Source organism: Cervus canadensis, chromosome 18 (assembly GCF_019320065.1).
Source record: "Cervus canadensis isolate Bull #8, Minnesota chromosome 18, ASM1932006v1, whole genome shotgun sequence".
Taxonomy (NCBI): Eukaryota; Metazoa; Chordata; class Mammalia; order Artiodactyla; family Cervidae; genus Cervus; species Cervus canadensis.
The window spans coordinates 26,729,084-26,867,940 of NC_057403.1; the positions used below are offsets into that span (position 1 = coordinate 26,729,084).

The 138,857-nt window shown below is 49.4% G+C and overlaps 7 protein-coding genes and 1 long non-coding RNA gene across 20 annotated transcripts; 4 read left to right on the forward strand and 4 right to left on the reverse strand.

Moving 5' to 3' along the window:
* Positions 1–8,522: 8,522 nt before the first annotated feature.
* Positions 8,523–21,398, forward strand: ATP4A (ATPase H+/K+ transporting subunit alpha). The gene is made up of 22 exons (XM_043437260.1): positions 8,523–8,582; positions 8,670–8,810; positions 8,902–8,961; positions 9,340–9,543; positions 10,871–10,984; positions 11,182–11,434; positions 11,717–11,985; positions 12,640–12,838; positions 13,200–13,309; positions 13,413–13,547; positions 14,017–14,209; positions 15,219–15,394; positions 15,876–16,012; positions 16,100–16,250; positions 16,345–16,513; positions 16,605–16,759; positions 17,942–18,065; positions 18,502–18,647; positions 19,988–20,121; positions 20,491–20,592; positions 20,684–20,775; positions 20,993–21,398. The coding sequence occupies exons 1-22, from the start codon at positions 8,571–8,573 to the stop codon at positions 21,019–21,021; spliced, it is 3,105 nt and encodes a 1,034-aa protein (XP_043293195.1). The 5' UTR covers positions 8,523–8,570; the 3' UTR covers positions 21,022–21,398.
* A 2,561-nt stretch (positions 21,399–23,959) lies between these two features.
* TMEM147 (transmembrane protein 147) lies at positions 23,960–25,840 on the reverse strand. Its single transcript, XM_043437501.1, has 7 exons — positions 25,643–25,840; positions 25,496–25,565; positions 24,900–24,959; positions 24,677–24,813; positions 24,452–24,536; positions 24,240–24,361; positions 23,960–24,157 (listed from the first exon to the last, which is right to left on the reverse strand). Exons 1-7 carry the CDS (start codon positions 25,717–25,719, stop codon positions 24,034–24,036), a joined length of 675 nt encoding a protein of 224 aa, XP_043293436.1. The 5' UTR covers positions 25,720–25,840; the 3' UTR covers positions 23,960–24,033.
* Positions 25,841–26,050: 210 nt separating this feature from the next.
* Positions 26,051–34,984, reverse strand: GAPDHS (glyceraldehyde-3-phosphate dehydrogenase, spermatogenic). Its single transcript, XM_043437457.1, has 11 exons — positions 34,852–34,984; positions 32,599–32,743; positions 31,444–31,540; positions 31,150–31,256; positions 28,892–28,982; positions 28,693–28,811; positions 28,237–28,318; positions 27,796–27,947; positions 27,472–27,634; positions 26,371–26,468; positions 26,051–26,280 (listed from the first exon to the last, which is right to left on the reverse strand). Exons 1-11 carry the CDS (start codon positions 34,916–34,918, stop codon positions 26,208–26,210), a joined length of 1,194 nt encoding a protein of 397 aa, XP_043293392.1. The 5' UTR covers positions 34,919–34,984; the 3' UTR covers positions 26,051–26,207.
* Positions 34,985–39,760: 4,776 nt separating this feature from the next.
* SBSN (suprabasin) lies at positions 39,761–44,591 on the forward strand. Of its 6 annotated transcripts, XM_043437370.1 has the most exons (6): positions 39,761–40,632; positions 40,727–40,884; positions 41,155–41,550; positions 43,347–43,412; positions 43,529–43,573; positions 44,439–44,591. In XM_043437370.1, the coding sequence occupies exons 1-6, from the start codon at positions 39,810–39,812 to the stop codon at positions 44,460–44,462; spliced, it is 1,512 nt and encodes a 503-aa protein (XP_043293305.1). In that variant the 5' UTR covers positions 39,761–39,809; the 3' UTR covers positions 44,463–44,591. The 6 variants fall into 6 exon arrangements, with proteins under 6 accessions (XP_043293305.1, XP_043293301.1, XP_043293303.1 ...); XM_043437366.1 differs by having other exon boundaries at positions 40,727–41,550; XM_043437368.1 differs by having other exon boundaries at positions 40,781–41,550.
* Positions 44,592–52,308: 7,717 nt separating this feature from the next.
* DMKN (dermokine) lies at positions 52,309–65,334 on the forward strand. Of its 6 annotated transcripts, none has more exons than XM_043437419.1 (18): positions 52,309–52,918; positions 53,195–53,368; positions 53,480–53,533; positions 53,806–53,850; positions 54,224–54,430; positions 55,271–55,333; positions 55,526–55,564; positions 57,538–57,588; positions 57,740–57,787; positions 58,055–58,102; positions 60,277–60,333; positions 60,689–60,736; positions 62,612–62,659; positions 63,013–63,054; positions 63,380–63,451; positions 64,176–64,199; positions 64,308–64,355; positions 64,981–65,334. In XM_043437419.1, the coding sequence occupies exons 1-17, from the start codon at positions 52,517–52,519 to the stop codon at positions 64,353–64,355; spliced, it is 1,470 nt and encodes a 489-aa protein (XP_043293354.1). In that variant the 5' UTR covers positions 52,309–52,516; the 3' UTR covers positions 64,981–65,334. The 6 variants fall into 6 exon arrangements, with proteins under 6 accessions (XP_043293354.1, XP_043293355.1, XP_043293357.1 ...); XM_043437420.1 differs by having other exon boundaries at positions 65,050–65,334; XM_043437422.1 differs by lacking the exon at positions 63,013–63,054.
* A 9,230-nt stretch (positions 65,335–74,564) lies between these two features.
* On the forward strand, positions 74,565–78,063 carry LOC122421471 (keratinocyte differentiation associated protein). Of its 2 annotated transcripts, XM_043437524.1 has the most exons (6): positions 74,565–74,697; positions 75,988–76,026; positions 76,122–76,163; positions 76,341–76,385; positions 77,188–77,235; positions 77,919–78,063. In XM_043437524.1, exons 1-6 carry the CDS (start codon positions 74,611–74,613, stop codon positions 77,955–77,957), a joined length of 300 nt encoding a protein of 99 aa, XP_043293459.1. In that variant the 5' UTR covers positions 74,565–74,610; the 3' UTR covers positions 77,958–78,063. The 2 variants fall into 2 exon arrangements, with proteins under 2 accessions (XP_043293459.1, XP_043293460.1); XM_043437525.1 differs by lacking the exon at positions 76,122–76,163.
* Positions 78,064–84,950: 6,887 nt separating this feature from the next.
* On the reverse strand, positions 84,951–91,159 carry LOC122421486. The gene is made up of 3 exons (XR_006263501.1): positions 91,021–91,159; positions 87,828–87,885; positions 84,951–85,054 (listed from the first exon to the last, which is right to left on the reverse strand). It is a non-coding gene; the product is annotated as an uncharacterized LOC122421486 (long non-coding RNA).
* Positions 91,160–107,335: 16,176 nt separating this feature from the next.
* On the reverse strand, positions 107,336–111,440 carry LOC122421435 (free fatty acid receptor 2-like). 2 transcript variants are annotated; one of them, XM_043437473.1, is made up of 3 exons: positions 111,397–111,440; positions 109,963–110,499; positions 107,336–109,414 (listed from the first exon to the last, which is right to left on the reverse strand). In XM_043437473.1, the coding sequence occupies exon 3, from the start codon at positions 109,405–109,407 to the stop codon at positions 108,418–108,420; it is 990 nt and encodes a 329-aa protein (XP_043293408.1). In that variant the 5' UTR covers positions 109,408–109,414; positions 109,963–110,499; positions 111,397–111,440; the 3' UTR covers positions 107,336–108,417. The 2 variants fall into 2 exon arrangements, with proteins under 2 accessions (XP_043293408.1, XP_043293407.1); XM_043437472.1 differs by lacking the exon at positions 111,397–111,440 and having other exon boundaries at positions 109,963–110,879.
* Positions 111,441–138,857: the final 27,417 nt, after the last annotated feature.

Here is a 138,857-nt window from a genome sequence, read left to right on the forward strand (position 1 = left end):
TGACTGTGGGCACTGGCAAATCTGAAATTTGTAGGGCAGGCTGGCAGCCTGGAAATTCAAATATGAATCGATGTTGCCATTGTTAGTCCAAAATTCATAGGGCAGGCCAACGGGTTGAAACTCAGGATTTCTATGATACAGTCTTGAGGCAGAATTTCTAATTTTCCAGGAAACCTCAGTTGTCCCTCTTAAGGCTTTAACTGGTTGGAAGAGACTCACCCACATTATGAATGGTAATCTATTTTACTTAAAGTCAGCTGATTGTAAATGTTAACCACATCTATAAGCCACTGTCACAGTAACATCAAACAACTAGGCACTATAGCTTAGCCAAGTCGATACATAAAATTAACCATCTCAGTGACCACAGAGAAAAGACACCTGAACTTTCTCCTTTTTTATGGCTGTGCCTTGTGGTTAGTGGGATCTTAGTTCCCTGACCAGGATGGAACCCGTGCCCCTTGCAGAGGAAGAACAGAGTCCTAACCACTGAACCACCAGAGAATTCTGAAAAGACATCTGAACTTCAAGGTACAAAAAAACCTAAAACTATTCTCTTTATTTTTCCCGTTTTATTTGAGGTGTAGCTGACAAAAGTTATTTAAAGTGTACAACATGATTATTTGATATGCATATATATCATGAAAGGATTCCCCGCATCCATCATGTCACATATCAATATTTATTTACCTTTGTGTGTGTGACAGAACATTTTTGTTTGACCCTTTTAACAAATTTACACATTTTAGTTATACAGTATAGTTTATCTATCTTCTAATCAGAAATAATTGAAACCAGGAGACACTAGTGTGACATTTTCAAAGTACCGAAAGAAAAAAAAACAAACACAAAGCTGTTCCCCTGCTTCCACTCCCGATTGGCTGGAAAGCCGAGACGGTGTACAGAGCCTAGGAATCTGTATCAGCCAGCTGCTGGTTCAGCCCCATCATCGTTTTTTCTGTCCTCCTCTCATGATTGGCTGACGTGTGCAAGGGGCGTGTCCTGGACATCCACGGCCCCCCATCCCCCATGTTTCTCTTTACCTATTGGCTGACAGTCGTTATGGACAGGCTTACTTTCCTGATGACGCTGGTTCAGTCCCACTTGTTGATTCTCCTCTTCTGATTGGCTAGAAGTTGGAAAAAGCTGTCCGGGCTCCTTGCCCCTCTCCCTCCTTCCAGAATTAGATGATAAGGTCAAGAGAACTGTATGCCTCATTCTTGGCTTCTGAACCCCATTCTGAGATTTGCATACTTCTCTATCCGAGATTACCTTTTCTAACTCTAATCTTCTCAAGCTTCCCTGCCAGGCAAAAGGAAGGGGAGTCGGCATGCCCTAGTCACAAAACGCAGTCCTTGGTTTCTCACGGTTTCTATCAAACATCTTTGAGTTTTGCTTTCGACTCCTCCAGCCATGCCTTTATTCAGCAAACAGTGAGCCACCTGCCGTGTGCCAGGCTCTGTGCTGGGCACTGGGGGCTCTTAGAAACACAAGACACTGCTGAACCCACCCTCCTTCAAAGGGTTCCTTTTTCCTTTGCTTCCTGAGCACACCCTCCATTCCACCCTCGTCCCTGATTCTCACACCTCCCCGACTGCGTTCATCTTTAATAGTGTGGCTCCCAGAGGCTGCGTCCTGGCCCTTCCCTCCCCTCCCCACCTTGCTGTTCCCCCACCTTGCCAGAGGTTGTCTCATCTCGTGTAGCCTCGCTTTAAGTTTCCCCGTGGGAACTTCCCTGGTGGTCTGGTGCTAAGACTCTGTGTTTCCATTGCAGGGGGCCTGGGTTCGATCCCTGGTCAGGGGACTAGTCCCACATGCCACAATGAAGATAGAAGATCCCCTGTGCCACAACCAAGACCTGGGGCAGCCAAATAAATTAAATATATTTTTAAAAAGTTTCTACACTGACACCTCATCTCAGTCCCCAGTTCCAGACTCTCCGGTAAGCTCCAAGACCCTGTTCCGAAGCCGCCTGGTCATCTCCCCTGCATGTCCCTGGTTCCTACAATATCTGAGCACTTCCTCGAGTCTACCTCTCCTCCCAGGCCTCATCTCCGGGGCGGCCTCATCACCCTCAGGCCAGAGCCCTGGGCCTCACCTGGACACTGCCTTCTCCAGCCCCTATCCCCACAGGGGACCTCCGGAGCACCCCTCCTCCCAGCTGTCCCCTTGTCCTTTCCCCCAGGCTCCTTCCTCAGTCTTCTCCCTTGGCTTCTAACCTTAGTGTCCTCTGATTCACTCTCTTTGTAGCAGCCAGGGGCAGCTTCCTAAAACTCAATGCTGACAGAGCCCCTCTCTTGATCAAACCTCAGATGCCTCCAAAATCCTAGCCCCTCAGGGACTTCCCTGGTGGTCCTGTGGTTAACAATCCACCTTCCAACGCAGGAAACTTAGGTTTGATCCCTGGTGGGGAAGCTAGGATCCCACATGCCTTGGAGCAGCTAACCTGTGAGCTGCAACTACTGAGCTCACATGCTCCAGAGCCCACGCACTACAACCAGAGAATATGTGCACCGCAACCAAAGACACAACACGACAGACACAATCAACATGACACAACGAAGGTCCAACACAGCCAAGAATAAATAAATATTAAAAGAGAGAGAAAGACCCAGTGGCGGGAGATAGGGAGCCATGCAGAATCTGGGAGAAAATCATTCCAGGACACACATGCGTACATGCTGAGTTGCTCAGTCTTGTCCAACTCTTTGCAAGCCCATGGACTGTAGCCCGCTAGACACCTCTGTCCATGGGGATTCTCCAGGCAAGAATACTGGAGTGGGTTGCCATGCCTTCCTCCAATTCCAGGACGAGGAAACAGCAAATACAAAGGCCAGGAGGCAGGACTCTGCTCATTGTGCTTGAAGCACCATGTGGCTGGGGTCAGGGGAGTGGTGTGGGGGTGGGGCGGGGGGAAGAGGTGAGGACAGAGAGGCAACAGGACAGCACACCAGGACCTCAGGCCCCAATGTGAGGACTTTGCTTTCAGCTGGGGTGAGGTAGAGCCCTGGGAGGGCTCTGAGCCAGGAGGGCCTTGCTCTGACTCAGGGGTTCACCAGCTCCCTCTGGCTGCGTATATGGGGACAGGGATGGGAGCAGGGGGATGAAAGCAGCGAGACAGAGGCGGAGAACCCAGGCAGGAAGGGATGGAGGTTGAACCCGAGAGGGAGCAGAGATGGGAGAGATGGCTGGATTCGGGATATGATTTTAAGATCCTGAAAAAAGAACCCCAGAGGACATCTGACCTTTGCACATCTGTACAAAGGTGGGAGGGGAGCAGAACCCAGGAGACCAGGCTGCTGGCTCAACTGGGCTGGGGTGACCTTGCCCCTCCCTCGCTGACCCACAGCCTACTCCTCTGCCAGCTGCAAAAAGAAGGGGAAGCAAGGTCCCTGCCTGCTGGGCCCCTAGCGTCCAGCTGGAGGGGGAGGTGCAGGTGGGGGAAGGGTGACCTGCCCAGGAGGCGAAGGGCATTGCTGAGCCCACTATCTTATCAGAGACTAAACACAGAAAACCAAGGTCACAATGAGCTCTTTCACTCCACAAACACTCTCTGAGGCCAGCCGGGGTGACTGGGCTGGGTGGTGCAGGCACACAGTGGTGACCGAGACATCTGGGACTCTATCCTCTGGAGGAGGAGGGGAGAGGAAATGTCACCAGACAGCAACAGCCCAGAGTGGTCAGGCTTGTGAAGGAGGAATTAAGCATCAGATTGATCTCGGGCTAGTATAGGGAAACCTAGAGGTCTGTGGGGGCCCAGTGTGGATACCTGATCCAGCCTGGCGGGCAGTCCCAGAAGACTTCCTGGAGGAAGGGGCGTCTGTGCTGGAACAGGATAGATGAGGGGTAGTTGAACGTGGGCAGGATGAAAGGTGAGTGTCTCAGGCAGAGAAAACTGTATGTTTCAAAGTCTTGATTTTTTTTTCTTTTGGCTTGTAGGATCTTAGTTCTCCGACCAGGGATCGAACCTGCAGTGAGAGTGTGGAGTCCTAACCACTGGACTGCCAGGGAATTCCCTTGAAATAACAATTTTGATAAGCAGACATCTTAAAACATGAAGCAGAAGTGGCACATGGGACGAAGGAGGGACAGCCAGGGGTCTGCTCCCAGCAGGTCTCGTAGGATGCAGAATCCCTAAGAGTGTGTGCGGTCACAATTCTAGGAGACTCTTGTTCAAATTCCCCTGAAAGTGAAAGCTGCACAGTCATGTCCGCTCTTTGCAACCCCCTGGACTGTTGCCCACCAGGCTCCTCTGTTCATGAAGTTCTCCAGGCAAGAATATGTAGTGGGTTGCCACATCCTCCTCCAGTGTACCTTCCCAACCCAGGGATCTAACTCAGGTCTCCTGCATTGCAGGCAGTTTCTTTACCATCTGAACCACCATGGAAGCCCATAAAAAGCCATTCAAATATTTGCCATTCATTTAATAGTCTGTCTTCTCTGATAGTTAGGAAAAAATGTTCAATTCTGAACATTAATTATTCTCAAAAAGTCTCTATTGCCCCATGTGCCCCAGGTTCAGGGAAATTGCTCCCTGTGCTAGATGGATCATGTCACGCTTTGTGACATTCTTGAGAGAAGTCTTTGCCCCTGAGTGGTGCTGGGAGTTGCCTGTCCCCTCCCCACATGGCACAATCCACCTGGGCACCGCTCCAGGTGCCAATGTTGGTACACCTCCCACTTTATCCAGATCCTGCCTGGGGCACCTGCCTGTCCACCGCGGAGACAGGGTTAGGATTGCTTGGACACACAATGAAAGAATAAATGCACAAGCAAAGACCGTGACCTGTCCCCTGCCGCCAAAGATGCAGAGCTTGAGTACCAGCTGAAGACTGTGTAAGCAGGGGGCTTGTAAAAAAAAAAAATTAACAGGACACTGACTAGTCAGAATGGACGAGGCCATGGGGCTGGAGCAAGGTCGGGCTGGGATGGGTGTGGGAGGTCTGGGGGCTCAGACAGTGGCTGTTTCCACTACTTGAATCACTGGTCCAGCTGAGTGCCAGCCCGCGACTGCCACATAAAAAATAAAAAGACCATAGAACAGCCCTCTGGTCATTCCCTAAACCTCTTGATATCCCCCAAATGTCTGACCCATTCCAGGCTTCTTGAAAACTTAAAAACAAAGCCTGCCCTGACATGATACTCAGAGAACACAAACATCGCTGCCATGCTTCTGCCAACCACGAGGAACCATCGGCCAACCCAAACCAAGGGAAATTCTGCACAGTAACAGAGACGCTCTTCCAAAATGTTAAGGTCATGAAAGGCAAGGAAAGACTGGGGGAATGTCACAGACTGAAGGAGTGGGGAGCCAGGATGGCTAGACGCAAAGTCTGGTTCTGGATTGGGTCCTAGACCAAGAAAGAGACATAAGCAGGAAAACTGAGGAAATTCAAATAAATTCTCTAAATCAGTTAATAATGTCATATCCACATTAGTTTCTGAATTTGATCGGGGACTGTGGTTATGTAAGAAAGTGCCCTTGTTCATAGAAGACGCATGCTCAAGTATTTATAGATAAACAATCATCCTGTTTCCCACTTACTCTCAAGTGAGTCAGGGATTCAGCCAAAACTTTAAAAAAACCTATCATCTATCTTGTTGTTGTTCAGTTGCTCAGTCGTGTCCAACTCTTTGCGATCCCATGGCCTGCAGCATGCCAGGCTTCCCTGTCCTTCACCATCTCCAGGAGCTTGTTCAAACTCATGTCCACTGAGTCAGTGATGCCATCCAACCATCTCATCCTCTGTTGTCCCCTTCTCCTCCTGCCTTCAATCTATCCCAGCATCAGAGTCTTTTCTAATGAGTTGGCTCTTCGCATCAGGTGGCTATCTATTTATTAATATCTATGGCTTGGAAGACCAAAGGCAAAAGGAGAAGAGGGAAGCAGAGGATGAAATGGTTAGATAGCATCACTGACTCAGTGGACATGAATTTGAGCAAACTCTGGGAGATGGTGAAGGACAGGGAAGCCTGGTGTGCTGGAGTCCATGGGGTCACGGAGAGTTGGACATAACTTAGCAACTGAACAGCAATAACAAATCTATCTATCTATCTATTTATATCATCTGTCTAGCGCAGATATGGTCAAGTCATTAAATTTAGGGGAAAAGTAAGCAGGAGTTCATTTTACTATCCCTGTGACTTGTAAGTCTAAAATATTTAAAATCATTGCAAATGAACATAATACAACTAAGAAATGAGAAATACAAACGAGGTAGGGACCAGAGAAAGGCAGTCCCTGAATTTTGATGGGGGTCTGCACCATATCTCGGGTCAGCCCTCTGCTGCCCATGATGGCGCCTTGTCTCTGCACCTGACTTAGGTTGTGGGCTTCCCTAATCAATACAGATGAGCCTGCCTGTCTGCTCCCAGCCCTGCACACAGCGAGGGGACTCCAGAGGAGTTCCCAGTGATGAGACTTCCTGACAACCTGGCTGGTGCTCCAGGTTTGTTAGTGAATGTTCCCAACCACTCAAAGATATAAATCCTGTTCAATATCCAACAGTGTCTGTTGAGCATCTACTGGGTGCCTGAGATCACCTTTCCGGGTGCTGTGCATAGAGCAGCAAACACAGCCAAGTCCCTTCCACTCGGACACTGATGACACCAAACAAATAAGATACAATGTCAGGTTGTATTAAACATGTGAGTGAACAGGGTAAGGGGATGGAGCCTGGTGGGGATGCCGTATTATATGTGAGGACTCTCTGAAGAGTTGACATATGATTTGAGACCTGGAGGGGAGAAAAAGTCAGCTGATATCTGAGGAAAAGAAGGGCTTCTCTGGTGGCTCAGCTCCTTCAATGCAGGAGACCCAGGTTCAATCCCTGGGTCGGAAAGATCCCCTGGAGAAGGAACAGCTACTCACTCCAGCATTCTTGCCTGGAGAATCCCATGGACAGAGGAGCCTGGTGGGCTACAGTCTATGGAATTGCAAAGAGCCAGACATGACTGATTGACTGATTGGAAGAGCGTACCAGGGAGAAGGAACTGCAAGTGCAAAGGCCCTGGGGCAGAAATGACCTTGGCCTGTACAAAGCACAGCAGTAGAGACTGAACTGGGAGAGGTGATCCGGGGCCAGGTCTTACAGGAATGATTTCAGAGTTCAGTCGGAGTGTGAAGGGAAGCCTGTGGAGGGTTGTAAGCAGGGGAGTAGTAACATAAGCCGCTTTACACGTGTGACTCAGAGAGAAAAGTACCCGGTGAGTGAGTGAGTGTGACTTTGGCCCTGCCTCCTCTCTTGGGGTTTCCTGCAGCCAAGTGGAAGGGGCGGTGAGGGGTTCTGACTGCTCCCAGGTGACCCAGCCCAGAAGAGAAGGACATCGCCAAGGCAGTTATCAGATCTACCCACACATGCCCCTGGAGACACTGTGAGGCTCAAGCAGGAGAATATCGAGGACCTGCTATCCCACCAGGGCAGCCCTCACGGCTTCCCATGGAGGTCCCTGCCTGGGGAGGTTTCGATGGGGGGTCTCCAAACCTCACACCTGGTACCAAGCGCCAAGTTCTAAAACTCCCTTCCCCAATTTGCACCGTGGTTCCCACCTGGGCAGGTTGGGGTGGAGACAGGGCAGTGATTGGGGGCTGTGATGGCCGTAGCTGGAGGGTGGCAGGCCTCTGGGGTACTCTGAGCCTCAGTTCCCCCCTCTGTATGATGGGAATAATACTGCCGCCTTCACAGGAATTTCTCGAAGGGACCCATGTGCTCAATACTGGCCCATGCTTAGCACTGCTGCTGTGAAGTTGGGGTGTTTTCATTGGTGAGCGCCTATGAGAGCCGGGCTCCAGGGTCAAACTTGGGCTGGAATCCGGTCCCTGTTACTAAATCATTGCAACCTCAGGCAAAGTCTGCGATCTCTCTGTGGCTTGGTTTCCCCACCGGTACAATGGGGGCTAATAAGAGAACTAATAAGAGAAGCTAATAAGCTTCATGGGGCGGTTCTGAGGAGCTAAGGAAACATTTGAGCCAAGCACACAGGGCTGACCCAGCACAGGATAAGTCCTCCCTGAACGACAGCCATTAGAGCCACTCTTGTGACCCCCACACACCCAGGGGTCCAGCGCCTGCTATTTGGCTTAAAATAGGACAGACACTCTGCAGTCAAGCTGCCTGCTTCTGAGTCCTACCTCTCACATCCTGTGGGACGTGGGGACATGTGACTTCACTCCCCTGTGCCTGTCTCCCGATCTGTAAGTCGGGGGCAGGTGAGAATGGCACTCACCTCAAAGGGTAGTTGTGAGGTTAAACAAGCTAATATGTGAAAGCCCTTAGCACAGTGCTGGTCACGTAATGAGCACCTTATGTTTTTGCTATTCCTCTTGTTATCAGGACGGCTTTTCCCAGTGGGCCCCTGATCACAGAAACAGATTGCAATGGGGTCTGGGCTGGTAGGGCAGCCCGGTAGGAAAGGCCCGAGCTGCTCAGGCCTGGAGGTCACCCCAAGGAGCCCCATAATCAGCTGTAATCAAGCCTGTCCTGCTCCACCCCCCTACCTCCCTGGGTATATCAAGGCTTGTCCAGACCCCGGGCTCGGTCTCAACAAAGGAGGGCACTGCAGTGGGCACCATGGGGAAGGCAGTGAGTGCGGTCAGGGATGGGGGGTGGAGGTTGGAGGCAGGGCTCTAGTGGGATCTGATGCCTTCTCTGTTCCCCCCCTCTCTCCAGGAGAATTACGAGCTGCACCAGGTAGAGCTGGGTCCTGGCCCTGGTGGGGACATGGCGGCCAAGATGAGCAAGAAGAAGGCGGCCAGTGGAGGGGGCAAGAGGAAGGAAAAGCTGGAGAACATGAAGAAGGAGATGGAGATTGTGAGCAGGGGCTGGGCGGGGCTGGGCGAGGGCGAGGGCAAGGGTGGGGGCCCGAGAAACAGAAAGTGAGTGTGGTGCCCCCTCCATGCAGAATGACCACCAGCTGTCAGTGCCGGAGCTGGAACAGAAATACCGAACCAGTGCGACCAAGGTGAGCTGGGGCCGAGAGAGGGGTGGGTGCAGGGCAGAGGGGGAGAGAGAGAAGAACATTAGAAAGGGCCAAACAGGGGCTTCCCTGGTGGTCCAGTGGCTAAGACTCTGTGCTCCCAATGCAAGAGGCATGGGTCTGATCCCTGGTCGAGGAACTAAGATCCCACATGCTGCAAAGTGCAGTCAAAAGAAGACAAGAAAAGGCCAAACAGAAAGGGACAAATAAGAGAGGCAGATAAAAAGAAACAGAGAGACAGAGACAGCAGAAAGAGACAGACAGGGAGCAGGAGGCTGGTGAAAGAGACAGAGGCAGAAGAGCTCTTGTTAATGAGAGGAGAGCCCTTGGTGACCACCACGACCCCACCCCGCCCATCCCCAGGGCCTGTCTGCCAGCCTGGCTGCTGAGCTGCTGTTGAGGGATGGGCCCAATGCTCTGAGGCCGCCGAGGGGCACCCCCGAGTATGTCAAATTCGCGCGGCAGCTGGCGGGCGGTCTGCAGTGCCTCATGTGGGTGGCCGCTGCCATCTGCCTCATCGCCTTTGCCATCCAGGCCAGCGAGGGCGACCTCACCACAGATGACAATGTGAGTGGCGGGTGCTGGGAGCCAGACCTGGGACACAGGGACCTGGGGGACAGAGGACATTCAGCATGCGACTCAGGATACAAGTGACATAGGATGGGGATCTAGAGACATGGAAAAACAGCTCTAAGACATGGGTCGTGTGGGCTGAAGGACACTGGGCTAAGAGACAGACCCAAGATCACAGGGGATGTAGGGGAGTCTGTGTCGCAGAGATGGAGGACATAGGGAGGAAGACATAGGCATGCAACAATTAAGATATGGTCCTGGGAAGGGACTTCCCTGGCCATCCAGGGGTTAAGACTTCACCTTCTAATTCCGGGGGTGCGGGTTCGATCGCTGGTTGGGGAGCTAAGATCCCACATGCCTCAGGGCCCAAAATCCTAAACATAAAACAGAAGCAATGTTGTAACAAATTCAATGAAGACTTTAGAATGAAAAAAAAAAAAAAACAACCCACAGTCCTTGGAAAACAGAGGTCATGAGGACATGAGACAGACCAAGGACAGAGGGCCCAGGGGACACTGGGACTCAGACATGGGGACGCAAGGGCATGGGGACACAAGACCCAGGACACAGCACATGGAGACACGTAAGCTATTAGACATGGAGCACACAGACATGAAGGATATTGAGATGCAGGGCAAGAGAACATTGGATACGTGACAGGGTCAGAACAAGGGACAGGGGGGCCCTGGGACATGTGACATTGGACAGAGGATTGAAAGTCATAGGGCATGTGACACAGGATGGGGACTCAAGGGTACATAGACGTGTGGGGACAGAGGACACAAGGACCCGGAATTTGGGACCTGGGACACTGTGGGCGCACAGAACATGACGCATGAGATCGACAGCACGCATGGAAGCGGCGACATGAGGCCACGGGGACTGCTGGGCACTGGGGACAAGGAGGAGCACACGGATTTTGAAAATACAGACTATGAACCTTGGAACACAGAGAACATAGGACATGGAAGCATGAGGCAGAGGACGGTGCAGAACGCAAGACTTGGGGGCACAGGAAAAGGGAACACTGCCACCAAGCTGCACGGTGATGTGGGGTGCAGTCAGGGGCATGGGGCGACGGGGCCAGGGAAGTGGGATCTGTACCCACAGCGAGCACAGGGCAGTTGAATGTGGGATGTGACGCTCCTGGGGACAGGAACACAGGTCAGAGAAAATAGTGCCTGAGGCTTCCTAGTAGAGTGGGGAAAACCATGGAGGTGACCCTGGAGGAAATCACCAGGGGGACCAGAAAGTAGGCAGTGGCCTCAGGCAGGGAGCTTCCAGCCCCTGGTCATTCCCCACCCCTCTCCGCCTCCCTTAGCTGTACCTGGCGCTGGCCCTCATCGCCGTGGTCGTGGTCACTGGCTGCTTTGGCTACTACCAGGAGTTTAAGAGCACCAACATCATCGCCAGCTTCAAGAACCTCGTCCCGCAGGTGGGTTCCCAGCCCCCAGCCACTGGCATTTTCCATGGCTCCTCCCATCAGGCCCAGCCGGCCCCTCATTCCCTGCCCCCAGCTCTCCCCACAGGTCCTCACCTCTCCCCGCTTTCACCTCCTCACCTTCCCACTGCATGCGGCAACTTCCTCCCCTGCTCCCTGCCCCCCTCAACTCTGGTGCTCTGGTCCCACAGCAAGCAACTGTCATCCGAGACGGGGACAAGTTCCAGATCAACGCAGATCAGCTGGTGGTGGGCGACCTGGTGGAGATGAAAGGCGGGGATCGAGTGCCGGCCGACATCCGCATCCTCCAGGCCCAGGGCTGCAAGGTGGACAACTCCTCGCTGACTGGAGAGTCTGAGCCGCAGACCCGCTCACCCGAGTGCACCCACGAGAGCCCCCTGGAGACCCGCAATATCGCCTTCTTCTCCACCATGTGCCTCGAGGGTCTGTGAGCTCCCCACCCACCCGCCCGGCTGACTGCACGGCCTCCGCGCTGCCCTTTGCTGCCTCCACTGCCCCCTTCTGCTTCATTCTGAGACCCACGGACTCCCCACTTGATGTGATTGCTGCCTCTCTGGTCACGCCGCCTCTCTAGCTCCCCCTGTTGCCTCCAGTGCCTTCCATGACTGCCCTCCTTGGTTCACGCTGCTGCTTTGCAACGTGCCCCCCACCCCCACCCCAGTGCCGCTCACCTGACGCTGAGTTACCCTCTTGGCCCCACTACAGGCACCGCCCAGGGCCTGGTGGTGAACACGGGCGACCGCACCATCATCGGGCGCATCGCATCACTGGCCTCAGGAGTAGAAAATGAGAAGACGCCCATCGCCATCGAAATTGAACATTTTGTGGACATCATCGCAGGCCTGGCCATCCTCTTTGGTGGCACATTTTTCATAGTGGCCATGTGCATCGGCTACACCTTCCTGCGGGCCATGGTCTTCTTCATGGCCATCGTGGTAGCCTATGTGCCTGAGGGGCTGCTGGCCACTGTCACGGTGAGCTGGGGACGCAGAGGAACCATACAGTGAGCTGAGAGCCCTGTCCATCTGTCTTTCCAATCATCCAGGCTTCCCTGTGTCCTCTCCCTATCTGTCCATCCATCCTCCATCACCTCTTCTCCTCCTTCCCACCCCCATCTCTCCATCTGTCCCATCCATTCAGCAAACACCCACTGGGATTGCTCTGGGCTGGGTCCTGTGCCACACACCCACCACTCAGAGATGAACAGGGAAGGGCTTTGACAGGAGGAGGCTGAGGCTGGGTGTCGAAGGCTGCTGTGGGCAGCCTTCCATAGTGAGCACCCAGTCCTGGGCCAGTCCAAGAGGAGGCCTAGGGAATGTTAGTTTTCTTACTTTGATTGTGCTGATAAGAAATTACAGAACCTCAGCTAGGACAGCTAAGAGAGGGGCCTGGCTACATTTATCTGGACAGATTGGGGAGGCATCCCAAGTGGAAAGCAGAGTGGACAAAAGTTTGGAGGCAAGAAAAAGCCTAGTCTTTGCAGGGGGGATGCTGTGTATGTAGTACTGTGGCGATTTAATGCTGCATACTGTGGTTGGGGTAAAGGATCCCCAGTGCTGAGAAAGGAGGGAGGTGGGGCTGGGAGCAAGGCTTGGTCCCCACGCCCGCATTCCCTACCCTTCCCCCAGGTGTGCCTGTCCCTGACAGCCAAGCGGCTGGCCAGCAAGAACTGTGTAGTGAAGAACCTGGAGGCGGTGGAGACACTAGGCTCCACCTCGGTGATCTGCTCTGACAAGACGGGGACCCTCACTCAGAACCGCATGACTGTGTCCCATCTGTGGTTTGACAACCACATCCACTCCGCGGACACTACAGAAGACCAGTCAGGTGTGAGGGTGGGGCTGGGGGACGGTGGCTGGGCGGGATCTGGTGGATGGTGGAGATCTAGAAGGGAGCACCGAAGTTAATGAATGAAGTCTGGGGAGGGCTTTGCATTACTGGAGAAGGGGCTCCAGCAGTCATCAGGCAATGGGTGGCTAAGCCCCGGGTCTGTGAAGAGGTTTGATATTTACTGGGTCTCCTAAGAGACTTGATACTGGGTCTGGAGAGAAAGTTCCGCCCCCGGGTATGTGGAGGTGTGTGGGTCCCACCCAGGCCGGGATTCAGTCTTGAATCTAGGGGGCTGGGGGACTCGATTCTGGTACGGGAGAGCCCCTTCGCAGCCCCAGCCTGGATGCCTGGCCTCCAGGGCAGACATTTGACCAATCCTCGGAGACGTGGCGGGCGTTGTGCCGCGTGCTCACCCTGTGTAACCGTGCTGCCTTCAAGTCGGGCCAGGACGCAGTGCCGGTGCCCAAGGTGAGAGCCGCGGGCGCTCAGGGGAGTCGGGGGACGAAGCCTGGGGGTCCTGGGAGACTGGTGGTGCAGCTCGGCTAGCCCCTGACACCGCCCGCCTTCCCAGCGCATCGTGATCGGGGACGCGTCGGAGACGGCGCTGCTCAAGTTCTCCGAGCTGACGCTGGGCAATTCCATGGGCTACCGCGAGCGCTTCCCCAAAGTCTGCGAGATCCCCTTCAACTCTACAAACAAGTTCCAGGTGTGCACCCACCGCGGCCGGCCCCGCCCACGGTCCAGTCCCGCCCACCACAAGTCCCGCCCACCGAGGGCCCCACCCACATTCCGGGCTGGCCTGCGGCCGGCCTTCACTCTCAGGCCCCTCCCTCTACACAGCCACAGCCGAAAAAGGGCCCGGGCGCTCCGCCAGCTCTCAGCAGTCAGGCCCTCGGTGGGGAGAAGCTCTCAATCCAAATCGCGCCCCAGTCCAACTCCGACCTAAATTCTGCACGTTCCCCACGCCCAGGCCCTTATCCAGGCCGGTAGGCCCTCCCCAACCCTCAGCCTCTACCAAGGACCTGCCCAGCAAGCGAGCCCCTCACGCTCAGTCTCTCCCTGACCCACCAAAGGCTGCTCCCGCAGCGCTTGGGCGCTGTTAGCCCCTCAGTTCCCCAAGTCCCCCCTCTCTCCCTTGACCTCGCCCACAACCCCGCCTCTTCCTCCGCCCACAGCTGTCCATCCATACACTGGAGGACCCGCGAGACCCGAGGCACGTGCTTGTCATGAAGGGTGCCCCCGAGCGCGTGCTGGAGCGCTGTAGCTCCATCCTCATCAAGGGCCAGGAGCTGCCACTGGATGAGCAATGGCGCGAGGCCTTCCAGACTGCCTACCTCAGCCTGGGAGGCCTGGGCGAACGCGTCTTGGGTGAGACCCCAGACCCTGCCCAACCTTCTGGGCCAGCCCTAGCCCTGACCTTTCCCATCCTTGTTTGACAGTTGACCTGCCCCAGTCTACCCTCTCAACTTTGACTTTCCCTATCTCAGTCCTGATCCCTGTCGTCAATGCCTACCTCCACCCAACCTGTCCTCACCTGGATCTTACCTCTCCTGACTCAACCTGTGATCCCTTGATTCTCCCCAACTCTTGCCACACCCGATGCCCAGCCCTTGTTTTCTTTCTCCTCTGCCTTTCAGCATCCTCCTCCAGACCTTTTGACTTTCTTCCGTCTCTGCCTCAACGCAGGGTTTTCCCCAATCTTTGTCCTGACCTCTGACCCCTTCCCAAGTTTTGTCTTGCTTCCTTAAACCTTCATAACCCCTGGATCTTCCACTTTGCTTGGTGTGTGACCTCTGGCAAGAAGAGTCCCTTCTCCAAGCCTGTTTCCTCATTTGCAAGATGAGGATGCTAGTAACTCCCAGAGTGGTTGTGGGGATGGATTCCAACACAGTTGTCTCTCAGCGTCCATGGGGGACGGCTTCCAAGACACCCACCACATTCCCTCCACACCCTTATTACCCCATAGATACCAAAATCTGCAGGCATTCAAATCCCTCATGTAAAATGGTGTAGTATTTGCATATAACCTATGCACTTCCTTTTGTATGCTTAAAATCATCTCCAGATTACTTGGAGTGCCTAATGTACTAGGTAAGATGTACCTATGCAGGTAGCTGTCAGCGTGTGGCAAACTCAGGTTTTTTTCTGGAATTTTCTGGAGATTTTTTGGGAATATGTTTGATCTGCAGTTGGTTAAATCTGTGAATGTGGAAGTTGTGGATACAGAGGGCTAAGTGTACTGTAAATGAAGGATTCATCACAGGGTCAGGCATTCACAGATGCTTGGTGCAAGACGTGGTTATTTTAGTCATCATTTGGTTTTGCTATGGAAGGGTTCACCCAGGACTCCTGTTTGACTTCCTTGTTTTTTGGTCAGGCTTCTGCCAGCTCTACCTGAGTGAGAAGGACTACCCACATGGCTACGCCTTTGACGTGGAGGCCATGAACTTTCCAACCAGTGGCCTGTGCTTTGCGGGACTCGTATCCATGATAGACCCACCCCGGGCCACTGTTCCTGATGCTGTGCTCAAGTGCCGCACAGCAGGCATCCGGGTATGCCCCTGGGGAGAGGGCCAGGCAGGGGTGAGAACAAAGGGTGACAGTATTTGAGGATGAGCAACCCTGCGACAGAAACCCACCTGAAACAGCTTGAACCACAAAGGAAGACATTGGCTCAAGAACTGAAAAGTTCTGGGGAATGAAGGTTTGGGTATAGCTGGATCCAGGAGTTCAGTGTCTTTAGGAATTTGCCTTTCTCCACATCTCAGCTCTGCTTTTCTCTCTGCTGGCTTTATTCTCAAGCAGTCCTCCATTTTGGTGGGCAACGTTGACCACCACCCAGCAGCTCCAACTAAATAACATCCCACCTGTTTAGCCATCACACCAAAAAAAGAGTGCATCTTTGGCAGTTATTCCACATTCAGTTACCTGTTCATCCTTGAACCGATCACTGTGGCTGAGGAATGTCCACTGGGGCAGACAGGGAGAGTGGGTTAATCTGAAGGGGTCAGGGGTCTGCTGGTTCCTCCTTCAGGTGATCATGGTGACAGGTGACCACCCCATCACAGCCAAGGCCATTGCAGCCAGCGTGGGCATCATTTCAGAAGGCAGTGAGACAGTGGAGGACATCGCTGCCCGCCTCCGTGTGCCCGTGGACCAGGTTAACCGGAAGTAAGCCCCCTTATGTCCTCCTTGTAGTTCTTCCCACACCCCACATGGACTGAGGCCCCAGTGATGTCCTCCCACCTCCCTTTCTAGGGATGCCCGTGCCTGTGTGATTAATGGCATGCAGCTGAAGGACATGGACCCATCAGAACTGGTCGAGGCACTGCGGACCCACCCTGAGATGGTGTTTGCTCGTACCAGTCCCCAGCAGAAGCTGGTGATTGTGGAGAGCTGCCAGCGACTGGTGCGACCCTGATGATGAAGGCGGGCAGATGGGCTGGGCTGGCCCTGGGCTACCCTGTCTTGACCACCCTCCCACTTGTACTCACTGCCTGCAGGGTGCCATCGTGGCCGTGACAGGAGATGGTGTGAATGACTCCCCAGCCCTGAAGAAGGCCGACATCGGTGTGGCCATGGGCATTGCCGGCTCAGATGCTGCCAAAAATGCAGCGGATATGATCCTGCTTGATGACAACTTCGCCTCCATTGTGACAGGCGTGGAGCAGGGTCTGGGCCAGATCAGAGATGGAGGCCAGCAGTGTGGGTGTGGGAGGAAATGGGTTAGGGGGAGACTGAGGTGCCTGCTGTCCCCCCACAGGCCGACTGATCTTTGACAACCTGAAGAAGTCCATCGCCTACACGCTGACCAAGAACATCCCTGAGCTGACACCGTATCTCATTTATATCACTGTCAGTGTGCCCCTGCCGCTCGGATGCATCACCATCCTCTTCATAGAACTCTGTACTGACATTGTGAGTCTACGGCCCCGATGCCCCCACCCATACAGTGCCCAGAGACATATGCCCACAGGCAGGCATGATAGAGACCGTCACGGACAGTCTTGGACTCACAGTGATACAGATGTGTGTACAACAGACAGCCAGGTGTGGACACACAGGAAGGCAGGAAGATAGCCATGGACAGAATTACAGACATAGACACACAGGTGGACACTTAGGTAGGCATGGACAGACTCAAGGATACACATGGACTCAGATATGGACACTCAGAGATTTTAACAGACACAGCTATCTGGCTAAGCTTGGATTGCAGACAGACATTCCCCAACAGAGATGGACAGATAAACAGTGTCAAATAGACCTCAAGGCAGACAGACAGAAAAGAGCCTCAGATACAGCCACGAATACAGCCAGATGCATGGTCATGTCACAGATTTATTTGACAGCATTTACACAATGCTTGCTCTGGGCCAGGTAGATGTTAATTACTTCATTTTGTCCTCATAACTACTCTATGAGATGAGTTTTATTTCATCATCCCCATTTTACCAATGAGCTAATTGAAGCTTAGACAGCTTGAGTGCCTTGCCCCAGGTCAGACAGCTAATTCAAGCCCAGGCAGGCTGGTGCCCCGAGCCTCTGTCCTCGGTTAGTACACTGCTGCCACTCTGCGGCCACAAACAGGCGGGCAGGGGACAAGGAGGAGACCACAGAGAGACAGAAGAGATGCAGAGATAGTGACAGAGAGAGATAAAGAGACAGGAACACAGAGACATAATCACAGCACGAGACAAGAGACAGGAACAACAACAAGAAAAAAACCAAGAAAGTAAGGGACAGAGAGAGACAGAACATGCAACAGGGAAAGCCGTCAAGACCAGAGGAGCCCAGAGAAGAAACAGGGGGAGGAGGAGGAGGAAGGGAGAAAGACAGAGTCAGAGAGAACACACAATAGCAGAGATAAACACAGACGTTCCCATGGAGATGGACACCAGCACAGATGTGGACACACATGTGGAAAATGGCCAGCTGGACTCACGCTGTCCAGGCAGGTGTGACTGTGTGATCACTGTGGGTCTCACCTCCTAACCTCAGTTCTGTCCCTGTCCACTGCAGAGAGGAAGGGGGGTCCAAAGAGTCAGGGACGGGGGCCCAGGCAAACTGCCAACCCTGGTTCTTTCCACTCCTGGCCAGTTCCCATCAGTATCCCTGGCATACGAGAAGGCTGAGAGTGACATCATGCACTTGCGTCCACGGAACCCAAAGCGGGACCGACTGGTCAATGAACCCCTGGCTGCTTACTCCTACTTCCAGATCGGTGTGTGTCCGTGGGAGCGGGGTGGGGCAGTGCAGGGCTGTCCAACGGGACCACTCGCCGACTGTGGAATCTCTACCGGGGGCTTTGCCTTGTTCTGGATCTTGGTGTCTGCCTTTGATCCTGGGTGTCTGTCGTTCTCTGAGTTTTTGTCTATACACGATGGCCTCTGTGGTCCCCTGGGTCCCTCCTCTGTCTCTGGCCTCGTTCTCCTTGACCTTGCCTCTGGGTCATTGCCTCCTGTCTTTTTCGGGTTCTCTGGGTGTGTGTCTGTCCCCGCCTCTCCCTGTGGACTGTCTCTTGTGTCACTGTTGATCTTTCTTGGAGTGTTCTCTGTCTGTCCACTGTGTTCCTATCTGTCTCCATGCTACTATTTCTGTGTGTTCCTGACTCTGTCTCTCCATCTCTGTCTCCCTGTGTTTCCTTGCTTCTCCTCCAGGTGCCATCCAGTCATTCGCTGGCTTCACTGACTACTTCACGGCCATGGCCCAGGAGGGCTGGTTCCCTTTGCTGTGTGTGGGACTGCGGCCGCAGTGGGAGGACCACCACCTCCAAGATCTGCAGGACAGCTATGGCCAGGAGTGGGTGAGTCCCTGCCCCCATCCTCTGAGTTTCCAGTGCCACCTTCCTTGAGTGTGGCCCACATTCACTCCTCCATGCATGACTGAGCTCAGTCAGAGCCTCCTGGACACCCAAGCTCTTTGCCAGTCCTGGGGTCTTTCCCACCACAGTCTCGAGCTCCAAACTCTCATTTCTGATGACCCTAGCTGCAGATGGGTCATCTCTCCGCCCTGATAGCAAGACATCATCTCAGGTGTGGAACCAGGATCCCGCCCCGCCCCCCAGTACCCTGTTATTTTCCCTGCAGCAGCATGATTTACACAGAGTATTTGCATGTGTGGCTGACTTAGGTGAAAGCTGGCACACAGAGAGGCTAGATCTGGCTGGCAGGTGTGTTTATTTTGCTCTGTGGAGTGACAGATCAGGACATTCCCCCTGAACATTTACTGTTGTGTTAAGAAAATAGATCTTGGAACCAGACTGCTTGGGTTCATTGTCTGCCACTGCTCCTCACAGCTGTGTGACACTGGGCGAAGTCACTTGCTTCTCTGTGCCTCAGTTTTCCCACCTCTAAAGTGGACAGCATGCTCATGTCTTATCTCGGTGACTTTCACCTTATTGATTTTTACACTGTGGTCCCTAGACCAGCAGCATCAGCAACACCTGGGAACTTGTTTGAAAAATCTCAGTTTTTCCCTCAGACCTCTGGGGTCAGAAACTCTAGGGGTGGGGCCCGCATTTTAACCAGTTCTGGGGATTCTGATGTATGTCAAAGTTTGAATACCACCAATCTACCTCATAGGATTATTGGGAGGATTCAGTGAGATAATACATGCAAAACACTTGGTACCGGGAGCATAGTAATTGTTCCTTACACAATGAGTGGTGTGTATAGACATAGTTATACTGAAGACATGGACTGATGAACCGTGCCTGCCGCCTCTAAATGTGGCTTGTGCCGCATTCCTCAAAGGCCCGTCTGGCTCACGTTTGCTGTCTTCCCGGGTCCTGGAGTCACCAAACTTTGTGTACCCTGCCTCAGGGTTCGAATTCCCTTTTCCCAGGTGCTCCCTTTAGGGTGCCCAGGAAATCCTGCATCCCTCCTTTCGTTATGAAGGCCATTGACCTGACCTACCGATTGGCCAGGCACTGACATCTAAGCTCACCAGACCAGGTTTCTAGGCCCTCCACTCTGGGGTCCTGCAAACCTGGCAGATCCTGCATCTCTCCTTTGTCCCCGCCCCAGCCTCTGACACAAGGGACAGAGCATCGAGGGGCTCGTGGCCCCGGGCCCCGTGTGCCCGGCTGGCTGCAGAGGCTCTCCGCCTGGGCTCAGGCTGCTTTTGTTTCCTCTGGGTCCACAGACGTTCGGGCAGCGCCTGTACCAGCAGTACACCTGCTACACCGTGTTCTTCATCAGCATCGAGATGTGCCAGATCGCTGACGTGCTCATCCGCAAGACACGCCGCCTCTCTGCCTTCCAGCAGGGCTTCTTCAGGTGTCCCCAGCCGGCCACAGCCCCACCCCCACCCTGCCCTCCGAGCCCCAGCAGGTCTTGACCAGGGCTTGCTTCAGCCAGCAGACCCCAGCACTGGATGTGCCGGGGCCAGGTGCTAATGTTCATCAATAGCTGGCCAAGAGCTCCCACCCCGTGCATCTCAACTGGCTCTTCCATGTTTCATCAGCTAAAGGGGTGATACTGATCACTCCTGGTGTAGGGCCAGCATCCAGTGGGCGGCGCCAGGGTTCGGTGTTTAGAACATCTCCCTGCAGCTGCTATCTGACCCCCTCTGACCCAGCGCCCTGGTGTCCATCTGGTCCCCATCTCCTCCTGGCCTGTCTTTGTCCCGCCCCGCCCCGCCTGCAGGAACAGGATCCTGGTGATTGCCATCGTGTTCCAGGTCTGCATCGGCTGCTTCCTGTGCTACTGCCCTGGCATGCCCAACATCTTCAACTTCATGCCCATTCGGTGAGGGGCTGTGAGCTGTGGGCATCGGGTGGGCCTGTGGGACACAGACCTGGGGGTAGCCTTGACCTTGCCATCTCGCCTGTGCCTTCAGGTACCAGTGGTGGCTGGTCCCCATGCCCTTTGGCCTGCTCATCTTTGTCTATGATGAGATCCGGAAACTTGGAGTCCGCTGTTGCCCAGGAAGTGAGTGTGGAGCCTGGAGGCCTGGGGATGGAGGGCTGAAACTTTCTTAGAGCTGCTGCCTTGACGTTTGATTTCCAGTACTTGACCTCTAAACCCTTGACCTGCCGTATGAAACCACCACTGAGCTATCACCTTTGAGCCCCTGGCTCCCACCCCACATACTCACCCGAAACCCCCAGCACTGAGTCTCTTTTCTCTCTCTCTCTCTCCCTCCCAGGCTGGTGGGACCAGGAACTCTACTATTAGAAGGACCGCTGCCTTCAAATCATCCTTGTACCCACTACAGCAGGGGTGGAGGTGGGGGACACCTGGAACCCTCTGAACAGCTGCCAAAACATCTGAGCAGTCGAGCTCCAGCCCCATCTGTGTCAGCTCTTGTAGCCCACAACAACTCAAACCTCGGAGAGACCTTCCCCATTCCCCTTCCCCACCCTCCCTCCCTAGGCCCAGTTCTCTGAGCTGGCCTCAGGGAAGCCCCCACCTGAAGGGTAGGGGGCGCTTTGAAGCAGAGTGGGAGTTCACAGCTCCTACGAGGTGGGTGTCTCCTTAGGACTCCAGGCCAGCAAGTCTTCTTTAAAAACACACTTGTGTCTGCATGATAGTAATAAACCAGCTCACACTGACTGTGCTTTTATTTGGTGCTGGGCATCATCATCTTGGTTTTTTTTCATGAGCCCCTTTGTTTCCTACAACTCAGGGGCTGTTTGTTCCAGGCTGTTATCTCCAGTTTCTAGAACACAGCCTGGCACATAGTAGGTACTCAGTAAACATTGCCTGGGAGAAGGAATTCCCAGTTCTTTGCCGAGAGTGACAGCATTTCTGGGCAAGCTGGTGTGACCATAGGCATGCTCCAGAGTAGTGCCTTTAAACTGTACCGCTAGCTAAACACCACCTCTGGGCTTTCCTTTCTTAGTACCCCTTTCCATCTCTGGAGGCTCCTCAACAGGCGTCAGAGTCGTTTCTGCCTGAAGCAGCCCCTCCTTGTTCACAGGAGTTTCTGGATTCCACTTACACCTTTGCAGCTGCAGTGGGCACCCTATTACTGGTTAGTCCCAACCGACTCCTGGAGGCTAAAAGTCACAGGTCCCCTCCTCACACCCCATCACCTGAAAAGTTAATCCTCCAACTGTTGGAAATTCCCCTGTCCACAGTCCCCACCTACTTTTGCTACTCCTTTCCCCAGTCCTCTTTCCTGCCTCTCTTCCCTGTTTTTTGACAAGTCTCTCTGGCTGGACCCCAGGCTTCTCCTTCCTCATCAGCACAGTCCCCACACCCCTACCAGCCTCAGCTGTCTCTGCAGTGATGCCCACATCTGTCCCCAGCCTCCCCTGGGATGTTCAAGGGGGCCTACACTGGCCTCTGCATCATCCTCCAAACCTGCTCCTATCATTCTGGCTCCTTCTCCCTGAGAAACGTCGTGAGCCCTCAGGGGTGCTCACAACCACCACACTTCTATTACCCTGGACTCCTTCCTTTCTCACTGGCCATCTCCCTACTCCCCACCCCCAGCCCACCTGGCAAGATAAAAACACACAGCTCCCTGAACTCATTCCTACCAGTTCTTGTTTCACTGGAAAGGCCAGGCCCTCTCTCTTGATTTCAAGGACTTAACTCCTTGAAAAGCAGGGCCTTGACACCCACTTTCTTCTCTTTGCCCCATGAACTCATCCTCTTTAAGTCTCAGCTCACACTCCCTTTCCTCCAGGAGACAGACAGCCGTCTTTTCCCTTCCCAACCCTCATCACTGTAGCCTACCAGGGCCACCATCCTGGCCAGGGTTCACCATCAGTCCTGATCCCTCTGGCTTGCATGCTCCCATTCAGTCCCTGAGCCCCATGAAAGCTGGGACTGGGACTACTTCACAGACAGATGGCCACCAGTAGGAGACCTGGATCAGAGTCCCTGCTCAGCAGATAGTTGTTGAACCTTCCCTGTATGTGCTCAGGGCTAGGTGGGGCACGGGAGGGGGCTACGGGAGAAAGCAATGCCCTTATACATCCACCCATGTGGGCTTGGGGAGCACCCCATCCACCCCCTTTTCTTATCAAACTCATGGTGACCTCTCACTCCCCTCCCCACCCCATCCTAAGGCCCCTGGGAACCCTGTCTTGACTAGGAGCAATGAGGAGGGGGGCTACATGGTGGTTGCCCCATCTGAAGGTAAATGCTGCCTCTGGAAATACCAAGACTCAGCGTAGAGCTGCACAGATCTGTTTGGTGCTTTCCTAGGCCCCGGGGCAAGTAACATTACGGCAGGACTTGGAGAGCCTAGTGGAGGGAGGGAGGCAGGGAGAGAGGCAGGAAGGGAAGGAGGGAGAGAGGGAGGGAAGGGGCATCTGCTCTATCTCATGTCCTGGGGGATCCCACTGGGAACACCAGGGCTGGGGTGCACCTTCCCACGTGGTCAGGGTTTGCAGCTGGGTGGAGCTTAAGAATGCCATTCAACGCCCTGCTTCTAACCTATCCCCCTTAGAGAAGGGGAGGTAAGCAGAAGGAAGCTGGCCTCACTCGACCATGGAAGGACTGGGATGAGCAGGGTGGTATTCAGGGTAACAGCCACATTGGTGGGCTCTGCTACTGGGCTGCAGCTGTCTCTGTTTTCCATCCTAAGAAGACTCAGGTCACGGTTTAATCCTAGGGCCACAGAAATAAGTCAGCGCACTGAGGACCTCAGAATCACAAAATAGATCCTCAAAGATAAAACCAAGGGTCCAGTGGACTGCTCTGGTGTGAGGAGCCCTAGATGGTTGTAAGCAGAGAAGGGTGAACTAGTAAGATGGGGGTTTCATATAGATTCCCTTAGTTCCCATACAAAAGGTGGATGGGGGAAGGTTTGAGACCAGGAGCTGAGGAGGTGACCAGCCAGGGAAGGGCCACGTGGGAGACGGCCAGGTTAAGGCAGTGAGGAGAAGCCCTCAAGAATCATCTCTTGGATTCTAGCTCCCCTCTGTCACCTGTTCCCTGAGGGCCCAGGCTCTGCCACTGCTCAAAGACTGTCTACAAGCCCTCAGTCAACTCAGGGAAAACAAGGAGCAGAGGAGCTGGTCCAGGAACATAGGACAAATTAATGCTGCCTAGTTTCCCGGCTTGTCTACCTGGGTCCAAAACCAAAATGAGGGCCTCTGGGACCCAGGTGAGCACAGTATCGGCAGACAGTTCCAGAGAGAGAAACGGAGGCAGAAACAACTTTCCAAATACTGTTTACTTCACTGAACCTGGGGACGGGGAGAAGGTATGTGAAAGTCTGAGATGCCAAGCCTAGGAGTGCACGTTGACAACGGCGACATACAGGGCCAAGGTGCTGAGGGCCAGCAGCCCCGTCACTAGCGCTCGGGCCAGCAGTGCCGTCCAGCTGCCCAGGGAACAGAGGTGGACAAAGGTCCTGTGGGGAAACAGCACAATGAGGGAGGGAGAAGAGAAAACCTGACCCATCTGGACCCGGCCTCCAAGCCCACCCCGCTCACTCCATGACAAAGGCCTTGTAGACGCTAAGGAACATCAGGAGGAGGACTGCTGGCCGGTAAGTGTGGTACAGGTCGTAGCGTGTTATCATCCACACCTGGGCAGAGGCGATGATGTAATGGACCTGGAGGGAAGCGGGAAGTCAGGGCTGGGCATCAAGAGGAGTAGAGCCACCAGCAAAGGAGGTGTGTGTGGGGTAAGCGGGACTGCGTACCAGGCTGATGTTGGAGTCGATGCTCATCTGGATGTATTTCCAGTCAAACTCAATGCCCCGAGCTCCAACCCAGAGGGGGATGCAGCTGAGGAAGGCAAAGGGAGGGATTCTCCAGTACCCAGGCACCCTCAGCACCCAGAATCTGAGTGAGCCCCCGCCCTCCAGCACCCCCTGGAACCCAGGTGTCCTTTCTCAGGAGTCTGGGCTCCGGGCTGCTGCACACACCGGGACATAATGAGCTCGGCGGTGGCCCAGCCCAGGGCAGCAACCATGATCTTGTATTCCCCCTTGCCGGCATTCCGGGACATGACAAGGTTTAGGCCTATCAGGTCTGCCACATCCACGCTGGCCTTCATGAACTCCTGTGGGTCAGGTTGAGGCTTGAGTAAGCACAGGTGCCAGGGGCCCCCACTCCTGTACTCCCTCCCCCTCCCTTGCCCCCACTCACCCCAATGAAGTCATAGATGCCGCCTTCCCAGGTGGGAAAGAAAGTGGCCAAGAACAGCATCTGAGACCAGAACACAGAGAGGTCACCTCAAGGTGAGGGAGAGCAACCACGTGGATTGGGTGGGAAGTTAGTATGTCAAGGGGAGTACATTGGGGTTCTGTGGGGGGTCCATGTGGAAGAGGGATCACCAGAGAGCAGCAAGAAGGCAGGAGCTGGAGTGACTGAGGGCAAGGGCTCGGAAGTCTGGGTTCTGTGGTGATCAGAGGGGATCGAGGTCAGGTCTGGAGGAACGGGGGCTGGTTACCCACCAGGGCAGTGGTAACAGTGTTGGTGGGACTTCAGGGTTAGTCAGCGGCTCTTACTAGTTAGTATCCAAAACCCTCTTGGCCATGTAATTGAATGTTCTCAGTTTTACTAAAAGTGCTATACAAAAGTTGCTCGGGGACCTCTCCTCGGGTTCCAGCCCTTCTAAGCTCGGCTTCCCCGGCCATTCTGGAGCACTCAGTTGGGGTGGGAGTGGCCCCACCTCGGGGGTCCGGGCGGGAGCAGAGACGCGGGTCCCCCGAGCCCTAGCGCGGCACCGCTGGCGCCCTCACCTTGCACAGCTGCACGAACAGGTAGGTGACCCCGGCCTGGACGCACTTCCAGAAGGCGTTGTACTCCGACCTGCGAGAGTGGGCGGTGAAGGGTCGGCTCGAACCGCGGCCCCCCTTCCCACCGCCCCGCGGCCTCCCCGCACTCACAGGCCGCTGCACTTGTAGGTGATGAAGTAGGGGAAGTAGGCCAGGGCGAAGCAGTTCCCGAAGTGGAAGAGCGTCATGACGACGGCCGCCCGGCCCGCCGGAGCGCGCCTCTCTGCCTCGGCAGCCTGGCCCCCGAGCCCGGGCCTGGCGCCCACCTGCCTCCGCCGCGGCCCGCGCGGCCTTCTGGGAGCCGGAGTCCGTGGCGCGGCGCGCTGACGTCATCCGGCTCCGCCGCGGCGCCTGGTGGCGGCCAGCAAGGACCCCGAACCGGAGCTGGAGCCCTCGCTGTCCCGGCCTCTCGGGAGCGGCATCGGGGTTCGGGCGCCCGGACCGAGATAGCGCGTGCGGCGCGGGTCTGGATCTCGGACCCGACCCCGTCGTGACCGGCGCAGAGACATGGCACGCAGCTGTGAGCACCCTGGGTTTTTATTTTACCACTGGCCCAGCGGCACGGGCCCCTCGCGCGGGGACGCCGCCCACCTTTCCCCAGGGGGCCGAGGACGGGGATAGGAGAAACAGGTTCCGGCCCGGGAGCACTGGGAAGCAGAGGCGGGCCAGCCTGGCTTCACTTGTCTCTGCTGAACATGTAGCGGATGAGGTCCACCACCCGGTTACTGTAGCCATATTCATTATCGTACCTGGGGAGGGAGGGATGGAGGGGGTTCAGGGGAACCTTTCCGACCGCTGCCACTCTGCCCACCACGGTCTCTGACCCCTTCCCCCTTTACCATGAAACGAGCTTTACGAAGTTGTCGTTGAGCGCGATGCCGGCCTTAGCATCGAAGATAGACGAGTGGGTATCGCTAAGGAAGTCCGTGGACACGACCTGAACATCAGAATTTCAAAGATAAGCGTGGGTCGCAGAAGAAGGACCTTCAGGAGCTCAGTCTCTTGGGCGCACAGTGTTTGATGGAGCCCCACTCTGTCCAGGTTCTGGGGACAGGGTATGAGGGAGACTCATGGGGGGCTTTGGAGGTAGGGGCCAGGCTAAAGGATACAGACTGCAAACAGCCTTTGATGCTGCACCAACAGACATCTCTTCCTGGGAATCCTGTAAGGGAAATGAGTCGCCAGAGGTCCTTGAGGGGAGGTGGTGAGCCCTGCTCTGGACGACTAGGAGGATCTGGTCAGCTCCACTCCTCAGTAGGGTCTGAGGTGGAAGGAACTGGAGCACCAGGGCCCTGGGGGTTTGACCCTAGCATGGTGGAAGGCTACAGGAAGGTTTCCAGCTTTGAGGATGATGTGATCTAAGAGATCCCAGCAGCTTTGGGAGGGTGGACTTGAAGGAGCTAAAGCAGGGAGACAGCACCAAAGTGGACTGGTGGAGCAGAGGGAGGTGATACCCATTCCTCACAGGGAAGCATGGGCTGTGGACGGCCCAAAGCAAGTGTTGAAAAATGGGAGTCCTTGTCTTGTTCATTAAGCATGTGTTGAACACCTGCTGCATGCCAGGCCCTGGGAAGATGGCTGGAGCTACGGAAGTGAAAAAGGAGTCCCAAGGTCACTACTGTCTCGGAGTGTTCATGCTAGCAGAGCCAACAGTGACCATGAAATGACATTTCAGGTAAAGACAAGGGCTACAAAAAGAAGAGGTGAGAGGTTTAAGTAGTGACTTGGAGAAGGTGAGGACACACTCTGTGGCTACCTGAAGCAAAAGTAGTCCAGACCAAAGGGGAGCAAGTGCAGAGACCCTGATCTGGTGGGGAGAGCTGACCTTCCCAGTCCTGCAGGTCCTGTCCTAACACACGTCAAACAACTCCTTGGCGAATGGAAAATCACGCTCCCTCCCCAGAGGGCTCTTCCTAGGGTCCCTTCTCCTCAGCCCCTACCTCATCCTCCGTGTAGGCAAGGATGCCAGCCATGGGCCCCTTGGCTGCTGCTTTGATGGCATCCTTGATGGCTGAGTATGGGGTAGCCTGGGCCAGGCGGCAGGTCAGGTCCACCACAGACACGTCTGGGGTTGGCACTCGGAATGCCATTCCTGTTAGCTTCCTGAAGAAACCCACAGCAGGGGCAGAAGTCAGAACGCAGGGGCCTTGCCACCATTCCCCCTTGTCTCTGCTTTCCCCACACTGGACACCTCCAGGATTGGGGGCCAGTCCAGTCCTCCTGGGGTGCGCCCCCACTCCAGTTGCAGCCTCATGCCCTCATACCCTTTGAGGTCTGGGATGACTTTGCCCACAGCCTTGGCAGCCCCCGTGGAGGCTGGGATGATGTTCTGGTGGGCGCCACGTCCGTCTCTCCAGGCCTTCTTTGACGGCCCGTCCACTGTCTTCTGGGTGGCCGTGTAGGAATGGACTGTGGTCTTGGGGAGGAAGAGGGCCAAGATGAGGCCTTCCCGGCTGCTAGGCTGCTTCTTCCCAGGCCCAAGGTTAGTGGTCCAGGTGTGGAGGTTGGCAGGACCACCACCACCCATCCGCAGGAGGAGCACATGCAGGCAGGATCCAGAGTTCAAAGGATGTCACCACTGGTGGGCTTCTCCCCACCCAGAAAACCAGCCTCTCCCTGTTAACTCCACACATGTAGCAAGTACGGGAGGAAGAGGTACAGGCTCCCAGCTGTGTCTCCTGCCCCACCCCCTCTCCCCAGCTCACCATCAGCCCTTCCAGAATCCCAAATCGTTCATGGATGACCTTGGCGAGGGGGGCCAGGCAGTTGGTGGTGCAGGATGCATTGCTGAAACAGCCAGGAGTGCCAGGGCACCGTGAGGTGAGCCGCAGAGCCGCCCCGCCCCCTCTTGCCCGACCCTCAGGGTTTGCACACAGACTTGGTTTGCTGAAAACTTGGGCTGGGGATGAGGGAGCAGTGGGGAGGGGAAGCTCCCCAAGCATGTTCTGAGAGCATTTCTAACTGATGGCTTTAGGGTAACGTGAACAAGAGGGCTGCTAAGACCTTGGGAAGGAGAAGTGGAGTGAAGTGAAGACAGCACCAGGGGCCAAGGGGGAGTGGTGAGGGTGAGACGGATTCCTATCTCCCCCACCCCACCCCCCACCCCCAAGGCTTGTCCTTCAGGCACACCCTGCAGAATATTGCTGCCCATACGTCGTTACCTGACAATTTTCATGGAGCCGGGGTTATATTCCTTTTCGTTCACCCCCATGACAAACGTGGGTGCGTCTGGAGACGGCGCACAGATGACCACACGCTGGGCTCCTGCCTCGATGTGGGGCTGGAGAAGAAGCAGAGTGTCGTGAGGCGCTTCGAGTGCCACCCCACCCAGGCAGCCCCGAGTGTCTCCTCCCAGCTTACCTTAGTTTCCTCTAAGGACAGGTACACACCGGTGGCCTCCACCACAAAGGGGCTCCCGACAGACTTCCAGGGGATTTCTTTGGGCTGCTTGCTGTGGAGGGGCGGCAATGCCATCAGTCGGTCTCTCCCCTGCCTGGCCTCCCCTTCATAGTCCCTGGCCTTCACCATTTGAGAAAGGCTGACCCGAGGCCTTCCTGCCAGGCCGTCTGGCAGGAATGAGCGGCTTCCTCATCTCCCTGGGCACCATGCATGGTTCTTCTCACTTTGTGGTCATCTGGCAGGTCCCCCTTTTCATCATCTGACCCAAGCAGCTCTTCTCTTATCCCCCCCTCCCCTTTTTCTTCCTTCCAAGTTGGGGGAAGGGCCCTTCAACAAATTCCTCTGCAGCAGTTGGGGAGCTGGCATGCGGCAGAGTCAGTGCCCCTGGAGACCCCAGCCCCCTCCCCTAGGCTGTCATGGGCCCTGCCCTCCTGCCCAGGGGCCTGTTTTGAGGATTCTGTTCATTCGTTCTTCAAAGAAGTACTGAGTCTACCCAGGGGGCCAGAGCCTGTGCCCACAGGTGCCAGAGCAACAGTGGTACTGCAGACCGACGGGGCCCTCCCTGCGGGGGGCCTGCGTGAGGCCTGGTGGGAGGAGGACCTTCCTGGTGCTCCCCGCACACCTCTGGCCCTTCTCCCTGCTCCGGCTGTGGTGGGTATGATCAGCATCCCTGTCAGATACACAGGGAAACCAAGCTTCGTTCCCTTGCCCAGGGTCATGCAACAGGAAGGGTGGAGCAGGGTAAAGCATACACATAAGCCACACTGCTTGTGCACACAGCCCAGAGGGCATCCACGGGGCTGCAGTGCAGAGCAGTGGGGAAGGGAGAGAAAGGACTGCAGGCACCAGAGAAGGCGGCACCCAAGTAGGGCGCACACTGAGGGGGTGGCTGTGTGGGGCCGGAGCAGCACTGGGAGAGTACCCTAGGGGACAGGGATAATGGTGCCCAGGCCCAGGAAGGAAAGGACTCTGTGTCTGAGCGACGACTGCTCTGCTGGAATCTGGAGTTGTTTTTGCTGTCATGACTTCAAACTGGGGTCAGCCAGCTTCTCTCATTCTGACTCTCCAGTCCTCACCTCCACCCACACCTGACCACCGATGGACAGCGGGGCTGAGAGTGGGCCTGCTGGGAAGAGCGCTGGGAAGGCCGTGGATCTTGCCTGCAGCTGGAGAGGGCTTGCAAACGTGCATGTATGTTAAATGGAAGGCAGCCACAGGGCCAGCAGTGGCTAATTTACCTTAGATAAAGGAGATTTACTGATTCCCATTTTATAAATTTCAATTTTTTTTTTTTTTGCTATTTTGAAAATGTACTTGAAGCTTAGTAAACATCTAGTTGTTACTGATTTTGACTTAATAGAGTCTAAACATCTTTAAGGGACTTCCCTGGTGGTCCAGTGGTAGAATCCACTTTGCAATTCAGGGGGCATGGGTTTGATTCCAAAGGTTGGGGAACTAAGATCCCACATGGAGCAGGGCAACTAAGCCCACCTATGGCAACCACTGAGCCCATGGGCCACAACCAAGGCCTGAGGTAACCAAATAAATATTTAAAAAACCACAAATACATCTTTAGATGAAGGAGGAGTGTTTGTATCAGTGAGAACTGGGTGAAGTGGGTTCTAAGAGGTGCTGGAGCAGGGTTTCAAGAGGTTGATGGCCAGTGTGTCTGGTGACATGGAGGGGCTGGGGCATGGGGCACATAGTTGGTGGGGAGTCCCGTCAGCAGCTGGGATTTTGTTTGTGGGGTGATGGGAAACCACTGGAGGATTTAAGTGGGGATGGGGGGGGTGGTAACCAGGTCCAGCTGATGTTTAAGAAGGCTTCTGTGGCTGCTATGTAGGAACTGGATGGAAGTAGTTGGCTAGATGGTGATGCCATTTCCTGGGCAGGGGGATAAATAGATTGGAGGCTTGAAGGATAATCAAGGGTTGAATTTTAGACAGGTTGAGCTGATATGTCTGAGAGAAAACATGCACATGTGTGTTAAAAAGTATTTTGAGTACAGCGGGGCATCTTTCTAGATTAGTGCTTCACCATTCTAGGGGTCAGGGGCGTCTCGGAGATCACCTCTCCAAACCAGTACCTGGAAGCATATGCACATACAATTTGGGGGGTTACAAATTGAACCCTCCATGAGAGGCTGGAATCCCCTTCTAATCACCCCTACAACCCCTGCATTAGTATGTTGCAGGTTGGCATCAGACAGCCGCCCTTACCACTGGAAGACACTGATCTCATTGTTATCGACAACCAGTTGTCCATTCTTGTGTTCCACGCTCCCCTTGTATCGACCATGGGTGGAGTCATACTTAAACATGTATACCTGCAGGAGACAGAATGACTTCTAGTCCTGGGGTGGATGGGGAGTGAGCATCCCTAGTGAGCAGCACCCCCCCTCCCCCACCATGAGGGGTCCACAGGGCAGCTGGGAGCCTTCCAGAGAGCTCTCCTGAACCCCTTCCCCACTCTGGTCCCACTGTCTCCCACCTTGCCTTTTGTCTGCTGCTCACCATATATTCCAGGTCAATGAATGGGTCATTCACTGCTACCACCTTAACACCCTTCTCCATGCAGGCACGCAGCACTAGGCGACCGATGCGTCCGAATCTGCCAGGGAGAAGGTTGGGGGTTTGTCCTCAGAGTCCTCAGCGAGCAGGCAGAGGAGGGGGTGGCTAACAGAGAAGAGGCCTGCTCAGGAGGACTGGGTGGGATGTCTCAGTCTGGGGAAGACAGTCCGATCCCTGTGTGGGCTAGTGTCATTTTGCTCACATGACCTCTCCCGTTTCCACTGCTTTGTGTCTCTGCCCCTCTGTCCTCTCTCCCCTATTCCTCACTTCATAGCTGGGTGCATCCTGTAGAACTTCAGGTCAGATTATATCTCTTGAGCTGAAAAATGAACACCTCTATCCCCATCTATCAGTAAAACCAGGTCCAAACTCCTCACCACAGTCCTCCAGGCCCCTATGTGGGGATGGGGGAAACCCCCATCTCCCTCCTCTTCTCCCTTGCTTGTGCCACCCCCCACCAGCTGTGCCGAATTCCTGCCTGTCCTTAGAACACTGAGCTGCCCCTACACTCCATAGCTGTTGCTTGCTGTCCCATCGTCACTCAGGGCATTGTCGGACCCCAGTGTCCCTTCCCAGAGACCTTCCCTGAGTCCCTGGCTAACAGCCCTCTTCAGTCTTACTCTCCCCCCAAGTTCCACACTGTTCACCACTGAGCTGCCATGTTCCGTATTCTATGACTTTCTGCCCAAATGTGAGCTCTCAAGGTGGAGCCCTCTTGACTTTATCCCTGTGTTTCTCCAGGATGGGCAGGATGAAAGCATTGGTGAGACATGAGGAAATGCCCCCCTTAGTAATAGAGAGTTGTTGTTTAGTCGCTATGTCATGTCTGACTCTGCAGCCCCATGGACTGTAGCCCACCAGGCTCCTCTGTCCATGTCCATGGGATTTCCCAGGCAAGAATACTGGGGTGGGTTGCCATTTCCTTCTCCAGGGGATCTTCCCAACCCTGGGATCAAACCCAGGTCTTCTGCATTGCCAGATTCTTTATCTGAGCCACCAAGGAAGCCCAACAGGGTAGAGGCTGCAAAGCCTCTACCAATGGGGTAGAGCTTTAGGGGTAGGCCCTAAAGCTTTGGGAACTGCTCAGGGGCGACTCACCCATTGATGCCAACTGTCAGCTCCCGAACCTTCTTAGGTGCAGGAGGGGGTGGTGGTGGTGGAGGTGGTGGGACTTCCTCCTTGATTGGCTCCGGCTCAGGCTCTGCCTCAACCCTGGGCTCTGGTGGGGGCGGTGCTCTGGTTACTGTTGGGAGCAGGGGAGAGGAACAATGAGCTAATGAGCTGTACCATCACTGTGACAGAACGAGCCATCTTTGCCACTCAGGATCTGCCGCTGGCTCCTGGCCCCTAGTGGCCAACTGTTGAGCCCAGTGTTTCCCCAAACTACCCGATCCACAGAGAGAATAGGGGGTGGGCTTGCTTTAAAATATCAGTGCCAGGGCCTCTTCTCTGGGGACTCTAACTCAGTGGGTGTGTATTTTTAACAACTGCTTGGGGTGATGGTCTCTGTGCCTCGTGTTCCTCCTCTGTAAAATGGAGAGGATAATGGTACTTCTTTCAGAGAATTGCTGTAAGGATTAAATGAGGTGAGAGTCTAGGAAACATGCCACACACAATATTTTGAAGATCGTTTCCCAAATTTGTTTGATCTAGTGTAGTGGTCCCCAAACTGTCCTGGTAAGGATCACGGGAAGACCTCTTCCTAGGGAAATCTGACTCGGCAGGTCTGCACTGAGCCCCAGGAATCGTGTTTCCAAGGTGATTCTTATCCTCAGAAACACAAGTCCATCATAACATATCAAAATGGAAACCCTTATCAGCTTCTGCTTCTCCAGACACGCATGTCCACATCCATACTACATTTAAAACACCTATACCTGAAACTGTTGTCTGAGCTACAGTTGAGGGCTTGATGTGGGAAGGAGGGACCTGGTGGAGACAGCAGCCAGGGAGCCTGGCTGACAGAGGGTTTCAAGCTGGGGGTCAGGCCTGGGTGTCAGCCCTGGCTCAGCCACCTGCCAGCCGAGTTGTCTTGAGCAAGGTAATGAAACTAGCCTGTTTCCTGGTGTCACACCTGACCCTTCACCTGAGGGCTACTGTGAGGACTCAGCGAGATCTCAAGGCACAATCGATGCTGGTTTTAATAGAGGGGAGAACATCTGACAGTAAGTGTATTGGTGAGCAAAGGGAGAGGGAACGGATTGGAGAGAGCCTGGGGGATGAAGGTTGGAGTTGTGTTTGGCACCAGAATCAAAGGGACCTTGGAGGGGGTGGGATTAGGAGCTGAGGGGTCAGTCGACCTCTCTTCCTAATCTCGCCAGTCTGCCAAAGACCTTGTGACCTGAGGCTGGGCTGTGTGTGTTTCCAGTAGCGCTACATAAAACTATTGGTCAGTGTTTATTGGTGGTTATTGGTGACCTTAAGAATGTCTGTATTCCTGGGGGTTCTGTTTCTGCTCTCGTGAAAAGGGGGGATTTCTTCATATGGTGAAGAGTAGGGATCTGAGCCCACTCAGTGACCTTTCAGGAGAAACCCCAGCTGGTCCTTCTTTTGCAACTTCCCCCAGGCTTGCCTTCTTCCCTCTGCTCCTGGATCGGGTATATGGGCTGGAGGAGAGCTGCTGCGCTGGGAAGGAAGAGCCTGGGGCAGCTTCAGTGATGAAGCCTCACCCGGTAGGTGAAACACGGTACTGGGCGCGCTCTCTATCAGTTATTTACAATGACCCTCCCATTTCCTGGTGCCACCAAGGGCTAGGTGCTGTGCTGAGCTCTTCACGTGCATCAGCTCACTGAATCCTGTGAGGTATGCGCTGTACCCCCACTTTGCCGAGGGGAAACCAACGACTGAGATCACTTAGCCAGTGATAAGCAGGGAGGGGGGTTCAAGGACTACAGGCGCTGGAGCCCCGCCCAAGCCCCGCCCACCGCGGCCTCGCCCACCCCTGAGATGCGGAGGCTGCCGGCTGCCTAGCCCTCGGTCGGTAAGCGGGTGGGGAGGGAAGGGAGTGAAGATCCCGGGCCTCGTAGACCCGGGTCCCGTCTCCGCCCAGGCCGGGTTTCTACCCTTCCACAGCGCTAGTGGCGCAAAGCCCAGCCTGGGGGCTGGGGTCCCCTTCCCCTGCATCATCATCATAGAACGCACTTTGCCCGCAAACCAGGTGGTGAGGAGGGTAGGACTGCGGGGAGCGAGGGCAGCGGCTCTGGATGGAAGAGCCCCGACCGGCAAGTGGTGCCTCACCCCGCGCCTCCTTTCTGGGTCCTGGTGGACACTGCTGGGGCGCCTCCCGCCAGCAGGAGCTCGGACCCACCGCCCTTTCTTCCCTCCCTGGGGTCGCTCCACCACCTCCCTCACCCGGGCACGGCGGTCGCAGCAGCTGGACAACGGTGACATTGGTGAGGACGACGTCGCGTTTCGACATGGCCTCCTAAGGTTTCATGGCCCAGCCAGCCGCCCTGGCACTCGTCGCGATGTTACTGCTTGACGGGGCTCTGGGCTGGAGGGACTGTAAAGTCTTACTGAGATGTCACCTGTGACGTCACAGAAGAGGCGGTGGGAAGGCCCAGTCCCAGTCCAGGCACGTGGCTGCGGCCGTGTACCACCCTCCCAAGACCAGCCCTGGCTGGTTGAATGGAATCTAACATTTTGCACTGGCCTTCAAAGCCCTTTCTCTGTTCTGTTCTTCTTGGGCACACAGGCTCTATGCTCTTCTGGACCCTCTTCTGAATAGTTATCCTCGCTATTTCTTTTTGCCCGGAAGTCCTGTATTTAATTCATTCGTTCTGATATTCATTCAAGTTCTTCCCTTGGCAGCCTCTTGGTTTCCCTCAGGTGCCACGCTCTAACAGAGTTCCTCCTAACTCCACATCTAAAGTTCACTCCTTTCTCAGTCACTATCTGCCATGAACATTACTCCCTCCATCTACCCATCATCCAGGAATCCTTGTTTGACTTCCCATCCTGGGTTACATATGAAAATATGCCAAACTGTTCTAGGGTTATACTCTATAATTTTCTTTTCCTCCCAGCATATGTCTCTCTCTAAAGATCATTTTATTTATCCACTTTTTTCTTGAAAATTGTCTCTGCCCATTAGAGGGCTTGTCTGCCTTTGTCACTTTTACATCCCATTGACTAGAAGAATGGTACTTAAAAGATGCTCGCTCAAAAAATAATTCCAGAATGAATGAATAAATGTAACCTCCTGAGGTTTCTTCTGATGCCCAAACTTGAGTCCTATCCTCTCACACATGCTGTTCTTTTCCTGATGGCTTTTCATGTATTTAGTTTACCATGATACAGTTACTCATTTACTTGTTCATTGTCTCCCTGTTGGGCCCATTGTTTTCTGTTTTGTTCATCACTGGTCCTCCAGCTCCTGTGCCTGACACAAAGCAAGCTTTCATCAAACATTCTGGGAGGAACACAAGGACAGATGGCTCCCTTCCCCCAAAGCATGGGGTGTGGGGGCTTGCTTGCTCATCTGTGACTCACAGATAGGCACCTTCACCTGTAGGGCCAGTTGACACACAGCTGTGACCAAGATTTAGGGGGGATTTGGGCCAGGAGGGAGTCATCATCCCAGAGAGAGGTGTGGAAGCAAGAAAGGGCAGAATGACATAACCTCTTCCTTTCCCTAACCTCCGTAAGGACTCAGTTTGCTAAGCATCTGCCATGAGACAGAGCAAGGGTGAGGCCCTCCTGCTTGGATGGGAAAGGTGAAACTGAAAATAAGTTGAGTGAACAGTTGGGGAGATGTCAACAAACCCAGACCAAAAAACAGAACAGAGGTGGGGGGGTGCCGAATTTAACATGTATAGCAAGGTGGAGGAAAAGTGTGCACAAATAAAACCGGGACTGAAAAGGGACCGATTTTGTATGACTTTGCAATAATAGATATGAAAAACTAGATGCAGTTAAAATGTTCTTAGAAAATATGAGGGATCAAAACTGTTATAAAAAGAAATGGCGGGACTTCCCTGGTCTGGGAAGATCCCACAAGCCTCGGGCCAATTAAGCCTGTGCGCTGCACCTATTGCGCACAGTAACTACTGAAGCCCACAAGCCCTGGATATTGAGCTCTACAACTAGAGAAGTCACCACAATGAAAAGCCTGGACACTGCAACTAGAGAAAACACATGCCCAGCAACACAGACCCAGCACCACCAAAAAAAAAAAAAAAAAAAAGGGAAATGGCAAATCTGCATAGGCCAATAACAAGAGAAGAAACAAGGAGTTAAGATCTATCCTTCCAAAGGGTGACTCAGATCCCAATGATTTTATGGGCAAGATGTGCTGAGGTCCTGGGAACAAATACTTGCCATTCTACAGGACCTAGTGCAGAGCCTAAGTGGAGCTGGGAAGCCTAGTGGCAGCTCTATGCTGAGAGGCTCTGGGTAGGGCCTGGGCTCTGAGGCCCCATGGAGTGGCAGGCACACTCTGTGTACCCACATCGCACACTTCGTGGGAGTGCTGTGGGGATGCTATGATAGCTCAGCCCCTGAAACCTCCACTACCACTCTAGGAAACAGCAGAGAAAGGACAATTCCAGGTTAATCTCATATATGGAGATAGATGCCAAAGTCCTGAGTTAAATAGTGCAAGTGAGAATGAATGGTTTTTCCAGTAGTCATGTACGGATGTGAGAGTTGGACCATAAAGAAGGTTGAGCACGAAGAATTGATGCTTTCGAACTGTGGTGTTGGAGAAGACTCTTGAGAGTCCCTTGGAAAGCAAGGAGATCAAACCAGTCAGTCCTAAAGGAAATCAACCCTGAATATTCATTGAATAGACTGATGCTGAAGCTCCAATACTTTGGCCACCTGATGCAAAGAGCCGACTCATTGGAAAATACCCTGATGCTGGGAAAGATTGAGGGCAGGTAGAGAAGGGGGTGACAGAGGACGAGATGGTTGGATGGCATCACCAACTCAATGGATACGAGTTTGAGCAAAGATAGTGAAGAACAGGGAAGCCTGATGAGTTGCAGTCCATGGGGTCGCAAAGAGTCGGACATGACTGAGTGACTGAACGACAACAATGAGAACTCTGCACTGAAGGGAAGGATGGAGACTGACAGAAGATGGTAGGATGGGGCGGGGCGAGGAACTGAAGGAGAAACCCCACCTTTCAATCTCGGGGCAGATTAAGATTCTGAAGCTCACCCTTCCCCACCTAGCAACCTCCCGGCCCGGGAAACTCCCTCATTCTGGTGCTGGACAAGGGCAGGAAAGCCACACCTGAGGTTGCCCAGAGATTTGACTATATCCTTGGACTGTGAAACCCACTTGGTGAGCACAAGCTTGGAGCGGTGGCACAATTAATCATGGTCCATGGGCAGAGCCTAGAGAAGGCAGAACCTCCTGGCTTTCTGGGTCTGGATCCCTGGATCTGAGATGGGGCCCTGGGTCCTCCGGGGGGAGTGGATCTTGTCGCCCTTGTTGAGCAAAGCCTGAAAACACGTGCAGATTCTCGCCACACCTGGGCACCCACATGCATAACTCTGCTGCCCCCACCTGCTCACACCCAGCACATTCCTTCATGCCTGGGCTGCCCACCTGCAGACCCACCTTCGCCCCCTCTCCCAGGCTCTCCCCTTGGCACCAAAACCCAAATGTCTTTCACCCTGGCACCCAACTGTACCCACCCACTGGCCGTCATCCTTCTAGTCCCTCCGAACCAGCTCTACAGACCCACCAAGGACAGGCCTACCACCACCCCCTGCCCTTCACTCTGATGTCCTGCTCCACACCGAGGCCAAACTCTCAGCTGTTTCTGTCTCCAGCCCTTGCCAGTATGTCAACACTTGGGACTTCAGGTCGGGACTTAGGAGGCCTCAGGGGGAGGAGGGAGGAAGAGATGAGCTCCTGGCCCCCAGCCCAGGTTCTGGCTGACTGACTCCTGCTGCCCTGGGTCTTCGGCTCCTCCCTGTGGCTGCCTCAACCGGCTTTTCAGGAGACACTGCGTCCTGTCCCAGCTCATGGCAATCAGTCCTCTGCCCTTGCCCAAGGGCTGGGAGGTAGGGCAAGAATGTGTTTCTGGTTCCAAAATCTGCCACCCTCACCAAGGGACCTGATGCTGCTCTGGGGACACATACAAACTTCCCTCCTTCACACTCTGAGACCCAGGCTCAGGCCTGGACTCTCATCCCCTGGTGTCTTATAATCCATCCATTGTTCAACCTACAAATGTTTACTAAATGTTCTCGAAGCTCAGGATGTAGCATGACCAACACAGACAAAGGCCCTCTGAAAGTCTACAAACTGATAGGGGTGTGTGGGGGTGTGTGTGTGTGTGTGCTCAGTCATGTCTGACTCTTTGCGATCCCATGGACTGTAGCCCCCCAGGCTCCTCTGTCCATGGGGATTCTGCAGGCAAGAATACTGGAGTGGGTTGCCATGCCCTCCTCCAGGGGATCTTCCCAGCCCAGGGATCGAACCGAGATCTCCTGCATTGGCAGGCGGGTTCTTTACCACTGCGCCACCTGGGAAGCGTACAATCTGATAGGTGAGACAGACAATAAAAAATAATTTCGGATTGTGGTAAGAGCTATAAAAAGTAAAGGATAGCATTACAGAGTATAACTGGGGAAGGGCCAGGGAAGGGTGTTTTGAGAAGGTGACATCTGAGGCAAGAAGAGAGTGAGGAGGAACCCAGCCTGTGAAAATCTGAGTTCTTCATTCCAGGCAGAGAGAAGAGCAAGTGTCAAGGGCATGAGGCAGGAATGAACTCAGTGTGTTTGAGGACCAGAGAGAAGACCTGTGTGGCTGGAGAATAGTAAGTGCGGGGGGTGGGGGTCAACAACAACAATCAGAGCAAGGTCTAATGATTGCTTCCACTTCCTGGGGGGTGCTTCTGGCCCCTGCTCCCCATCTTTTCAGACTCTTTTGCTGGGGAAGGTGGATCCTTAGGTCCCTTGAGAGCAGTGAAGATGCTGAAGAACCAGCCAGGGTCCTAGGGATGGAGGGTGACTGAAGGTGGGGTTGGGAGAGATGAAGCCTGGATAGTAACTGAGGAATGAAAAGAGCAGGTGATTGAAAGGACAGACATCTGGGCTCTGGGGTGGAGGGCGCGAGCTGGGCAAGGAGCAAAGATGCCGCGTGAGTCTTCTCCATTCATGACTCACCCTCTCTTCCTCCTCTTCTCATTGCTCAACCCCAGATCTCCCTGGGAAATACCTCCCTGACTGGGGACTAAGTACCTCACAGGGTAATTGAGTCATGAGGGGTGGAGAAGAGCAAAGGAGGCAGAGGATAAATAGCAGCTTTGCCTCCCTGGCTCTTCTCTGCATCCTCCCCGCTTGCCCAACAATATGCATCTTGCCAGTTTGCTCAGCTCCTGCTCCCTCCTGCTGCTACTGGGGGCCCTGCCTGGATGGGCGGCCAACAATGACCCCATTGAGAAGGTCATTGATGGGATCAACCGAGGGCTGAGCAACGCAGAGAGAGAGGTGGGCAAGGCCCTGGAAGGCATCAACAATGGAATCACTCAAGCTGGAAGGGAAGTGGAGAAAGTTTTTAATGGACTCAGCAGCGTGGGGAACCAGGCCGGCAAGGAGCTGGACAAGGGCATCCAGGGGCTCAACCACGGCTTGGACAAGGTAGCCCATGGAATCAACAATGGCATCGGACACACAGGAAAGGAAGCAGAGAAGCTTGCTCATGGGGTCAACCATGCTGCTGGACAGGTTGGGAAGGAGGCAGACAAAGTGATTCAGGGGGTCCATCATGGGGTCAACCAGGCGGGAAGTGATGCAGGGAGGTTTGGCCAGGGGGCCCACCATGCTGCCGAGCAGGCTGGGAGCGAGGCAGAAAAGTTTGGCCAGGGGGCCCACCATGTTGCTGGGCAGGCTGGGAAAGAGGCAGAGAAGTTTGGTCAGGGGGTCCACCATGCTGCTGGGCAAGCTGGGAAAGAGGCAGAGAAGTTTGGCCAGGGGGTCCACCATGCTGCTGGGCAGTTTGGGAACGAGGCAGAGAAGTTTGGCCAGGGGGTCCACCATGCTGCTGGGCAGGCTGGGAACGAGGCAGAGAAGTTTGGTCAGGGGGTCCACCATGCTGCTGGGCAGGCTGGGAAAGAGGGAGAAAAAATAGTCCAGGGGGTTCATCATGGAGTGAATCAGGCTGGGAAGGAGGCAGGTTTGGCCAGGGAGTCCACCATGCTGCTGGGCAGAGGGAGAAAAAATAGTCCAGGGGGTTCATCATGGAGTGAATCAGGCTGGGAAGGAGGCAGAAAAGTTTGGCCAGGGGGTCCACCATGCTGCTGGGCAGTTTGGGAATGAAGCAGAGAAGTTTGGTCAAGGAGTCCACCATGCTGCCGGGCAGGCTGGGAAAGAGGGAGAAAAAATAGTCCAGGGGGTTCATCATGGAGTGAATCAGGCTGGGAAGGAGGCAGAGAAGTTTGGCCAGGGAGTCCACCATGCTGCTGGGCAGGCTGGGAAAGAGGGAGAAAAAATAGTCCAGGGGGTTCATCATGGAGTGAATCAGGCTGGGAAGGAGGCAGAAAAGTTTGGCCAGGGGGTCCACCATGCTGCTGGGCAGTTTGGGAATGAAGCAGAGAAGTTTGGTCAAGGAGTCCACCATGCTGCCGGGCAGGCTGGGAAAGAGGGAGAAAAAATAGTCCAGGGGGTTCATCATGGAGTGAATCAGGCTGGGGAGGAGGCAGAGAAGTTTGGCAAGGATGTTCATTATGCTGCCGGGCAGGCTGGGAAAGAGGGAGAAAAAGTAGTCCAGGGGGTTCATCATGGAGTGAATCAGGCTGGGAAGGAGGCAGAAAAGTTTGGTCAGGGAGTCCACCATGCCGTTGAACAGGCTGGAAAGGAGGCGGGTAAAGTGGCTCAAGGGGTCCATGATGGGGTCAACCAGGCCGGCAAGGAGGCAGAGAAATTGGGCCATGGGGTCAACCACGCTGCTGGCCAGGCTGCAAAGGAAGCGGAGAAACTTGGCCAAGGTGTCCACCATGCTGCAGGCCAGGCCGGGAAGGAGGAGGACAGGTTGCAGCAGAATGTTCATAATGGGGTCAACCAAGCCGGCAAGGAGGCCAACCAGCTGCTGAATGTAGGTGAACAGGGGTGGGGAAGTGGGGAGAAGGGTGTTGGGGAGGGAGAGGTTCAACCCTTGGGACATTTGGGAAGCCCACGTCACCATCATTTGGTGAAAGAAGCTTGGGCGGCTAAGCTTGGGGGAAGCTTGGTCTTTGCACTCTCCATCTCCCTTACAAAGGAGCTGGTGGCCAACCTGTCAGACAGATTAAGCCATCTTATCTGCAAAGCCCTGTATCAGAGAGTGTGGATGGTACCCCAGCCCCACCTCCAGGGAGCTGCCCTCCCAGTGAAGGTGATCATTAGGGAGGAGCACAGTCTCCCCTGGGGAACAGGAAGCAGTTACTGAGGCCAAGATCTATTATGGAGCAAAGAGAATGAGTGTTGAGAAAACCCAGAACGTCAGCATGAGCTTGAGGACTAGCTTTGGGAGATAAGCCCCCCCTGTTTAATTTTCATAGCAAGCCTCTGAGGTAGTCAGGGTAAGGGTGCTGACTCCCTGATTCTCAGATAAGGAACCGGAAGCTCAGCGAGGTTTGAGGGAGTTGCCAAGGTCACCTGGCTTAGCACACAGCTTTGGTGAATCGCAAGTTAGGCTTCTTTCTCTTCCTCCACACTGCCCTGTCAGAGGAGGCCTTCCAGAGGATCTTTCTTCCTTTCTTCCTTCCTTCGTTTTTTTCTTTGTCCATGCCATGCAGCATGGGCTTCTCTAGTGGCTCAGATGGTAAAGAATTTGCCTGCAAGACCAAAGACCTGAGTTCGATCCCTGGGTTGGGAAGATCCCCTGGAGGAGGGCATGGCAACCCACTCCAGTATTCTTGCCTGGAGAATTCCCACGGACAGAGGAGCCTGGTGGGCTACAGTCCGTGGGATTGCAGAGTCGGACATGATGGAGCAGCTAAGCATAGCAAGCATAGTCATGTGGCATATGGGATCTTAGTTCCAACTGGGGACCCAAGTCCCACCTCCTGCATTGGAAGTTCGGAGTCTTAACCACTGGATCGCCAGGGAGACTTCCTGGGGGATTTCTGGTCCCCACTTAGGTAGAGGGGACACATACTGGGAGGCAAGCTGCACCACCGGCGGCATCATGGGCACCAAGGAGGAGCAAGAGAAGGCTGACTCCTGCCTGCCCCAGTTCCCCACTCCCCACTCTCCATGCGGAGTCTTGGGACACCAGCTTGCAGACTGGCCCAGGCCTTGAAAGCTGCCAGCCACGGAGCCAGGGATGGGTGGGTGCAGAGAAAGGAACTATGTTGAAAGGGAGAGGGCTGTGAGTCAGATGCCAGGATTCACTGAATAGAGCCCAAGAGAGGGTGGTTTGTTTGGGGATTCAAGGCTAGCAGCAGCAGTGCAGAGGCAGAGGCACTGCTGAGAGTCTGGGGAGGATTCAGGATAGGAATCAACCCGAGTTAGTGATCAAGCTGGAGTGTGTGTAGATGAGTGTGTCAGAAGTCAGGGCGGAGGTTAAACTATGGTCCTGGTATTTGTGTGGCTCCTCTGGGCTCCCTTTCCAGTGGGGCCCCTTCTCAGTGACTAAGAACATCTCATTAACCAGAACAAAAGGGAACTGAGGGAAGACTGACCAGTAAGGGCAGACATGGTTCCTGGCTTCTCCTCCCATCTCTCACGGAATTCCCACAGCCACGTGGGCTTTGGGTTTTCTTCCTGGACAGTATGGGTTGGCGGGTGATCTTATGGCTCCCACCCCAGCCCCAGTCACCCTAGGGGAAATGGGCCACCGGGGAAAAGGAAGTTGGGAGACCCTCAAGGTCTGGGGGGTTGTAATGACAGTCTGGGCTTTGTCCACAGAACGGTCATCCAGGCGGATCCACCGCCCAGCACGGAGGGGCCGCAACCACAACCTTAACATCTGGAGTAAGTCTCGAGCACACAGCCTGGACTCGGAGGGTGGTGTGCAGGGTGTGGAGGCTCTCCTCGGGTGGCAGGTGGGACAGATGCTGGGGACTGACCCTCTTGTCCTTGAATTTCAGGCTTCGGTCAACAAGCCCTTCATGGCCTTGTCAGTCCTGTGGAAGGTGAGTGCCCAGGTGGTTTCTGGGAGATGTTCCCACACCCCCTCGCATCACCTGTTCATTGAGAGCTGCACTGCAGACAGACACTCAGGCTCTGCAGATGCCAGCCAACCTGTTTCCCAGCTCTGGTCTGCCTTGCCTCCCTGCTCTCTGCCCTTCACATCCTGCGCTCACCTTTTGGGCTCTCTCTATTCCCATCCAAGCAGAAGAGACCTCCAGGCGTCCCTATGCATCTAGGAGCTGGGGGGAGGGGGCTGCCGAAACCTTCTTGTGCGTGCCCATCACCACCCGCCTTGGCATCTCCTGTCACACCCCCTCCCTTCACTGTGACTTCCTTGGCTGCCTTGTCCCTGCTGTCTTGGGGCAACATCCTGGGTGGCAGGAACCCCAGCTCTGTCCCTGGTGGACAGCAAGTCCCTCCCCATCCCCACCCACACCCTCCACCAGGCCAAAGGCTCCTCTGGGATCCTGGGCCTCCCTCTAGACCCAAAGAGAAGTCCTAGCTCTCATCTGTGCTCAGTACATTCAGCGGCCTGAAACTGGATCCAATGGGTGAGGGTGTGGAACAGCCCTAAGACTATGCCAGAAACTCAGAGACACACCCATGTTTATTCCCGGGCTCTGGAGGTGGTGGAGGATCCTCTCAGGCAAAGGAGACAAGGCTTCTCAGTCTCTGCTGAGGCTCCTGGCACCTTTGTCTGGGTGGACCGGCTCCCGGTCCTTCCTGAGTCTAGGTGCCGCCTTCCTTAAGATAGTCCCTGGAACAGAAGCAATTCCTGGCCGGAGTAGCTAGTCTCCCTTTCACCTCTCTAGGGGGTGTGAGGGCGCAGGACTCTGTATCCACTCCCTCTCTCCTTCTCTCCTCCAGAGCATCACCAGCATCATTCCCTAAGCTGATGATGAACTGACCTGGTTGAAGAGACTGACATTCCTATTGTCATATCTGCTGAAGTGACCTGAAGGAGCTGGGGCCCGCAGGGCGGGGGGGTGGGTGGGGGGCGCGGGCGGGGAAGGGAAGGGGGAGGATGGATTTCTAGAGTCCCTTAAGGGGTCAATACTGAGACTTGTGAATAAATATAACATACTGTACAACCTCATGGTCCACTGTGCTCCCTAAGCAGGGGATCTATGGGAGGAGGCTTGTCTTTCCTCCTCTTTCTACTTTGCTGGAGGAGCCGGGAGTCTGAGGCACAGGATGGGTGGAGCTGGAGATTTTGGGCTGATCTGATGGAAGAGGGTGGTTACAGGGACAGGTTATGCTTCATTACTGCAAAGTTTGTGCTTGGCACCGGAAGGAAGTCCATGCAGGAAAAGCCCCTCTGGGCCAGTAGTGGGGGCAGGAGCACCCAGGGCAAAAATGGCAGGAACCTTGGTGGAGCCCAAAAAGTTAGCATCCTCATTTAGGGGTGTGGCACCAAAGGAATACCAATAGTAACCTGTGTGTATTGTGTAATTAAGGCATGCTAGGCTCCCCGTGCATTACATGCATGACCTCACCGAATCCTCTCAATTGACCAGTTAGGTAAGAGGTACTGCTATTGCCCCATTTTATAAAAAAATCACATGGAGGTTCAGGCAAGTTAAGAAACACGACCAAAGTCACACAACAAGTGGAGGGAGAACCAGCCACAAAGGATATTCTGAAAACCCAGAGGTCTTTTGCTGTTTATTTTTTTTAACATTTTAAAAATATTTTCTTTTTGGTTGCACTGGGTCTTTGTTGCTTCGAGCAGGCTCTCTCTCGTTGTGGAGAGTGGGGGCTACTCTCTCATCATGATGGGTGGGCTTCTCATTGCAGTGGCTTCTCTTGTTTCCGGAGCACAGGCTCTAGGGTGTGCCAGCTTCCAGAGGTGCAGTTCATGGGCTAAATAGCCGTGGCTCCTGGGCTCTAGGGCACCGCCTCAGTAGTTGTGGTGCATGGGCTTGGCTGCTCTGCGGCTTGTGGGACCTTCTTGAGGACCAGGGATCAAACCTGTATCCCCTGCATTGGCAGGCAGATTCTTATCCACTGTACCACCACGGAAGTCCTCTTGCTGTTTGCTAGGGAGGGAACTCAGTGAATAAGGAGAGAGGAAGGAGGTACACGTGTGAGGCCTTCTCTCTGGTAGGACCACAAAGGGCTCAGGGGGAAGGCACCCTGAGGACAGGAGGGAGGCCTCTTTCTGAGAGGAATGGTGAGACACAAGGCCCCGTCCGTCTTCAGATCTGTGGATGGCTCAAAGCCCGGAGCAATGATGCTAGCAACTACTATATACTGAGCATGCAGTAGGTTCCAGGTACCATATGAAAGATCCTCTACAACCAGTGAAACTTCCTACAACCCAAAGGATATGATCTACACTGTATGGATGAGGAAGTTGAGGCTCTGAGCAGCCAGGCCACTTACCTGGGATAACCCATGAGAAAGTAGCAGGCCTGTCTATTGCCAGAACCTGACCTTGCCCAGTTGCCTATAAAGTCTGTAGAACACTCACCTAGCATGGGCGGAGTTCTGGGAGACCGTGTGCCTGTGGGCCATGTCCTTCGCCTCCAGGGGCCACCACTTCCTCCCATATAAGTGGGGGGTGGGGGCAGGTGGGTGTCTGCAAGAGAGGACTACAAACATGGCTTCCAGCTCCAAAATTCTATCAACTGTGGGACCAGAAATAGAGACAGCGTTCTTGCCCTTGGGGAATTTAGAAGCTTCCTGGGAAGGCTTCCCCAATGGCTCAGCGGGTAAAGAATCTGCCTGCAAAGCAGGAGACACGGGACATGATGTGTCTTACCGATCCCTGGGTCGGGAAGATCCCCTGGAGGAGGAAATGGCAACCCACTCCAGTATTCTTGCCTGGAGAATTCCATGGACAGAGGAGCCTGGCGGACTCCAGTCCATGGGGTCACAAAGAGCTGGGCACACCTGAGTGATGAAGCACAAAGCACAAACAGCATTTGAAAACAAATCCAAAGTGATGTATCAATAAGGACTAAGTGACGCACCAGGGACGGAGGGGCCTCACATGCACAGTAAAGGTAATGCTCTTGGCACTTCATATTCTCTGTGTTTTTCTTTGTTTGTAGAATACCACTATTTTATTTTATTATTTACTGGTTTTTTTTGGCCTCGCTCCCTCCCCAACCACAGATAGAACCCAGGCCCCCAGCAGTGAAAGCGCGGAGTCCCAGCCACTGGACCACCAGGGAAGTCCCTGCTTAAACAACATATGCTCCTTTTCTTCCCTGGCAATACCTTAAGTGCAAAAATGAAAGAATTTTACAGTGGATGCCTGCATCCTCACCACTTGGATTCCACCATGAACATATGACTATGCTTGCTTTATCACATTTCCACTCAACACACAGCAAGCCATCTAGCCATGTATTGATACTTTTTCTTCTTTTGCTATACAGTAGGTCCTTGTTGGTTATACATTTTAAATATAACAGTGTATACATGTCCATCCCAAACTCCCTAACTGTCCCTTCCCCTGATCCTTCTGCTCGGGTACTGATACATTTTCAATGCTTTTCAAAGTAAATCCCAGAGCTTGTTTCTGGCATTTCAATAAACAGAAGCATTCATTTCTATTGGGTTGGCCAAAAAGTTCGTTTGGTTTTAAGTAACAATAAAAGACACATTTTTCATTTTCACAAGAACTTTATTGAACAACTATTCACTAACCAAATGAACTTTTTGGCCAACTCAATACCACATGTTTCCTACACATGTGGGAACAGAGGGTCTACTCGGTATTGAACGTCCTTTCACCTGGGCTGGAAGAACCCCTTCCGAGTGGGGAATCATTCTTTCAGAAAGTAAAAGCTTTCGTTGATTCTATTTGCCCCCATTTTCTTGCTAGGTTGGCTTGAATAGAGTTCCTGAAAGTGCCAAAGAGATATAGGATAAAGCTGGGGGTCAGTCTTGGGAGGCTTCTGGAAGAGAGGAGTTGAGCCAGATCTGAAGATTACAAGAGGCATGGCTGAGTCCTGCCTCGAGGCCTGGCGGGCTCTGCTTCCTCTGCTAGGGACGTTCGCCCTGCCTATCTGTCCTTTCCGGCCTCCCCCTCTGAACAAAGGGCTGTCTCTGATACTCTCCCATAGTGCACTGATCCTGGTCTTCAAGGTGTTGCGACAAGCTGTAATTATATACTTGTGTGTGTGTGTGTGCATGCTCAGTCACTTCAGTCATGTCCAGCGCTTTGTGACCCAATGGACTGTAGCCCGCCAGCTTCCTCTGTTCATGGGGATTCTCCAGGCAAGAATATTGGAGTGGGTTGCCATGCCCTCCTCCAGGCGATCTTCCCAACCCAGGGATTGAACCCACGTTTTCTGCACTGCAGGCAGATTCTTTACCCACTGAGCCACCTGGGAAGCCTGCAATTATCTCCTTACCTGTCTCATATCCATTTCCCCTAGACTAAGAGGTTCCGGAAGAGGGGTCGAGGCCGGGCACAGGTGTCTGGCAAGTAGTAGAGGGGAGGCTACCGGCTGGAGCAGACTTGGGATGTATAAGCAAGAAGCCCAAAGCTGGGCCAGACAGGTAGAGTCAGGTAAGGGAGTCAGAAAGAGAGGAGGCCAGCTGCGGAGGCTGTGGAAGAACAGGGAGAGGAGACTGGGTGGGACCATCACCGCCAGCTTTTATTGGGTGTTCACTCTGGACTAAGCATTTACAGACATGATTCAGTCACCTTCATAACCTCCTCTGAGGCGGGTCCCATGATCACCCCCTTAGAGATGCTGAAGCCGAGGCTCAGAGAAGGGACAGAGTTGATGGAGGCCACCCAGCTAGTAGGCAATGATGGCTGGCTCCTTGACCCGAGCACTTTCCTGCTGGGCATCTCTGCTCGAGCGGCGGCGGCGGGCTTCCCTGTGACCCTGGGCGGGGGAAGGGCTGCTTCCAAATCAGTTCCCCATACCAAGTTGCTTCTTTTTGGGAGCAGGGGAGTGGGAAGCACATCGCTTGCGGGATCTTAGATCCTGGACCAGGGATTGAACCTGTGACCCCCCACAGTGGAAGTGGGGAGTCCTAACCACGGGACTGCGAGGGAATTCCCCAAATAAGTCCTCTTTAAAAGTAAATCTCTGCCTTTGGCCCATTCAGGGGGTACCTGTGTGCCTGTGCATGTGTCTCAAAATTAAACAACTGCCAGAAAAGTATTCCAACAGCAGTGATGTGTCTGACACTAGCAAGAACATATTTCGAGTGTTCTTATGCGCCAGGCACCGTCCTAAGCTCTTTGCGCGCGTTACCTTGTGTCATCCTTGTATCCACCCCTCTTGCAGTAAGTAAGTAATCAAGTCAGGATTTGAGCATGGGCTCCAGGACAGGATGAGGTGAGCCAGCAGCCACCAGTCTGAGGCCCAGGACCCCGCAGAGGGGAGCAGAGACACCACCGAGCCCTGAGCCCCATGTCCGCTCCATCCTTGAGTCCGGCCTCCGGCCTCCCCCTGAAGCCTCCTCCCTGGCCTCTGTACACCTCAGACCCACCCCCACCCCAGTGTGTTGCTCAGTTAAACATCTGAATCAGGTCACAACCTTCCTTGGCTTGCAGCCCTTGGCTGGTTCTACCTCATTAGGAGTCAAAGTCCTCACCATAGTCCCCAAAGTTCCACAGTCTGGCCTGGTTGTGTCTGGCTTCAACCGCTGGCATTTCCCCTCTGCAGCAGCCACAAGTGGTCCTCAAACAGAATAAGCAGGCTCCCGCCTAAGGGCCTTTGCCTATTTTCTCTTCTTGGAGTCCCCGGGTTCCAGATACTCTCACGGCTCACTCCCAATTCTTTTCAGTCTTGGGTCATACATCACATCTTAGAGAGCCTTTTCCTGACCACGCTATTTAAAACACTATGAGGGGGTTCCCTGGTGGCCAGTGGTTAGGACTCTGCGTTTTCACTGCTGTGACCTGGTTCAATCCCTGGTTGGGGAACTAAGATCCTGCCAGCCAGGAGGCACAGCCAAGAAAACAAAAAACTCCAAACTAAAACAAACCCCAAACTCCATCTTGTCTATTTCCTCACCCCCTTGTATCTTTCTTTATAAGCCTCTTCATCACCTGATATGTTCATTGTCCAATCTCCCCTCAGTGAACGTGAGTTCCCCAAGGAGGGAGATTTTCATGATCTTGTTCCATGCTGTACTCCATGCCTAGAACAGGCATGACACAGACTAAGCACTCAATAAACACTTGTTGAATGAATGAAGTAGTGAATTAGAGAGAAAAGCTGAAATCAGAGAGTCTAGGCATATCAGATTTGTGGATACTGTTATGCATAAAAGAAGAGAAGAGGCACGGAGCTGTAGGAGAAAAGGCTGTTTGGAGTCAGATCTAGGTCAGATTCTGACAGCTCCATTTTGCCATGGTCTTGTATATGATTTTGTATGTGTGTTAAACAGCTCACGACCTCAGTTACCTCATCTGTAAAATGGTAATAATATATATCTCTCGAGATTATAGTGAGGACTAAATGAGCTCATTCATGTGAAAGCACCTAGTCTTCTGTTTATTAAATACCCAACAGGTATTTAATACACAACAGGTATTTAATAAATATGCCTTCAGACTGATTTGAAGTGACCCCTCAGGTCCACAGATGTCTGAGGGCGGTATTTTTCCAGAAGGTAGAAATGGGACTACTGGTGGCATGGGAGAATTTAGATGGCTTGTGAACAGGGCTTTGAATAAGTCTGAATCAAAAAGTGAGAAACTTCACTGTTTTCTTAAAATGTTTAAGAAACTTTCTGATTAGGTGAAGAAGGAGACTCCATTTCTGTGCTTGTGGGCTCAGAACAACTCTCTTAGATGTGCTAATCTTTTTTTTTTTTTTAAACAAAGAGGATACAGGAACTGCCTCCAGCTATAATGTAATACAATTGTTTGCTTCTCACTTTGTTTTTTTGTACTTTGTATTTATGGGCCAGTGATCCTGGCTTTCTACTTAGAGTAGTGATATAAAGTATTCTCATAAAATATACTTAAGAAGGTAAGCTGGCTCCAAAAAGGAGAGAGAAAGAAGAAAGAAGAAGGAACAGGGCAGCTTTATGCCATGGCGAGGATGTCCCATGAGGGAAGTGCGGGAAGGAGTCTTGGAGGTGGCGAGCACGTGTGCCACCTCCTGCCCCGAGGTCCTGTGGGGGTGGGGAGCAGCGAGTTGAGTCCCGGGGGGCGTGGGGTGTCCCGTCACTAACCCCGGAGGCCTAAGATTTACTCTTGCTCTCTGCCCCTCACAGGACCCCGGAGCAAAACCCAAACCAATTTTACCCAGAGAAGAATGAAAGTTCTGAAAACCAGGGGAGGGTCTCAGGCATCAAGAAGACAGAGTACGCTGGGAAGCAGGCTCAGGAGCGAGCCAGCCTGGGCTGGGCTTTGCCACTACTGCACGCTTAATGTCCTCTCTGAGCACCAAGTTCTCTGCCCCTAAATGGGGGTAATAATAGGACTGATTCTTCCAGGGCTGTCTGAGCCTTAAAGCACTTAGTCCAGTGCGGGGCACATACAAAGCCACAAAGATGCAGCCACAAAGATGACGACGACTACTACTGTATTACCATCGCCACTATTATTATCATTAAAGAGTCAACAATGGAAAAATAGGGAAGTAGGAAGGAGCAGTGGAGGACAGGCAGTGTTTACATCGTGAGAGGTGATGGATGTTACAAGTTGGGGTGCGGGTGCTGGGGTGGAGAGAGACTGACTGAGAGACATTGAGAAAGGCAGATGGAAACTGGCCCCTCCTAACTGGTCGATGAGTCCCAGCAATACAAGGCAGTGCGAAACTGGAGGACCTGGGGTTCATGGGAGTGGGAGAAGTGGCCACACTGGCTGAGCAGCAAGCCATGAGCCCTCCGGAGGATGCTAGAGTTCTGCACCCTGAGCTGGGCACAGGGGAGAGGACCACTGTGCTGACCCCTTCTCCCTCGCCAATGCTGCTCTGGCTCGTTGGGGAGCAGCTGGGGGTGGGGTGGGGTGAGCTGGTGTAGTCCCAGCCCTCACAGCAGGCTATGAGCTCACACACATGCCCCCTCCAGGCCTGGCAAACAGGATAGGTGCCTGGGTCAGGCCTGGCAAACAGGATAGGTGCCTGGGTCAGCTGCACCCTCCCTAGGTCTTTCCCTCCCACTCGTTCCCTGGGGGTGGCCGGCCCGCCCAGCTCCCCTGCTCCACACCCAGCTTTCTCAGCCCAGGTGCTAACTGACACGCCCTGATGACCACTCTGAGGGTCGCGGCCTCTTCCCTCCCCGCCTGATGCCTGGGGTCCCAGGCTCTTTGTGGCTGAAAGGCGTGGCAGTGTCAGGCTCTCACCTGTAGGTGGCAGTATGGGAGGGGAGCGAGACAGGAGACAGGAAGGCTGGCGAAGGTCACCTGCACCCATTGTGGTGCCCCGGATCCAGGCTCGCTTACACCTAGGATGGGTCCTGTTCCACTGGGCTCCATACCCTCGCTCCCTCTTTTGATGTCCTGCCTGATTCCTCCCTCCTAGGTCCCCTCCACCCCACCACCTTCAGGAGGCACCACCAGCCTAGCTCCCCAGATGCCCCCACCCCCACCCCGCGCCCCAAATTCCTGGGGTTAGGAAATCAGAACACTTTGGCACTGAACTCATCCCATTTCTTCCTCCCTCCCTGATGCATGGACTCCCTCTCTGTTTCGACACAGACATTCAGCCTCACAATTACAGTTCATTACCCTATCGGGTGGTTGGATCTGAGTCACTGTGGGGAGGGACCCTGAACTGCCCAGCCCTGCCACCTTCTTGCAGCTACACTATAAGGAGTAGCGGCGTGGAGGAGGACTTTGGGAAGACAAGGGCATCTGGGGAGGGAGAGAGCAGGCTGCAGACCCAGAGGGAGGGCGAACAAGAAGCCAGAAGGAAGGAGAGAAGGGAGGAGGGCCGGCAGACGCCGGGGAAGCAACAGGGCTCGAAAGGGAACCTGGGTGGAAAGAAGACACTCAGGAGACAGGAAGTGAGGCAGAGATGAAGCTAAAGGGGTCTCTGGCCTGCCTCCTGCTGTTCCTGCTCCTGGGCAGCGGGGAGGCTAGCCCGCTGCAGGGTGGAGAGGAGGACGCCGGAAGAGAAGTTGGGGAATCCATTGGGCATGGGGTGGGGGAGGCCCTTGGACACGTGGTGGGAGAAGCCGTCATCCATGGAGTCGAGAAGGCCGTTGAACGAGGGACTGGAGAGAAAGCAGGCTTGGGAATCAGGGAGGCCAGGGACCCCCACTTGGGGGATGCTCTTGCCCACAAGCTTAAGGAAGCGAGCCACGCTCTTGAAAACACTGGGAGCGAGGCTGGCAGACAGGCTGAGAATATCATCGGACATGGAGTGGACCCTGCCCACAGCTCCTGGCAGGGGACTCCCGGCAGCAACGGAGCTTGGGTGAGTGGCTGGAAGGCTGCTGCGGAAATGGGAGGCTATGGGCAGCTGGGCTGAGGATCCCGGGAAGCAGTTGAAAGGAGGGATGCCTCCTCATCAGTGGCGAGCCTTCCACGTCAGGCCTCCCTCCCCCACTGCCCTGGGTCTTTCTCCACCTGCCTCCCCCCCCCCCCCCACCCGTGTCCTGCTCTGGTTCCTCTCTGAGCGGCTCTGCCCGCCCTCCCCCACCCCAGAGTGAGGAGGTCACACACACTCAGCGCAGCCATGTTGTTCTTGCAGGGTACCCACGGGCAGCCTCCCTCCAGAGGCCATGGCATCCCTGGCTCTCAGGGTGGCCCTGGAGGCCCAGGGGACACCCGGGACCACGTGTTCTCTGGAGGCTCAGGTGGCCGCTTTGGAGCCAATGCTCAGGGAGGCCACAGAGGGCCATTCAACCTGGGGGCCAACCCTCAGGTAAAGTAACCATCAACCCTGATGCTTGCCCCCTCCCTCCCCTCAAGCCCACACTCTTGGTGCCTCCCCCGTGTCCTTCCTGATCCCAAGCTCATCTCACACTTCCTGCAGGGAGCTGCAACCCAACCTGGTTCAGTGAGAGGCAGCAGCAACAGAAATACAGAAGTAAGAGGAAAAGCCTGGAGAGGCAGAGGTGTCTGGATGCATGTGATAGAAACTGGGAGAGACACAGCAGAGAGAAAGACGGGCAGGGGAGGAGTGGAAGGAAGAGGCAGACTGGTTGGGGAGAGATGGGCGTGGGGATGAGGCTCAGAAGAGTGAGCTGGGCTTGTGGGGAGGAGATGCACCGGGACAGGAAGCCAAGCCAAGGATGCCGGAGAGCCCGGCCTGGGGGAACAGCTTCAACTGGAAACCCACCCGTCCCCTTCCCTCCACAGTGCACCAACCCCCCTGGCTCAGGTGGAAGCTCTAGCAACTCTGAGGTAAGAGGATGGGGCAACCTGAAGCATTTCTGCACGGAGAGGAGACAGAGAAACTCTACTCCTCTCAAACTGGGTGGGAAATACTCCTGAGGGAGGAGGGAGAGGGAGGAAAACCTTCTCTCTTGGTGTTCTCATCTTTAGACCTCACTCTGGTCTCTTGGCTCAGACGGTAAAGAATCTGCCTGCAATGAGGGAGATGGGGGTTGGATCCCTAGGTGGGGAAGGTCCCCTGGAGAAGGGAATGGCTACTCACTCCAGTCTTCTCGCCTGGAGAATCCCATGGACAGAGGAGCCTGGCAGGCTACAGTCCATGGGGTCACACAGAGCCGGACAGGACTGAAGTGACTGAAGCTGGTCTCTTCCGGCCCCTCAGGGAAGCAGCAGCAGTGGCGGCAGCAATGGCGGCAGCAGTCATGGTGGCGGCAGCAATGGCGGCAGCAGTGGCGGCAGCAGTCATGGTGGCGGCAGCAGTGGCGGCAGCAGTCATGGTGGCGGCAGCAGTGGTGGCAGCAATGGCGGCAGCAGCAGTCACGGTGGAGGCAGTGGTGGAGGCAGCAGCGGCAGCTCCGAGTCCAGCGGGGTATGTTCTACTCATTTATTGCAGGCAGAGATGGGGTCCCTGGTGGTCCCTGCTGAGGACACTCACTCCAAGGTCTTCCTGAAAGATGCCAGCCCCAGGGTAGCTGGCGTCAGTGGGGTTGTCATTCCAGGCCCCCCGTTTTGCGTTGCCCACCTTCCAGCCCCACCAGGCGGTACTGCTGACGCGTGCCCTCTAATCTGCAGAGAAGGTGCCCTGCCTACTGTGTTTACCCTAGCCCCTTGCCACTTGGTGACGGGGGATGCTGCCCCCTGTCTAACCTCTGCTCCTGCAGGCATGTCTACTTGGTGAATCTGACCAGAGCTGGGGTGGTGGATGGAGCCAGAGAGGTGGGCCCAGGGAAACATGACACTTACTTGGGAAGCTCCCAGGAGGACGGGGACACGACCACATGTGGAGACTTAAGGACACTTACAGAACTGCGGTGTAGATGCTAATAATAGTGTCCCTACATGAGGGATGAGAGGGTCAGGAGGGGACCATGACCTGGGAGCCGGATGAGGGTGGAGCTCTGACCAGGGGGCCTGCAGAGAAGGGGCACAGCTGGCTTCCTTGGGGTTCTGGGAAAGGTCTCAGGCAAGAACAAGCCAGGTGCTGTAAGCTGCCATAACTTACTGCTCCCTGTACCAGCCACTTTCCCTGCATCTAGGACACTAGAAATTCTGATCATGGTGGCTTCTCCCATGTAAGGATTCTAGGGGTCCCTTCCCCTCTCTATGTTCCAGGAGAGGGTGAGGGGATGGGAACAATCCCTACTTCGGGAACTCTGGGTCCTCCCAAGTCCTTTGAAGCCCCCACATGGACTCTTGCTCTCCTTTGTAGGGATACAATCCCAACGCCTCCTCGGGGAGCAGGGTTGGAAGCAGTGGCGGAAACAAACCCGAGGTGAGTGTGAAGAGGCATGGAAGGTGGGCGACAGTGGGAGAGGATAGCTCCCCCAGCCCCTGCAGGGAACGGGGGCAGATGCTGATGGGGTGATGGACCCAGGCCAGCCTTGGGGTGCGAAGGCTGCAGTCTGCGGGGCTGGACTAGGTGTCTGGGTGGGGACTGAGAGTCTTCTCTTTGTCTCTCCCACAGTGTGACAACCCACACGGGTCCGGGGGATCTGGGGGTCAGGTGAGAGCCAAACCTGCGGCGACTGCGGTTCATCCCCGCAGCGGTGCCCCCTCCTCAATGCAATTCCTCTCACCCCTCTCCTAATGCAAGCCTCCGTCCCAACCCTGTCTGTGGGGAATTTATAATCCAGGGGGAGGAAACCATGGGCATGCTCTTCAAAAGACTAATAAGCTCCCAAATAATAATTAACTGTAGGTCCTTACATGATCTATCTCATGTTAGACCACAGACTGGGGCTGTGAACAATTGTATGAAAACCAGTCCTTTTAGAAACAGGATTGTTTCAAATGTCCTATACCTGACCAGTGAACAGAATTCAGTGACGAGTTTTGAAACTGATTTTGAAAGCATACCTTTCCTTCCTAGTTATCCTGGAAACCTGGCTCTCTGTCAGCACCCGCTGTGCTGACAGAGGAGGTGTTGCGCTAAGGTCCCCAGGCAGCGCCCAGAGGTCTTGTGAAAACACGGATTCTGATTCAGCAGGACTGGGGTGGGGCTGAGACTCTGGTTTCCAACAAGCATCCTGGCGAGGCTGCTAGCCTATGTGAGAGGGCGAGGAGCACGCCCGGTGGGGAGGAGGGGCTACACCGAGAAGGCTCTGTGAAGAGCTCCACACGGATCAGGGACACTAACCTTTTGTGGGTAGGCAGGTTTTAAGAAAACTCCATTTGTAATTCTATTTTTAGTTTTCTTTTTGCACACCAAAGTCTTAAATACATAGTGAGGTGGAAAAACAGACAAAAATAACAGAATAGTCAGTCAGTTCAGTCGCTCAGTTGTGTCCAACCCTTTGCGACCCCATGGACTGCAGCACACCAGGCCTCCCTGTCCATCACCAACAGCCAGAGTCCACCCAAACCCATGTCCATTGAATCGGTGATGCGATCCAACCATCACATCCTCTGTCATCAAGGGGATATTTGTTTTATTTTATTTATTTACTTTTTGGACTCACCCCACAGTATTTGGGATCTTAGTTCCCCGTGCATGCATGCTAAGTTGCTTTAGTCGTGTCCAACTCTTTTCGACTCCATGGACTGTAGCCCACCAGGCTCCTCTGCCCGTGGGGATTCTCCGGGCAAGAATACTAGAGTAGGTTGCCATCCCATCCTCCAGGGGATCTTCCTGACCCAGGGGTCGAACCCATGTCCTTTATGTCTCCTGCATTGACAAATGGGTTCTTTATGACTAGTGCCACCTGGGAAGCCCCTTAGTTTCCTGACCAGGGATCAAACCCGTGCTCCCTGCATTGCAAAGAGGAGCCTTAACCACCAGGCCACAGGGGAAGTCCCAAGGGGATATTTTTTAAAACTAAATGTAAGAAGACAGAATTGACAAGTGGAAAGCAGTGAATTTTGAGTTAAAAGATGGAGGTTTGAGCACCAGCAGTATCGCCTGTCATCTGTGTGTCTCCAGGCAAGTCAGTTGACCTCGCTGAGCCGGGGCTTCCTCTTGTGAAAGACAGGGACAGCGAAGCTAACTTGTTGACGCCGTCAGTTACTGCAGAGCTTTCTGCATCGTAATCACACCAAGGTGGTTCAGAGTCCTGGCCCTGGAGTCTGACAGGGAGACAGGAGCTGAGAAAAGCTGCTGGACAGCTCTCTGCCTCAGTTTCCTTCTGTAAAGCAGAGCCGTCTCCACATGGGAAAGTGGTGGAAAGAGGCACAGTGTCCTGTGCATGGTGGGACTACATGTTGGCTACTAGTGGTGTTTGGGGAGCAGAGAATTGGGGGGGGGGAGAAAGAATATGGATTTGATTCAAGGGACAGGGTAGGGTTAGTCTGGAGAGCAAGCAGCAAATCAGTCCAGGAAGGCTTTCTGGAGGTGGCAGCTCTTAGGTGCTGTGGAAAGAAGTGGGGTGGATGGCGTGACAGAGAGTACACAGTACAAAGGCTGAGAAGAGAGAGGTGATAGGGGGCATGCACGATAGGTTGCATGGAGCCTTGAACATCAGTCCCCTTTTCCCGACCCAGGGGCAGGGCTCTGGTGGAGAAGGCGAAGCTGTCAGTGGAATCAACACCTTGGTGAGTGAGAACATCCTTCCTCTTGGACCATGGTGTCAAGGACCCCTGCCTGCCCTCCCCGCCCCCGCCCCAACACCCATACCTCCCCCCCCCCGCCTCCAGCCCACAGAGTGGGTTCTTACTCTCATTCTATTTCTCATTGGTCCCTTAGAACTCTCAGACATCTTCTGAGCCCTTCAACTTCGACACTTTCTGGAAGGTGAGTTCGGCAGGAGTGCTCTGCTCACTCTTCTTTGGAAAACCAAACCTGTGCCTCTTGGTCCCACAGGCTGAAGTCTTTGGGCTGTTGGGTTGGCCAAAATGTTTGTTCTGGTTTTTCCATACCATCTTTAGGAAAACCCGATCAAACTTCTGGCCAACCCAATATAATGATTGTCAGCAGTGGCCCTTGGCCTCTCTTGTCCTGAGGCCCTGAGTCAATCACACTATGATCCAATTTGACCATTCTTTTTTTTTTTCCCTGCAGAATTTTAAATCCAAGCTGGGCTTCATTAACTGGGATGCCCTAAACAAGGTAAGGACTTGAAGGCAACATCATTTCGATCTTTTTAAGAGAGAGATGTAGAGAAGAAAGCTAAACTCCGGCTAGGTGAGCCAGGGAACAGTGATGATGGTCATTAAGAAAGCATTTCCGCTAGTCATTTAAAAAGAAAAGATAAAAACGAGGAGGAAGGACAGCTGAGACCTGAAAAGAGGGAGAATTTCAAAACAGCTGGGAGTGGGGGATAAGGAGGGAGCAGGTCTCTTTCATGTCTCAACATGCAGACCTGAACAGTCCTGAACCTCAGTTTCCCCGGAGAGTAAGAAGACCTAATCCCTAGGAACAAGGGAGGGAGCAGAGGCAGAGAGAGGCAGGGCATGGACTGAATCATCAAGGGGAGCTAAAGTTCACCTGAGGATTGATGCCAAGAGAGAAGCGAAAAGGGAGTGAACACTCCAGGCATCAGTCTGGGCCCTGCACAAACGTAATCTTAGGAGATGCTCGGGGCCCAGAACCCTCTTGTCCTTCCTCCCAGCCTACCCCTTGCTCTCGCAGGGGAAGCCCTGGCCGGGCTGGTCTGACACCAGAATAGCAGATGTATCTCCAGAGCAGAGGGGGTGGACTGGAAGTGGTGGGGGGTGGTGGTGGTGAAGGACAAATAAATGAATCAAATATCAAAGGCAGAAGCTAGAATTGGTGGTCCACTGATCCTTTGGTTTGATTCATTTTCAAAGAACAATACGGCAACACTGGGCTCCTCTTTCTATGGCCTGTGACAGCCCAGAGCCGAGAAGCAGCTGCTTCTTGCCACTGGGGCTTGCTCTCCAGCGGTCAGATGCCCCCTGCCCATCCCAGTCCTTCCAGCCACCTGACTGGAGAAACTAGAGTTCCTGACCACCTTTCAAGTAAAAGAATGCAGACTAGGATTCTTGCCCTCCAAAACTCGTGGGGGAGGGAGATGGTCGGTGGGGAGACAGAGAGGCAGTCCCCACCTCAGGAATGTTACCCTCTGGGAATAAGATGGGGACTGAAAATGGGAGTTGCAGAAGCTCCCAGCTACAGCAGAGTCCTGGCTTGGAGGGACAAAATGAAGAAAACAGACTTTTCTATTTCATAGAGAATGGTCTCTGGTAAGAGTAAGACTCCTTGCCATGGACCATGCTCAGGCCTGTGAGCATGAGGACTTAAGAATTTAATGGGAGAACCAGGGCATGCACAGATACTGCCCAGGGGGTCAAACGTTTTTGTACATCTAGGGGGGCAGTAAAGGGAGTGCTCGCTGCCAGGCGGGATTCACTGGGGCGCGGCTCCCCCGGGAGCAGATCTCCCAGGAAAGGGACAGGACACAAGAGATGGGCAGAGAAGAGGATGGAGCCATCCACCTCCTTCATGGTAGGGGGAGGGGCAATGAGGGAGCCAGGACTCAGATGAGGAATGAGGACAGGGGCCCACACGTTCCTGGCAGGTATGGGGGTTTCCAAGCCCAAGAGCTGGACTTGATTGCATGACAACCGTGGGCGCAAAGGTCCCTGTAGATTTCTGATGTGGAGGTCCCATCTACCCCTGCCTTGGTCCACTGCTCCCCAAATCCCTAGCCCTTGAGCTCCCCCTTGGAACTTCTTTCTTTGCCCAGGACCAGAGGAGCTTTCGCACCCCGTGACTTCCAGACACAGAGCTACCAGATGGAGGGGAACCCCCTTCCCACCCATTCTTAAATCACCACTATCTCCCTACTAACCTCAATGCTTGCTCCAAAATAAATCTTAGCTATCCCACATTCCTGGTCTCTGCTCCTTTCTTAACGTCTCCACTGTTGTTCTGAGGCATGTGGGGGGGCGGGGTGGTTGGAAGGGGGGACTTCGGCTCCACATCTCTGGGAGGTGGGCAGGTAGTAAGGTGGGACGGTCCAGGGGGCAAGGCCTGAGGTTGTGTTCTCCCTGAGGCTGGGGGTGGGGGTGGGGGACTGGGCTAGGGAAGAATGTTGTCATGTGCTGTGGGGGTGACCGAGGGGTGGCTAATGGCTCCAGAGGCCTAGCCTCCCTCTCCCTGTCCCCCAAAACAGTATTCTGGTGTCCCTGGAGGCACCAGCTCCCCCCAGACCTCAGTCACAGTGAATTCTGAAGGCTGAGGGATGCAGGAGCAGGGGTTCAGGTGAGGGTGGGTGGGGACAGGCTCCTTGCTCACCGGCTCCCCACTTTCATCCACAGGGCCAGGCCCCACCCCCCAGCACTCGTGCCCTCCTCTACTTCAGGCGGCTCTGGGAGGTAGGAGAACTCTCACTCTTTGAAGAACTGGGAATCCTGGTGATCCTGTCTCTCTTCCCTCCCTCCCTCAAGGCAGCTACCCCTCTGCTCCAGTCTACCTATCACAAAAGTCCCCCTCTTCTCACTTCTGAGATGCGTCATCTCCCCCAAGTCTTATCACCAGTACCATCAGCGATGCTAACACCCTCAGTCTCCTGGAGGCTTATCTTCATCTAACCCCAAACTACACCCAGGCGCCAAAAACCCCCAAAACCTGTTCTTGCACGTGATCTTGAAACTTTCACAACAGCCTGCCACACTCCACCCTCTGAATCCTCTTTCCCTGTGGCCCACTCATCTTTCCTTGTTCCTCCAGGATTTCAAACACAACACTCCTTTCTTGAACTGGAAAGTCATTACTGAGGTAAGGGCCGTGGAACCCCTGGTTTGGGGGTCAGGACGCTCAGCTCTGGGGACATGGGGCTCGGGGCCCTGGGCAGCGGCGTGGAGATTCCTTTCTGCTTCCTCCCTGCTGAGGGAAGGTGCCTCCCTCGGTCCCCACTTTCCTCCTTGTGTGCATGCCCAGCGGAGGTGGGGTGGGAGAAGGAAGCTGTGAGTCACGGAGAAGGGAGGCGGGTGGGAGGTCCTCCTGGAGATAAAAGCTGAGGTCGAGAGTCGAGGGCTTCACAGGCGGGAGATCATGAAGCTGGCCACTGTCTCCTCTCTGCTGTTGCTCCTGCTGGGTGTGGCCTGGCTCGGGGGGAGTCACAGCTGGGTGGGTACTGCAGGGGGAGCAGGGGGCGGGGGTCGCGGGGTGGGGGAGATGGAGGGGCCTGGGGCTGGGCTCAACTCTCAGGGCCGAAACAGGGTCACTCAGGAGGAAAGCTGAAGGGCAGTGGGAGGGTAGTATCTATGGGGGGAGGAGGAGGAGGGAGGGTCAAGGTTGTGTGCAGGCAGGTGCGGGGTGGGGGGGTCTAGTTATCTGAGTTCTAGGAAGGATGGGCAGGGTCTTAGCGCCCTGTTGAAGGCCACACTTAGGTTTCATGGGGCTAGTGGCCTTTGGGAATCAGGACTCTTGGGCACTGAGGCCAGGGTTGCAGGCTCCCTTGTCCACGTGGGCACGTGAGGCTGGACAGATGGGGCCACACTGTCTTGATTTTTTTCTAGAAAAGCTAGGGCTTTCAACTGTTCACAACTAATTGAATTTACACATTCGGACCAAGCCAAAAAATGCCTGTGGAGGCCTGTGGTCCTCCAGTTTGTGTCCACGCTTTTGGGGCTGGTAGTGGGGCTAGAGGACTTCCCTGGTGGCTCAGATGGTAAAGCATCTGTCCACAACGCGGGAGACCCGGGTTCGATCCCTGGGTCGGGAAGATCCCCTGGAGAAGTGGGGTTAGAAGTCAGTGACAGAAAGAAAAAGAAGTCAATAGCAGGTATGGATAAGGTGGAGAGTTAAGCCAGATTTGGGAAGAACATCCTGAGCCTGAGAAAGAGACCGGCAAGATTTCCCCTTGCCTTGATCAGAGGAGGGGAGGGAGCCTGCGCACCTGCAGTGCTTCTTCTTTTAAAAAAATACTTATTCATTTCCTTGGCTTTTTAAAAAATATTTATTCATTTCCTTAGTTGCAGCATGCAGGACCTTTGATCTTTGTTCTCACAGGGGGACCCTTAGTTGGGGCATGTGGGATCCTAGTTCCATGATCAGGGATCGAACCCGGGCCCCCTGCATTGGAAGTGCAGAGTCTTAGCCACTGGACCGCCAGGGAAGTCCCTGCAGTGCTTCTTAAGGGCTCTGTCTGCTTTCCTATATTTCTCCTTTTCCTCTCTCTCCTTTGACTTGGCCTCTGTGGGAACCAGCCAGGCCTTCCAAAGACCCCGTAGAGAACAGCATTTGGGAAGAGGGATGCCCCTGTGAGGGGAGCAGGGCGTGTTGCAGGCTGCAGATGGGTGGGGCTGACGCGCGGGCTCTGCCCTGGGAGCTTGTGTAGGTTCCCTCTCTTGTTATCCTGGCTCAGGCCAGCGCTGCAGGTGCCTGGGCGATGGTGGGGCTGCCAAACCCGTTCTCTCCTCGTCACGGCCCACTGAGTGTGGCAACCTGTCCTCTATCTATCCGGGCCATCAGTTTCCTCCTGGCCCGCCACCTTCACCATAGGCAGCACCTATCACGGACCCCGAGAGGGGTGGGCGGGTCAGGTGGGACGCTGGCCTCCAGAAGGAGGGCAGAGCCTGGGTGGTGAGAGTCTGGCAAGACCTGAAGGACCGCGAGGCCTCCCTCATTCTGACTCCCCCTTCCTTCCAGGGCGAGGACGTGCCATCGCTTCAGAAGAGGGCAGGTGGGGCTGGCCAGGTGAGTCCCTCCCTCAGAATGCCCTAGAAGGCCCATGGTCCCTCTCCGCCTAGCTCTTGTGCAAGCTAAGTCACTTCAGTCGTGTCCGACTTTTTGCGACCCTGTGGACTGCAGCCCACCAGGCTCCGCTGTCCATGGGATTCTCCAGGCAAGAACACTGGAGAAGATTGATATGCCCTCATCCAGGGGATCTTCCTGACCCAGGGATCGAACCCACATCTCTTAAGTCTCCTGCATTGGCAGGCGGGTTCTTTACCACTAGCACCACCTGGGAAGTCCACCCGGCTCTTGGTTTGGCCAATCTGCCAATCTGAAATTCCCCCTCCTCACGCCCGGTTCTATCATTTTCTCAGCCTGGCACAGGATGGCAAGATGCAGTAGCTGTGACTGCTAAGGTGAGCTAACTGCCACCTGACCACCTGATTCAGACTTCACTTTTTCCTTGGTCTCCTCTCCTCGCCTCCTCAGTGACACCTGAGATGCTGGGAGAGGCAAAGAAGGACAAGGGAGGCCAGGCCATCTGGGCTGGGAGGTGAAGTGAGGTGAAGGCATGGGGTGTGGCTGAAGGAGATGCTATAGAAGCAAACTCATGACATGAGGAGGGGAGGAGGCAGGGGCTTTGAGAAAGGTCCAGCCAGAGCAGGGGGGTGGGAATAAAATGCCTTCATCCCTTCTCTCCTGATCCCCTACCTTTCACCCCTCCACTGCTTCCTTCCACAGAACTACAATTACAACCAGCAGGGACCCCCTACAGCCCTTGGCGGGCAGTACCCAGCCAAGACCCCTGCTAAGGTAAGACTTGCAACTGCTCACCCTCTCAGAAGAGTTTACAGGGGAACGTGACTGCATCACATGCCATGGAGAAAACTGGGATCCTCTCAATGAGGAACATAAGCCACCTCAAAAATCACAGGACCCACAGCAAATCTGCTCTCCATCTCTAACTGCTGACCTTTCTAGGGGAGAGGAGGCTGACCCAGAAACTCTTGGTTGGTGGGAAAATGAAGGCTCCTTTTCATAAAGGAAGTAACAGGATAGAAAAGTGAGGATTTTGCTTTATTCAGTCTCAAAGAAACAATTTTATAAATTCAGTAAAGGAATATGCTAAATACTAATTCGGCTGGTTAACAAGCAAATGAACTGCCAGTATTTCCCTCCATCTCTCAGAATAATAAAGCCCCTGCCCTGAAAGGAGGTGAAGCTGCAGTTAATACTCCTGTGGGTATATCCACTTCGCTCATCCCCCGGGCAGGCAGAGGGAGACTGCCTTTCCTCTTCTCACTCCCCTTGGTCAATGCATGCTCAGGGACCACATTCAGTATCATCTTGCGTAAAATGCATGCAGGATGAGAAATTGGCTGTGGCTGAAGGGCTGCCGTCAGACCAAAGGATCTCTGGGATGACCCTGGTCTGAACCTGCCAGGGCCACGGGCCCTTCCTGAGCCCTGAGGACATGGCTGAGTACAGAGCAGTCATGGAGGCCCTCACCTCACCTCCTCTGATCTTCTCTTTACAGGGGGGAGTCACGGTTTCTTCCTCGGTAAGTTCTGGGCCCGAGAAAATTTGGCTCTCGAGAGAAGGGGTCTGAGGCCAGAGGGTGCATGGGGGACGATGCACTGTCCATTCAGACCTTCTCCTTACCCCACAGGCTTCCCGGATGCACCCTGGCCTGCTGCAGTGGGTGAAGTTTTGGTAGGTGAGTATCAGGAGCTGAGGCATAGTCACCTGGGGTCAGGGCCGGGGGCTGGGCCTTCCCTTTGTTCTAGAAGAACATGCTAAAGGTGTTAAGGAGGAGGAGACACCCGAGTGTGGCTTGTGGAGAAAGACTCATAAGAAAATGACCGGGAACGTCCCTGGTGGTCCAGTGGTTAAGACTCTGAGCTTCCAATGCAGGGGGTGTGGGTTTGATCCCTGGTTGGGGAACTAAGATCCCGCATGGCTTGGCCAAAAAATATTTTTAAAAATTGAAAAGAAGACTATACTTCAGTTAAAATAAATACTTAGAAGAGTTTTTTAAAAATGACCTAGAACACTGGGAATGCACCCTCTGAGTGTTGGGTGGGCCAGGCAGGGATAGGAACGCACATTAGATTAAGGAGCAGGAACAGGATAGGAATTGTATGTGGAGCGGGGAGGGGGCTGTGGGATGAGCCTTTCAGGTGTAAAGTTTCAGGGGTGGGAAGAAGTGAGTCGCCAGGCTGGAAAGGGGTAATACTTGTTTTAGGGAGGAGAGAGAGGAGCCCGCAGGTGGCATGGGCAGGACATGAGGGAACTGTGGGCACAGCAGCTGAGGGAGATGAGAGAACGCCTGGTTTCAACAGATCTGGGAGTGGCCGGCGTTCTACCATCTTCTCTTTTCTTCTGGACAACCACTTCTGACCGCGACTGAGGCCCTGAGAAACATGAGTCGTCAAGGGACCAGACTGTGCCCCTGCCCCAGCCCTTGGTCCGCGTGCCGACACCTGCCTTTTCTAGCTTGGAGTCCTGCCTGCCTGTCCCTTGTCTGCTCCCGCACACGGTGGTGATGTCTCCTTGACCTCCAGTCTCGGGGGTACCCCAGCCGTTTCTGCACCGGCTCCATTCTGTGACCTGAAGTCACTGTGACAAAAATTCAGGAGGAGCGTCCTACTTTAGAGTTTCTCTGTGGAAATAAAACATGAATCTTGTATCCCTAAGACTTTGGCAGATTTTATTCTCTTTAATAGGACACTGATGGTCTGGGGCAGGGAGGAGGGAAGACGGGTTTGGAGCGGGTAACACCTTCCTCTTGAGTGTGATCACTCAGTTGTGTCCGACTCTTTGCGACCCTATGGACTGCAGCCCGCCAGGCTCCTCTGTCCATGGGATTCTCCAGGCAAGAATACTGGAGTGGGTTGCCATGTCCTCCTCCAGGGGATCTTCACCACCCAGGGATCGAACCCACATCTCCTGCATTGCAGGCGGACTCTTTACCATTGAGTCACTGGGGAAGCCCCTTCCTCCTGAGAGGGGTGTACAAAATGACTGGCATGAGGGGGAAGGGGAGGTTCAGTTCCCAGGGCTTAGCTCAGGGCCTGGCTCATCAAATAGTTGATGAAGAAATGAAAGAAGCCGGGCCCAAAGCAGACTTAGGGGAAATGATTTGACGTGCATCCGTTTCTCACGTTTGTCCTTAAGCCGGGGTTCCTGCTTTATATTCATCTCTGAATCTCAGGGGCTTCCCTGGTGGCTCAGACGGTAAGGAATCCGCCTGCAGTGCAGGAGACCTGGGTTTGATCCCTGGGTTGGGAAGATCCCCTGGCAAAGGGAATGGCAACCCACTCCAGAATTCTTGCTTGGAGAATTACACGGACAGAGGAGCGTGGCGGGTTCCAGTCCACGGGGGTCGCAAAGAGTCGGACTCGGCTGAGCCACGAACACTTTCACCCTTTCTGGATCTCTCCTGGTTAGGGAGGGCCTTGCAGTACCTCCTCGCAGCCACAGGGGGGAGAGCGCGTCCGTCCCCGCGCTGCCGCTCAGTCCTTCCAGCTGAATTGACAGCTGGCTTGACAGCTGGCTTCCTTCAGGGAGAGTGGGTGAGCGACAGAAACTGCTGGACCTCACGTTGCCTCCTGCCAATCCCTGAGGGATTGAGGGAGAAGCTGGGGATTGAGGGGTCGAGGTGGTCAACATAGTTCTGGACTTGGGGCGTTCATGGTCCAAAGGGCTGAAAGCCACCCTCCAAAGTTTAAAGCACCAGGTGAGGCAGGTTGAGGCCCTCTGGTGTAAAGGATTCTCGTAAAACAGAAGGCCAGCCCTTTCTCCTGCCGGGACCTCTGAAGCAGCTTCTTGACGTAGCTTCTGACTTTTGAGTTTCTCCTAACATCCGTTCTCCCGCAGCAGCCAGAGTCTCCCCTGCTCAGAATCCCCCACAAACCCCACTGTTGTTGTTTAGTGGCTAAATCATGTCTGACTCTTTTGCGACCCCATGGACTGTAGCCCGCCAGGCTCCTCTGTCCATGGGATTCTCCAGGTCAGAACACGAGTAGGTTGCCATTTCCTTCTCTAGGGGATCTTCCAGACTCACGGATGGAACCCGAGTTTCCTGCATTGGCAGGTGGGTTCTTTACTGCTGAGCCACCAGGAAAGCCCACAAATTCCATTAACCATCAAATAAAATTTCAACCCCTGAGCATGGCTCAGCGTGTTCTGGCTCTGGTCTCTCTGTCCAATGTCAACCCAGATGTGCTTGGACAGTCTCCCAAAGAACGCTGCTGTTACCTGTCCCTGAAACCTGGGATCATCAAGAGGCTAAAACTTTAATGACTTTTGGTCTAAATGCAAATCCCCGAGCCAGCTTAACCAAGGTCACCTCCCCAGCCACTCTCACATCACCTGGTCTTTCTTTCTTCACAGAACTTGTCATCCTCTGAAATGATCTTGTTTCTTAATTTTTTTGTTAGGTTATAATCTGTCTCCTTTAATGGAACAGAAGCTTCACAGGACAGATTTCTGTCCATCTCGAATCCTTAGCACCAAGAGCCAAAAAAGCTGTTTAATAAACATTTGGGAATTAGAAAATGGAAGCGGGGTCAGCATTAAGTGGGTTCAACAGAGTCTTAGCCTCTGTTAGGCACTTGTGAATGTAGCTTATAATGTATAAGAAGTATTGAGATAAAGTAGGTAAATGAGATGGCCTATCTCCAAGTTGGTCAACTTTTATATCGTATTCTGGGAATATTCACCCATGAGAATTACATGAAAATTTTTCCAATTCAGTCGTTGTTTGATATTTTCGAAAAAACAAAAGTAATTCTAGCACAGGTCACTGTCAAGCAGTAACAAAATCTTTTCATGGAATGTATTAGTCATTGTCCTTGGTCTTTTATAACCTTGGTTTGAATCTATCATAATGAAATAAAACTCTATTTCTCGAAAAATAAAAAAAAAGAAATAAGTGGGCTGCATCTAGGAAGTCTTCCTGGGAGAAGTTTAAGCAAAGTGTACGCAGAGCAGAGGCTGGGTGGCAAGGGAAGAAGCCAGACCTGCTGGGCAAAATGACTGTGTCCTTGGGTGTGACCACAACACCGGCAGAAGGAGGAAAGGATGAGATAGGGATGCCCTGGGCTCTGCCTCTCCATACCCCATACCTCATACCCTGGCCCCCTTTCTCTCCAAGGATTCTAGGCTTTTCACCTCGATGTTCACAAGACCCTGAGACCCTGGGGTGCTGCCCTTCCCTGAGCCCAAGGAGGCTGGCTCCCAGCCCCTAGGTGTGTCTGTAATGTAGCAATCAGGGTTGGGCCTCGCCTCCCACCCACACTCAAGTTCTGGCAGATTTGGGGCGGACTGGGCCAAGGCCTGTGGGAAATCAGGGGCTTACTGGTATTCTCAGAGTGAGAACTAGGAGATCAGTCAGACTTGGGGCTGGGGTGACACAGAGGCAGGCTTGGTGACTCTGGCTGACTCCGCTTACCCTATGAGGTGCAGCCAAAGCAAGGCTGAACCTGGGAAGATTCTCCTGCTGAGGGTCCCATTACCTGAACTGCGGGGACTCTCTCTGCCGATGAGGACCCTCCTACACCTCTCTTCCCAACCTGCCCAACCACTGGACACTGGACACTTGGGAAACACAAAACTCACCGAAGCAGTTTAAATGGGAGAAGGGGAGAGAGTGGGGAGAGAGGGACACCAGACTCTAGATTAGCATTTACAGCATAAATCATGTAAAGCCAAAATTACCCTTGAAAATCAGGAAGGTGCCAAAGGGAAATAATCATAAGTCTGGCACGGCCAGTTGTTGTTGTTGTTGTTGTTTTAACTTTTCATTTTATATTGGAGTATAGCCAATGAACAACACTGTGGTAGTTTCCAGTGGACAGCAAAGGGACTCAGCCATACGTACACATGTAACCATTCTCCTCCAAACTGCCTTCTCCAGGCTGCGACGTAACAGTGAGCAGAGTTCCCTGTGGCACACCCAGTTTGTTTTTCTCCAGAATGTGAACGGAATTTCTCGGGTTGTGCACACGAAACAATAGGCTTGTGTTTAGAGATGTTATATAAAAGCACCTATCTTTAAACACTAGAAGACTATCTTTAAACACATCCTTGGTGTGGCAAGATGCTCAAACTATTAGAGGCATCTGGAATCGGAGGCAATTGCAGGTTCGTTCTGGGGCATATGCTCAGTGAGGACCATTTAATCTCTTAGTTCTCTGTTTTCATTTGGTAAGAACACAGTTTCAGTTAGTCAGTTCAGTCACTCAGTCATGTCCAACTCTTTGGGACTCCATGGACTGCAGCACGCCAGACCTCCCTGTCCATCACCAACTCCCGGAGTTTACTCAAACTCATGTCCATTGAGTCGGTGATGCCATCCAGCCATCTCATCCTCTGTCGTCCCCTTCTCCTCCCACCTTCAATCTTTCCTAGCATCAGGGTCTTTTCTAATGAATTGGCTCCTTGCATCAGGTGGCCAAAGTATCGGAGTTTCAGCTTCAGCATCAGTCCTTCCAATAAATATTCAGGACTGATTTCCTTTAGGATGGACTGGTTGGACCTCCTTGCTGTCCAAGGGACTCTCAAGAGTCTTCTCCAACACCACAGTTCAAAAGCATGAATTCTTTGGTACTCAGCTTTCTTTATGGTCCAACTCTCACATCCATACATGACTACAGGAAAAACCATAGCTTTGACTAGACAGACCTTTGTTGGCAAAGTAATGTCTCTGCTTTTTAATATGCTGTTCAGGTTAGCCATAGCTTTTCTTCCAAGAAGCAAGCATCTTTTAATCTCATGGCTGCAGTCACCATCTGCAGTGATTTTGGAGCCCAAGAAAATAAAGTCTCTCACTGTTTCCAATGTTTCCCCATCTATTTGCCATGAAGTGATGGGACCAGATGCCATGATCTTAGTTTTTTGAATGTTGAGTTTTAAGCCAACTTTTTCACTCTCTTCTTTCACTTTCAAGAGGCTCTTTAGTTCTTTGCTTTCTGCCTTAAGTGTGGTGTCGTCTGCATATCTGAGATTATTGATATTTCTACCAGCAATCTTGATTCCAGATTGTGCTTCATCCAGTCCAGCATTTCTCATGATGTACTCTGCATTTAAATTAAATAAGCAGGGTGACAATATACAGCCTTGACATACTCTTTTTCCTATTTGGAAACAGTCTGTTGCTCTATGTCCAGTTTTAACCATTGCTTCCTGACCTGCATGCCGATTTCTCAAGAGGCATGTCAGATGGTCTGGTATTCCCATCTCTTCAAGAATTTTCCACCGTTTATTGTGATCCACACAGTTAAAGGCTTTGGCATAGTCAATAAAGCAGAATTAGATGTTTTTCTGGAACTCTCTTGCTTTTTCAATGATCCAGCGGATGTTGGCAATTTGATCTCTGGTTCCTCTGCCTTTTCTAAAACCAACTTGAACACCTGGAAGTTCACGGTTCACGTACTGTTGAAGCCTGGCTTGGAGAATTTCGAGCATTACTTTGCTAGTGTGTGAGATGAGTGCAGTTGTACGGTAGTTTGAACATTCTTTGGCATTGCCTTTCTTTGGGATTGGAATGAAAACTGACCTTTTCCAGTCCTGAGCCACTGCTGGGTTTTCCAAATCTGCTGGCATATTGAGTGCAGCACTTTCACAGCATCATCTTTTAGGATTTGAAATAGTTCAACTGGAATTCCATCACCTCCACTAGCTTTGTTTGTAGGGATGCTTCCTAAGGTCCATTTGACTTTGCATTCCAGGATGTCTGGCTCTAGGTGAGTGATCACACCATTGTGATTATCTGGGTCATGAAGATCTTTTTTGTATAGTTCTTCTGTGTATTCTTGCCACCTCTTCTTAATATCTTCTGCTTCTGTTAAGTCCATACCATTTCTGTCCTTTATTGTGCCCATCTTTGCATGAAATGTTCCCTTGGTACCTCTAATTTTCTTGACGAGATCTCCAGTCTTCCCCATTCTATTGCTTTCCTCTATTTCTTTGCACTGATCACTGAGGAAGGCTTTCTTATCTCTCCTTGCTATTCTTTGGAACTCTGCTTTCAAATGGGAATATCTTTCCTTTTCTCCTTTGCCTTTAACTTCTCTGCTTTTCACAGCTATTTGTAAGGCCTCCTCAGACAGTCATTTGGCCTTTTTGCATTTCTTTTTCTTGGGGATAGTCTTGATCCCTGCCTCCTGTACAATGTCACAAACCTCCGTCCATAGTTCTTCAGGTACTCTGTCTATCAGATCTAATCCCTTGAATCTATTTGTCACTTCCACTGTATAATTGTAAGGGATTTGATTTAGGTCATACCTGAATGGTCTAGTGGTTTTCCCTACTTTCTTCAATTTAAGTCTGAATTTGGCAATAAGGAGTTCATGGTCTGAGCCATATTCAGCTCCCGGTCTTGTTTTTGCTGCCTGTATAGAGCTTCTCCATCTTTGGCTGCAAATAATATAATCCATCTGATTTTGGTGTTGACCATCTGGTGATGTCCATGTGTAGAGTCTTCTCTTGTGTTATTCGAAGAGGGTGTTTGCTATGAGCAGTGCATTCTCTTGACAAAATTCTGTTAGCCTTTGCCCTGCTTCATTCTGTACTTCAAAGCCAAATTTGCCTGTTACTCCAGGTGTTTCTTGACTTCCTACTTTTGCATTCCAGTTCCCTATAATGAAAAGGAGATCTTTTGTGGGTGTTAGTTCTAGAAGGTCTTGTAGGTCTTCATAGAACTGTTTGACTTCAGTTTCTTTAGCATTACTGGTTGGGGCATAGACTTGGATTACTGTGTCTTTAATGGTTTGCCTTGGAAACAAACAGAGATCATTCTGTCATTTTTGAGATTGCATTTTAATTCGCTGAAATCAATGTATGTCTGCTCAGAGCTGCTATATATGGCTTTGCAGACCACATACCGCTAAAGGACAACTGGGACTTTCCTCGTGGTCCAGCAGTTAAGAATCCGCCTGCCAATGCAGGGGATGCTGGTTCGATCCCTGGTCCAGGAAGATCCCACATGCTTTGGAGTAACTAAGTCCACAGGCCACAGTGACTGAGCCCGTGCACTCTAGAGCCTGTACTCTGCCACAAGAGACACCACCACAATGAGAAGCTTGTCCACCACAACTGGAGAGTAGCCCCCACTCGCTGCAACTAGAGAAAGTCCATACAACAACAAAGACCCAGCACAGCCAAAAATTAAGCAAATAAAAATTAAAAAACAGGACACCTGTTGAAGAGGACTAGTGGGGGTTCTCTGAAGCTTTGCCCCTCAGCTCTCAGGGCATGGGTCTAATTCATACAAGGTTCTAGGTGGGCAGGCTGAGACCCTCTGCAGGACACAGTACAGGACAGGAGTGATACAGGTGCAGGCTCTGGAATCTGGGGTTGTAATGCTGGCCTCACCACGCCCTGGCTGTGTGACCTAGGGTGAGTGGTTTAACCTCCGTGAGCTGTGGTTCTCCTGCCTACAGACTGTGGATAATTGTAATACCCGCCTCACAGGAACTCTGTGGGATTTCAGTGAGATCATGCACTTCAAGCTCTTAGCGCAAGACCTGCCACAGAGTAGGACATCAATAAACTGGCTCACGTTATTATTAGCAGCATTTGCATGAGATGGAAAGGAAAACAGGGAAATCAGTTTGTTGCAAAAGTTCTCTGGAGCCGGACAGGTGATGGTGCTGGGCTGGTCTGTTTTTCTAAGTGATCCAGGCCGAAGTGCTCCTTCGTTAGCAGGTCTGGTGGGACTTCAGTACACCACATCGGCTCTCCTTGGTCGAGTCTTCATTCTGGTCATTCTTTATTACTATTTATGTATTTTTTATTTGTGACTGCTTTGGGTCTTAGTTGCAGCATGTGCAGTCTTTTGTTTTGGCATGCGGGCTTCTCTGTAGTTGTGGCTCACGGGCTTAGTTGTCCTGCAGCATGTGGGATCTTAGTTCCCTGATCAGGAATTGAACCTATGTCCCCTGTATTGGAAGGGGGATTCTTAACCACTGGAACGCCAGGGAAGTCCCATTTTGTTCATTCTTCATTCAGCTTCATTCATAGTTGACCCTGTGCTGACAGAATGGTGGTTAATGAGCTCCTTCAGGCCCTGTTAATTAGTTGGTAAGAATTCATCACACATTAAAAAAACTCGTGTCCTCCAGAAAACCTTTTTGGGAGGTGCTCCACCCATCTGTCATTTTCTCACTTGTCCCCTCCAGGAGCACCAAACTTTCGTGACATCCATGGTGATCTGGTCATCTGTGCTTGACGGTTTCTCAAAGACTGTCTCCTCAGACAGCTCTGCAGACGGGGAGGTGCTGTTAGAAAGATAGAGGAGGCTTCCTGAGGCTAAAGAGGGACAGGATGTCGGGGACTGGGGTGTGGGGGCAGGAGGAGAATTGAACCAATGTTCCAGCTTCTGGGGTTCAAGACGACTGTTGCTGAGTAAGACCCAGCCCTCCCCCGCTAGGCCTGCTAGCTCTGTGTATCCCATCAGGCTGGGGTAAAGAGCCCAGTCATCTTTTTTTAAAGGGTTTTTTTTTTTTTTTAATATCGGCCATTTTTAAAGTTTTTATTGAATTTGTTACAATATTGCTTCTATTGTTTATGTTCTGGTTTTTTGGCCACAAGGTTTGTGGGATCATAGCTCTCAGACCAGGATCAAACCCACACCCGCTGCACTGGAAGATGCAGTTTTAACCGCTGGACCACTAGGGAAGTCCCAAGAGTCCACTCTTAAAAGAAGATCTTGCCTTGTCCAGGCAGCGCCCGTCTTCATTCCAGCACCTCCCTGTTACATCAGGAACCGGTTGGGCTGCCTGAACCTCGCTGCAGAGAAGGCTGCTTGATGAGGGTGGTTTGTTGCTTTGAGATGATACAACTCCCAGGCTGGGGGAGTAGGGTGGGGAACAGAATCAGCTCAGCAAGATGGTGTAGGCACTCAAAGTTTAGGACCTAGAGCCCATCTCCAACTGGGTAACTCTAAGACCTGTTTCTGTGTTCCTGTGTTTCTCAGTTCTTTGTCTTAGCTCAAGAGAGTTACCTCTCTGAAGAGCCAAGAGTAAAAGACGGACAGCTGGATAATGGGTCCAGCCCTAAAGGAAGAAAGCGGACAACTTGGTGGAAGGATGCTTAAATTCTAAAATGCTTAATCTAGCATCTGTAGACCCCCTCCATTCTAAGGCGCGGTGCTGGGGGATATAAAGGTGATCAAGATATAGTCCTTGACCTCAAGGAACTTGACAGTCCAAGAGGGAAGGACACAAGTGACTCTAGGTGCAATGCCAGAGGATACAAATGAACTGCTGTGGCAGTTCTGAGGACGGAGGGAAAAGTTTTGGAGTCAGGGATAACAGATGATGAGAGATATCGGGGAAGCTTTATTTAAGATGGGTGCTGGGTTCTGAGAACAAAAGTGGAGAGAAGGGCATTTTAGGCATAAGTTAGCATGGGCAGCTGCTTGGAGGAGGGAGTAAAAGGGTATCTTTGGTAAGGAGTTCAGTTTGGCCAGAACATGAGGTATGTTCAAAGGGAGTAAAAGGAAGGAAAAGTTAGAAAGGTGGGTTGAGGCCAGAGCCTGGTAGGCCTTCAGTGACAGTGTAGGGAGTTTAGACAGAATTGGATACGGTGGGAAAAAGCCTGAATTATAAGAGAGGAACCAAGAGCTACAAGGAAAGGAGACAAAGACGAAAGGATAGATTGCTTGGGTGCCACTGCCAATCTCTTGGAGGGACAGGTCCAACCTGTCTCCATCTCAGCTCTGTTTGCATGAAGAACCCCATTGCTGGCTCACCTTTCGAGTGCCCGGGGCAGTATGTGAATTGAGAAATCCAAGGTAAGTGGGGAACAGTCCACACCTCCCCTTCCCAGAGCCCCAGGGGTGGGCAATAGGATCTGGAGGTGAGTCAGTGGGGTGGGGACCCCAGTTCTGCTCAGATCTGCCTCCCTGGGAATATAAAGGGCAAGCCTTGGGTTGCCTTGCCTCAGAGCACCCCAAAGTTGACATCATGAAGATCCCCGTTCTTCCCGCTGTCGTTCTTCTCTCTGTCCTGGCGCTCCACTCTGCTCAGGGGGCAGCCCTGGCCAGCTCTGAGGTGAGCGTGTCACCTGGCTTCTCTTATTAGCTGATTTACTCCTCAGTTTCTTTACCCTCCATCAGTCACTAGAGAAGCGGCTCTTATCTTTGGGCGTTCCCAGGGGCTGAAGGAGCAGCTGGGGCTCTGAGGAAGGGAAGACGGGAGGGAGGAGACAAAGCATTCGTGGGAAGGGGCAGAGAGGCTTATGTTTCTTGCAAAGGATGGTCAAGTGTGGGGTGGAGGCTGGACATCCTGAGAGGGGACAGGGGCTGAGGCTGGTGGTCTGGGTTCACCCACAACTTTTTTAGACCTCAGGAAAACTCCTGAGGTCCCTCTCTTCTCACCTTATCCCACTGTCAGGGGAGAATGCTGGATATGAAAGTTAACAACAGGGCACAGACTCCACTGCGTAGGATGGGAGCAAGTGACTGGGGAGCAAGAGGGCTTGGTGGAGCTTCAGGGGAGGTGGCGTGATCTTGCCCCATCTCAAAAGGGACAGTCTGTATGCCACCTGCCTGCTGCTAAGTGGGAAAAGGTAGCCAGTGTGGCCGGAGTTGAAAAATTTTCCAGAGAACCTGGAAATCTGATTTATGAGCTCTCACTAATTAAAAATGTTTAATTCAAATTGAAAAGCAAACAAGCCAAATTACGATGCGATGTCAACATTAGGGTCTAGCCTGTGGGCTACTGTTTGTGACCTCTGTTGTGGGAAGGAAGGAATAAGCGGGGGATGAAGCCGGGCAGCTGAGTTGGGGAGGGTGACAGGCTGGAGCACTGAGGTCCGGGGATGGGGGCTGGCTACCAGCTGGAGTAGAGAGACGGAGACGGGGACTCTGGTGGCAATCAAGTCACAGAGCAATCCAACCTCCATCAATTAAAGACAGGCAGGGCTCCTCAGAAAGGGGTCCCACCTGCCTGCTAATCTCCCGCGCCCAGCTTTGTGGGTTAAGTGGGGGTGTCTCAGGAACACCCCGAGTCAACCGCAGAACCACACAAGCTAGTTTTTCTTGGGAGGAGTCCTCTTTTCTCCATCCTCTCCTCCTGCTGCCTACAGGGGATGAAGGCTTGGGCTCCGAACTCTCTGTCTCCCACATGCCACCCTCCAATCCCTTTCTTGTCACTTGTATGTCTGTCTACCGTCCTCCACCACACTGGGACAGAGCGGGTTAACTGAGGCCCCCCGGGATGGAGAATGGGGCTGGCCTGTGGAGGGCGGCAAGGGGCAGAGAGGTTTTGGGGAACCCCTTCCCCTGATGGAACCCCTCTGCCATCAGGTGATCATTTAGCCCCTTTCTCTTCACTTTCCAGGAAGAAACCACCATTGGTAATTATGCGGCAGGACCCGAGGTAAACCATCTGTTTTCCCCATCTGACTATGAGTTTGTCCCCTATCTCTTCAATGTTCTTCAGTAACTTTCTTAACACCCTGCTTCTTTGCCTAGGCCTTTAATGCCCAGTTCCTGAACATTGACAAGTTGCGATCAGTAAGTTTCATTCTCTAGAGCGGCCTCCACAAACACCCCCATCCTCAAGGAGATTGATGCCTGGGCGGAGAGCTTGCAGGGTTTCCTCGGTCCCTCACTCTTCCCAGAGGGCCAGGGGCTAAGCTCTGTCCTTCCCTGGAAGTGACCCTCTTCTGGTCTCTTTCTCTCTCTGCAAAGGCTTTAAAGAACGATGAATTCCTGAACTGGCACGCTCTCTTCGAGGTAAGAGCTTGGGTGCCCTTTCTCTCCTGATTGTTTTTCCAGATGGGGCAACACACCCTGGTCTAGCCCTTTTGGTGCTTTCCTGGGTTCCAGGAGGGAGTAACTGTCCCACTGGAATGCTGCCCAGTTGAAGAAAGTTTCCTTGGGAGGCTGTCGTGGCCACACCTTGTTTTCCTAATATGACCCACAAAGACAATCCCTGAAAAGTAAGAAGTTAATCAGTCAAGGGTTTATTCAAATCCCCTCATCCTCTAGGAAGAAAATGAGGTCCTAAGTTGAGTGACTTACCTAAATTTAGAAGGCTAAAGCCAAGGACCTCCCTGGTGGTCCAGTGGATAATGCAGGGGGCCTGGGTTTGATCTTTGGTCAGGGAACTAGATCCCACATGCCACAACTAAGACCCAGCACAGTCAAATAACTAAATAAAAATAAATATTAAAAAAAAAAGAAGACTAAGTCCGTGGCAGAACCAAAAGTAGAGCCTGTGGTGTGTGATCCCTCACATACTATGTGCCCTCACGCAAATGTCTTCAGCGCTCTGAGCCTCAGTTTCCTCATCTGTGAAGTGGGTATGATGTCAGTACTGAAATCAAAAGATTGCTGCAAAGACCAAATGAAATCATGCCTGTAAAGTAGTCTGTACAAGCCAAGCACAGCGTACAGACTCAGAAAATATTCATTCTTACTGTATTTATAAGACAATGACACCATCACCGCTTTAGAGAACTCTTCAACAAGAGCTTACTGATCCATGTTCACCTGACCTGTAAAACATCACTCTCATTCTCTTTTTCTGTCTTAGTCTATCAAAAGGAAACTTCCTTTCCTCAACTGGGATGCCTTTCCTAAGGTAAGAGGAGGTGGGCATTAGGAGAGAAAGGAGGCTGGAGGTGAGGGAAAAAGCAGAGGATCTGAGCAGGAGAGTAAGGAAAGTGAACGCGGGCTAAACGTTCTTCTGACCAAAGCTAAGTCAGACGAGAAAGACAAATATCACATGGTATCACTTATATGTGATATCTAAAAAATGGCTACCAATGAACTTATCTACAAAACAAAAATAGAGTTACTGATGTAGAAAATAAACTTATGCTTGGCAGAGGGTAAGGGAGGGGAGGGATAAATTGGAAGATTGGGACTAACATATACACACTACTACAAATAAAATAGATAGCTAATAAAGACCTACTGTATAGCACAGGGAACCCTACTTAATACTCTATAATGGCCTATATGGGAAAAGAATCTAAAAAAAGAGTGCATATATGTATATGTAAAACAGATTCACTTTGCAGTACACCTGAAACTAATACAACATTGTAAACCAACTATCTTCCAATAAAAATTTAAACAACAACAACAACAACAAAATAAGTCTAAGGGAAATTGCAGCCACTATAACGCAGAGGAGAATAGGAACTTAGACCAGGGCAGTGAGTCCTCTCTGTCAGAACCCCACCCTATCCTGGGCTTTCTTAGGACCCTGGCTCCCTGTGCCCCAGGGTCTCCAATCTGATTGTAGCCTCTCTTTCTCAGCTGAAAGGACTAAGGAGTGCAACTCCTGATGCCCAGTGACCTGCCCCTTTGAGACCCAGCGCTGCTGATGCCACTGAAAAAGATCACCATCCTATGATCACCCTTTGCTGCTTCAGTAACTCCAATAAAACGTTTTCCAAACAAACAGCTCTGGCATCTGCATCTCTGTCCTTATCTTACTGGGCTCTGAAAAGGAATTAAGATGTTGTGGGATCCAAGGCTGGTAGGCAGAAATTCTAACTTCTGAGAGGATAGTAAGTAGAAGGGCTTCCCAGGTGACGCTAGTGGTAAAGAACCCATCTGCCAAGGCAGGAGATACCGGAGATGTGGGTTTGATCCCTGGGTCGGGAAGATCTCCTGGAAGAGCGCATGGCAACCCACTCCAGTATTCTTGCCTGGAGAATCCCTTGGACAGAGAAGCCTGGCAGGCTATAGTCCCTGGGGTCTCAAAGAGTTGGACATGACTGAGTGTGCGTGCGCACACACACACATACACACACAGAGTAAGTAGAGAGGGTAGTAAGTAGTGAGACAGGATGAAGTGGGAAGGGCGCATCAGGCTGGCAAGAGACACCCTGTGTCTTAGCTCCTTAGCATTGGCTGACATCCTTGAGGAGCATGAAGTGATGAGTGGCTTGGTAAGATCCCCAAGGAAACTAAGCTGCCCCCTGAACATGTGGCACCCTGCCTGACCTGCCTTCTGAGAACCTGAGTCCTCTGGTGGTGGTGTTTTGGTATAATAGAGCTATCTGGGATTCCAGGCTCAGGACCCAGCTTGAATCATGAGAGTCCATCTGAAATCCCTTCTTAAAAATTAGGGAAGTTATAACTTTTCCAGTAAGCAGCCTGAAAGTAAAAGTGAAGTCGCTCAGTCGTGTCTGACTCTTTGCAACCCCATGGACTGTAGCCTACCACGCTCCTCCATCCATGGGATTTTCCAGGCAAGAGTACTGGAGTGGGTTGCCATTTCCTTCTCCTCCCAACCCAGGGATCGAACCCAGGTCTCCCGCATTGCAGGCAGGCGATTTACCGCCTGAGTCATCAGGGAAGCCTGAGGTGACACCTAAAAATGGTGCGTTATTCACTTGACCCAGAAAACCCCACAGGATCCTTACTGAAAAAAAACAGATTGTTCTTAAACCAGAAGAGGAGGTTGCACAGAAGAAAAAGATATCCCATAAGAAACTGCAGAAACAAAAACTTATGGCCCAGGAATAAATGTCGCAAAAAATAAATGCAAATAAAAGTAAAAAAAAATTAGGTAGGTTATAAATAAAGAAAACGAGTGGTGTGACCCTGGGCCATTTTAAGCCTCCTTTCTTTTTCTGCGAAATGAGTGTGGAAATAAACAAGAATGATTAATAACTATCTTGAGGTGTTGTTATGAAGGTCAAATGAGATAAGGTATGTAAAACCCTCTGCACAGGGCCAGGAAAATAGGTCCTCAACAACTGCTTGTTTTCTCCACTCCCCTCCCCTACAACCTTGGGAACTGTGGTAAAGACCCAGCTTCATTATTTACTCGCTTACTCACTCACCCACCCTCCCACCCACCCATCCATCCATCCACCCATTTACCGCAAAGGTTTAGAAGTATGGAATGGATTCAGTTTCGGTTCCTGCAGACATACTCTGTCTGGAATCTGTGCTGTGTGTGGCTGCTGTATGTACTTAAACTGTTGAATTAGTTGGGGTTATTTCTGGTGTCTCTTGGAAACTGGGAAAACGAGACAACAAGGGACCCTCAGTTGGCTTAAATCCAAGTAACAGCTGCTGTCTTTACATAGGACATGGTCTCAGCTAAGTTCCACGTGGCAAATTTCACTTATTTACATTGCCTTTTGGCCCTTACAAGCAACAGAACTTGCAAACTGTGGCCTGTAGTTTACTTGAAGAAGTAGACTACAAAGGGAAATTAAGCTTGTGTCGTGGGGAGGAAAAACTTCCCTCTATACTCTTAAGTTCTGTGGCTGGCCTAACAATTAAATGGACATGAGACAGGTTAACAGGAGAAAGGCAGATACATTTAATTTGTTTTTACATACACACAGGTATCTTCAGATGGAAAATGAAAACCCAAAGTCGTGAGGTCTTAAAGATTATACGGTACACACCTTTCACAAAAACAATGATAAATTGTGGGGATGTGACAAAGCACAGTGGCTTGTACTAGGGACAATAAATCGTGGGACAGTGACTGGGAAGTATGTGAAGGGAACTGGTGGAAGATAAGGGTTATTTTAGCATGTTTGTTTATACAGACTGGAGTCATCTCTCAGTCTCTGATGATAAGAATGTTCGTCTCTTCCTGGTACAGGGAGGGTACCTTTCTCAAGGAAAAATTTACAACTCGCTTTCAGGTGTGTATGGGGGATGTCAGAGAGCCCTTCCTGTTATCTGCTATTTAATAAGTGTCCTCAGCTCAAAAATAATCAATAATTAATCATCAAAGCAGGATATTTTAACACGGCATGTTCTGAATGCCTTCACTTGGTTCCTCCTTCCAAGGAGCTTAAAGTCTAGATGAGTAAGACATGTAAATGTTGCTTATACCTGTTCTTCTAGTTGACATACACACACAAACAAGAAGCAACTTATAAACAGGATCATTAATGGAAAAGAAAAAATGGAAAACTGGTCAAATGCCACAGTCAATTAAAATACTTAGCAAAGATGGAACGCTCACAAATTGGGTGATAGGAAATGGAGTAGGGGAAGAAGAAGGGGAAGTCCTTAAGCTATATTTATTGAGTAGGTTTTAGGGAAGGAGACAAATTGTCATTATGTAGAAGGCAGGAGTCTCTTTGAGATAAAGTAGTTCTCAAAGTGTAGGCCTGGGATCAGTAGCATCCACACCACATGAGAATTTACAAGCAGCACAAATTCTTGGGCCTCGCCCCAGATCTACTATATTAGAAACTGGGGGTAGAACCCAGAAATTCATATTTAAACAAGCTCTTTAGGTGATTCTAATGGCTTGAGAACCGCTGAGAAAGGAATACTGGAGAATGATTAATGCAAAATTCAGGATAGTAGTTATCTCATAGGTAGAGAGACCATCATGTGACAGGGAAGGTATACATGGAGGCAGTAGGAAGTGACAGAGGCTTCTATTATTAATGTTTTTATTTTTTCCTTAAATATATTGGAGGGGAGGAAAAATAAATCTTTTCCTTCTACTCTTCCAGGTTCTTGACTGGGTCTCTGTAACAAAAGACACGTTAACAGAAGAAAAGCATACAAATTTATCTAGTGTAAGTTTTATGTGACATGGGAGCCTTCACAAATAAGTGAAGGCCTGAAGAAGTCAGGTTTGTCTGTTTTTGTGCTAGGTTTGATGAAGAGTGGGAAGTCATGGTGAAATGGGATAGGACAAATGGGATATGAGCTCAGTAAACTGGGGAAACTTAGGTGTGTTCAGTAATATTCCTCTTGGGGGTCCCTCCATCTTGGAGGCAAGCATGATCTTTTCCGTTGGGTGGAGGGAGGGCACTTCACACATGAGGGTCTTGTGACCTGCTTCTAGGGAAGGTCAGAGAGTCCTTCCTGCATCTATTTTCTTGGATTTCTTCAGCTTGAAATAGTCAATATGCTAAGGCAGTGTATTTGGGGATAGGGCGTACTGAACCCCACCAATAACACACATTTATGTATTTAGTATTGCACAGTAACATTAAGTTGACCGAAAAGTTCGTTCAAGGTTTCCCAAGGATGGCACGGAAAAATCCGAACGAACTTTTTGGACAACTCAATATTTTATTAACACAACACTAATCTGTGAGTGCTGAGGGGTTACAGAGTTAATAAACAGTTTATGAATCTAGGAAGATTGGACTCTGAAGGGAAAAAAATGCAGACATGCTTTTGTAAATGTGTGATGTATGTACTCTAGATCAAATGAAATTGCCAAAGATGGACCAACATGGGTGAGATAATTCAGAGGATTCAAAGAACAGAAAACAAGATACCTGTTCTCTCTGGGGAATGTGTAGGATAAGGAAGAAGCTAAGCCATTTTACTCTACATTTCATAGAAACAACAAATGCATTCTGTGTGGATATTATGCTACTCATTAATAGGATGCAGAAATATATGTTGAAATATAGAATAATCTCTAAGATATAGTAAAATGGAAAAAGAAAGTGGCAGAGCAGGGAATAGAATGTTAAAAAAAAAGGATGGTAGCTCTTGTATGTATAAAGTAGGACTTCCCAGGTGGCACGAGTGGTGAAGAACCCACCTGCCAATGAAGACAGATGCAGGAGACATCTGCAGGGTTTGATCCCTGGGTCAAGAAGATCCCTGGGAAGAGGGCACAGCAACCCACTTCAGTATTCTTGCCTGGAGAATCCCACAGACAGAGGAGCCTGGCAGGCTGCAGCCCATAGGGTCTCACAGAATTGGACACAACTGAAATGACTCAGCATGCAGGCATGCATAAAGTACTTCTAGAATAAAACTCAAGAAGTAACAGTGATCATCTCTGGGGGCTGATGTACTTTCACTGGGTACCCTTCTGGATTTTATGAAAAATTAAAAAAAAATTTTTTTACCATATGTACTATTATATATTCAAAAAGATAAATTAAAAAAAAAACTCTAATAAAATAAATAAATCCACCAAAAAACCTTCTGCATTTTAAGGTATTAGGGCCTAGCTCATGAACTAGTCTGAATAAGCACTTCTTACTGAGTGAATGAAATTTCCCATACATTCACCATACCCTTTTTTTCCCCCCCAATTATTTTTATTAGTTGGAGGCTAATTACAATATTGTAGTGGTTTTTGCCATACATTGACATGAATCAGCCATGGATTTACATGTGTTCCCCATCCTGAACCCCCCTCCCACCTCCCTCCCCATCCCATCCCCTGGGTCATCCCAATGCATCAGCCCTGAGCACTTCACCATACCCTTTTGCTACTCAAAGTGTGCTCCTTGGACCAGCAGCATTGGCAACACTTGGCACTTGTGAGGAGGCAGAATTTCAGCCCATCCCAGAGCCAGTGAATCAGAATATGCATGCATTTTAACAAAGACTCTGCTCCCCTCTCCACTGCAGCTCCCGATAGGATTCAAATTAAGGCACTGTGAAGTCTGAGAAACACTGCCTGAGGCATTATGTTAAGTGCTGTGTAGAATGCTGTCAAGGAGCTTCTAATCCAGTGGAAGATAAAGAAGAAAGTTGTAGAAAGCCCTGGATACCGTTAGAAAAGCTGTGCTTAAATTCAGAAGGGAGAAATTTCTTTTCATATTCAGGGTAAAAAAACTAGGGGAAATAACTTTGGAGCTAGGCATTGAAGAATTCATAATAGGATTAAAAAAGACCAACAAACTCATTTGTTACCTTTAGAGGCTGCTTGGGAACCAAATTCATTATTCTGAAAACTGCTAAACAAAGGGAATGAACCAAGCATTTATTCTCTTTCCTGTAGGAAATGTACCTCTGGGCAAACAGTTTTTCTTTACACAAGAATTTGAAGCTAATAAATGCAGAAGGATTAACAGAATTATAATATCACCATTTTGCAAAACTTAATAAAATAATGGGTCTAGGCTAGCATCAGTGACTGCTGAAACCATCAGGTGAAACACTGGCAGGGAACTTGAGAAGGCTGGATCAGGCTGACAATCTGTGGACTCATGGATCTATCCAAATACTACAAGAAAGATGAGGAGGCCTGATTCAAGAGAAGAGACAGATCACCATCTATGAAGTATTCTTGCCAACAGTCAACTTCAAATCAAATTAAAACTCTAGCATCCATTGTAGCTCTACCTACCAGTCCGCAGGGAAAAAGAAGTATAGAAGAAGCTGGTAAAGGATTCCAGGGAGAGGAAATCAACAAAATCTCTTGGAATTTCCCATGTTTCTTCAAGGAAAACATTATAAGAAAGGGACTTTCCCTGTACAACAATGTAAATCAGCTTTGTGTATGCGTATATCCCTCGGGAGCCTCCCTCCCACACACACCCCTTCCCACCGGGAGGTCATCACAGAGCACTGAGTTGAGCTGCTGTGATATACAGCAGCTTCCCACTGGCTATCTATTTTACACATGGGACTGTAAATATGTCAATGTTACTCTCTTAATTCATCGCACCCTCTCCTCCCCCAACTGTGTCCACAAATCAATCCTCTACGTCTGTGTCTCTATTTCTGTCCTGCAAACAGGTTCATTAGTATTTTTTAAAAGTGTACTTTTGGAGCAAGGAGGAGGACCATGGAGGATTCCGCCAGTGGTCAGAGCATAAATGCAGAACTGGTAGCGCAGGACACTGGATTGGGGTTGTTGTAATACAGTGTAGGTGCTGAAGGCTGGAAATGCAGGTTGGGTCAGATGATGGAGGGCCGTGAATACAAGGCTGAGGAATTTCCACTTCATTCCGGGGTCAGTGAAGAGATTCCTGCAACAAACAGCCACAGCTGCAACAACAGCCACTCTAATTTGGTTCTTATCACAAGCCAGGTTTCATGCCAAGTGTTTTGCATATATTATCTCAGTTGATCCACATAACAAAGCTATTAGGTTGGTATCATTATCCCCATCTCGCAAATGAAGAGACTGAATCTCAGAGAGATGAGTAATTTGTTTCAGCTCACACAGCCTAAACAGAGCCAGAATTAAACTGGCATGGACCTATGACGTTCCTCTCACTTTAACTGGAGTTGAACAACATTCATTTGCTTTACAGACTGGGGTTCTAAATAAGATTTTCCCAGACAAAATGCTTCCTTTCATAAAAAATGTTTAGAAATCACTGGTGAGTATGATGGGCAGCTGCTGGAGGCATTTAAGGCTTGTAACCTGGTGATTAGAACACATGCTTTAAAATCAGTCAGACCTTGTTTCAAGGGCTTCCCAGGTGGCACAGCGGTAAAGAATCCACCTGCCAATGCAGGAGACACAAGAGATGCGAATTCCATGCTTGGGTCAGGAAGATCCCCTGGAGTAGGAAATGGCAACCCATTCCAGTATTCTTGCCTGGAAAGTTCCATAAACAGAGAAGCCTGGTGGTCTATAGTCCATGCCGTAGTGGAGTCAGACACAACTGAGTGACTGAGCACACACACACACTTCACAAACCATGTGACCTCTGGGTGGCCACCTGCTGGGGCCTCAGTCTCATCATCTGTAAAGTGAGAATAATATCAGTACTTCACAGGAGTTAAGAAACACTCAATAAATATTAGCCTAACATTCATATTAACAAAGGGTAGCTGTTATCATTATGCTCTGTAACTCCAGTCAGCTCATGACCCAGACACAGTTAGAGAGCTAGCATTCACAACAGCACACATTTGCTCTTTCCTAACAGATGAGGAAACTGCTGCTCAGAGAGGTGATGTGACTTTCCCAAAGGCACCCAGAGAGGAAGCAGCAAAGCCACGCTTTGATCCCAGGTTCTGTTAGATTCCCTTCCTGGTGGCTCAGATGGTAAAGAATCTGCCTGCAATGCAGGAGACGGGGGTTCAATTCCTGTGTTGGGAAGATCTCCAGGAGAAGGAAATAGCAACCCACTTCAGTATTCCTGCCTAGAGAATTTCACAGACAAAGGAGCCTGGAGGGCTATAGTCCACAGGATTGCAAAGAGTCGGACGTGACTGAGCAACTAACACTTTCTGTTAGACTCCAAAGCCTTAGAGCTTTTAATGATTTTAATTTCCTGTCAACGAGACACAAAGAGAGCACCTACCACATGTAAGATATTGTGTTAGTACTTTACGTTCATGATCTTATTTAATTCTTGCAATTCAATGAAGTGGGTACTATGATCGAGTCTGCTTTATACACAGGAAAATAAAACTCAAAGGGGTAAATCATGGCTGGGTTTAACTTGCTGTCAGTAAAGTTTCTCGTCAGACTCCTGAATGATGAAACCAGGACCGAAGTACAAAGTTGTGGATGCATCCCGTGCACGCCAGCAACTGCTGTCCTAGTATACACGAGAAATGTGCACCTCTAGGCGAAGAGGCGGGTATCAAGATTCTCACAGCAGCAATGCTCATGATAGCTCAACAGTGGAAATCACCGAAATGTCCATCAACAAGAGAACAAATGCATAAAGTACGGTATGTTCATCTGGTCGAACGGTAGGTATCCAGGAGTGAAAATGAGATAGAAATACATAAATCAACCAGGCTGAGGCTAAACAGTTGTTAACTGAAAAATGCAAGGTGCTCAATAATATATTTTATTTACCCTTATACCTCCAAAAGATTATCTTTTCTTTTTTTAAACAATTTTATTTATTTAGGCTGTGCTGGGTCTTCGCTGCTGAGCGGGTTTCCCTCTAGTTGCGGTGAGCGGCGGCTCCTCCCTACTTGCAGGGCACGGGTTTCTCATGGTTTCTCTTACTGTGGGGCACAGGCTCTAGGGCGTGTAGGCTTCAGTAGTTGTGGCTCACTGGGCTCAGTAGTTGTGGTTCCCGGACTCTTGAGCACAGACTCAATAGCTGTGGTGCATGGGCTTGGCTGTTCTGCAGCATGTGGAATCTTCCTGAACCAGGGATTGAACCCGTGTATCCTGCACTGGCAGGCAGATTCTTCACCACTGAGCCACCAGGGAAGCCCCTAAATATTATCTTTTCAACATGTGGCACTGGTCACATTTCAAATGATCAGGAACTACATGTGGGTAGGGGCTACCATTCTGGCCAGTGCAGATCTAGAAGATAATAAACTTATACAACAGCTATAATTTGAAAAAATTTTTTATTGTTATTACTACACTAATTTTCAGACTGCCAGACATCCTCACATTCAAATGCAAATCCAAAACATACTGCTAGATCAAATTTGTTATAGTATTACCTTTGCTATTTCTCTTCTAGGATCTTGGCCATGGTCTTATGTTATGTTATTTGAAAATCAAAAGGAACCCAATTGACTTTTTTTCTCCCCAGTTGACTTTATGAGGCTGAATCACAGTCCATGGGGCTAGTCTATAAATAATCAATCAGGAGTAAATGTACATTTAGAGATGAATTCAAGAAGAAACAGACTTTCTTGAGGTGAACTTTCAAAATAGAGAAGAAAAAAGATATTAGGCAATCCAAGTGACACTGTGTACAAGCCCTGGTATCCTTGTCTTTTGAAGTAAAATGCTGACGCAAGAGTTAATGTTTGGGAAAAGTGAAGATGTAGAAACAAAGAACAGTTGTTGGGCTAAGGAACTGGTAACAATTTAGACTGTAACTCTGCCACATAACAGAATTACCAACTCCCAGTTCCCTGAAAGATACAGATAAAGGCCTGACACAAAATCCTAAGTTGTTTTTACAGGAAGCAGACTCCCTCCAGATGAAAACTGCTGACCACAAGACCATAGACCCTAGACTGGTTGAAACCAGAAGGTTGATGACGCTTGAAACTTCACCTTAATGTCAACCAATGAGCTCAAGCAGTCCATGAGCTGATCACACCCTGCTCCCTGAACACTAGAAAATTCCTTAGCACCCCCTCCAGGGTGAGTCACATGGTCTTCAGGGCTTTAGCCCTCTGTGGCCCCCTTTGCCTGGCAAAGCAATAAAAGCTACTTTTTTCTACTTCATCCAAAACTCTGTCTCTGCATTTCTACTTGGCACTGGTGAGCAGAGGCTGAGTTTCAGCAACGCAAACAAGGGACCATTGATTGAGGATACTTTATTGTCTAAAAAAATCCGGAACATGTTCTAACCATAAAAACTATCACTGTGTACATCTTGCGTGGGGAGGGGTAATACAAATAAGTAAAGAAACTAATTCAGAAGGGAAAAATCAAAATATAAAGCCTTTTGTTAAATAAATATTGACAAGAAAAAGAAAAATGCAAGTTGCAAAATAATACCTGTAGCGTGAAACCATTAATATAAAGCCTAAAAACATGCAAAGCAATATTATATGTTTATGGGTACATCTACTTACGGTGAAAGTGCCAATACTGGTGGAAAGGATTTTCACTCACTTGAGGATTCTGTTACCTCTGGGAATAGAAGAAAATAGGATCAAGAAAGGTCCAATCAGGCTTCAACTCTGTCTATAATGTTTTAGATATTAAAACAAGACTGAAGCAAGTAGGTCAAAAGGTTAAGATGGATGAAGCTGAGGGACATGTACATCAGGCTTTGTTAGTACAGTTTCTCATATTTTTATGTATGTTTGGGATATTTCATAATAAAATATTATAAAACAACAATAAAGACACATTAATTTCAATCTGCCCAAAGCCATTCAGCCATGAAGGAGTTCTGTGGCTGACCCCATACTCCTCAAACCATCTCCTAAATACAGTGGTTTTACATACTGGTTTCCTTCATTACAACCCCCTACAACAATGGCACTGTGGGAGGCAGTCCAAGAACTTTGACAGATGAAATATCTTCAGATGCTTCTGAGACGTGAACACGCCACCCTTGACAACATGCCACCCTTGACAACTATCCTCCTATTAAGACTCCCACTGCAATTCCTGACGCCCAACAGATAAACCTATGACAACATTCCTGGGTGCTCCTCCCCAAAACCAATGACAATCCAAACAAACAAAAAGCCCCCAGTCCTCTCCCACTAACAAACCCCTCCCATTCCTCATATGAACCCGAGTCTCCCAGACTGGCGCCTGGAGTAGTGTTCCTCAGTGCCCCCTACTGCAGCTGACCGCTATCACGTCTGCCCTCCTACCAGACCCTGCATCATCATGGATACACAGTCACCTCCCAGGAGCCCTGTAAGCTCCTTCTCTTATGTTAAACCAGATCATGTCATCTTTCCAATTTTGACTCTTCAATGATTCCCCATTACTTTCAGAATAAACCCTATGGACTTTACAAGGGGCCTCATCTCCTACCTCCCCGATTTCCCTTCTCACTCTGATCCAGCCACCTAGCCCCTCTGGAGCTCCTCCAGACTGGCCTAACTGCTCCCTCTACCACATGACTCATTCCCCACTTCTCTTGCTCCCTCACTTCATTCAACTTTCTTGAGATAACACCTCTCTGTGAGACCTTTCCAGTCTGATCACCTCACTTAGAGGGTCATATGCCTTTTTTTTTTTTTAATTACAATTGTTTATTTAGACTGATGCTATTTTTTTTTCCATTTATTTTTATTAGTTGGAGGCTAATTACTTCACAATATTGTAGTGGGTTTTGTCATACATTGACATGAATCAGCATTCACATGCCCTTTTGATCTTTCAATTCTGCTACATATTTTGTTATAGCATTTATCACTACCAGAAACATCTCTATTAATTTTTACAATCTTTATAATACTCACTGCACTCTCCAATACAGCTATCCACTGTCCACATGTGACTATGGAGCCCTTGAAATGTGACTAGTCCTGAGATATGGGGCAATGTAAAACACACACATTGAATTTTAAAGACATTACAAAAAAGAAAAAAGAATATAAATATTTCACTAATATTTTGACTTTATATGTTGAATATTTTCGATATCTTTGGTTACAGAAAATATATTAATATTTATTTCACTTGTCTTACTTTTTCAAAGTGTGGCTATTGGAAACTTTTAAATTACATATGTGGCTCATATTCTATTTCTTAGATAGAGCTAGAAGAAGGTCAGTCCCATGAAGACAGGAACTCTTTTGCTTCCCATTGTATCCCTCTCACAAAGTGCCTGGCACAGAGAAAGTACTCAATAAACACTTGTGAATTGAATGAAGGACCAGTCTCCTTGTCCACGCCTAAGCTTTCATCTGATTATGCACAATCAAGCCTCCTTCTGAGTCTGCCAAACAATTACTTCTCTTCACACATTCCTTCTGAGAACTCCCTCTCCAAGGCCCCACACCATCCTGGCCCTACTGTAAAGGCCTCAACACCTCCCACAGCATGAACCTCCCTAAATACTATTCTTTCACTCTCTCTCTAACAGGTGAGGAAACCCACCTTAATAATCCCCAGTGCTAGGACTTCCCTCGTGGTCCAGTGGTTACAATTCCACGCTCCCAATGCAAGGGGCCCAGGTTCAATCCCTGGTCAGGGAACTAGACTCTACATGTCACAACTAAGACTTTGCATGACACAGCTAAATATTGTGCATGCTGCAACTAAAAATCCCATGTGCCATAATGAAGACTGAAGAGCCAGAGTGTGGCAACTAAGACTTGGCACAGCCCCCCAAAAAAAGTCCCCCGGTGCCTCTCATGTGATTCTCTGCATGCCTTAAAAAATGTGTTGTCATGGGTCACTGTGATCATCTCAACCAGAAACCTTCCTCCCCTCTCAGCTCAGACCCCACCATGACAAACCTCTCTTCCTACACATAACACTCCTCATCATACTCTTTCCTAGTGTAGCACCAGGGATCAACGTCCATCTAGAGTTGGTGACCTGATGAAAAGATCCCTCAAGACTTTTGATTATGACAGATCCCCCTTATAATCGGGATAATCTTCCTCATTAATTCCTAACAGAACATCTGGGGCTCCTCCCCTATGTAAGCAGGAGCCAGGAAAACGAACTTTTGACTCCTTAAATTACCTCTAAATCAGATTATTCAGAGTTACAGAGACAGGCTGACTAGATTAAGAAACCAAGGTCTATTCACCATACAACTTAAAAATAGTGTCCCATTACCAGGCCACCTTGTTATTTCTCATAAATCAAATCGTCTGCCTATCATACTGTTCAGGATGTATTTTCGTATTGTATAGTTCATTCAATGTAAATCTTTATGACATGGCATGATTTTGGAAACACATTTTACTTTGGCTTTGATTCATTTTTCAATACACCCCAGAGGAGGGCTTCCCAGGTGGCGCTAGTGGTAAAGAATCTGCCTGCCAGTGTAGGAGATGCAAGAGACATCCCAGGTCCGGAAGATCCCCTGGGGAAGGGAATGGCTACCCACTCAAATATTCTTGCCTGGAAAATTCCTCAGACAGAAGAGCCTGGTGGGCTACAGTCCACGGGGTTGCAAAGAGTTGGACACGACTGAGTACCAGTGCTCACCAACCAATCATACCCCAGAGAAACCTCCCAAGTTCTGTCCTGATCTGAGAGAAGCCCAGTCCAGCTCCCTCCCTGCAAAGAACCTGCCCAGGAATAAACCCTCCTCCCCTCCGGGCCCAAATTTACAGTTCTTACTATTCCCAGTGGAAAAATCAATGTCCAGTTCTGACTTGGCTTCGAACACCAATGCTAACTCCTCTTCTGGCTGCCCCAGCTCCACGGCCAGGGCAGGATGCCAAGCGTCAAGAAAAGGACACCTCAGCCCCAACTGTTGCGCATGGCATTTCCTTTCCGGTCTCATGAACTTCCGGTGGAAGCTACCCTGCGCATGCTCCTTGACTTCCGGTTAAGACCCTGCTGCTGACCACTTACCACCCGTGTTTTTGACTTTTGGGCTTCTGACTGCATCCCCATTTCTCACTTGAAGGGCATTGGCACACTGAGAGAACTACGGAAAAGGCAGGAAAGCTGAGACAAAGTCTGAAGGACACTGAGGCCCAGTTTTGAAGTGTGAACTTTCGAATCCCCAAATTTTGAGGCAAGAGCTGAGGTCTTCAGAACCCAGAAGGCAGAATGGAAGGATGGAAAAGGAGTACCAAAAATAAATAAATAAATAAATAAAGCCATAATATTTCTCTGTTTTAAAAACAATAACATGCTGAGGTAATATATTTTGAACATGTTGAGTTAAATAAAATATATTGTTAATGTTAATTTCTTTTTTTTTTTACTTCTTATAATGTGGCTATTAACAATTAAAAATGGCTTACATTGTATTTCTGTCGCACAGTGCTGGAGTTAATAGAAGGAAACATTGCAAAACTTTTAGCCCAGTGACTGACAAACCATAAATGTCTGATAAATTTTCTAAGGGCTTCCCTGGTGGCTCAGATAGTAAAGAATCTGCCTGAAATGCAGGAGACCAGGATTTAATTCCTAGGTCGGGAAGATCCCCTGGAGAAGGAAATGGCAACCCACTCCAGTATTCTTGCCTGGAGAATTCTATGGTGGGATACAGTCCATGGGGTCTCTAGGAGTTGGACACAACTGAGTGACTAACAAGTTCTCTAAACACACTTTTAAACATATTGCTTCCCTGTGAAAAGTTTTCTCTTAGTTATTGAGTATGTAACCATGAAGAAATAGAACTGCCCTGGAGTGCTCAGCTCTAACTGGGGAGACACTCAATAGGTAAGTGAACACAGGAAGAAGACAGTTTCAGGTGATGGTAAATACACACTGGAAAAGAAACAAAATGGATCAGTGGAACAGCAGGAATTGGCAGTGTCTCTTTAATTAAGGTGTCAGGGAGTCTCTTTGAGCTGGTAGCATCTGAGCTGAGACCAGAGTGATTTACAAAGGAGCTGGCCATAAAGGCCTGGGGGCAGGAGTTCCAGGCAGATGGAACAGACTCTGTAAAAACCTTGAAGTAAGAATGAGGGTTCTATAGTTAAGGAACAAAAATAAGCTCTTGTGCTCAGGAAAAAGTAGAAAATGAGCCTGCACAGCGGAGGTGTGGTGGCTGGCAGGTCACAAGGGCCCCAAAGGCTGTGATCATTGAAGTGTGACAGGGAACTTTTGTGGCCATCTCCACCCAGTTCTTGCAGAGAATCAAGCCCTGACACTCTAAGGCATCCATTGCGTGTTGTGAATTAGGTCATTTCCTATTGTATTAACAAAAGAATGGTATTAGCCAGTATCATCCTTTGGAAAACTGAGAAAACACTCACTCATACCATTCTCTGCAGGGCTTAATTTCTCCTCTAAGATCCTGAGAAAGGATTCATGAGAGGATATTTAGCAACAGCACTTTGACTTCAGTGTAGAGAGTGGATAGGATGGGACTTGAGGCAGAAATGGAAGCCTGGCGATCAGTGAGCAATCTTTTGCAGTGGCTCAGATGGGAGATGGAGGTAACTTCCACTGGTGCTGCAGTAGCTGGTTAGTGAGAAGTGAGTACGTATTTTGGAAGCTGGAACCAACTGGAACCAACTGGAATCAATGGACTAGACATGGCAAAAAAGGAGAGACTGGAAGGAGTCAAGGATAACTACTGAGTTTTTGGTTTGAGCAACTGGGTGGATGCCAGTGCCAAGTATGATGATTTGGATTCTAGTTCCAATTCTGCTGGGTGGTTCTGGGCAAGTAAGTGACTTATTCTCTGCTGAGCCTCAGTTTTCCCATATGTAAAATGGGGGTTGCCATGGAGATTTGATGAGATCTTGAACAGAAAGCACAGGTCTGGCCTACAGTAAGCACTTAAACTGCTGTTATTATCATCATGATCATTATTGCTCAATCAGCACTCCGAAGCAGGTAAAAGCAGGCTCTGAAACCAGTCGGACATGAGCAGAGTCCCTGCATTGCTATGCAACATTTGCAAGATCAATCCATATCTCCGAACTTCAGGTTCTTCATCTGTAAGAGGGTTTAACAATAATATCCTCCCTCCAGACACAGCTGTGAGGAGTCAGTGAGTTTTGAATATGAAGTGCTTAGCATGGGACATAGTACATAGCAACTGCTCAGTAAATGAGGCCTAAATGCTAGAGTAATTTGACTTTTCTTCTGTGTGTGTGTTTGGGGAGCACACATGTGCTCATTGGGAAAATGCAAACAGTACAGAATTATGTAAAGTAGCAGATGAAAGCTGACCCTTCCCCAACTCCCTAAGGAACCACTGCTGGTTGTTGCATAGCCTTTCCTGATTTCAGATTTTTGTGCCTGTGTGCACAAATGTTCTGCTCTTCTTTGAGAGGCAGGATAAAACTTGATGGCTGAGAGTTCAGGCTCCAGAGTCACACAGACCTGGGTTCTAGTCCTACCTCTGCCACTTTGCTATGAGATATTGGGCAAGTGATTTATCAGTCAATCTAAAATCCAGTTTCCCTGTTTGTAAAAAGAAAATCCATCTCAGTACTGACATTGTGGTTTGGGAAGGAGTTGCTAAAGAGTGAGTGCAGAGGAATTAGCACTGTGACTGCTAGGCCACAGTGGGTATCAAGGTCTTGGGACACTTAGCTGCTACTGTTATATATACTTATTTTATTAATAACATAATGGATGATACTGTTTTCTTTATGCTTTTGGAGAGCTTTAATTCCTATCTTTTTTAATGCTCTTTTGCAATTGTCTCTTCCTTCCTTCCTTTCTTCTTCACTTTAGAAAGTTTTAATTTCCCGAGACTTCTCTGGTGGTCCAGTGGCTAAGACTCTGTGCTCCCAATGAAAGGGCCGCAGGTTTTGATCCCTGGTCAGGGAATTAGATCCCACATGCTGAAACTAAGTTTGTATGCCACACCCAGTACAGACAAATAAATAAATAATAAAACATTTTTTTAAAAAAGAAAGTTTTATTTCCCTTCTTTAAATCGAGGTAAAATTGGTATATACCATTATATAAATTTCCAGTGTATACTATTATAATTTGACATCTGTATACACAGCAAAGTGATCACCACCAAAGGTCTAGTTACCATCTATCATTGTGCAATTGATCCTGCATCTGTTTTTGTAATTTAGTAAGATGTGTTAAGCCTCTGGACACTGATTCGATCTCTGGTCTGAGAAGATCCCACAAGCGGGGGAAATAGCTAAGTCCATGCACCACAACAATTGAGCTTATGCTCTAGACCCTGGGAATTGCAACCATTGAGCCCATGCTCCACAACTGCTGAAGCCCATGCCCTAAGAGCCCATGCTCTGCAACAAGAGAAGCCACCACGATGAGAAGCCCGAGCACCGCAACTAGAGAGTAGCCCCTGCGCATCGCAACGCAGCGAGAGAAGAGCCGGTGCAGCCAAAATAAGTAAATATAAAATAATTTTTTTAAAAAGATGTCTTGAGCCTTTTGTCACGCCACAACTCATCAAGATTTGATGCGGTGTTAAGGAGGTGGACCCCTTGTTAACTCCTCATCCTTAAGTTTCTGCTTCTGAGAGATTCCTGGCTGCATGTGAGTAACAGAGGCCAGGACTGCAGCATGCCAGGCTTTCCTGTCCTCTGCTATCTCCCGGAGTTTTCCCAGGTTTTGGAGGCAGGTAGTAACCTTGTCTACCCAGGAGGTGGCAGGCAGAGTCCAAGAGAAGACAGCAAGTAGCACAAGGAAAGTGTGAGACCTCATAGCCTTTTATCTCTCTGACCTGTGCCTTTGGAACTTGTCTGAAGTTGCATCTTGTCTCCCTTAAGGGGGCCATGGCTTCTACTTTCACTTTTCCCTGGGGAGCCTCAGGCAGCATTCAGACTGTCTAGAGGCTAAGCCAGTCTTAGATCCCAAGATAGTGATGTCATGTTTTATAGAATTGGCTGTCTAGGGTATTTTGTAACTGGCTTTATCATTGTAATATGGTTTTTCTTTTCATCTCCTTTCACTCCCACCACCTTTCTTTCTTTCTTTTTTTTTTAAAGAGTCTACTGGTAGATGGTTATTCTCTTCCCACCACTCTCCCACCATACACATACTGCTTTTACATTCTGGGACTTTTTCTCTCTCCTTTGAGCATCTAACTCCCTACTCCCACCCCAGTACCAATCTTTTCTCTATTCTCTACTAATTCCAATAGTCCCACTTTTCTCCTTTCTCTGCTCCAGCCATGTCACAAAACTCAGACATTCTGTTTGCTCAAAGGCCCTTGGGTTACTTACCCACATCTGTACCTGTTTTCCTCTTTGTGAAACAACTTGTTTTGGATTCTTGAGAACTATTTCCTTGGGAAGTGCCAAGCCTTAAGAGTCTTATTTGCAAACAAAATGGCAGGAGGGGCCAGACCAATGACAGCAACGTGGGGTCAAAGATCAGGAACAAGGTTGGTGATTTCTTTGGCACAGGGTAGTTCTCGGCAAGAGTCACAACTGTTATTAGGGCCAATAATAATTTGCTTCTTATCTGGTCCACGGACTGGTGTCGGGATCAAATGAGGTAAGATTCTGAAAGCACTCTGTAACATGTAAAGCACCTTATAACCTGTTACATATCCTTAGTCTGCAAAATCACCCACCCCGTGACAAGAAGAACACACGATAAAAAGTCAAGAGACCTGGAGGCTCTGCTACCACCATGTTGAGAATGAGTAGCAAGTTTCCTTCTCCAGAAAATTGATTCGGTCATTTGTTGAACACCCACCTGTGTCAAGAATGGTTCTGGATGCTGGGGATGTGCAGGTGAACAAAACAAGTTATCCTGGAACCCACAATCAAGAGGGGAAGACAGGTAACAAACAAGTAAACAAACAAATAACAATAATCAAAAGAAATACTTGCTGATGGTAGATTGAATACCCATGTTTCCATCGGTTCCTTCCTGAGATCACACCATAGTGACAATAAAGAGATCTTTTTGAAAGGCACTAGACTTAGGAGAACAGGGAGAAGAAAGGAAGGTGCAACGCTGCCAGAATTTTGGAAGCTGGAAAGCAGATGAATGACAGTGTGCTCAGTCATGTCCAACTCTTTGCGACCCCAGGGACTGTAGCCCACCAGGTTCCTCTGCCCATTGAATTTTCCAGGCAAGAATACTGGAGTGAGTTGCCATTTCCTCTTCCAGGGAATCTTCCTAACTCAGGGACTGAAACTGAGTCTCTTGTGTCTCCTGCATTGGCAGGCTGATTCTTTACCACTAATGCCACCCGTAACTGGTAACTGATTTGTCAGACCTATGAAAAGTTGAATCCCAAACCAGCAGTGGGAAAAGCCAAGACTCAACCAAGCTTCTACTGCTGAGCCCACGGAAAGCTCACAAACTGGCCGGAATTGGTGCCTCTGGGGGTGAAGGGCAAGCTAACATAAGGAAGCTCAGCTGAAAGTTTATTTGAAAAGAACTCCCAGATCTCTTCCCCAGTTTTTTGATGCAAGGCAGCTGCCCCCCACACAGGAAAGACTGAAGTTTTATTCTCTGGAGAGGAGAGCACAGAGAGTCCTTGGGATGTGGGGCATCAGAGACAGTAGGAAGAGGGAGCAACATGAAGTACATCAGAGATTAAAGGAATGGTACATATTGAGACCGCTCACCTGTCTTTCCATTTGAATCCTAAATTTCTGGCAATCTGAATTTCACCTTCCAGGCAGGAGATTAGAAGAATCTTTCCTGGAAAATTTGATCAGCCCAAGAAGAAATTGACGTCACAAGTTCCCTAACTAAATGACCCAGCTGAATCACCCTCCAGTGAAGCCTGACTCATGTGTTCACAGCTTCCACTCATTACCTAGTACCTACGGAAGGCAGCCTCCAAGACAGCCCCAGTGACCCCACCTCCTTGTATTCACGCTCTTGTATAATTCACTTCCCATTTTCAAAATGAGCTGAGAAAAAATAATGGAAGATCAATTTGAAGGTCAAGTTTATAAAAAAGACTGGCTTCCTTCTTGTCCTCTCATGCTTTCTTGCTTGCTCTGGTAGAGGCCAGCTGTCCTTCAGAGAGGTAAGAAACTGATGGAGACCTCCAGCCCATGGCCAGCAAGGAACTGAAGCCCTCAGAACAGAAGACATTAAGGAACTTAATTCTGCCAATAACCACATTTTTATTGTGAATATTTTCAAATATGATCAAAAGTAGAGGGAATAGTACAATAGAATCTCATCCATCACCCAGATTCAACACTTAGGGAGATTTTGCCATGTTTTCATTCATTTTTTTTTCTTTTCTGCCTTTAAAGCAACCTTTTTTCTTTTTCTTTTCTGCCTAGACAACATTATTTTTATATACTTTTTTTATATCTCAAAAATGTTAGTCTCCTTCTTTCTCTTCAAGATGAGCAGACAATCAAGGATTGCCAGATGTATGATGACAACTTCTGACATAAAAGATTGAGGCCAGCACTTTAAAAAGTAACTTGGAACAGGGAGATGAAAATATCTTAAAGAGATCAGAGTGGATAAATAAAAGTCAGAAATAAAAAGTCAAGAATAAAAGTCAGGAATAAAGTCAAGAATAAAAGAGAGTCCTTGGATATGAAAAGTGATAACAAAAAGGAAAAATTAAACAGAAAGTCTGAGAGATAAACTTGAGGAAATCTCATGGAAAGTAAGGCAAAAAGATGGAGAGATGAAAAAAAAGATGGAATGAAGGAATATGGGGGAGAAGGAAAAATTAGTGGGCCAGGCTAAGAGGTCCAAAATCCCCCCAAATAATAGGAGTTCTAGAAAGAGCAAAGAGAGAAAATGAAGGCAAGGAAATAATCACAAAATGTTTTAAGAGAATTTCCCCAAACCGAAAGATATTATTTTGTAGCTTGAAAGAAACCAAGTGCCTAGTGCAGTGGGTGAAATTTTAGAATAATTGTGAGAAAGGTAAAGGACCTTACAAGCTTCCACTGGAAAAAAGATAGATCATAAACAAGGAATCAGAAATAGGAATGCCTTGGGAATTTTCAACAAGACTGGAAGACAGATGGCAATATGGCTTGAAAGTTCTGAAGGAAAATTGCTTTCAATCTAGAATTCCACATACAGCTGATATTAGTGAAGAATGAAGGTAGACTGAAGACATTTTCAGACATGTGGAGTCTCAAAACATTTATTATTTTCTAGAGAAGCTGTTACTGGGCTTCCCTGGTGGCTCAGTGGTAAAGAATCTGCCCGCCAATGCAGGAGACGTGGGTTTGATCCCTGGATCAGGAAGATCCTCTGGAGAAGGAAATGGCAAGCCACTTCAGTATTCTTGCCTGGGAAATCCCATGGACAGAGGAACCTTGTAGGCTATAGTCCATTAAGGTCACAAAAGAGTTGGACATGACTTAGTGACTAAACAACAACCACAATAACAGAGAAGCTGTGAGAGGACATAAACCAAGGAAGAGAAACAACAGCAGAGTGGCAAAAAAACCCTCTCAGTTAAAAAATGTCCACGACTCAGCTGGCATAAACCACCACCAGTCCAGACTGGAATATATCAGAAAGTTCTTGGAGAGGTCTCAAGAAGACAAATCTGTCTCCTGCTAAGAACTCTGAAGGAATTAAGACAATTGGAGATAAGACAATTGGCGAACAGTTTGGGTGAAATCAATGATAAATATGTAAAAAGCTAAGGAAATGAAAAATAAGTTAACTATTAATTTTGGGTGGGGCGAAGGTTGTGCAGGGTATAGAAGTAATCATAGTTTTCTATAGAGTCCCATTATTTACATAGTCACAATAACATAAGCATTGAGTGTTGTTCTAATATGATTATGTTGTAAGTATACTATGAATATGAAGAGTAGGAAGTGTGTTTTTGTACTGGGGAGAGCCAAATCCACATCTGACATTGGGGGAGTGAGCAGATAAAAGCTGATACTGAAAAATGAGAGAGAATAGTAAAATAAGCAAATTCCTTATAGACACAAGGGATAAATATTCAATGGAAAAAAGGTGAAAGCAGTTGCCTCCAGAAAAGGGTAAATGTCCATAGTGGGGTGAGAGGGATAGGTATATGGTGTTTTTCACAGCAAACTATTTGACTCATTAAACCATGGGCATGTACACCTTTTGTAGAAATAACAAGAAAAAATAGATACAAGAGAGTGACAAATGCAGTAAAGTCAGTAACTCAGAATAATGTGAGTGAGTGTATCAGAGAGAGGCAATTTTAAACTGGGCTGAGGAGAAAGTCCTGTGAGCAAGCAAAGTTTAAGTCACCAGCAGTATGAAAGATGAGGTCTCAGCTCTGTGAGATCTAGGGGAAGAAGTTTCAAGAAAAAGGGGACAGTAAGTGCAAAGAATCAGAAAGCAAGATCTTAGCAAGTTGGAATTTGCCTAAAGGAAAAATGAAGTGAGAAGGATGGGGTGCCAGACGGGGGTGAGGAAGAGACGAGCTTTGGCAGATGGACAAGTGTCAGATCATGCAAGGCTTTGCTGGCCCAGGGAGACCTTGAGTTTTATTCTGAGAGCCATGCATGAGAAGAATTTGGAGGGCTCCATGCAGAAAAACCCTGATGCTGGGAAAGACTGAAGGCAGGAAGAGAAGGGGATGACAGAGGACAAGATGGTTGGATGGCATCACCAACTCAATGGACGTGAGTTTGAGCAAGCTCTGGGGGATGGTGAAGGACAGGGAAACCTGGTGTGCTGCAGTCCATGGGGCTGCAAAGAGTTGGAAATGACTGAGCGACTGAACGACGACAACAATGCAGAAAAACGATTACATTTTTAAAGCTCGCCTTGTATAAATATCTACAGGGTACAAGATACTGTTCTAAGTGTTTTGTATGTATAGTATTAAACTCACTTACTCCTCATAATAGCATGAAGCTGTGTTAGTCACATTTTTTTTAAAAATCAGAAAACTAAAGTATAGAGAAGTTGAGTCGCACAGTGTAAGTCAGGATTCAGTCCTGTTTACTGTGACTGCTGCTTCCCTGGAAACCCTGCTGGTTATTCCAGTGGGAGCTTTCAAAAATTCCTCCAGGTCCCATGACTCATCCTCACATTGCCATTTCTGTTTCACTGGCCTGAGATGGTGCTGGTTACTGCCTCTACCTCCCACCCAGGCTGTCCCAGAGCCCAGGCATCCTTCCTTCCCCCAGCCACAACTCCTTCCCAGAATCTTGCTTTCCACGCTGGTCTCTGCCCCGGGTGCTCAGGTGTCTTGTCCCGCCCCTGCTTCCTTTCTTTCTTGGTAGCCTCGGCAGTCAGTCTACATCTCCATCCACCGCCAGCGTTCTGTACTAAACTAGTACACACCTCGTGAATCATGCTTCCTGCTACCTTTTCTCTCCCGCAAAGAGGTAACTGACTGACAGAGCCGGTGAGCACACCTAGCTTTGAGAGGGAATCTAGGGTCTGCACCAGGGCTCAGAAGACTGTCTTGATGGGGACTGGGGCATGTCACTTGATAGCTCTAGCCTCAGTTTTCCGTATTGTTAAGCAGGGAGTAGAGAATGCGCTGTGCTTCCTATCAAAAACTTTGAGGCCCCTTATGATCTATTCCTTGCCTGTCTTCCAGCTATCACTCAAGTCCAGTCACCCTGGCCATTTTGTTCCTTGTGCAAATTCAGCCTGTTCCAGCCTTGTACCTGCCTTGAACCCTTTGCTTGGAACACTTTCTCCCCAGTTCTTGGCTTGCATAATTTCTTCTTGTCATTCTGGTCACAGCTCAAAGGGTGCTTTCCAGTGGCCTTCCCAAGCCACTCATTCATTCCTCAAAGTCATCCCCTACCCTGGCTCTGTCTTACTATCTTCAGAGCCCTTAACACTGCTTCAGAGGGTCTGTTTATTGTCCCCTTGTCTGCCTCTCCCCGAGATGTGAACTTCTGAGAGTAGGGGTCTTGTCCTTGGGCACTGCTGTGTCTTTAGCACCTAGAACAGGGCCTAATGTACCATGAAGTGAAGTGAAGTGAAGTCGCTCAGTCTTGTACGACTCTGCGACCCCGTGGACTGTAGCCCACCAGGCTCTTCCATCCATGGGATTCTCCAGGCAAGAATACTGGAGTGGGTTGCCATTTCCTTCTCCAGGGAATCTTCCCGACTCAGGGATTGAACCCAGGTCTCCCGCATTGCAGGCAGACGCTTTAACCTCTGAGCCACCTGGGAAGCCCCCTAATGTACCATAGGCCTCCACAAACTTTCATGGATGAATGAATGCTTATGTGTGATGATGTGAGTTCTGAGGTGGCATTTTATTTTTTTTAAGTGAGTTAGCCTTTTTTAAAATTAATTAACTTTTGATTACACTGAGTGTTTGTTGCTGGGGGGGCCTTCTCTAGTTGTGGCGAGTGGGAGTTACTCTTTCTTGTGGTGCACGAGCTTCTCTTTGCAGTGGTTTCTATTTAACTTATATGCAGAGTACATCATGAGAAATGCTGGACTGGCTGAAGCACAAGCTGGAATCAAGATTGCCGGGAGAAATATCAATAACCTCAGATATGCAGATGACACCACACTTATGGCAGAAAGTGGAGAACTAAAGAGCCTCTTGATGAAAGTGAAAGGGGAGAGTGAAAAAGTTGGCTTAAAACTCAACATTCAGAAAACTAAGATCATGGCATCTGGTCCTATCACTTCATGGAAAATAGATGGGGAAACAGTGATCAACTTTATTTTTGGGGGAGCTGCAAAATCACTGCAGATGGTGATTGCAGCCATGAAATTAAAAGATGCTTGCTCCTTAGAAGAAAAATTATGACCAACCTATACAGCATATTGAAAAGCAGAGACATTACTTTGCCAACAAAGGTCCATCTAGTCAAGGCTATGGTTTTTCCAGTGGTCATAAATGGATATGAGAGTTGGACTATAAAGAAAGTGGAGTGCTGAAGAATTGATGCTTTTGAACTGTGGTGTTGGAGAAGACTCTTGAAAGTCCCTTGGACAGCTAGGAGATCCAACCAGTCCATCCTAAAGGAGATCAGTCTTGGGTGTTCATTGGAAGGACTGATGCTGAAGCTGAAATTCCAATACTTTGGCCACCTGATGTGAAGAACTGACTCATTGGAAAAGACCCTGATGCTGGGAAAGATTGAAGATGGGAGGAGAAGGGGACGACAGAGGATGAGATGGTTGGATGACATGACTCGATGGACAAGTGTTTGAGTAAACTTCGGGAGTTGGGGATGGACAGGGAGGCCTGGCATTCTGCAGTCCATGGGGTCGCAAAGAGTTGGAGATGACTGAGTGATGGAACTGAACTGAATTCTTGTTGCAGAGCACAGGCTCTAGGCACACTGGCTTCAGTAGTAGAAGCACTCTGGCTCAGTAGTTGTGGCACACAGGCTCCGAGGCATGTGGGATTGTCCCGGACCGGGGATCGAACTCACGTCCCCTGCATTGACAGGTGGATTCTTATCCACTGAACCACCAGAGAAGTCCTGATATGGCACTTTAGAAACTTGAGACTGCTGTACATGATTTAAAACGTCTAGATTTGGGAGCAGTATGTTTACTTCCCTAACACTGTTTCCTTGAGGCTACGGCTGACAGATGGCAGGGGGCAATGATTGGGGAGAGCGAGCCTGAGGTTAGAAAAGAGCCCCTCCTTGAGTAAGCTGTTGGTGGACAGCTGACCGCAGCCTTGGCTCCCCACCCCCACCACTTCACATCTTCTCCCTTATCACACCTTCAAAACTCTGCCAAGTAGGTTACTGGACTACTGAATCTGAAGGCTTAGCGATCTTTGGCCCAATTTCCTGGTTGAATGTGCAACTTGTAGATGAGAAATGTCCTCATTTCCTGTGACTAGAGAAAAATAATGAAAAGGAAAAAAAATAGGGCAAAAGTATTAATATTTAACCATAGGAGGCAGAGACAGTTGAAAAAAAGAGAGGGTGAGAGAACCAATAGAAATCTGGAGGGAAGGAGCAGGGAAGTTAAAGGAAATGGAGTTGGAATCTTGGCTGTGTGTCTTCCCTCAGACCCTCTCCGGGTCTACCCATGTCTGCCTTCTCCCACCACAGTGCCCCCCACAAAACTATACTACATGTATGGTCAGTGAGAATTTCTGAGAAAGGGGCACAGAAGCATCTTTTCCAGAAAGGGGAAATGAAATAGTCAATGCCAGGTTCCCCTTTCCTGCTGGTCGGGCCCGCAGATAAGGCTCAGACATCTCCCTCCACCCCTGTTTCCTGGTAGCAGCTGTAGGCTGCTGTCTGTGTTATTCATTAACCAGGCACTAATATTTCTGTTTACCCATCTGTCATCCTGCAGGGAATTCAGAGGAGTCCCACAACTAACCCGCCACCCGGATTCTCTTGGATCTGGCCCAGTCAGCCACATTTAGCTAGTGTTTATCGTGTTGAAAGTCCTGTGCCCGAGCCTGGTGCTCCCTGTAACCAGGGAGAGAGAAAGTTTCCTCAAGTAGGATGTGACCAGTCTGCCAGTTGAGCTTATGTGCTGGGCAGTGCATCTAGTAATGTGCTTGAGCTGGTTTGCAAGAGCTGGTTTGCAAGAGCTGATTTTTAGCATCGATTGCCAAACCCATGTTCAGTGTAGAAACTGGCCCTGGAGGGAGTGTGTGGCCACAGAAATTGGCAAGTGCTGCAAATCAGGGCCCTTGCTACCCTCCATCCCTTGTCCCACCATTACCCCTCTACCCTGCTCCCCCACCCTGCTCCCACTCCCCACCCGTTGCACTCTCATCTGAAGAATCAGCTTCCATATGCTGTTCAGTTGCTCAGTCGTGTCCGACTCTTTATGACCCCATGGACTGCAGCATGCTAGGCTTCTCTGTCTTTCACCGTCTCCCAGAGCTTGCTTAAACTCAGGTCCATTGCATCGGTCACCTATTTATCAAGTAGATGTGTGATAACTTATAAGGCCTCCTCCTGGCTGTTTGGTTCTTGAGAGGACAGTTCTGATGAAAAAGGAAACCGCCTCACTTTCACGGAGCTCCCAGCCTGATGAAAATCCCTCGTGTTTGCTACTTCATTGTTCTTAACTCTGTTGTGCATATTATCTCCTTGATCCTAACAACCGTCTCCCTTCAGTGGTAGGCCCAGATATCACATCGATCATCTGAAAATGGAAATCAGATGATTTCACCCTCTTGCTTCAAACTCTAGAAGGGCTTCAAAAATTCTTGCAATAAATTCATGCTTTTATCTGGAGCCTCAAACACGTTGCATTGTCTGGCCCCTGCTCGTTTCCTTGACTTCCTCTTTCACTCTCTCCTCATTTCACAAGATTCCAGCCCAGTGGTTCTCTAAGTGTGGTCCCTGAAACACCAGTATCAGCATCATTTGTGACTGTTAGAAATCCAGATTCTTGTCCCAGACCTACTGATTTGGAAACTGTGGGGAGGGAAGACTAAGCTATGCTTCAGCAAACTCTCCTGGGGTTTCTAAAACATGCCTGAGTCTGCAGACCACTGCTCTGTCCCCGCACTGAGATGGGGGCAGCCATCTCTATGCCCCTGAGAAGCTTAGGTTTTCTCCCTCCTTAGGGCTTTTGCACCAGGGGTTCCTATTTCTAGAATGCTCTTCCCATGGGCCTATGTATGATAACTCCTTCTTGTTCAGGTCTCACCTGACCATCACTGGATCTGAAGAATCTTCTAAACCTTCTCAATCCCTCAGTATACTTTCTCCCATATCTCTGTTTTGGCCCATTTGTAAAAACCATTTGCCACATTCTGAAATTACCTTATTGTTTGTTTACTTGCTTATTAACTATTTTTTCCCACTAGAATGGAAGTCCCAAGAAGGTAAGTACCTTGTCTCTTATACACTCTGCACCCCAGTCCCTAGAAAAGTATCTGACTTACAATAGATATATAAGTAGGTTAAAAATCAATACATATTTGGTAAGCAAATGATAGTAATTTCTCAGTAAAGATATGGGCTATATATGAAGTGACTTGATGGAGATCAAATGCTTGTCAGCGAGTAGCTAAAATTTCACCCTGAAAGGCTCAGAAATCCATAAATTTTCTTGCACTTTTCAGCAAGAGCAGCCATGGCCCTAAAACCCTGGGAATCTCTGAGTTGGAAAAAGTCTGGCGATTAACTAGCTCAGTCCTTATCGGGTATGGAAGTTTGCTCCATATCTAAGATGAGTGCCTTCTACTTCAAAATTCCTGGAGACTTGGGAGTGATTACCTTGCTGAGCCCTGACTGTTTAAGATGTAGCTCTCTGCCTCTTTTGCCCATGATCTTTGTTCTCTGCGGGGCTACAGAAAATCCATCCTCCATAAAATGAACTTTATCTTGTCCCAGTCACATATTCAGCATTCTCTTACTTGCTTGTCACATGTCAGTGAAAAAAAGCAGGTACTTTGGAGTTGGGAAGACGTGGATTCAAATTCCCTTTCACTATTGACCTTGGAAAGTTCCCTTGATTGTCTCAGGCTCCTTCTCTAGAATAGTGTCTGGCATTTAATGTGTGTTATTATTATACTTTAAATCTCCAAAGCACTATAGTTAATTTTTCTGGGCTTGATTCCTTGGGTTAATGTCCTTTTAAAAAATGCACTGCTTAGTTCTGAACATGCTACCGATTAGACAGTAAAGTGGGATTATCACCAACTTATTTAGACTCAATTTCTTTTAATGCCATCCAAAATCAAATCAGCTTTCTATTTTTTTTTGGAAGGTATACTGTATCACATATGCATAGTAAGCTTATAGTCAGCTGAAAATCCAAGAATTTTTTGTGACATGTTACTGTCAAACCACCCTACATAGTTGAGTATATAATACATTATTTCTGTAACTTTAAATGTTCTACTTACTACGCTTCTTTGGAGTGGGAGTACATCTGCGTTTCACACACATTGATATCTTATTTTTTAAGTTTTATGTTTATTTAATTTTGGCTGCACTGGGTCTTCCTTGCAGTGCTCAGGCTTAGTTGCCCCAGGGCATGTGGGATCTTAATTCCCTGACCAGGGATCAAATCCGTGTCCCCTGCATTGGAAGGCGGATTCTGGACCACTGGATCACCAACCTGTGAAAGTCCCCCGGTTTGATATCTTAGAGTTAATTAACACTCAGTTTCTCAGCAGTTCTATCTGTACAATCTCACTTGAATCCTCAAACTCATCCTGAGAGGCATATGGTATCCTCATTAGCATGATTTGGAAACAGTGGCTTGGAGGTTGTGACTTGCTCAGGGTCATCTAGCTACTAAGCGGAATCAACAGTGAAATCATAGCTCTTATGACACCAGTCCGGTATTGCCTTGAAGAAAAGTGGAAAACGAGCTCTCAGTTGAGTGGGAGTAATAAGGGAAGTCTCTCTGGAGAAAGTACATCTTGAGTGGTGTCTCACAAGAGAGGGAAAAGCAAGCAATCAGAAGATGGCATGGTACAGGTTTGAGGAAAAGAGGACTTACAAGCAGGAAAAGGTCTCTGAAGAATAATTTCTTGGGACCCTGAGCAGTGTGGGTCCTGACCTGAGCTGCCTTTCATGATCACCTGGGAAGCTTTTTAAAGCTCACCTGCTGGGGCTCCACCCCTAGCAATTCCAGGTAAGTAGATGTGAGGTGGCTATTTGTAGAATTTTTATACCTCTACACGTTATTCTGATGTGGAATGCATGCATGCTAAGTTGCTTCGATCGCGTCCAACCTTTTGCGACCCTGTGGGCTGTAGCCCACCAGGCTCTTCTGACCATGGGATTGTCCAGGTAAAAATACTGGAATGGGTTACCATTCCCTTCTTCAAGGCATCTTCCCGACCCAGGGATCGAACCCATGTCTCCTGCAGCTCCTACATTGGCAGGTGGGTTCTTTACCCACTGAGCCACCAGGGAAGCCCTCTGTTGTGTAGCCTCTGTTGCAGACCACTAGGTGCTGGAGGAACCATTAACCTGGGAGCACAGTCTGGGGATCCTTTCTTGCAGAGAAATGAATTAAGCAGGTAGAGCTGGGAAGGGAGAGAGGATACAGGGCAAGTGTAGGGTGATGAGATGTGAATTCTTGGGAGGAAAACTTTGGATGAAAGGAAAATGCTGCAGATTTCTAAGCAAAAGGATAACATGTTTAAACCCTCTGAGATATACTGATAACTTTGAGCTGGGACTCACCCCAGTCCTCTTTCTGAATCCAATCTCTATTCATCAGTCTAGGCAGGAATGCATCCATACTTACTCTGCTTACTCACTCCACTCTGATGACGACTTTATCTTAACAGATTTCTGTGGTTTCAGAGGCAGCATCCTCCCACTACCACAGAGTCTAATTTTCCATCCCATTTTTGCCCTCTTTGTGCTTGCATAAACGTCACAAAAATTGTGGGCACTCTCTTCAGAGTTTTATAATCTTTATTTTCATTCATTTTTTTTTTTTTTTCTGGCCATACCTTGTGGCATGGAGAATCTTAGTTCCCCATGCAGGATCCTAGATCCCAGATCAGGGATTGAACCTGTGCCCCCTGCAGTGAAAGCATGGAATCTTCCCCATTGGGCCACCAGGAAAGTCTCTAATCTTTATTTTTAATCTCCCAGACCAGATTGTCTTTTCTTGTGCTAGTCAGAGTTGAGTTCTAACTGACGGGTACCAAGCTGGGTTCTGACCTGCACGGAGCACCATGGAGGGAGAATACCTACCCAGACCTCAGGTGGCTCCCAGTTTACTGGGGGAGACAGGTACACACGTGAAGACAGGAATATACTTACAAAGCAGCAGGTCAGATGGATGTTGTCCACACCTCAGTCATTAAAGGTCTAAATCCCCGTCCTCCCTTCTAGTCCCCTTGGTTCAGAACCTTCCTACATCTTCTTTGACCTCATTTAGTATTTCTCTTTCATCTTTTCCATGGGCTTCTTTCCAGCACCACCAACTAGACCAGTGTAGGTGTTGTTTCAAAGCTGGTAGCAAGATTGCCTTAGCTTCAGCTACTAACCACCTCACAAGGACTGCTGGAATCTGTGTTAGCTACATTGCTTCAGAAACTCTGGTCTGATCTTCTGTGCCCAATTGTTTCTTCTTTAGTCCTGGAGCTACGCTCCTTTGGGAAGGAAACTCAGTCAGGAAGGGATATGGAGCTGATGAGAGAGATTTTTACAGTCCCCAGGAGTGGATTGGGTCTGGGGCGGGACGGTCTCTGAATCAGGGCCAGGAACCCGTGTTCTCCCTCTGCAAGCCTGCTCAACTACGAAACTCAGAGTTCCTCCAAGGTCCAGAACATCCCTAGTCCGTGGTGAAGTCTGAACTCGGCACTCCCTCTGTTTGACTCACTCCCCGGTCCTCGTTCGCCGCCTCCGCTGTTTCTTTGCCTCTGCGTCCCAACAGGGAGGAGCCCCGACGGTGCAGGGCCTGTAGCCCTTTCCCAAAGGACCTGCGTACGACTGAAGAAGAGAAATAGAAAAGCAAGGGGTCCAGACCGGCATTGAGGCTACCAAACACCACAGCTTCCCTCCGCCACTTGGGGCTTGCCTTCATGTGGAACCCCACCAGGTGCGATATGTTATAGGGCCCAAAGCACAGCAGGAAATTAAGGAGCGACACGATGGCCAGCCCCACGGCTCGGCGCCGCTTCTGAGCCCCCACGTGCGGCTGGGTGAGCATGATCCACACGAAACGCGAGTAGCAGAAGGTGGTGACCACCATAGGGATGAAGAAGAGGAGGAGGCACAGCTCCAGCCGAATAGGAAGCAATATTCTCAGCTGCTCTTGGGTGAAGTTCTCATAGCAGGTGGTCTCATTCTCCTTTGTGGCCCTCTGGGTTGAATTCAGGTACTGAACGATGATCACCACGGTGCCGTGACCAAAGGACATGACCCAGGCGATCAGAGCGGCGATCACTCCATACACGGGCCGGCGGGACAGCTTGTACTGCACGGGGAAAGCCACTCCCAGGTAGCGCTCGATGCTGATGCCCGCCAGTAGCCACGTGCTGCAGTAGATGCTGCTGTAGAAGCCGAAGCCCATGAGGGCACAGGCTAGATTAGACAGCTCCCAGCGGAAGTCAGACGCGGCCTCGATGATCTTGAAGGGCAGCAGCAGCAGCAGCAGGAGGTCGGCCAGCGTCAGGCTGAGCAGGAGGATGTGGACCGGTGCCGGGTGGGGCTGGTGCACGCGCCGCAGGAAGGCCCGCAGCGCCAGGAGGTTGGCAGGGAGACCGGTGAGCAAGATAATAACGTAGGCCGTGAGGATCAAGGAGTTGTCCAAGTTTGGCATGGCTGTCCTGGAAGAAGATGAAAAAGGGGCAGGGGGCAAGGTCAGGTGGACCGGCTCACAGACTGCAGACCCTGGTCTGGTTCAGTTTGTGGACATCCTCCCGGGCACGCTCCCTTTTCCAGGCCAGGGCTTTCTGCCCCCACCACTGCTTGTTCACACCACCTGCCAGAACTGCCCAGAGCAATTATTGACTTTGCTTGGGGCGGGATATTAAGCAGTAGTTACTACGTTTGCCATCCTGTGTCTCTGGGGGAGACCAACCCTTGGCTGCCCAAGGGAATTCCCCCTGTGGTTCTCCCAGCCTGTCTCCTTCTCTCCTGCCAGACACAGGGAGGTACTGTTAGCAGTCTGCAACTTTCCTCAAGTCCTTTCCCCAGTCAGAGACCTGCAGAGAGAAAAGACAAGCCTTACCCCAGCAAGGAGGGTATTGGAAGACTTCTCTCAGGAGAACTCAGGCTCTGAAAACCCAGGCCCCGCGACCTAGGGCTGGTTCCTCCTCAGGACCCTGCCACTGGCCCAGGAAGCAGGTGCCCAGCCCCCCATCCATCCCCTTACCTGTTTTCCTCTCCTTTTGCAGAACACAAATTCTTCTCCACCTCTCCCTCCCCAGTCCAATACGGATTCGGATGGGGGGGACTAGATTGCAAGCAGGAAGCTGAAGAAGTGCGGGGAGGGGGCACGGGGAGAAGGGGTGAGCCCACAATATCCTATGGGGCTTGTCCCCCAAGAGACTTCAGAGAATATTCAGAAAAGCACACGGGCTGTCACTGCTCCTGAGCCGGGTGATTTGACAATAAGCAGAACAACTCTTCTTAATGGGGCAACAGTTTCCGTTGGTTTGTCAGCCTCACTGCCGGCACACTGTCTGGCCCCTCCATCCTCTGCTCCACAATTTCTTGCCCCCATTGGCTGCTGTTTCTGGTTTTGATCCTCTCACAGTCAATTTCCTCCAGCCGCCCCCAACGCTTCCCCCTCCATTTCTGATCCTGGCATCACTTCCCAGAGTGCAAGCATTAAGCAAGCTGCCTTGCCTTGTCTTCCTTCGGGATAATGGCTTCTTGAGATTAGTCTTGAAGGAGAGTCTGAAAGCTTCTGGGAAAGAGGAACAGAGCATTAGCCACGGCTACCACCTATTTATTACCACACAGCAAAAAGTGGTAAGAAACTTGGCTGGTAGAAAGCTTTTATACCAGCAATAGTCATGTGACCGAAGAGGGGAAGCTCAGTAATTGAGGGCTGTCTCCTCTCGAACCCAAAGGAAAGGATGTGAGCATCTTTATTCCCCACCACCCACCCAGAGATCCTCACTCTGATTTCCAAACCCAGATTTTCTGTCCTTAGTTCCTGAATTTTTTTTCAATCCCAGGCATTTTGCCCCTCATTTCCCAAGTCAGATTATCTCATCATCTTCTCTTTTCTAGGAGATTTCTTCTGTAATTCTACTCAGTCTCCAAAAAGAGTTTTATGCTTCCTTTTCTTCTTCAATTTTCCTCTTTCTGTAGTTTCCTGCCCTCTGCCCTCAACAAGTTTCTTTAGTCTTCCCAGTTGAAACTGATCACTTTCTCCTAGCCTATGTCTTGTTGGGGTGGAAACAGTGTGGGATTTAAAATCATGCAGTGAAGTGAAGTGAAATGCACTCAGTCATGTCTCGACTCTTTGAGTCCCCATGGACTATAGCCTGCCAGGTTACTCTGTCCACGGAATTCTTCAGGCCAGAAAATGGGAGTGGGTTGCCATTTCCTTCTCCAGGGTTTCTTTCCAACCCAGGGATCTAACCCAGGTCTCCCGCATTGCAGGCGGATTCTTTACTAGCTGAGCCACCAGGCAAGCCCTGAATCAAGGGACTTGGTGCAAATCCAAGTCCCTTCGTTGTGACCTTGAGGCAGATCAATTTTCTGAACTTTAGTTTCCTTGATAGTCGAGCGAGGATGGGCTTCTGTGAGGGGTCCCCAAGGCAGCGTAGATAAAGGATACAAGCCAGTGCTTTACATGTACTGGATGCCCGTGAGCAGACGTGGCGTGGTCCCTCCTCCCAAACCAATTGGACAGCTTCCTGGAGAGTGAGCCGCCTGGTAGACTATCTGGAGGCTGAGGGCACAGACATGCCGTCTGACTTGGGAAAGCAGCAGGAATTCAGGGAACTCTGTGCGCCTGCGCGGCCCTTCCTTGGGGAGTGGTGTTCAGGCTGCATTCCCTTCCCCTGTGTAGTTCCTATTCCTGCGGTCTGACCCAACCTCCTAGCCAGCCGTGTTGCTTTCTCACTATATCTCCCTCTCTGACTTATATAGCTCTGGCTTGGAATCTCCTCAAAGGCCTTCTGAAACACACACCTGAGGAAACAAAGATAATCAGAATGTGTTTTCTCTTGACCCAGGTAACAGGTCTCTGGTTTCCCACCTGTGGCCTTATCCCTGCTCAGAGAATCTCTGTTCTTTCCTTAGGGCTTGCACTTACTCCTTATTTAATCATTAGTTTTGTGGCCTAGAACTCCAGGGTCCAGGTATTTTTAAAAACATTTTTTATTAATCTTTTTAAATTGGAGTATAATTATCATTGACAAAGCAAGAGAGTTCCAGAAAAACATCTACCTCTGCTTTATTGATTACACCAAAGCCTTTGACTGTGGGGATCACAGCAAACTGTGGAAAATTCTTCAAGAGATGGGAATACCAGACCACCTTACCTGCCTCCTGAGAAATCTGTATGCAGGTCAAGAAACAACAGTTAGAACTGGACATGGAACAACAGACTGGTTCCAAACTAGCAAAGGAGTACGTCAAGGCTCTATATTGTCACCCTGCTTATTTAACTTATATGCAGAATACATCATGCGAAATGCCAGGCTGGGTGAAGCACAAGCTGGAATCAAGATTTCCGGGAGAAATATCAATAACCTCAGATATGCAGGTGACACCACCCTTATGGCAGAAAGGGAAGAGGAACTTCCTTTCTTGATGAACGTGAAAGAGGAGAGTAAAAAAGTTGACTTAAAAGTCAACATTCAGAAAACTAAGATCATGGCATCTGGTCCCATCACTTCATGGCAAATAGATGGAGAAACAATTGAAACAGTGAGAGACTTTTATTTTTGGGGGCTCCAAAATCACTGTAGATGGTGACTGCAGCCATGAGATTAAAAGACGCTTGCTCCTTGGAAGAAAAGCCATGACCAACCTAGACAGCATATTAAAAAGCGGAGATGTTACTTTGCCAACAAAGGTCCGTCTATTCAAAGCTATGGTTTTTCTAGTAGTCATGTATGGATGTGAGAGTTGGACCATAAAGAAAGCTGAGCACCAAAGAATTGATGCTTTTGAACTGTGGTGTTTGAGAAGACTCTTGAGAGTCCCTTGGACTGCAAGGAGAGCCAACCAGCCAACCCTAAAGGAAATCAGTCCTGAATATTCATTGGAAGGACTGATGCTGAAGCTGAAACTCTAATACTTTGGCCACCTGATGTGAAGAACTGACTCATTGGAAAAGACCCTGATGCTGGGGAAGATTGAAGGCAGGAGGGGAAGGGGATGACAGGATGAGATGGTTGGATGGCATCACTGACTCAATGGACATGAGTTTGAGTAAACTCCGGGAGTTGGGGATGGACAGGGAGGCCTGGTGTGCTGCAGTCCATGGGGTCACAAAGAGCCAGACATGACTGAGCGACTGAACTCAGTGACTGACTGATAATTGCTTTATAATATTGTGTTAGTTTCTGCTGTACAACAGTGTAAATCAGCTGTGTATATGCATATATCCCCTCCCTCTTGAGGTCTCCTCCCACCACCACACCCAACCCACCCCTCTAGGTCATCGTTGAGCACCGAGCTAAACTCCCTGTGCTATACAGCCACTTCCAACTAGCTATCTGTTTTACACATGGTAGGGTATATATGTCAGTGCTACTCTCTCAAATCGTCCTAAGTATCTCAATATTTAGCTTCTCTTTCTCTTCAGTTCTCCTCTCCTCTAGAACCGAGGAGTTCTATCTTTTCATTTAATTCTTTCCCAGACACACACATGCATTACCCAGATTACCTAGGGAACTAAGGAACAGAGTTTCTCTGTTGCTTGCTATCAAATTTATTCGTGTCGTTTTACTTTTATGATTTCCTATAAATGTTCACAAGAATCTGGATTTAACTGCACAGTGGAAATTTAGTGGAAAACATGTGCTGAGTAGTTAGGACCGCTTCTTTGTCACTGCCTCTCTTTTCCCTACCTCACACTCTTCTCATACCACTATTGTGTGTCACCTATGTTGAAGGTTCCCCGTAAACTCCCTTCTCCATGTTCATGGTAGTTATGAAGGTGGCATAGTGAAGGAAATTTTTGAATTCTTGATTCACGATGCCCACCTATGTCACAAGAACAGGAAATGCAACCTCTAGGCTGAATTCAAGGGGTGAGTTTTCATAGAAGTCGTATCTTTCACAATTTCCACCAAGTTCAGCTTTCTGTCATCTTCACGTTTACTGTAATAGGAAGTTAGACCCATTATCTAAAGTTACACAGAATCACTTTCTCCACTTCCTTATTCCTCAGTCATCCCTCAGCCCACTGTAATCTGAGTTACATCCCTGTTTACCCAGAGGATCTGCTCTTCTTAAGTAGTGACTCTCTGTTACTAAATTCAGTGGACATTTTCTTCCTATTTGATTAGCTTTCCACACAGTTTCCACACCCTTCTTGAGCCATTCTCTTTCCATGAGTTACAATATGTTGTGCTTTTCTGGTGTCCCTGCCTTTTCTTTGGTCACTTCTTAATTTCCTTGGCTAGCTCACCTTTTCCAACTCACCCTCTGAAGTTTGGAGTTCCTTCAGACTTGGTTCTAGGTTCTTCCCTATCCTTATCCATGCTCTCTTTCTAGTCAGCTGCATCCATTCCTATAGCATCAATGACTACCTTTCATAACACCTAATTTCGAATCTCTATCCTGGGCTTCTTTGAGCTTTCACATCCACATTGTAACAACCTAGGAGGCTCTGTCATTTGAATGTCTCCCAAGCACCTCAAATGCATTGTGTCTGGATCTCGCTTTAGACATTCTCCACCAAATTAAAGTTTCTTCCAGCGTTCTCCATTCTCCATGTTAAGTAATGGGATCTCTTCCCATTTCATCCCTAAGCCATAATCTTAGAGGCAGTCTTGAAGTCAGTCTTAACACCAGTTTCTTCCTTGTGCCCTGAATGTAGATCAGCATACTTCTCAAATGCCTAACGAAATCTGTCCATCTCTCTCCATCTCCATCATCCCATCTCAGTATAAGCCACCACCATTGGTTACCAGATTTCAGCAGAGGCCATGACCAGCGCGCTCATAGCCACTCACTGTCCAGAAAGTCAATTTCAGTCATACTGCATTTAGTAGGTTTTTTTGTTTGTTTTTTTTTTTTTTAAAGATTGAAGGTACTTTTAAAATATAATTTATTTATTTATTTGGCTGTGCTGGGTCTTCATTGCGGCCAAGGTACTCTAGTTGTGGTGCAAGGGCTTCTCATTGTAGTGTTGAGAACCTCTCCTCTCTTGTTGAGGAGTGTGGGCCCCAGAGCACGCTGGCTTCAGCAGTTGTGGCTCCTGGGTTTACAGAATTACAGGGTCGGTAGTTGTGGCACACAGGCTTAATTGCTCCGAGGTATGTAGGATCTTCCTGGATCAGGGATTGAACCCATGTCTCCTGCATTGGCAGGCAGATTCTTTACCAATGAGCCATCAGGGAAGCTCATAGGGGGTTCTTTCTTAAAATGTCAAGCCAATTATACCACTCTCTTTTAAAAAAATCCTTTCAGAGGCTTCTTACTGCTTCCAGGATAAATATCAGAACACTTTACAAGGACTATAAGGCCCACCTGACATGGCCCTTGCCAACTTCCAGCCTTAACTCACATCACTCATCTCTCTCCTGGCTCTGTAACCAAGACTATCTTTCACTTCTGTGAATGTGACATCTTTCCTTCTGCCAGGCCCCTAACAGCCTCTGCCTGAAATGCTCTTTATTCCTCATTACCCACTCCAGCCTCCCTAGCTAATCCTTAGTCTTTCTGGTATCCACTTCTTACTTCAGAAAACCCTCCCTGACCTCCTAGATTGAGTTAGATTCCCTATTTATATGTTCTCATCACATCTTTTCTATTGCAGAATAGTAATCTGTTTTCAGAGGCCTTATATTTTATGTATGCATATACCTGCTGATAGACATTTGTGGGTTTTTTCCTTCAGTTTTTGACTTGTGTAAATGAAGCTGCTCTGTACTTCATTGTTCACGTCTTTGTGTGAATATGTTTTCAGTTCTCTTGGGCAATACCTGGGAGTATATTGGCAAGGTAGTATGGAAAAGTTTTTGTTTGACCTTTAAAGAACCTGCCAGTTTTCCAAGCTGGCTGTACCATTTTTATTCCCACCGGCAATGCGTGATCATCTGGTTGTTCCACATCCTCACCAACACTTTATATTCGTTAGTCATAAGTTTTAGGCATCCTGGTTAGTGTGTTGTGGTATCTCATTGTGGTTTTTATTTGCATTTCTCTGCCAGCTGTTGATGTGGAGCATCTTTTAAGTATTTCTTGGCCATTCATTTCTCTTGTTTTGTGAAGTGTCTGTTCAAGCCTTTTGCTCAATAAAAAAAATTGAATTATTTTGATGAGCTCTGAGAATTCTTTAGTATCTGGGTACTAGTCATACATTAGATATATCTACTGTAAGCATTTTCTCTCACTGTATGACTTACCTGTTTGTTTTCTTAATTGTCTCTTGAAGAACAAAAGTTCTGCATTTTGATAAAGTCTAATTTATCTAGTCTTTCTTTTATAGTTTGTGCTTTTATGTCCTAAGAAACTTTTACCAACCTATACAATTCCAGACTTCCTTTCCCTGTTGAATTGCCTGGGCACCTTTACTGAAAATGAATTGGTTGTATGTATATGAGTGGACCTATTTTCTTAAATATCTTTTCTGCTCTATTGATCTTTATGTCTTTCCTTCCACCATTTCCACACAGTCTTGATTACCATAATTTTATAATAAGTCTTAAAGTTGGTTGCTGTAAGTCTTCCAACTTTGTTCTTCTTTTCTGAAGTTGTTTTGTCTTTTCCAGGTCATTTGCATTTCCATATAAATCAGTATCTACAAAAAAGTATGCTGGGGTTTTGACTGGGATTGTATTAAATCCATAGGTCAATTTGGGACTGTTGACACTGGAACAATATTAAGCCTTTCAATCTATGAATGTGACATATCTCTCCATTTGTTTAGGTTCATTTCTCTTGGCAGTGCTTTCCAGTGTTCACCATAGAGGTTTTCCACATCTTTTCTTAAATTAATTCCTAAGTATTTTTCATGCTGTTGCAGATTCCATTTCTTAAAAAATATTGCTTTTCTCATTGTTCATTGCTCTCACAGCACCATTTACTATTTCTTCATAGCACATATCTCATTTCTTCATAGCACATATCTATACTTCTTTGTGAGAGGATTTGCTTAATGTCTGCCTCCCTTTTAATCCATAATGTCAGGGAATATGGCTGTTTTGCTCACCATTGTATCCCCAGGGCCTGGCATAGAGCATGACACATATTAGAAACATAATAATTATTTCCTGGGTGATGTGTGGATGGGTAAGTGGAAGAATTGGAATAGAGAGGAGTTGTTTTCAAAAGCTCAAAGATATTTGTCCTCAGATGCCTCCATTTATATTCTCCTGGGACCATCACAAGAAATCCCAGCCAGTAATCATTTGGGAGCTATCTTGTAGATTAAGGCACTCACAATACTTTTGCTCCCCGGAAAATGGCAACCCACTCCAGTGTTCTTGCCTGGGAAATCCCACGAACAGAGGAGCCTGACAGGGTACAGTCCACAGGGTCGCAAAGAGCCAGACATGACTGAGCACTGCAGCAACATTATTTTGCTGGAAGCTACAGGGATCCTTCCTCACCGTCAACAATGATCCTTCAGGCTAGTGTACCTTAATTATATAGATCTTGCTTAGCAAATAAGAGGAGGGTGTAGATGTAAAATATCCAAAAGTTAAACAGAATGCAGGATTTCACCAGTAGCAGCACCGACAATAAGTAAAGAGCTGTTTCATTCATTCGTTCAACAAACATGTATCTACTCCCTAGGATGTGGGATCTGTGCCAAGCACCGGGGTTATCAGGGGTCAAAAAATAGGCGTGGTCTCACACTCATGGAGGGCGGTCACATTCTAGTGGAGGGAGATAAACAAACAAGCAAATAGGAATAAAGGAGGAATTACGCAGTTACTATGAACGAAACGAACCGGGATGATGACAGGGAGAGTGGTCATGGGTGGCAGGAGTCAGAGATGCCATTTCTGAGGTTACTGTTGAGCTGAGCCGACATCTGCTAGGTTGAGCTGAATTCAGTGTAGGGGCTGTGTCAAGTTCGGCAGAGGCGTGGTCTAGGTGGAGAACCCGCAAGCGCCAGGCAGAAAGCACCTTAAAGTGTTGGGGAGCAGAGGGGCCAGTGTGATTGGAGCATGGTGAGCCAGGCGAGACTATGCAGGGCCTTACCGATCACAGTAAGAAGTTGGAATTCTACTTATAAGCTGTGGGAAGTCACTCATGGGGACCATAAGAGGAGAGTGAGGGGATGAGAACTGAGAAGCTCAGGGAGGCTCTGTGTGAAGAAGTGTCTTCAGGAGGATGAAGCTGGAAGCAGAGAGATAAAAAAAAGTACATAGCAGTCATCTGGGGAGGACTGATGATGGTGTGGATTCAGGAGAAGCTACCAGTGGAGGTAGAGAGGATCCATTGGAATTTGGGATTTTTTGTTCTTGCTCTTGTTTAGTCTCTAAGTCATATCTGACTCTTTGCAACCCAGTGGACTGTAGCCCACCAGGCTCCTCTGTCCATAACTTTAAATAAACAACAGTCAATGGAGAGTTTCAGGATGCCAGGGAGAATGGAACTTCCCTGGGGAATGAGAGGGAAGATGATTCTAGACCAACACATCCAAAACAGACTTTGAGATTCTGTTGCTCTGCTGTGCCAGTGGAGTTCAACCTACTCTCATGTGTGAATTACCCTTTAGAGCCCTGAAGTGGCCTTATGATCGTATGGAGGTGACAGATTACACCCTTCCCCCTTGCGTCTCCTCTTCAGCTGCCCCTTGTCCAGCTCTTTGATGTCATCTCTCTAGTGATGGCCTCCAATCCTGCACCCTTTACATAGCCATCCTGAATACTGGCGCACTACTGAAGAAGAGAAATAAGAAGGAGCAGGTCAGGACCAGCATCTTGGGAGTTGTCTGCAGACCCTGTTTCTGTTGGCCTCTGCTGGGGGCATTGTGGGTTTTTACCACATACCACTGGTAACCACACACCAACCTCCCTCTGCAGAGACCTCTCCCTCCTTCACACTCTGCCCACCTGCTTGGTGTTAATCAGATTGCACTCCTTGGCAATAGTACCAGCTGTGATGGCTGAATAATGGTGCCTCCAAGAGATACCCACAACCTAATCCCATGAACCTGTGAATATTACATTACATGGCAAAGAAATGGATTTTATAGGTGTAATTGAGAGTGCTATGATGGAACTCCAATGTTCACAGTAGCACTATTTACAATAGCCAGGACACGAAAGCAACCTAGATGTCCATCAACAGAGGAATGGATGAAGAAGATGTGGTACATATATACAGTGGAATATTGCTCAGTCATGAAAAAGAATGCATTAATGTCATGTGCAGCAATATTAATGAACCTGGAATTGTCATGCCGAATGAAGAAAGTCAGACAAATATCATATGATATCACTTATATGTAGAATCTGTAAAAAGGGTACAAATGAACTTATTTACAAAACAGAAGTTGAGTCACCGATGTAGAAAGCAAATTTTACAGTTACCAGGAGGGAAAGTGGGGGAGGGATACATTGGAAGATTGGGATTGACATGTACATACTACTATATATAAAGTATATAACTAATAATGACCTGCTGTATAGCACAGGGAATTCTACTCAATACTCCGTAAGCCTGTATGGGGAAAGAAACTAAAATAAGAGTGAATATATGTATATATATAACTGATTCACTTTGCTATACACCTGAAACTAACACAACATTGTAAATCAACTATACTCCAATGAAAAAAAAATTTTTTTAAGAGTTCTGTGATGGAGAGATTATTCTAGATTATGTGGGTGGGCCTTATACATCACAAATGTTCTTATAGGAAAGAGGCAGAGGTGGATTTCTGACATAAGAAGAGAAGGCAGTGTGATCATAGAGGTAGAGATAGGAGTCATGCGGCCAACAAGCCAAGGAATATCAGCAGCCTCTAGGAGCTCAAAGAGCCAGATGATGGGTTTTTCTCAGCCCATTGATACTGGTTTGGGACTTTTAGCCTCCAGAACTGTGAGAGAATAAATTTCTGTCGAGTTAAGCCACCCAGTTCGTGACAGTTTGTTAGGGCAGACATAGGAAACCAGTATACCAGCCAACATTTACTGCCCATTCAAATGATACTATGCACCAGGCAGTGTGCTACGAGTTTGGCATTTAATCCTTAAAAACCCTTCTGTAAGGTTGGCACGCTCATCCCCATTTTACAGATGAGAAAACTGAGGGGATAAAGAAGTTAAGTAATTTGCCTAAAGTCACACAGCTGGTAAGTAGAAGAACGGAACTCTACACTGGGGATTTAGGTAGTCTGGCTGTGGAGTCCACAGGGGCCATCACTGTGCTATGCTCCCCACTGTACCGGGAGGGTTCAGGTTATAACCATTTTCCCTGGCAGCCCCCGGGAGTCCTGTAAGTCCCACACAGGAGGACACAAGGATGCAGGCCACGGTGGAAGGCCACGTTATCTGCATCCCACAGGGAGTGTCTGCATGGTTGCCAGCCTTCCTGTGCAGCCGCGGCTCTTTCCCTGAAACCATAAAGGAATGACCTTCACCCCTAGTTTCCTAGGGTTCACCTGCAGCTCTCAGCCTATCATATGTGCTTGTTCCTGCTGTAACCCCAGATCCCACAGGGTACAGAGGGGAGACGCCATTTACTGTTGCTCTCTACTAAATGTGCTGTGTCATTTAGCATTTATGAGCAAGAATGTTTACAAGGGCTGGGATTTAACTGTGGAATAGAAATAACGACTTGGGAGAGGACGCTTCCTTCATTCCTGGAATCTTGAAGAGGTTGTCTGACCTCTTCCTTTCTCCCCGACCCCTCTTCTCCACGGCTGTCCCTGCAGAGCTGACCTTCAGAGCAAGAACAGGACTAAAGAGCTGCCTGCTCCCACTCCCCTTGGCCACACACAGCTTCCCGCCCAGACCACCGGGGAGCTTTCATTGGCTCATGCCACCCTTGGAAAAGATCAGGAGGCTGCTGGCTATGTCCTTGGACTGCCTTTCAGTATTGACCCTGAATTAAGGAGAGACAGGAGAAGTAGAAGGGGGGACAAATTCTCTTAGTGAAACTAGGAGTGCTTGCAGTCAGGTGCTGGCTGAACTTGCAAAAGTTGAGCCAATTTGGGGCAAAACCAAATGCTTTGCTTTCTTTTTCTCAGCCCAGGCTTCCTTCCACTTTTCTCCCTTAACCTGCTTCTGTCACATATACAAGTCATCTTCCCCTACTAGCTGTGGCATCACTGGAGTTTACCAGGGTAATCCCGGTTTGCAGAATCTTAGGAAATTTAAATTACACAGCTGCTTCTCAACTGATTCTCAAGAGGCGTGGGGAGAGTAGCAGGAACCCTCGTGGGCAGGGGAAGTAACAGGACATGTGGCATTTCCCAGGAGAGGAGAAAGCTCTGAGTTTCCTAATGCAGTCTATAGAAAGTACAGTTTGTGTTTATGGGAAGTGGGAATGGTTAAAAATAGATTGAGAAACAGTGATGCAGTTGATGTAATACTTTACTAATGGCTCTCAGAAAAGTTTATATGAACCAAGATCCTCCTCACATTGGGTCATCCAAAGCCAGTTCCTTCCATTGCCAGAAGAATTCAGGTCCCACATTGAGCGGTGAACACTTATTAGGAGAAGGTGGGGCAGAGAGGGGAAGAATGCGGGGAAGGGATAGTTAGGGAGTTTGGGATGGACAGGTCTACACTGCTATATTTAAAATGGATAACCATCAAGGACCTATTGTATAGCATGGGAAACTCTGCTTAGTGTTATGTGGCAGCCTGGGTGGGAGGGGAGTTTGGGGGAGAATCAGTCAGTTCAGTTGGTCGGTTGTGTCCAACTCTGCAACCCCATGGACTGCAGCATGCCAGGCCTCCCTGTCCAACACCAATTCCTGGAGTTTACTCAGATGCATGTCCATTAAGTCAATGATGCCATCCAACCATCTCATCCTCTGTTGTCCCCTTCTCCTCCTGCCCTCAATCTTTCCCAGCATCAGGGTCTTTCAAATGAGTCAGCTCTTCACATCAGGTGGCCAAAGTATTGGAGTTTCAGCTTCAACATCAGTCCTTCCAATGAATATTCAGGACTGATTTCCTTTAGGGTTGACTGGTTGGATCTCCTTGCAGTCCAAGGGACTCTCAAGAGTCTTCTCCAGCACCACAGTTCAAAAGCATCAATTCTTCGGCACTCAGTTTTCTTTACAGTCCAACTCTCACATCCATACATGACTACTGGAGAAACCATGGCCTTGACTAGACGGGCCTTTGTTGGCAAAGTAATGTCTCTGCTTTTTAATATGCTGTCTAGTTTGGTCATAACTTTTCTCCCAAGGAGCAAGCATCTTTTGATTTCATGGCTGCAATCACCATCTGCAGTGATTTTGGAGCCCCCAAAAATCAAGTCTGCCACTCTTTCCACTGTTTCTCCATCTATTTGCCATGAAGTGATGGGACCGGATGCCATGATCACTGAGGATCAGTGCAAAGAAATTGGGGGAGAATGGACACGTGTATATGTGTGGCTGAGTCCCTTCACTGTTCACCTGAAACCATGACAGCACTTTTGACTGGCTATACTCCAAAGCAAAATAAAAAGCTTAAAAAAATTGAAGGGGAAAAAAAGAGAGAAGGTGGGGGTAGGAGATGTTCCTAGTGGGTCAATGACTAAAACTCCATGCTCCCAATGCAGGGCATCTGGGTTCAATTCTTAGTCAGGGAAGTAAAGTACCTATATTGTACAACTAAGACCCACCACAGCCAAATAAATAAATAATTTTTTTTTTTTTTTTTAAGAAGAGGTGGGTTGGGACCTTGCAGAAGAAGTCTTCTTCTTTTGGCAGAGGTCTTCAAAGTCCTCCTTTTTTATTTTGCTTTGGGTCTTGCTATGCCATAGCATGAAGTTTGCAGTGAATTAGCACCCCAGAGGCCCCTTCTGTATCAAGAAGTCTCTGCCACTGTGTTTAAAAGTAAAAAGCTTGTATCTTAGTTGGGGATTGTCAGATGTGCCCAGAATGCCACGTAACAGAGCCTCACACACACACAGCTTTCTTTTTCTCTGGTCACATGAAGAAAATAGGGAACCGAAGGTTGGTGCTGCTGCTCCGGAGCAGCCCTCAAAACCCCACGCCCCTTCTAGCTTTTCTGCTCCAGCACCCCTAGATTTTGGCTTTCTGTTTCATAATCTTAAGAAATATCTATATTCTGAGTGGAAAAACAGGGGGTGGACAGGACAGAGAGCAAAAGACACAGAGAGGTCTATCCCTTTAAAAACTTAAAAAAAAATAGACCTTTATTTTGTAGAGCAGTTTGAGGTTCACAGCAAAACTGAGCAGAAGGTACAGAGATTTCCCACCTACCCCCCACACGCATAGCCTCCCCCACCAAAATGATAGGTTTGTTACAACTATGAACCTACACATCATCACCCAAATCTACCCCTTTTTTAATCAAGAAAAATATAGCTTTTCTAGAATGGCTACCTAGCTAATTTCTGCCTAGTTCCCATTGGCTAGCACTGTATCTCATGACAACTCCTGGATACAAGTGCATCTGGGGAAATGATAAATCTTTTAAGTTTATTTTTCTTTGAAAGATAATTGCTTTACAATATTGTGTTGGTTTCTGCCATGCATCAACATGAATCAGCCATAGGAAATGATGATTAACTGAGCAATCTCTAAATCTGACGAAATTGCTTTAGGGAGAAAGGGAGAGTACCAAACTTATATAAATCTGGAGTAGCAAATATGGTAAGGAAGAATACTTCGAAGACTATAATATTTATGGTAGCCCTAAAAAGGTGTGGGATTTTAGAGAGGGTTTTGGAAATTGTTTTGATTGAAGGGTAACACATATACAATAAAGTGTACTAATCTTAGGGGTAAGCTGATGACTGTTAACATACGTATATATATTTGTGTGACTAGATGAAGATAGAAACCATTTTCAGCATCTTTTGAAGGCCATTCATGCTTCCCTAAATCAACACCCCCTCCCTCACTGAGATAATCCCTATTCCAGCTTCTACCACTTAGAGAAGGATACTAAATCACAAAATGTTGTAAGGATACTAAATTACAAAATGTTGGAAGGAAAACAGATGATGGATAGAGAGGGATGAAAGGGAAGAAAAATAAGGCCAAATAAATGGCTCCTTTTGTGATATGGCTGCTCTCCTTTGCCTCCTAAATTACTCTGATTCCATTTTGAAAGTGGAATTTTAAACGTCATCAAAGAAGTCATAAAAAACTGAAGATTAACATTTTACTTTGCTGTAAAGTTGATATATGTTGAAACTTCAATCAAGACTGGATTCTATTTAGCACATAATATAACAACTCTAGGTAATTAATAGTGGTGTAAATAAGATATAGCTATATTTCTCTGTCACATAAAAGCAGCCTGAAGATATGTAGTCAAGGACTGATTTTGGCAGCCCTAGGAAGACTCTGTAGCTCTCTAGCTCTCTGCTCTTCCAATCTTAGGTGGCCCTCATCCTCATGGTCAAATATTGAAGTTGTAACTCCAGCCATCACATCTGTGTTCCTGGCAACAGAATAGAGGAACGGGAAAAGAATCATTCATCCCTTTTCAATTTAACAGACTTCTTAGAAGTTCCACACAACACTTTTGCTAATAACTTACTGACAAGAACTTAGTCACATAGCCACATCTACCTGCAAAGAAGGCTGGGTACAACGTGTTGCTAAAAAAATCACACTTTTTATGAAGTGAAAAAGCGCCTAGTCTCTTCCAAGCTGCACTTCTGCAACTTTTGATCCTCCCCTTCCCTTAATTCTTCCGCCTTTGCATTGCATCCCCAAAGGCATGTGAACCCATCTTAGCCCAAACCGCCAGATCTGCCCTTCTCAAGAAGGGAAAAAACAGCTCAGCAGATGGGAAAGATATCCTACACAGGCCATTGCAACCAGCCACACTACTGTCAGGTTCTGTGGTCCCTGGAGTCCCTCTTGGGGTTGGATGAATATAATTCAAACCACGTTCTGATGGCAGCAGTCAGTGTTGTCTTAGGGACACAAGATTAGATGTAAACAGTCTGTTAGTATCCCAGCCAGCTGTCGGTGGACAAAATTGAGATGTCTTTTATTTGTATTTTCTTTGACATAAGTGCTGTTTGTTTCTCAGTGAAATAACCCAAACACAGCACCATGGGATAGGAGCCAGGAGCCTGGTCACTGAAGCAACAGCTGCCCCACGTGGCGGGTGGAGGGTTCCTCTATTCTGTTCCCTGTTGTCTGGGAAAGCCCTGCTGCTGTATCCTCAAGTGCCAGTCCAGCTGAGAGTCATGGGCCCCAGAGGATGCTGCTGTGGAAGCAGAGGCCAGATTAGGTGAAGACAAAGGCAGAGGCATCTGAAATGGGCTGTGAAGGGGTAGGAGTGTCATGTCTGGTAGTATTTGGCCAATGACATGGTTGAGGCCACCAGGTTGGCCATAGATGAGGAGAATTGTGGAATTAAATGAAGCTCTCTGAGAATGTTCTGCTTGAGTGGAGAAAACTTATAATAAGCTACCTCCCTGATTTTAGGTGCCTTTCCCCCCCGTGCTTGACTGACTGAGCTTCTGTCATTTGCTTCTTTGAAACATCTCTCAGTGCCTCCTTTTCTACTCCCTAATAGTAGGGTTAGTGACATCCTCAATGCAATAGCGTCAGCTTGTCAGAAGTCCTATCCTGTGTCCCAGGAAAAGACTGAGTCCTTACTCGCCCTGATTTCTCTCCTTGTTCTCCGAGAGCCAGCAGTGAGCAGTGGCTTGAAGTGAAACCTTAGTTCCCTGCCCAAGAATTAGACCTAGGCAGCCTGGATGAAAACCAGGAATCCTTGCTGCTAGACCACCAGGGGTGAGAGGTTAGAAGCAAAGCTCTGCTGGCTCTGGCCCCGTTTGAAAAATGGATTTCTCAAAGAGGCAAAAACTGTAAAATCAGGCACAAAGTTTATCATTAGAGATGTAACACAACAAGTGGGAGACCACATGAGAAACAGTTTGTTTACATAAGACAGAAGCAAGGCAGAAGCACACACCTGGAGAGAAAAGGGTGTGGGCATCCTCCCTGTTGAGGAAGAGCATAGAAGAGAGGCAGTTAAATCATTTATATAGGGCAGTTCTTCCGGGTCTTTGTTTACTTTTGGCCAATTATCTTGTTTCTTCTCAGCAACGGACCTGCCCTAGGACCCTCCCCATATGCGCACGCATCTTTTTGGCAAGATGGATTCCAGTGCAGAGGCCTGTGGAAAGTTTGACATCACTTATTGTGGGGAGGTTCTCCCTCCCTTTTTGACCCCTGAGGAGCCTACCTGTACAGCTGGGGAGGTTTTCCTGACCTCAGGAGTGACAGATGTGGTCATTTTATCTCTTCACTCTGGCAGAGCTCAGCTCCTGCCACTAAATTTGTCTTTGGACTGTCTGGGGAAAACAAAGCTCCGATTTACTCCACTTGACCAACTCCAGCTGCACTGCCCAGGGGTTTATCTGTCCCCTAACTCATCCTTACACCTCAAACAAGAAATGTTCCTACAAGGATTTTAAAGTTTCAAAAGTGTCCTCCTGCCACAAAAGTGCCAACTTGCTGCAGTGGCAAGCTGTACCACTGCCGAATTCTATCTGACACTCCCAGACGCCTCTTAGGCTCTCCAGAGAAGGGTGAACTGGGTTTGAGGGAAAAGAGGAATTCGACGGCCCTTTTCTCAATAAGGTTGTTCCAAGTGGTGTTCTTTAGTTGTTTAGGGTTACAGCCTGTGCAGAGTGTCTCTTATGCTGAGGTCCCAGCTGGGATCTCAAGGCTGGCCCTACTGGCCCAGACTGGTTTGACCACCTCACGTGCCTGCAGCTTGTCATCAAAGCCAGGGGTCAGTCCTGCTTGAACCACAGAAAGTAAGAGTGGGAAAAGTCAAGTTCCCAAAGCACCAAAGGAAGGAGTTCTATGTTAGGACCTGCTACCCTCAGATCCTGTGCAATCCCCAGCTTGCACCGTGATGTTCCCCCTTCTTTCTCTGCAAAGTGCAATGAAATGTTCACAGCTGACAGTGACACTGTAACAGCTCACTTTGGATCTACTCATTTCTTTGTTTACTTGACCTCACAAACTCTGGTCCTTTCCATTTTCCCAGGAACCACTAACTTGGGCGTTTTGCCTCTGGTTGCATATGCCAGTATGTCTTTAGGGAAACGCTGAGTTAGAGGACCAGATGAGCGGAAAGACATTCTGGTCTGGCTGGGGATGGACCACTCTGCCTGGGGCTTCTGTCTGCTCTGGCACCCATGTAAGCACCTGCCTGCATTCATATTCAAACCCCATCTATTCTCTTCATTGCTGCCACCTGTCAGGTTGTTCCCCCAGAACTCCTTCCACTGAGTCCTCCAGAAGTCCCGGGGCTTATTGGTGCATGCTCTGCACCCCACTTCCTCCCAGGGAAAAGTTGCCAGGCTCCTGGGAGAGGACGCAGGCTTGCAAGCACCTTGCTGGCCATTCTCTTCGGGACCACAGAGCTTTCCCATCTGCAGGAGTCACTGGTCAAGAGGAAGAGCACCGGTGAGCTCTTCTGAGGCTGGCAGTCTGCTTCAGACCTTTGCCCCAGGGAGTCTAATTGCTCTCTCAGAATGCAAAGACTGACTGCTCTCCCAGGTCTCTCTTTACGTCGTCACCCACATAACCCAGATTTTCTTCCGAGGATTCTTTCAGGTCATTTATTTCTCTTTTTATTTTATTTATTTATTTATTTATTTTTTTATTATTTCTCTTTTTAAAAAATAAAATTTATTTATTTGTTTGGCTGCCCCAGGTCTTAGTTGCAGCACGTGGGCTCTAGCTCCCTGACTAGGGATCGAACCCAGGGCACCCGTATTGAGGGCACAGAGTCTCAGCCACTGAACCACCAAGGAAGTCCCATCTTTCAGGTCATTTCGATTTACTGTTTCTTACCCCTTCCTTCTGTTCTTTCTTCACCTCTTTTCTTCTCCACCCTTACCCAGGGCTACATCAAGTTTATCAACTTCCTGTTCCTTTCCCAGCATGATCCAGTCAAAGCAGGTTGATCTCTCCAGTTTTGTATCACATGACATCCTTTGAACAGCAGAGTATATTTCCTAGAAACTGGGGGTACTGGCTTTCAAGTCCAAGGACTCCAGCCAACCCAGAAAAACGTCCTGAAGTCCAGGTGGCCCCACTAAGCCCCATGCTATCTGGGGAATGAGACTTGACACTTGCTCTCAGGCCTCTTCTCTTTCCCAGGTTCTATGCCTGGTTTCTCTGCCACCTCCTTCCTTCTCCCCAGTGTCCTCTTCCTGAGCTTCACAGGCTCACAATGCTCCTGGAAGTCTCTTGGATCAGGCAGCTGAGGGCAAGGTGACAACCAGAGCATGCATTTCACCTCTCCGTGAATGAATGGGGCTGCAGCATCAAACAGGACAGAAATCATTCTTGCCTTCATGGAATTTACATGCAAGTCAGTGGAGTGGAGTGGGAGGTGGGGAGAATGGAATAGTATCTCCATGAGCATAGAGGATATATATATATATATATATATTGGTGGCAAATTCTATGAAAGAAACACAATAGGGTTATATAATAGAGCTCCAGGGGAAGGGGTGGGAAGAGTGCTCTAACTTAGTGAGAAGGAAGTGCTCCCTGATGGGGTGACACTTGAGCACAGACCCAAAGGAACCCTGCTGGGGCTGTGGAAGACCCACAGGAGGACAAGACGGTTTGTGTCAAGACCCTGAGGCCACACAAAGCCCAGCATGATGGAGGAACTGAAAGGAGGCCAGTGTGGCTGTGGCGGACTATGCCTGAAGGAGACTCATGGGAAATGAGGTCTGAGACGTGACAGCAGGGAGTGAAAGCTCATCACTCAGTACAAGGTGAGGATTTGAGTTTCATCCTCAAAGCAATAGGAAACCACTGAAGGGCTTTCTGCAGAGAAGTGAAGTGATCTGATGTGTGTGTGTAGTTGTAATTTACTCATTTATGTGGCTGTGTTGGGTCTTAGTTGTGGCATGGGAGGTCCTCCTTGCATCATGCAGGATCTTTGTCATGGTGCACGGACTCTTTAGTTACGGCATGTGGACTCTGTTGCTCCATGGCATACGGGATCTTAGCTCCCCAACCAAGGATCAAACCTTGCAATGCAAGGCGAATTCTTAACCACCGGGCAACCAGGGAAGTCCCTGATGTGTGGTTTTTGAAGGCCCCTCTGGTTACCTGTTGGAGTACAAGAGTCTCTTGCTCTGCTGTCTGCCAGGGGTTTGTTCCACCACCACCCCCAAGCACTGGGGAGGCCTAATGATGCCAGTACCCCAGCAGGGACCTGGGGTCTGTCATTCACCCCTCCGTCTCGGTCTTCAGGCTTCACTGGCCTCCAGCACAGGCCCACTTTCTAGACTAGTAGAAACATAAGGGAAGACACTGTTCTTTGTGTCTCTGGACTAACTTTACTTGCATCATTTTGCTTTTTTTTTTTTTTTTATTGTCTGCAGATGTTTGTGACATTCAGATTTTAAGTGAATGACAGAACACGGGCGAGGAAATGTCAGGAAAGAGAAGAGTGGCTCCCCTCCTTGAGTCTTTTCTTGCCACCCTTGCTGGTGTGAATATGACTGAGGAGTCAGTCTGGAGCTGAAGTCAAATCACAAGTGGTTCCCAGGATCCTTTGACCCCGGCTGTTGCCTCGCCTCCGCCCGTGGTTGCCTGGGGACGGTCTATGCTGCTCCTGTCCAGGTGTTAAGGCTGGATAAGCAGGAAGAGGAAGACCAAGCCGGGACAAAGCTGCCTTCTTCCTGCTTTCCACCCGCCCGTTGCCCTCACCTCCTCCTCTTTTACAGCCCGGCAGGCTGATGTGGGTTGAGAAACGCTACACTGCCGTGAACCGCCCCACCCCGTCCAGTGCTTTCCTGAGGTCAATGGAGGTTCCTACTGAAAGCAGACTCTACTCTGGCCTGCAGGGTACTGAGACACTTCTATATAGGCTATTGTTTGTTCTCCAGGCCTGGCGGATCCATCCCCCTACCTTTAGCTCTCTGAGGGTGGTGGGGGTATTTGAGGAGAGAGGGTGTGGGATGGGAGGGAGTAACTGCTTTGAAAAAGCATATTTGACTTAACTTTATATTTCAAAAACAAGGGACTACCCTGGCGGTCCAGTGGTTAAGATCTCGCCAGCCAATGTGGGGCAGGGCAGGGAGGGTGGGGGCAGGTGGTGGGCAGGTGAAACTTATACCGGTTGTTACTATTATTATTTTATCTTTGTTTAGGATAAGGCAAGATCATATCTGAGAAAAGTCAGTGTTTTTAAAAATCCATAAGTAAATTGGGTGGTGTGTGGACACAGCAAAAGTTGTGATCCTGCTTTTGATAACTGAAGTGAAACTTGAGGCTGGGCCACAGCATTCTGTCCTCTCCTTCACTTCTCACTGCTTCCCACTGACTTTTCCGTCTTTTCCTGCTACATGTTTACTGGGTTTTCTGTTGTGTAGAAAACCAGCTCCTTAGGTCTCTGCTGAAGTCTATCAGCCCTCTCATCTTTTCTGATTCTCCAGCTGACGAATTATTTTCATGAGGATTCCAGAGTCTCATAAGCACACTCCCCTCCAGGAGGGGAAGATTCCTGGTATATCATAGATCAGCGGTTCTCAAAGTGTGGCCTCTAGGCTAGTGGCATCAGCATCACCTGGGAACTTGTTGGAAATGCACGATCTGTTTTTAAAAAAATTATTTATTTATTTTTGGCCGTGCTGGGTCTTCACTGCTGTGCGTGGACCTTCTCTCATTGTGACGAGTGGGGACTACTTCGTTGTGGTGCACAGGCTTCTCACTGTGGAGGCTTCTCTTGTCGTGGAGCCCTAGCTCTCGGGCGTGCGGGCTCAGTCCTTGCGGCTTGAGGACTCTAAAGCTCGAGCTTGGTAGTTGTGGTGCACAGGCTTAGTTGCTCTGTGGCATGTGGCATCTTCCCGGACTGGGGATCGAACCTGTGTCTCCTGCATTAGCAGGTGAATTCTTAGCCGTTAGACCACAAGGAAAGCCCAGAGAGGCACATTCTTGACCCCTCACCCTAGACCTGCTGAATCAGAAACTCTGGGGGACCTGCGGTCTGGGCTTTAACCAGCCCTTCAGGAGACTTCAGCACGCACTTGGGTTTGAGAGCCACTGTCACAGAGGAAGAGTATGTCCGGTGGCTGTTGTGGGGTTGTGCAAGTGCACAGTCCTGTTCTGGGCATCTGGCGCTCATGGGAAACTGTCAGGCTCGATTGTGAAGACAGGGACCAGACGCATAAGAGTAAGCAGACAGAGCCAGCCAAGCACTGGGAGCGCCTTTTAGCCTGGTTCCCTCCCGAACCTTCCCAAGGCAGAGTTCAGTGATGTCAGCCAGGCGGTTGGGAAGACAGCCTGGATTCCCACGTGGGCTCTGTCTTGAGTGAAGTCTTGTAGCGTCACTTAACCTCTCTGGGCTTCCTGGTGGGTCGTAACCCTCTGTGAATAGAGCAGGATTGTTTGGGGAAATAAATGAGGTAACATTTGTGAAAACACGTGTGTGTGTGCGTGCACTCAATTGTGTCCGACTATTTGTGACCCGATGGACTATAGTCCACCAGGCTCCTCTACCCACGAAATTTCCCAGGTAAGAAATACTGGAGTGGGTTGCCATTTCCTCCTCCAGGGGATCTTCCCTACCCAGGGGTCGAACCCTCGACTCTTGCACCTCTTGTATTGGCAGGCAGATTCTTCACCACTGTGCCACCTGGCAAGACTGAAAATACTTCTCTATGGTAAATTGTAACCAGACAAATAAACTCTTTACTGAAGTGAGTCTCAACTTTTCCCTAGTGGCCACACATGGGACAGATTAGGCTTACATGCTGGACAAACTCCCGGAGCATTCCAACTGCAACTTCTCCCATTCTTCTCCTGATCAACAGAGAGAATGTTGACAGCTGAGTCAGAAGTTCCAAGGGGACAGAAGAGATGTCTCTGCCCTGTGGCCTTGGCCTTGTCCGTCCCCTCTCCCCTCTCCCCCAGAGCCCCATTCAGCACTGTGCTGTCTCCCCACTAGCATCTCTCTAGCCCTTTCCCAGAACACAAGCAGTCAGCTAAGAACTTTGCTTTATACTGATTTTTTACTGAGCAAGAGGGTGGCTGCCTCCAAAAGGAAGTCTCCAGGCTCCTAATGGGGCAGCAGAATTGGGGCTCCCTCTCCTCACCCAACTCTGCTCCCAGGTCAGGCTTTTACCACGATGGCCGTGTCATCAGCAGAAAACCCACAGTTGATGACTTCTCTGTCTTTCCTCGGAAAGCCCTGTCTTGGCAACCCCATCTAAAGGAGTCCTCTCCTCCTTGTTACGATACTGTATGATTTTCTTCATTGTGTTTTACTGAAATCTGAAATCATTTTGTTTATGTTTATAGTCACCAATTCTTGGTGACTGGGAGGTGCTACTCAGGTCACAGTCTTGGTTTTATATTGATCCCAGTAAAAGCTTTTCATCAACTCAAAGGACATGAGTTTGAGTAAACTCCGAGAGACAGTGGAGGAGAGAGGAGCCTGGAGTGCTGCCGTCCACAGGGTCGCAAAGAGTCAGATATGACTTAGCGACTGAACAACAAATAATTAGAAATGCATACCCAGGCATACTTCTAGGTTAGGCAAACAAGCATTTTTTGTTTTGTTTTGCTTTTGTTTTATTCGCTGGCTTTCAACCCCACCTTGGCTCAGAAACAAGGAGGAGGAAGGCACTCTTGTGTTATCAAAACAACTTCGTTAACTATCTAGAGTCTTCTATTAGTTTGGTCACATAGTAATCATTTACAGTTCGTCTCATCCCTAGAGAGTCCACATGCTAGACCTGAAGGGATCCTCCAATTCCAGTGCACTTCCAGAATGTAAACCTCGTGCAAGCTAGTAGCTTCTCTGTCTCGTTGACAATAGCATTCCCCAACCTTGAGCAAGTCCTGAATCAGAGCAAGTACTCTGTAAATACAGTTGAATGACAGAATGAAAGGCAGACAAATAAGAATGTGGGCAGTTGTCTCCATCTCTGAAGAAGGAAGTGGTCCTTTGTCTTCCCAAAGCCCTGCAGCCAGAGCCTTTGGGGAGCACATGAGACTTTTAGAACAGTGCCAAGTCCACAAAAAGTTCTTCATAATGCTTCCTGTTGACAGAGGCCCCAGAAGACTCAGTTCCCCTCCCAGGATCCTAACATTCAGCCTCCCACCCTCTTTTCTGGCCATGTCCTGAGGCATGTGGGATCTTAGTTTCCTGACCAGGGATCGAACTGGTGCTCCCTGCAGTAGAGGCAGAGTCTCAACCACTGGACCACTAGGGAAGCCCCCAAACATTTAGCCCTATAGTCTTCCTTGCACCATACCAAGCTGCTTTTGGACAAAATTCTATACTGTCTCTGAGTCCTTCCCACTAGCTCCTGACTTTTCAGAAAGCTGGTGGAATAAAAGGAGCCCTGAACATGGAGAATCAACATAGATTCTGGTCCAGGCATGACCACTGTCTGGCTGTGTATCTTTGAGGAAAGCATTTAGCTTCTTTGGAACTTGGAGTCCTAGCTTATGAAGGAGGCATAAGAAACTTTTCCAGCTTCAATGATTATCTTATGAGTCGAGCCATAGAAACACTTTTAAAACTGCAGAGCATATTTCTTCTAATTTAAGTTCCTGTTGTTAACCAGGCATGTGACCTATGAGAGCAGCAAAGGCAGCCCCCAACATACCTAGAACTACATGCCGTTCCTTGTCCATATGCTGTCCCTCTAACACTTGCATGTCAAAATGCAAATGAGTTGGTGAAATTATGAGACATATAGCCTCAAATCTGCTCTAATTTATTTAAAAATATCATAAAAGATATATTTCAGAAATATTAATTCTTTATTAGTAGTTACAAACGATTTACCAACTGTTTGTGTTAATATCTTGACTCTAGGTGACAGAAACTTGCCCAGGCTGATTAAGCAAAAATGGGAATTTGGGGCTGTGGAATTGAAGAGTCTGCGGCAAAGCAGCTTCAGAAATGACTAGATCCAGGTGCTTAAATGAAGCTGCTGGTCAATTGTCTCCAGGTTTCAGCTCAGTTTTCTTTGCCAGCTTCGTTCTCAGGCAGGACTTTCCCAAAGATGGATCTCTGAAGCTCCAGGATTACATTTTTCCAGTCTAACCACCCTGTGGAAAGAGTGTGATTCTTTCCAAATCATTCTAGAAGAATCCAGAAATGATTGACTCTGGATGGACTGGCTTGGACATGAACCCGAGTCTGGGTGACATGCCCTTCCCTGCAGTCTGGTTGGGACCAGTCTTTTTCCCCCAACCCCCCTACCCCCTGCCACATGGACTGGGAGTAGAGAAGGAGTGGTTGACTAAGAAAGAGTGGGATGTCGTCACCAGAAGAATGGAGGAAGGAAGCTTGGCAGGCCAAACTCCAGGGATCCACTCACAGATGACCACAGGAAACAGGCTCTGCACAGAGGTGAGGACTGTTAGATCAGTTAAATACCAGGGCGTTTCTCTCAGACAAGGAAGACCAGCTCTGCTTGGGGCCTCCCCACCTTAACTTGTATAATCCACCCACCAGTTTCTCTCTTCAGGCAGTCACTCAGTTTTCTTGACCTTTACTCTTCTGGCTTCACCCATTCACTGGTCATGAACTCCTCACCTTGGTTTCCTATTAAGGGTGACCCTGCAGTCACGTAGGCCTCTCATCTTCCTCCTTTTCTGTATCAGATTTTAGGGTGCCATCTCCTAGGGCTCACTTAGTGTTTGGGGTGATGAGCCTCATCCCATTCCCAAGCAGATGTCTCTGAGTTTAGCCCTGAATGGACATCTCCAAACTAGTGGACTAAGGTGCAGAGACACAGGTGCTTCTGCCCTCTCAGGATCTCCCAGGACATTTACAATTGAACTTGTGATATGTCAGAAAGAGGAAGGTCAAAGGTTGAGCTCTTTCTCAAGCCACTCAGCCCTCTCTATTTCCCCCAAAACTCTGTTCCCACAAATCTAATTCATCTTCTCAAGCCATGATTATTCTTTCAGATGTGACTCTGCTTTCATAGTTCAGGTATCCTGTTTTACATATTTTCCTGGGCTAATAATTTGAAATGAACTTGCATATGAGTTTGTTCATGTGTTGGAGAAGACTCCTGAGAGTCCCTTGGACTGCAAGGAGATAAAACCAGTCAAAGGAAATCAGTTCTGAATATTCATTGGAAGGACTGATGCTGAAGCTGAAGCTCCAACACTTTGGCCACCTGATGAGAAGAACTGACTCGTTGGAAAATACCCTGATGCTGGGAAAGATCGAAGGTGCGAGGAGAAGGGGACGACAGAGCATGAGAGGGTTGGACGGCATCACCAGCTCAATGGACATGAGTTTGAGCAAGCTCCAGGAGTTTGTGATGGACAGCTAAGCCATGTGCTGCAGTCCATGGGGTCGCAAAGAGTTGGACACAACTGAGTGACAACTGACTGATGTACTCCTTTCTCTGCCCCTGGCCACACTCCCTGTTTGGTTATTTTCCCTAGTCAGAATCCAGTTGAACTGGCTGTTCTTCATCCCTGTCTCACAAAACCACTCTAGAATCCCTAGACACATGCACACCTAAAGAAGAAAGCGGGACCATGTGTCGAACTATCCCCCAGAGGGCTGGGGTCGTGACATAACCTGTCCCTGTGTGCAGGCAGGGCTTCTGATTCTGACTCCCAGGGTCCCATATCCTGACTCCGTATGACCTCTGCCTTTTCCCCACCTCTTCTCTGCTTCAACCATATAGATCCAAGGTGACTGCAGTTTCCTTGGAAGCCATTTGACAAAGACACATATATACATGAGAGATCATGTGGTTCCACAGAAAATATGCCCGGTCGTAGCCCACGTCATATAGTCTAGAACCAACAGGCTACATTCTTATTCCCATGAACCAGGACACTTGACTCCCATCCCCATGCCCTAGATTCACCCTCAGAGTCTCAGCATCTTATTTTCCTTTTAATCCATTGTCAACCTGGACCAAGATTTTCTTCCGGGCACCATTTCTTCTCAGATCAGATGCACCTCCAATATAAACAATGGAATGCGGGAGAAACACCTCTCTGCCTCTATTTTAAAAATTCTTTTATTTATTTTGTTTTGGCTGTGCTGGGTCTTCTTGGCTGCTCTCAGGCTTTTCTCTAGGTGCAGTGAGTGGGGGCCACTCCAGTTGCCGTGTGCAGGCCTCTCATTGCAGTGGCCTCTCTTATTGCAGAGCGCGGGCTCTGGGGTGCTTGGGCTTCAGTAGTTGTGCTCTAGAGCACAGGCTCAATAGTTATGAACCACGGGCTTAATTATCCTGAGGCCTGTGGGATCTTCCCGGATTAGGGACTGAATCTGTGTCTCCTGCATTGGCAGGCAGATTCTTTACCACTGAGCCACCAGGGAAACCCTCAGCTACATTTTTAAATTTTTTTTTTATCGTGGTAAAAGTCACATAATGTAAAGCATACTATTTTAACCATGCTTAACTGTATAGTTCAGCGACACTAAGTACATTCACATTGTTGTACAACTCTCGCCATCATTCATCTTCCAAATTTTTCACCTTCCTAAACTGAAATTCTGCCCCGGTTAAGCACTAACTCCTCCTCCCCCCTCCCCACCCCACCCCATTTCCATGCCACGGATCCTGGCATCTACCAGTGTACTTTCTGACCCTATGAATTTGACTATTCTAGGTACCTCGTATAAGTAGAATCAAACAGTATTTGTCTGTACCTAATGAAAATTGATGGAGAAGGAAATGGCAACCCACTCCAGTGTTCTTGCCTGGAGAACCCCAGGGACCGGGGAGCCTGGTTGGCTGCCATTTATGGGGTCGCACAGAGTCAGACACGACTGAAGTGACTTAGCAGCAGCAGCAATGAAAATTGGAATACATGTTTAAGGTTAACTTAACATATACAAACAGAATATACCTCCTTTTTTCTCTTTCCCGCTGTGCAATACAGTAGACCCTCACCAGCCATCTACATTTAAGTGTGCTGTTCTTGCTGTTGTTCAGTTGTGTCGACTCTTTGCAACCCCATCACTGCAGCACGCCAGGCTTCCCTGTCCTTCACCATCTCCCGGAGCTTGCTCAAACTCATGCCCATTGAGCCAGTGATGTCATCCAACCATCTCATCCTCTGTCGTCCCCTTCTCCTCCCACCTTCAATCTTCCCCAGCATCAGGGTCTTTTCTAACGAATCAGCTCCTTGCATCAGGTGGCCAAAGTATTGGAGCTTCCGCTTCAGCGTCAGTCCTTCCAATGAATATTCAGGACTGATTTCCTTTAGGATGGACTGGTTGGATCTCCTTGCTGTCCAAGGGACTCTCAAGAGTCTTCTCCAACACCACAGTTCAAAAGCATCAATTCTTTGGCTTTCTTTATCGTCCAACTCTCGCATCCATACATGACTACAGGAAAAACCATAGCTTTGACTAGACAGACCTTTGTTGGCAAAGTAATATCTCTGCCTTTTAATATGCTGTCCAGGTTAGCCATAGCTTTTCTTCCAAGGAGCAAGCATTTTTTAATCTCATGGCTGCAGTCACCATCTGCAGTGATTTTGAAGCCCAAGAAAATAAAGTCTCTCGCTGTTTCCACTGTTTCCCGGTCTATTTGCCATGAAATGATGGGAACAGATGCCATGCTTTTTGTTTTAATGTTGAGTTTTAAGCCAGCATTTTCACTCTCCTCTTTCACTTTCATCAAGAAGCTCTTTAGTTCCTCTTCACTTTCTGCCATTAAGGTGGTGTCATCTGCATATCTGTGTTATTAACTGGGTTATTCAATCTTTTTTGTTTGTTTCTTATTGAACGATGATTGCTTTACAGAATTTTCTTGTTTTCTGTTAAACCTCAACATGAATCAGTCATGCTGCTGCTGCTGCTAAGTCGCTTCAGTCGTGTCCTACTCTGTGTGATCCCATGGACGGCAGCCCACCAGGCCCCCCCGTCCCTGGGATTCTCCAGGCAAGAACATTGGAGTGGGTTGCCATTTCTTTCTTCAATGTGTGAAAGTGAAAAGTGAAAGTGAAGTCGCTCAGTCGTGTCCGACTCTTAGCAACCCCATGGACCGCAGCCTACCAGGCTCCTCCATCCATGGGATTTTCCAGGCAAGAGTACTGGAGTGGGGTGCCATTTCCTTCTCCAAGGGATCTTCCTGACCCAGGGATTGAACCTGAGTCTCCTGCTTGGCTGGAGGATTTTTTTTTTTTTAAATGACTGAGCCACCTGGGAAGTCCTGCCCATGTGTTTAGATGTACAATGTATGGACATACACACATAGTCCATTTACACATACCTGCCATGTGTATATCTGGAGCATTTGCCAATCCACTGGGTCACTTTGAGGGTCTCAGGCCTCATTTGAGCTCATTTTCCTATTGGCAAGTAGCACATTCCTGGTCTGTTCCCTCCCACTCCCGACGGTGTGTTGACTACAGGGCCAGTGTTGGAAGAAGAGCTGGTGGGAAGGTGGTTGTGGCAGCAGGGGCTTCTGCCAGCCTTTTCTTCGAAAGAGCTGGATTTATGCTCTCACTTTGAAGAGCGTTTGGCAGTTTCTGCTGAAGCTGAAAATGCAGATGCCAATGCTCCCAGTATTTCCCTCCCTGGAGGAATGTTCCCACAAGGGCACAAAAAGACATGCACAGGGATGTTCAAAAGTAGCATTGCTATGCTGGTGGAAAATCTTCAAGTCCACAAATCATTTTGCTCTTCCCTGCCTCGCTCTTATCACTCTGCGCCCTGCCCCTGTAGCGGAGTTTCCTCCTGGGAATGATGTTGTAAATGCTAGGCCTGGGCTCTTCGATGGACTTCCGTAAGCCAGCAGGTCTCCACCCAAGTGGGGGTGGGAGCAGAGCCTCTGCCAGGCGAGCAGGTGAGACTCACAGGATAGTATGAAAGTAGAATGGCGTGGATGGCTTGAAAATACATGTTTAATAAAATTTTATCCTTGAAAAACAATATTTGTTTAATGTGAAACAAATGATAGCAGTTAGCAACGTATTATCGTCAAAATGGCATATGTTTCAAGGTTGTGGAGTGCTAATTGCGGGTGTGG

Coding starts and splice junctions, on each gene's coding strand:
- ATP4A (XM_043437260.1), top strand. Junction 13,548..14,016: donor ACTCTACAAACAAGTTCCAG/GTGTGCACCCAC, acceptor CTCCGCCCACAG/CTGTCCATCCATACACTGGA. Junction 20,122..20,490: donor TTCCAGCAGGGCTTCTTCAG/GTGTCCCCAGCC, acceptor CCCCGCCTGCAG/GAACAGGATCCTGGTGATTG.
- TMEM147 (XM_043437501.1), bottom strand. CDS start 25,719: ATGACGCTCTTCCACTTCGGGAACTGCTTCGCCCTGGCCTACTTCCCC. Junction 24,362..24,451: donor TCGACTCCAACATCAGCCTG/GTACGCAGTCCC, acceptor GCTTCCCTCCAG/GTCCATTACATCATCGCCTC. Junction 24,158..24,239: donor TACAAGGCCTTTGTCATGGA/GTGAGCGGGGTG, acceptor GTTTCCCCACAG/GACCTTTGTCCACCTCTGTT.
- GAPDHS (XM_043437457.1), bottom strand. CDS start 34,918: ATGTCGAAACGCGACGTCGTCCTCACCAATGTCACCGTTGTCCAGCTG. Junction 31,541..32,598: donor CTGACAGTTGGCATCAATGG/GTGAGTCGCCCC, acceptor TCTCCCTGGCAG/ATTCGGACGCATCGGTCGCC. Junction 26,281..26,370: donor TTCGTAAAGCTCGTTTCATG/GTAAAGGGGGAA, acceptor CTCCCTCCCCAG/GTACGATAATGAATATGGCT.
- SBSN (XM_043437366.1), top strand. CDS start 39,810: ATGCATCTTGCCAGTTTGCTCAGCTCCTGCTCCCTCCTGCTGCTACTG. Junction 43,413..43,528: donor CCACAACCTTAACATCTGGA/GTAAGTCTCGAG, acceptor CTTGAATTTCAG/GCTTCGGTCAACAAGCCCTT. Junction 43,574..44,438: donor CCTTGTCAGTCCTGTGGAAG/GTGAGTGCCCAG, acceptor TCTCTCCTCCAG/AGCATCACCAGCATCATTCC.
- DMKN (XM_043437419.1), top strand. CDS start 52,517: ATGAAGCTAAAGGGGTCTCTGGCCTGCCTCCTGCTGTTCCTGCTCCTG. Junction 53,534..53,805: donor GCAGCAACAGAAATACAGAA/GTAAGAGGAAAA, acceptor TTCCCTCCACAG/TGCACCAACCCCCCTGGCTC. Junction 54,431..55,270: donor GCAGCTCCGAGTCCAGCGGG/GTATGTTCTACT, acceptor TCTCCTTTGTAG/GGATACAATCCCAACGCCTC.
- LOC122421471 (XM_043437524.1), top strand. CDS start 74,611: ATGAAGATCCCCGTTCTTCCCGCTGTCGTTCTTCTCTCTGTCCTGGCG. Junction 76,164..76,340: donor ACATTGACAAGTTGCGATCA/GTAAGTTTCATT, acceptor CTCTCTGCAAAG/GCTTTAAAGAACGATGAATT. Junction 77,236..77,918: donor ACTGGGATGCCTTTCCTAAG/GTAAGAGGAGGT, acceptor TCTCTTTCTCAG/CTGAAAGGACTAAGGAGTGC.
- LOC122421435 (XM_043437473.1), bottom strand. CDS start 109,407: ATGCCAAACTTGGACAACTCCTTGATCCTCACGGCCTACGTTATTATC.